At 41.6% G+C, this 114,229-nt stretch overlaps 1 protein-coding gene across 1 annotated transcript; it reads left to right on the top strand.

The window, feature by feature from the left end:
* The first annotated feature begins 43,073 nt into the window (after positions 1-43,073).
* On the top strand, positions 43,074-93,245 carry LOC136871626 (uncharacterized). Its single transcript, XM_067145093.2, has 5 exons — positions 43,074-43,674; positions 43,770-43,847; positions 62,447-62,599; positions 71,349-71,441; positions 89,774-93,245. Exons 1-5 carry the CDS (start codon positions 43,578-43,580, stop codon positions 90,022-90,024), a joined length of 672 nt encoding a protein of 223 aa, XP_067001194.2. The 5' UTR covers positions 43,074-43,577; the 3' UTR covers positions 90,025-93,245.
* Positions 93,246-114,229: the final 20,984 nt, after the last annotated feature.

Here is a 114,229-nt window from a genome sequence, read left to right as displayed (position 1 = left end):
GGAATAAGGAACTACAGTCTTCGCTATAATTAATTTTGTAAGACGCCCTAATATTGCAGAGTCGAAATAAAACTAAGTGTGAAGGCCTACAATATAGAGCGCTCATAACATTGATCAACAATAACATCACATTGACCATTGTTTGTTGTGATGTGCTTTGTGTTTCTGTTGCCACTCATCTCCGATAGATCGGATTACTGCTGTATACCGATTATTTTGAAAATTTGCTTTACGTCGCACCGGCAGAGATGGGACACATGGCGACGATGGGATAGGAAAGGGGTAGGAGTGGGAAGGAAGCGGCCTTGGTCTTAATTACGTTACAGCCCCAGCATTTGCCAGGTGTGAAAATGGGAAAACACGGAAAACCATCTTCAGGCTTGTCGGCAGTGGGATTCGAACGCACTACCTCCCGGATGCAAGCTCACAGCTGCGCTCCCCTAACAGCACGGACAACTCGCCCGGTCGTACCGAGTATAGGCCTGAATGTTGGCGGGAAGTAGCTGGGGAGTTAGATAACTTTCTTCTTTAGTATGGTGTTCCTCTGGTTCATAAATTTTCTGATACTACTGGTACCGGTACCTAACAAACTGGTTCATCATAGCATTCGGGTTATTCAATCCCGACTCTGAGACCCTGACTGGATGAGCAGTGTGCATATTTAAGGGAATAATGGCAGAGGAGTCAATCAATCAATACTGATCTGCATTTAGGGCAGTCGCCCAGGTGGCAGATTCCCTATCTGTTGCTTTCCTAGCCTTTTCCGAAATGATTTCAAAGAAATTGGAAATTTATTGAACATCTCCCTTGGTAAGTTATTCCAATCCCTAACTCCCCTTCCTATAAATGAATATTTGCCCCAGTTTGTCCTCTTGAATTCCAACTTTATCTTCATATTGTGATCTTTCCTACTTTTATAGACGCCATTCAAAACTATTCGTCTACTAATGTCATTCCACGCCACCTCTCCACTGATAGCTCGGAACATACCACTTAGTCGAGCAGCTCTTCTTCTTTCTCTCAATTCTTCCCAACCCAAACATTGCAACATTTTTGTAACGCTACTCTTTTGTCGGAAATCACCCCAAACAAATCGAGCTGCTTTTCTTTGGATTTTTTCCAGTTCTTGAATCAGGTAATCCTGGTGAGGGTCCCATACACTGGAACCATACTCTAGTTGGGGTCTTACCAGAGACTTATATGCACTCTCCTTTACATCCTTACTACAACCCCTAAACACCCTCATAACCATGTGCAGAGATCGGTACCCTTTATTTACAATCCCATTTATGTGATTACCCCAGTGAAGATCTTTCCTTATATTAACACCTAGATACTTACAATGATCCCCAAAAGGAACTTTCACCCCATCAACGCAGTAATTAAAACTGAGAGGACTTTTCCTATTTGTGAAACTCACAACCTGACTTTTAGCCCCGTTTATCAACATACCATTGCCTGCTGTCCATCTCACAATATTTTCGAGGTCACGTTGCAGTTGCTCACAATCTTGTAACTTATTTATCACTCTGTAGAGAATAACATCATCCGCAAAAAGCCTTACCTCCGATTCCACTCCTTTACTCATATCGTTTATATATATAAGAAAACCTAAAGGTCCGATAACACTGCCCTGAGGAACTCCCCTCTCAACGATTACAGGGTCAGACAAAGCTTCACCTACTCTAACTCTCTGAGATCTATTTTCTAGAAATATAGCAACCCATTCAGTCACTCTTTTGTCTAGTCCAATTGCACTCATTTTTGCCAGTAGTCTCCCATGATCCACCCTATCAAATGCTTTAGACATGTCAATCGCGATACAGTCCATTTGACCTCCAGAATCCAAGATATCTGCTATATCTTGCTGGAATCCTACAAGTTGAGCTTCAGTGGAATAACCTTTCCTAAAACCGAATTGCCTTCTATCGAACCAGTTATTAATTTCACAAACATGTCTAATATAATCAGAAAGAATGCCTTCCCAAAGATTACATACAATGCATGTCAAACTTACTGGCCTGTAATTTTCAGCTTTATGTCTATCACCCTTTCCTTTATACACAGGGGCTACTATAGCAACTCTCCATTCATCTGGTATAGCTCCTTCGGCCAAACAATAATCAAACAAGTACTTCAGATATGGTACTATATCCCAACCCATTGTCTTTAGTATATCCCCAGAAATCTGATCAATTCCAGCCGCTTTTCTAGTTTTCAACTTTTGTATCTTATTGTAAATGTCATTGTTATCATATGTAAATTTTATTACTTCTTTGGCCTTAGTCTCTTCCTCTATCTCGACATTATCCTTGTAACCAACAATCTTTACATACTGCTGACTGAATACTTCTGCCTTTTGAAGATCCTCACATACACACTCTCCTTGTTCATTAATTATTCCTGGAATGTCCTTCTTGGAACCTGTTTCTGCCTTAAAATACCTATACATACCCTTCCATTTTTCACTAAAATTTGTATGACTACCAATTATGCTTGCCATCATGTTATCCTTAGCTGCCTTCTTTGCTAGATTCAATTTTCTAGTAAGTTCCTTAAATTTCTCCTTACTTCCACAGCCATTTCTAACTCTATTTCTTTCCAGTCTGCACCTCCTTCTTAGTCTCTTTATTTCTCTATTATAACAAGGTGGGTCTTTACCATTCCTTACCACCCTTAAAGGTACAAACCTGTTTTCGCATTCCTCAACAATTTCTTTAAACCCATCCCAGAGTCTGTTTACATTTTTATTTACCATTTTCCACCGATCATAGTTACTTTTTAGAAACTGCCTCATACCTGCTTTATCAGCCATATGGTACTGCCTAACAGTCCTACTTTTAAGACCTTCCTTTCTACCACAAAAACAGCTGGTTTTATCAGCACCACATCCAAAATATTTTTCCCTCTGGTTGGTTCCATCACTTTTTGAATCAGCTGTCCTTCCCATATTAACTTATTTGCCATTTGTTGGTCATGCTTCCTGTCGTTTGCATTTCCTTCCCAATTGACATCTGGCAAATTCAGATCTCCCGCTACAATCACATTTCTTTCCATGTCGTTTCCCACATAGCTGACTATCCTATCAAATAATTCCAAATCCGCGTCAGTGCTACCCTTTCCCGATCTATACACTCCAAATATATCAAGTTGCCTATTATCTTTAGAAATGAGCCTTACACCTAGAATTTCATGTGTCTCATCTTTAACTTTTTCGTAGCTTACAAATTCTTCTTTCACCAGAATGAAAACTCCCCCTCCCACCTTTCCTATCCTATCTCTACGATACACACTCCAGTGCCGTGAGAAAATTTCTGCATCCATTATATCATTTCTCAGCCATGATTCAACTCCTATTACAATATCTGGTAAATATATATCTATTAAATTACTTAATTCTATTCCTTTCTTTACAATACTTCTACAGTTCAACACTAACAATTTTATGTCATCCCTACTTGATTTCCAGTTCCCTGTTCCCTTATCACTGCTCCCTAGGCCATCCTGTTTCCCTGAATGTACCTCCCTATTACCCTTCCAAACAAATTTCCTAACTTATACGTACCACTGCGGTTTAAATGAAGGCCATCCGAGCGCAGATCCCTATCTCCGACCCACCCATTAGGATCTAGAAATTTCACTCCCAGTTTCCCACATACCCACTCCATAGTCTCATTTAAATCCCCAATCACCCTCCAGTCAGTATCCCTTCTACACAGTATTCCACTAATAACAATCTCCGCTTTCTTAAACTTCACCCGTGCTGCATTTACCAGATCCCACACATCTCCAACTATGTTGGTACTTATATCAGCTTGCCTTACGTTGTTGGCACCAACGTGAAACACTACCACCTTCTCCTTCCCCTCCTCCCTCTCTTCTACTTTCCTCAACATCTGCCTTAACCTAATTCCTGGATAACATTCTACCCTGGTTCCCTTTCCTCCACACACTTTCCCCATTTGTCTAATGATGGAATCCCCCATGACCAGAAGCCTCAACCCTACCCACCTCATTTGATCCCCTCCTCTCCTGGTCAGCCCTATCTTTCCTGATAGCTGCAGAAGCTACTTCCTCCTCCCTTTTCTCCTTCCCATGACCCTGTTCCACCTGTCTTTTCCTATCCTCTACTCTACATTTCCCTTTCCTACCTTTTCCCTTCCTCCTACTTCCACGCATCTCAGCAACAGCTCCCTGTCCCTCATCTTCCCTCTGTTGTTCTACCTGGAGTGACTCGTACCGATTTCGCACAGACACCTGTCCTGAATTCTGATCCTGAATAGAGCCCTTGGCCTGCAATCTCCTTCCCCTTAGAACATTAGACCACCTGTCTTCTACAACTCCTCCCTTTCCTTCCCCTCCCTCTTGTACACCTACTGTAACCTGTACATTGTTTGAGGGAGTCCTATCTTCCTTCCTGTCTTCTGTGAGAATCCTAATTATCTTCCTCAAACTTTCCAACTCCTCCCTCATACCCCTCAATGCCTCACCACACCCACAATAAGTACACTCGCGCTCCTTAGCCATTCTTTACGGGGGAAATATTTTAAATAAAAAAATAAAATAACTTATTTGCAAAAAAATAAATGAACGGAGGGATATATTGTCTGGGATAGTACACAACAATAAGGTAATTAATATACGACTACACTACAATACTACTTAGTCGTGCTCTATATTTTTATCCTACAACCCCTAACAGGATAAAAGCTGCTGTTAATTACTGAATATCGAAAGTAATACACAAGAACTACACAATTCCAAACTGCAATTAAGCCTATCCTAATTTCAACAATATTTTTGTAAGAGTATCTACGGATACCTCTACTACACCAGTACTACACAAATATTTTACAATAATAAGCACACTAAATTCTAATAGGATATTACTCGTATACTACTGTACAGTACACTACAGTAATTTTTAAACTACTTTCAGACGTATCCTAATTACGATACCGGTACCGTACCGTATGTCACTACTAAGCACAACAGAAATGAAATTTGCAAGAACTACTGTACTCAAAGATTTACAACGAAGCTAAATACTTAGATAAATTATTATTAGTATTAGGGTCTAATAGATATACACGAAAGATAACACACGAATATAGCAGGCAAGATACGGCACTATCTAAATGTACTGTATCTATACTACAATGTATCTACACTACACTGCGTTTGGTTAAATGCTTAAGTATCAAAAGGATTGCCGTACACGAAGAAAAACACGAATATAACTGGCAAGATACTATCTAATATATTATACCTTATCTTCACTACAATTCTACTGAAATGTGGTTATGTGATTATTACAGCTGGTGGATTACTATTATTTTCCCTTCTCCACGGGACGGAGAAAAAAAAAGTGTCCTTAATTAGGCCTTCTGAAAAATACGAGGTTGTCTACAATAATTTCTCAAATATTTCTACCAAAACTACTACCACTACTACTCCTCCAGGGACTTGAACTGCAATTACTGGGATATATGAACTTTATTATTATTAGCTAACCGCTCATAAATACTGAAAGATCGAGGGAGCGAAATATAAATTACGGATACTAACTACTCAGAAGTACAAATGAATGGAATACAAGGTCAGCTGATTTTTATTTATATTTACTTGACTACACTACACCCTTTGTTCACGACTGTAGCCAACAATGCAATCTTTGAATATGAGGAGCGACAATAAACAATAACAACACGACTGTTAACTATTACCGTGTAATCTCTTTAACTTCTTTTTAAATGGAAGTTTACAGGCGTATCGTGTTTTTTTAATGTAGTAAATTATTACCTTCGCGATAGTTTGAACGTATATCTATACGAAATACCGGAGAAGTTGCTGCAGAAGTTACGGTACTATTCCTTATGATAATCTGCCTTTGTAAGTACAACCAACGAACCTACAGATATTTACAAATATTTTTAAAGTTAATATTGTTACCTAAAGTATTACCTAAACCTAAATTCGAAACAAGGTGCACCTAGCTAGCCTACTTAACCTAGAAAACGTTATTTACTGAAGACCAACTGAATTACATGTTACAAAATTTAAATAATTATTACTACTCCCAATTTCTACCAACAGGCACTAAACACCACTATATAAACAGCACTAAATGAATCAGATATACACAAAATTAAGCTATTTCAATAGGTTTTCACTACTTTATCACTACAATAATGCAAGAGCTCTCTCAACAACTAACCGTTCTCAAGCGCATCCAACAATGCCTTCAATGCCAATGTGTTCACGGCTGTCTGCGGCCTGGTCATTCTAGCTCTGGAACTTCGTACTGTTAGATCGGAACCGTAGGACTGTTCGTTAAAAGTGAGAAAATGTGCGGTTTATTATTTGATCGAGTATTTTATAAATGATAACATTGCTTTTAATCGCTGCTTTGCTACTGACGTTTTTGTAATGGCTTAAGTTGACATCAGTTAGGAAAACCACAAAGACAGTCTTGCTGGGAATCCCGTAGCGAAGCACGGGTACATCAGCTAGTCTGTAAATAATGAGAGACTTCTTAATCCGGAACTTTTCTGTATGACGCCAATAAAGTTGTCATTTTTTCTTTAACTCTTGAACTGGCATTTTCATTTCCTCACTTATGTCCTTCAATGCGTCCTCGCACATAGTTTTGTTGTGATAACTATCCCTGTGGGTGGGGGCCGCAGATGAAGAATACACCCACGGTATCCCCTGCCTGTCGTAAGAGGCGACTAAAAGGGGCGTGTGGTGGCGACCACGGGACCCTTAGCTGAGTCCTGGCACTGCTTCCACTTACTTGTGAAAGGCTCCTCACTTTCATCTATCCTGTCCGACCTCTCTTGGTTAACTCTTGTTCTTTTCAGACCCCGACGGTATTAGAACATTCGAGGCCTAGAGAGTCTTTTATTTTCACGCCCTTCGTGGCCCTTGCCTTTCTTCGTCCGTTACTTCATTTTTTGAAGTGACGGATCCCTTCTTTTTTCTTCTTTTTCTCTTTTTTCCCTAGGTGTTTTACGTCGCACCGACACAGATAGGTCTTACGGCGATGATGGGACAGGAAAGGGCTAGGAGTGGGAAGGAAGCGGCCGTGGCCTTAATTAAGGTACAGCCCCAGCATTTGCCTGGTGTGAAAATGGTAAACCACGGAAAACCATTTTCAGGGCTGCCGACAGTGGGGTTCGAACCTACTATCTCCCGAATACTGGATACTGGCCGCACTTAAGCGACTGCAGCTATCGAGCTCGGTCTCTTTTTCTCTTTGTCTACCCCCTGTGGTTGGGGGGGGGGGGGGGACACAGACGAAGACCGCACTCACGCTATCCACTGCCTGTCATAAGAGCAGACTAAAAGGGGCGACCAAGGGATGATTGCGTCAGAACCATGGAACTCCTTGTGATTAATACCATCATGGGTCGCTCTTTACTTGTGAGTAGTACCACTCTGTTAGGTACTCAATAGTTTTATGATTCGTAGCAGTAGAAAGGGGTTCACAGTGGGTTTCCAGTACCTGTAATTAGTACCACTAAATGCTGAACACCACGGTCATACGTTGCCCGTGATTAGTACCATTAAGTGAGAAACACCACGGGTCTGGGCGTTGTTAGTAACACACTATGAGCGACACCGTGGATCTTCGTTGCCTATGATTAGTACCCACTACATGCGCAACACCACGGGAAAACCGGCGCCCGTGCTTAGTACACCTTGGTAAGGAACACTATGGGTTTGCGTTGCCTATGGGATTCGCTATTATGTGAGAAACATCAGAGGTCTGCGTTACCTGTACGACGTACAATACTTGTGAGTAGTACCATAATGTTTGGAACACCGTGAGTTTACGCTACCTTTGATTAGGACCGCAACCTGAGAAATACCATGGTTCTCCTTTACTAGCGATAAGTGCCATTATGAGGGACCATTGACATGGATATTGAACTTCTTTAGATAACAGGATTGTGCTTTGGAAATAGTCCCTTGGTCCGTAATATTCTTTCTGGTCAGGTGAGGCATTGTGGGTCGGATCCACTGATTGTTTTAAATTCATATTCATTCCTTCATTCTTCATCTTCGCGTTTGAATTCTGGTCAGTGGCTGAATTTTGTACTTTTAAATTGTCATTGCATTTCGTACCATCAGGGGCCGATGACCTAGATGTTAGGCCCCCTAAACAACAAGCATCATCATCAACATCATCATCATCATCATCATCATCATCATCATCATCATTGTTGTGATAACTAGCACTCTTAGGATTCCACAAGATCTCTTTACATTTATACAGCTGTATCAGAGCTATACAAATTTCATTCTCCATTTTGCCGCGGTAGAACCAGCCCAACACCCGTCTCAACTGAACGAACACAGCCCACTGAAATCCCTTTGCCGCGAGACAAAAGACCGCTCCGATTTGGCTCGACCCGCGCCAAGTTCGAGCGCGGCAGTGTTCGTCTTGCCGCGCGAGGCAACATGGTATAGACTTCGCGAGGCAAAGCAACGAACATTGCCACGCGCGGTAGCCGCGCGCAGTCGATACCCGGCTTACGAAGTACAATACTTGTGAGTAGTACCACCTTGTGTGGAACACCGTGAGTCTTCGCTACTTTTGATTAGTACCCCAATTTCATTGAAATCATTTCGGAAAAGGCTAGGAAAGCAACAGATAGGGAATCTGCCACCTGGGCGACTGCCCTAAATGCAGATCAGTATTGATTGATGACAAATACCGTGGTTCTGCTTTACTCGCGACATGTACCATTCTGTGGGGCCTTGGACATGGATTTTGGACCCCTTTAGACATCAAGCATCCTGGATTCAGGATTATGCTTTATAAGTGGCCCCTTGGTCAGCAACACTATAATTTATGATATTTGTTTGCGTCGGATCCACTGTTTTTTGTTAGTTTGTCTATTGTTTTCTTGCTTTTTTGGGTTCATGTCCATTCATTCATTCTTCATGACATTTTCTTATTTTGGTCAGTGGATGATTTTGAACCTTTTGTTGCCATTTCATTTCGTACCATTAGGGGCCGATGACATCAATGTTAGAACCCTTTAAACTACAAGGATCATCATCATCATCATCATCATCATCATCGTCGTTTCTTCTGTGTACTGACTCCTTCAGCCTGCTACAGACTATTGATACTTGTTTCCCTCGACACCCTCTGGTGCAGCGGCTCCAGGACCTGCTGGCCAAGTGTTCGGATGCCGGCACCAGAATCACATTTATGTGGCTCTCAAGCCACATGGGTTACAGGAAAATGAATTAGCAGATCAGGCTGTCAAGGAGGCAGTTATCACGAACCTGCTACGCAGGCGTAGCAGGAGGAGAGGTGATACTCCCAAGTGGCACGTCCCAGGTGGCGGTTAGGGAGGTCCTAACCGGCTTGCCGGCGGACTTGAGGGAGGTAAAGTGCCTCTCGCGGACCAAACACACTACCCCCTGCGGGTGGGGGACGTTCATGCAGAATACACTCGCGGTATCCCCTGCCTGTCGTGGGAGGCGACTGAAAGGGGCGACAGAGGGATGCTGGTATTGGAACCATGAAGCTACTATTGATTGGTGCCGTCACGCAAGGAACACCATGGGTCGCCTTTACTTGCGACTGGTGCCGCTGTATTTGGTGCACAATGGGTTTGTGATTGGTAGCAGCAGAGAGTGGTTCCCCTGTGGGTTTCCAGTACCCGTGATTAGTACCATTGTGAGAAACACCACGGGTCTAGGCGTTGCCTGTGAGTTGTACCACTATATGAGCGACACCGTGGGTCTGCGTTGCCTGTGATTAGTACCCACTATGTGAGGAACACCACGGGGCCCGTGGGACCGGCATCCGTGCCTAGTACACCTAGGTGAGGAAACACATCGGTTTGCGTTGGCTATGAGTGGCGCCATTGTGTGAGAAACACCATAGGTCTGCGTTACCTGTACGAATATGATGATGATGATGCTTGTTGTTTTACGGGGCCTAACATCGAAGGTCATCGGCTCCTAATGGTACGAAATGAAAGAACAAAAATTGCAAAGGCATCCACTGACCAAAATAAAAATAAAATATGGCATGGAGAATGAATGGATGGACAGGAACCCAACAAAACACAAAACAAACAAACAAAAACCAGTGGATCGGACTCAATAGAGATCGAAAATAACATTATTACCGACCAAGGAACCACTTATAAAGAACAATGATGCTTGGTGTCTAAAGTGGGTGCAAAATCCACGTCTAAGGCCCCACAGAATGGTACATGTCGCGAGTAAAATAGAACCATGTTATGTGTCATGTTGGGGTATTAATCAGAAGTAGCGAAGACTCACGGTGTTCCACAAAAGATGGTACTACTCACAAGTATTGCAATACGTACAAGTAACGCAGATCTATGGTGTGTCTCACACAATGGCCCAACTCAGAGTCAACGCAAACCGAGAAGGTTCCCCACCTAGGTGTACTAAACACGGGCGCCGGCATTCCCGTGGTGTTCCTCACATAGTGGGTACTAATCACAGGCAACGCAGACCCACGGTGCTGCTCATATAGTGGTACAACTCATAGGCTACGCCCAGACCCGCGGTGTTGCACACATGGGTACGACGCACGGGTACTGGAATCCACCAGGCCAGGCTTTTACTGCTACTAATCACAAACCTATTTCGTACCGAATTTAGTGGTACTACTCGCAAGTACAGGCAACCTATGGTGTTCCCCGCGTGATGGTACGATTCAAAATTAGTTTTTGGTTCTAATTCAGTCAGCCCTTGGTCGCCCCTTTTAGTCGCCTCTTACGACAGGCAGGGGATACCGCGGGTGTATTCTACATGTGCGTCCCCCACCCGCAGGGGGTAGTGTGTTTGGTCCGCGAGAGGTATTTTATTTCCCTCAAGTCCGCCGGCAAGCCGGTTAGGACCCCCCTATCCGCCACCTGGGACGCGCCACGTGGGAGTATCACCTCTCCCCCTGCTACGCCTGCGTAGCAGGTTCGTGGGGCCATGGCAGGAAAGTAGTAGTTAATGGGGTGTAACAGTTAGGAGATTATCTTTATTAATTATTTCAGTTGTTGGCTTCTGCATTAGGGTTTATAGAGTGAAATTGGTGTCTTGTAGAAACTGGATCTGTGCTCTGTAGATTTTGCTATCGTTGTATTGAAGAAGGATGTTAACATTTGTTGGGAATGGGATACGCAATGACCGAAGCTGTGCGAATAACTTTGTTCGTTGTTTCTCATACCTGGAACAAGAAAAGACTATTTGATTCAGATCCGCATCATCGTAATCGTCATGAGGGCAAGCTGTCGTGGTAGTCACTCCGATGCGATGGAGGTGGTGAGGGTAGCATCCGTGTCCAAGCCTCATCCGGATGATGATGGTTAGATGTCTCTTTTCAATATTGTATCTCCAGAACCAGGGTTTTTGCGGTATTGTTGTTTGGCGTGTTGCGTAATGTGTTCCTCGGTGGGGTCTAGCTCTTGTCCATTCATCTTTCCACTGGGTATAGGCTCTTATTTTGACTAGCGGAATAAAGTCAGTGTATGGAAGCTGTATCCCTTGAAACATGCCGCTGAGTTTACTTCCTTTCGCGAGATGTTCGACTTCATTGTATCTTATTCCACTGTGTCCTTTTATCCACAGAAAGTGGATTTGACTACCGGATGTTTTAGCTTCTTGTATCTGTTGAAGTAGATCATAAATGTAAGGATTTGTGGTACTATTCTGAGTTGGATGTTGCAGGTTTTCTTAGACGCTTCTCGCGTCGATGAAGATGAGTATATTCTGAAAATGGTAAGAGAGTCCATATTTGACGGCAGCAAGGGTGGCTAGAATTTCGGCGGTATAAATAGATGTTTCTGTAGGAAGTTTGAGTTGACCATATTCTTCCGTGAGTGAGCAATAAAATACACACCCTGTTCCTTCAGAGGCTTTCGAGCCGTCGGTGTAGATCTGTATATAGTTGACCAGGTATTGTTGACAACATGTGAAACTGAATTGTTGAGGCTTTTAAAGTCGTGCATATATTGTGGAAGATGATAAACCGAAGGCTTCAGAAGGGTAACGTTATAGTCATATTGGAAGGTAAGGTTGATTGGACTTTTATAAATCAAAGGTATCTCAGTTTGTTTTCACTGTTGCTGATTAGGAGCAATGAAAGCCGGCGTGATTGGGACAATCGTCCGTCAGCGATGGCTTTCAGGCTCTCCAATATGTTCTGTAATGGGTGTTCTGACATGGAAGCTGTACGAAGTATGAAGACATCCGTAAGAACCTGACGCCACTAACCTACTAAGCTGGCGTAGCAGGGGGAGAGGTGATGCTCCCACGTGGCGTGTCCCAGGGGGCGGATAGGGAGTCCTAACCGGCTTGCCGGCGGACTTGAGGGATATAAAATACCTCTCGCGGACCAAACACACTACCCCCTGTGGGTGGGGGACGCAGACGAAGAATACACCCACGGTATCCCCTGCCTGCCGTAAGAGGCGACTAAAAGGGGCGACTAAAACGGGCGACCAAGGGATGATCAAATTAGAACCATGAGACTACTTGTGCTTTGTACCACCACGCGGGGAACACCATGAGTCGCTTTTACTTGTGCGTAGTACCACTATGTTAGGTACCATATAGGTTTGTGATTAGTAGCAATAGAGTACGTTGGCGACTTCAACAGTACCGGTACCTGTGATTCGTACCCCTATAAGAGCAACACCATGGGATGAGCGACACCATGGTTCTGCCTTGCCTATGCTTAGTACCCACTATGTGAGGAACACCCCGGGATAGCGCGGGTACCTGTGGTTAGTCCAGTTTTGTGAGGAACGTCATAGGTTTGCGTTGCATGTATAGGTTTGCGTTGCCTGTAAATAGCGCCGCAGTGTGCGAAACACCATAGGCCTGTATTCCCTGTGCAAATTTCATTACCTGTGTTTAGTACCATACTGTGTGGAATGCCGCGAGTCTAAGCTACTTTCGATTAGTACCGCAACATGACAAATGCCATGGTTCTACTTTCCTAACGATAAGTACCATTATGAGAGTCCGATGACTTGGATTTTGGACCATTTTGGACTAACAGGGTTGTGGATTTAGTATTATGCTATAGACGCAGTCCCTTGGCCAGTAATACTATTGTTTCACGTCAGTTTTTGTGAATGCGAGACTTTGCGTGTCGGATCTACTGATTGTTTTAAATTCATCTCCATCCATGCATTCTTCACCCTCACGTTTTGAATTCTGGTCAGTGGATGCTTTTGGACTTTTAATTTGTCATTTCATTTCGTCTCATTTCGTACCATTAGGGGCCGATGACCTCGATGTTAGGCCCCTTTAAACAACAAGCATCATCATCATCATCATCATCATCAAGAACCTAACGACGTAGAGCTAGAGTCATTTCTGTGGCCTCAATCAGCAAAGCGTTTGTAGGAGTTGACATCATTGCACCTACACATAGCCTGATGGATCGGTGATGGGCTACGTCCAATTTCAGCAAAGTGTGCTTTGGTGCGTTTCCGAAGAAAGAACAACCATAATCAAATATTGGGCGAATCAGACTCCTGTAAAGAATGAATAATATCGCGGGATGGGCACCCCACCACGTACGTGTTACAGCCCGTAACACATTCAATCTTATGCTAATCAAGACCGACTCCAATCCTCAGACCTTAATGCTACTCTCGATCGTTCAAAGATGCCGAATCGAGTAGCCGAAATTGTTGGGTTTGTTTTGGTTTGTTGTTATCGTATGTAGTCAGTGTAATTTTATTAAATTTGACGATAAATGTTAGTTTCTTTGTAGAATATAAGTGTGCGAGTGTATTTATATGAGTCGGTAGGTACATAGGATCTGTAATTATACGCAGTAATGTGAGAATGTGCTTGTTTTGATCTATTTTTAATCATTAAAAAACATGAGTGCACTAGGTGGACCAGTTTTTAGTCTATGGCAATGCCTCTCATACAACTATTCTTAAGTTTCCTACGAAATAGAACATTAGAAGAGAAATCGATTAGGAATATATATCGTGATTATTTTGAAGTCCATGGCAAAACCGTAGCGTGTATACATCATTTTGAGAATAAGTATGAGGTTAGGAAATCTAGTTCTCTACTTCCAAACTATTCGTGTTCCTCGAAAAATATTATAATTGATATTGTGTTATTCCGCCAGTGTCTATGTGCTTCAACGTGTCTAGTGATTTAGATGCAAGTGTATTTTACAATAATCTATGCTTTGCCTGCGGAAATGTTTGGCTGGATATTGAAGTATAACAAAACTTATAAGTGTGACAGATGGAGCAATCTGTATAGTGTTACACAAAAGAAATAGTGACTTAGAGGGATTAGCTGCGGTTGTAACGTAGGGTTTTACACTACCAACACCTTCCGATTCATGCTGTGGCTATCAGTTATCAAGCAGACTGTGCCGAACTGAAGCTCGTGCATGTGGTTAAATATCAATGTTTAGTCAATAGAGTTTTTCCACTTATGTTATTTAATGGGTAAAAACCTATTAGGCTATATATTTAGTGTCTGAAAGTTTCATTACTAAGGTTACTATCATTGCCTGAAGTGCTGTTATGCCATATGTCAACATTATATTAACATCATGTTAACATAATCATTTCGGGTGTACTTGATCTGAGTGACACCGAGCTCGAAAGCTGCAGTCGCTTAAGTGCGGCCAGTGTCCAGTATTCGGGAGATAGTAGGTTCGAACCCCACTGTCGGCAGCCCTGAACATGGCTTTCCGTGGTTTCCCATTTTCACACCAGGCAAATGCTGGGGCTGTACCTTAATTAAGGCCATGGCCGCTACCTTCCCACTCCTAGACCTTTCCTGCCCCATCGTCGCCATAAGACCTATCTGTGTCGGTGCGACGTAAAGCAATTAGCAAAAAAATAGCAATAATCTGAGTGACTCAGACGGTTAAGGCGCTGGCCTTCTGATCCCAAGTTGCTGGATTCGATCCTGACTCAGTCCGACGGTATTTGATGGTGCTCAAATACGTCAGCCTCGTGTCGGTAGATTTACTGGCACGTAAAGAAACTATTGCAGGACTAAATTTCGGCATTTCGACGTTTCCGAAACCCGTAAAAAAATGTAGTTTGTAGGACGTAAAACGAATAACATTATGATTTCGGGTGTACTTCCCATTCATTGGGTGGTGAATTTAAGAAATTATCTACCATTTCAAAACTAAGACAACAAGTTATGTTTGTGTTTCACAGTTCTCATGAGAGCGAATAAATCGAGGAATTTTGCACCTTAATTTATTTTGAAATATTCAAAATGATGCTAGAAATATCATTTTAACAGTTTTATCACGTATTTTCATCTATCCAGCGAAGTGAAACCTAGGAGAAAACGTTATTTGACGAATTGAAATGTCTAAATAATCAGCTTGTTGGTCTCTTTTCTAGTAGAATATATGTGATTCTAGTTGATTATATGTGGTGCGCACTTGTTGGCGAAGCGTTTTCATACGTGTAAAAGTGATTTTCCTTACGATGTTACATTCATCATATTAAATTACCGCCGTTTATATGAAATGCACGTGATATTTTCGTGTTAGCCAATACCAGTAATTCGGCTACTTCGGCCGCCATGTTTTTCTTATATTACGGTCTGAGGATTGGAGTCGGTCTTGTGCTAATCTTCGTTAGTATATGTTCGATATGTCGTCTTCATGTTAGTCGACTATCGAAATATAATCCAAGCAGTTTTGCTGATGAGACAAGAGGAAAGGTATATGGACCCAATCGAATATTTGTTGCCTCATATGTACGCAATTTCCTAGTGAAAACAATGACCGAGGATTTTGATGGGGAAAGTGTCAGGCCAGGGTCTGAGGACCATGAAGAAAGGGCTATCGCAGCATCATTTAGCCAAAGTTTTGTTACCCAGAAGCAGGAAGATTTAGCGTAGATGCAAATATCATCGGCGTATTGGAGTATTTTAATATTTGGTTGGAAAATGTTTTCAAAATCTGAAGTTTACAAAGTACACAACAACGGACTCAAAATGGCCCCTTGAGGGAGGCCTTTTATTATATAGCGTGGTCCAAACAGAGTACTGTCTTGCGCTCGAACATAAATTATTCGATGGCGGAGTAGATTATAAATGTCAAGGTAGTATCGAGCAGGAACCCCTAAGTTCTGAAGTTTGTCAATGAGGACCTCGATAAGAACGCTGTCATAGACTCCAGAAATGTTAAGAAAAATTGCTGTAAGGTATCCTTTCTCCAAAAGTGTTCTCTCGATGTCAGTAGTTATGACGCTTAGATGATCGAGTGTGCTACGGGACTTTCTAAATCCGAATTGGGTTTTTGGCATCAGTTTGTTAAGCTCTAACCACCATTCTAGTCGTAGTTTTACGAGACGTTCGAAAGTTTTAGCGACGCACGATGACAGGGTTATGGCCCGATAAGACGATGGATCGCTAGGGTTCTTTCCTGGCTTCAAAATGGGAACGACAATTTGCGTGATCCAATCTTCTGGAAAAGTTCCATTAACCCAAATTTCATTGAAGAGATTCATGAGCAACTTCTTTGCGTTCATTGGGAGATATGAGATCATGCTGTAGTGTATGTAGTCATAGCCCGGAGCTCTATTTCAAAACTTCTTTAAAACAGTCTCGAGTTCATGCAGTGTGAATGGCGCCATCAAAATATCTGGTGTGTTGCCGGTGCAAACCGATGGTGTTATATGATATTGCGGGGCAGCAGTAGGAGGAGCTATGATGTTCGCAAATTCTTTCGTGCACGAGTGGGCTGTTCGAGGCAGTGGGGGTTTCTTTTTGAGTTTTGTTATCATCGTCCAAACTTTCGAGGGGGGAGTCTCCTTGGAGAGAGTGTCACAACATTCTTTCAAGCTATTCTTCTTCCGTTTTTACAGAAACCGTTTTGTTTCAGCATCTTGTTTCTTGAAGGCTATGAAATTGTCCCAAGTAGGAGATCTCCTGTAAGTACTAAAGCAGAATTTTCACTTAGCTATCATTTTTGAACATTCAGGATTCCACCAAGGTACCGTATACCCCCGAGGTTTGTAGATATTTCTTCTCTTCGGGATTGCTATCGAAGCGGCTACATTGATGCGTTCAATGAAATGACTGTATTTGTCCAAGACAGGAAGAGCGAGTGGAATAGTATCTAACAGATTTTCCACTGTGCGGCTATAAGTTACCCAGTCCGCTTTCTTCACGTTCCATTTTTTGTAGGATAAGAAGTGACAGGAGTGACTGTGCTAGTGGGATTTATTTCATTGTGAAAATGATTGGATCCCACGGGGTATGGACGAACTCTCCAGATCAATTATGTTGAAACTGATGAAGAGGACAGCGTGAGATCAATAGCTGATTTACGTAGTGCGGGAACGGGAATTAAAGTTGGGGAGCCGTCATTTAATATGAACAGTTCCAAATCTTCAATGTGTTAAGAGAGCTCTACCGCTTGCGTCCGTATATTCACAAACCCAGGTAGTATTGTGAGCGTTTAGTCTCCGCACAATAAAATGGGTTCACTGAGCTGTGTCATGAGCGCATGCCATTCTCGTGAAGTAATGATGTTCCTAGGTGGACAATACATTGATACTATGATAATTTCTTGGCGGCATAAGGCGACTCGGAGTGCTTTGGCTTGAAAACTTTCTATGTCACTGATGTAATTATAATGGCTACTCCACTCCAACCATCTTCTCGGTCATTACGGTATATTAAATGGCCGGAAATCGATATATTACTATCTTGTTTCAACCATGTTTCTGAAAGTTCAGCAATAGAGATGTTTCGTTGAGCGATTTCATGTAGAAGTGAGGCTAGATTTGCATTCAGAGAACGTGTATTCCATTGAAGAATTTTTCCCACTTCCTTAATTTTAATAAGTTGATTGTTTAACGATTATTTTGTTTCTGCCAAAGTAAGTAACAATTGACGAAGAGGATCTAGTTGAATGTTACTAGAAGGGGATGTTTGGACTACAGAGATCATACGCACTATAAGCTGTAGTATTTGTTCAACTACTAGAGAAGACGACGATTGTGGAAGGGGGGAGGCTGGACGTTGTGGGGCTGGGGGGGGGGGGATATGGGTTATGAATATTGAGTGTCATAGGGAGATGATGAGGAACATACATTCTCTGTTGAATAGGTGGGTAATTAGGTGTTTGTATTATTGGGTTCCTTTTTGGTTGTCTTCGTCTTGAAGTCAATGTTGACCCTCGCTGAGAGGTATTTCGAGTACTTGTATCTACTTCGATTGACTGTTGCTGATAACCAGGTGGCATGGTATAACTGTTAGTCGGCGTAGGATTCTGTGCAACTGGTTGTAAAGCCACTGTCGGTAAGGGAGGGAACGATATTGGATATTGGTAGTTAGGTACTGTACTAGCAACTTGGGAATATAGTTGTTGAGTCATATATCGAATGTTGTGCTTAGCGAATGTTTATTTGGCTTCCTGTTGTTGTTTGTAAACAGGGCAGGTCCGGTCCGTGGCGAGAAGCGGGCCCATGCAGTGTACACATTGTGGCTCAGTTGTGTTCGGGCATGACGTCATGGAGTGAGGACCTCCGCACTTGCTGCAGCGCATGGCACTACGGCATTGTAAATGACGATGTCCGAACGGTAAACAATTTCCACATACTAGAACTCGTGGAATTAATTGTTCTACAGGGCATCGTGTTCCGAACAGTGCCAAACGAGATGGAAGCCACTGAGATCGAAATTTTACTGAACATACTGGAATTGGTGTGCGTTCATTAGGATGTTCGGTATTGGTCCGCGTGAAGCGTTGCACAGTGACAATCGGAACGTCACATTGCATGTAGCTTTTAATTTCCTCATCGGTTGATGTTGTGTCGACATCTCTTATTATCCCTTGCCTATGTATCAGAAAATTGGGAATATACGTCTCAAGGTTATTAGTTGTAAACACTGGAGATGTAACTAGACTGTTAGCCACGAACCTGCTACGCAGGCGTAGCAGGGGGAGAGGTGATAATCCCACGTGGCGCGTCCCAGGTGGCGGATAGGGGAGTCCTAACCGGCTTGCCGGCGAACTTGAGGGAAACAAAATACCTCTCGCGAACCAAACACACTACCCTCTGCGGGTGGGGGACGCACATGGAGAATACACCCACGGTATCCCCTGCCTGTCGTGAGAGGCGACTAAAAGGGGCGACCAAAAGATGACTGAATTAGAACCATGAAACTACTTTTGATTCGTACCATCACGAGGGGAACACCATAGGTTGCCTGTACTTGCGAGCAGTCCAACTATATTAGGTACGAAATAGGTTTGTGATTAGTAGCAGTATAGAGCCTGGCCTGGGGGTTTTCCATGTCGTACCCATGTGAGCAACACAGCGGGTCTGGGCGTTGCCTGTGAGTTGTACCACTATATGAGCGACACTGTGGGTCTGCGTTGCCTGTGATTAGTACCCACTATGTGAGGAACACCACGGGGCCCGTGGGACCGGCACCTGTGCCTAGTACACCTAGGTGAGGAAACTCATCGGTTTGCGTTGGCTATGACTGGCGCCATTGTGTGAGAAAAACCATAGGTCTGCGTTACCTGTACGATGTGCAATACCTGTGATTAGTACCATCTAGTGTGGAACACTCTGGGTCTTCGCTACTTTTGATTAGTACCCCAACATGACAAATAGCATGGTTCTACTTTACTCGCGTCATGTTCCATTATGTGGGGCCTTAGACGTGGATTTTGCACCCCTTAAGACATCAAGCATCCTCGATTCAGGATTGTGTTTATGAGTGGTCCCTTGGTCAGTAATAAATTATATATGATCCTTTTTCTGAGTTGAACCCACTCATTTTTTGTTTGCTCAGTCACCGGTCGGTGGGACGGAGAATTGGAACTACAGTGTGTTTAGAAATATAAATTTTAAAGTTTTTTGTGTGGCTTATCTGAAGGATTTCATTTTTGTTTGTAATATTTTGAGAAATGAAGAAATAAGAACTCTGGACTCTGCTGGAATTTTTTTTTATGTAACTGAAATATGTTTGTAATTTTTTTTTAAAATATGGAAACATCACGATAATACGGAACTGTAAATGAACATTGCAAGATACGAGAATTGTTTTCGAAGTGATTCTTTTTGTATGTAAATTGTATGTAATTTATAATTTAAATTAATGTCAGCAAGGGTGTAACTTGTCCAAAGGTTGATTTGATGTTTGTAATGTGATTTAAAAATGTAAAAGGTTATTTAAATTGAGTCACCCTGTACCACACGTGTGGTTTCCAATGATGAAATTTTGGTGTTGTAATCGTAATGTTCCAGAACTTGTGCAATTGCTAACGATGTTAAAATGACCATTTATGGTCACGAGATTTCCTATTGGCAAAAAGGTCCAGGAATCTAGGGTAAGTTTGATCTTATTGGTTAATTGTAATCGGGCCATTTCCGGCCTTGTGGCCGACTTCGAAAAATGATGCGTGAGCTCGGCGTCAATTTCCATCCGACCGCCCAAGCGAACGTTCGCGCTCGAGGGCTACTACCCTCGGGAGCTCCATCTTTCCGCGGTAAATGTTATTTCAGTGTTTTTTGCAATGTTATTCTCAATGTTTTCGGGTTTCGTTTAACTTAGTTTAATTCCTTTTGTGTTTCATTATTTCTTTGCTTAATGTCATTTTAAAAGTTTAATTTAATGTGTCCGAGTTTACCCTAGGTTCCAATTATCGTAGTTTCAATTCTTTCATCCATTAAATACTTTCGGTTTAAACTATACCTTTAATGTAGCATCACCTTCTTTGTTAAATCAAATATTATGTTAAGTTACTTAAGTATGTCTTGTTTCCGTGTCGTGGAACTGTATTTTGTAAAACTTTCTTGTCATTTTTAATATAGTTGAGCTTGAGGGTGTTTCTTGTAAGTCTTTTCTCCCCCATAACGTCCTACGTTCCCATGGACCTCATAGATAGGGCTTCCCAGCACGTTCCACTATCCTGTCTTAGTTGTCATTTTAGGCCTGTAAGTGTTCCCTGTATTTGGTTTATATGAATTCTCCGCCACTGCGTCATTTTCCTATCTCATTATCATTATTATTTCTATATTATTATTATTATTTATGTGTAACTGTAGTTGTCCCGAAACCAGCGGTTACATGCTCCTTTGTTGTAGGTTTTGTGCTTCATGTCCATCCATTCCTTCTTCATGACGATTTTTTTCTTTTGGTCGGTGGATGATTTTGAATATTTGTTGTCCTTTTATTTCGTACCATTAGGGGCCGATGACCTCGATGTTAGGCCCCATCAATCAACAAGCATCATCATCATCATCATCTACCCCCTGTGGGTGGGGGACGCAGACGTAAAATACACCCACGGTATCCCCTGCCTGTCGTGAGAGGCGACTAAAAGGGGCGACCTAGGGATGATTGAATTACAACCATGAAACTACTTTTGATTCGTACCATCACGCGGGGAACACCCTGGGTTCCCTGTACTTGCGAGTAGTACCACTAAATTAGGTACGAAATAGGTGTGTGATTAGTAGCAGTTAAGAGGCTGGTACGGGGGTTTCCAGCACCCGTGCGTCGTACCCATGTGAGCAACACCGCGGGTCTGGGCGTTGCCTGTGAGTTGTACTACTATATAAGCGACACCGTGGGTCTGCGTTGCCTGTGATTACTACCCACCATGTGAGGAACACCACGGCAATACTGGCACCCGTGACTAGTACACCTAGGCGAGGAACCCCATCGGTTTGCGTTGATTATGAGTGGCGCCATTGTGTGAGAAACACCATACCTCTGCGTTACCTGTACGACGTACAATACTTGTGAGTAGTACCATCATGTACACGAACCTGCTACGCAGGCGTAGCAGGGGGTGAGGTAATACTCCCACGTGGCGCGTCCCAGGTGGCGGATAGGGGGGTCCTAACCGGCTTGCCGGCGGACTTGAGGGAAATAAAATACCTCTCGCGGACCAAACACACACCCCCTGTGGGTGGGGGAGGCTGACGAATAATACACCCACGGTATCCCCTGCTTGTCGTGAGAGGCGACTAAAAGGGGCGACCAAGGGATGATTGAATTAGAACCATGAAACTATTTTTGATTCGTACCATCACGCGGGGAACACCATGGGTTGCCTGTACTTGCGAGTTGTACCACTATGCTCGGTACGAAATGGGTTTGTGTTTAGTAGTAGTCATGAGCGTGGCCTGGGGGTTTCCAGTACCCGTGCGTCGTATCCATGCGAGCACCACCGCGGGTCTGGGCGTAGCCTGTGAGTTGTACCACTATATGAGCGACGCCGTGGGTCTGCGTTGCCTTTGATTAGTATCCACTCTGTGAGGAACACCACGGGGCCCGTGGGACCGGCATCCGTGCCTAGTACACCTAGGTGAGGAAACTCATTGGTTTGCGTTGGCTATGAGTGGCGCCATTGTGTGAGAAACACCATAGGTCTGCCTTACCTGTACGAAGTACAATACTTGTGAGTAGTACCGTCTTGTGTGGAACACCGTGGGTTTCGCTTCTTTTGATTAGTACCCCCAACATGCCAATACCATGGTTGTACTTTACTCGCGACATGTACCATTCTGTGGGGCCTTAGACATGGATTTTGCACCCCTTTCGACATCAAGCATAATCGTGCTTTATGAGTGGTCCCTTGGCCAGTAATCAATTACAGTATGTATGATCTTTGTTTGAGTCTGATCCACTGTATTTTGGTTGTTTCCTTTTTTTTTTTTTTTTTGTTGGGTTCATGTCCATCCATTCATTCTTCATGACGACATTATTTTTTTTTTGGTCAGTGGATGACTTTGATATTTTTGTCTTTTTCATTTCGTACCATTAGGCGCCGAAGACCTCGATGTTAGGCCCCTTTAAACAACAAGCATCATCATCATCATCCGTACCATCATGTATGGAACACCGTGAGTCTTCGCTACTTTTGATTAGTATCCCAACATGACAAATACCATGGTTCTACTTTACTAGCGATAAGTACCATTCTGAGGGGCCTTTGACCTGGATTTTGGACCCCTTTAGACATCAAGCACCCTCGATTCAAGATTGTGCTTTATAAGTGGTCCCTTTGTCAGTAATACTATTATTTATGGTCTTTAATGAGTCGGATCCACTTTTTTGGTGGGGGTTCATGTCCAGCCATTCATTCTTCATGACTTTTTTTATTTTGGTCAGTGGATGATTTTGATCTTTCTGTTTGTCATTTCATTTCGTACCATTAGGGACCGATGACCTCGATGTTAGGCCCCTTTAAACAACAAGCATCATCATCATCATCATCGTCTGTTATTTTCCTACCCTTTTCTGAAATGATTGCAAAAAAATAGGAAATTTATCGAACTTCTCCCCCACGAACCTACTACGCTGCTGGCGTAGCAGGGGGAGAGGTGATACTCCCACGTGGGGCGTCCCAGGTGGCGGGTAGGGGGTCCCAACCGGCTTGCCGGCGGACTTGAGGGAAATAAAATATCTCTCGCGGACCAAACACACTACCCCCTGCGGGTGGGGGACGCACATGTAGAATACACCCGCGGTATCCCCTGCCTGTCGTAAGAGGCGACTAAAAGGGGCGCAAGGTCTTTCAACTTGGGAGTGTGGATTGGCGACCACGGGGCCCTTAGCTGAGTCTTGGCATTGCTTCCACTTACTTGTGCCAGGCTCCTCACTTTCGTCTATCCTGTCCGACTTCCCTTGTCAACTCTTGTTCTTTTCCGACCCCGGTGGTTTTAGGGCATTCGAGGCCTAGGGAGTCTTTCATTTTCACCCCCTTCGTGGCCCTTGACTTTCTTCTTCCGTTACTTCATTTTTCGAAGTGACGGGTCCCTTCTTTCTTCTTTTTTCTCTCTCGTTACCCCCTGTGGGTGGGGACGCAGACGAATAATACACCAACGGTATCCCCTATCTGTCGTGAGAGGCGACTAAAAGGGGCGACCAAGGGATTATTGAATTAGAACCATGAAACTACTTTTGATTCGTACCATCATGCGGGGAACACCATGGGTTGCATGTACTTGCGAGTAGTACAACTAAATTAGGTACGAAATAGGTTTGTGATTAGTAGCCGTAAAGAGGCTGGCCTGGGGGTTTCGAGTACCCGTGCGTCGTACCCATGTGAGCAACACCGCGGGTCTTGGCGTAGCCTGTGTGTTGTACCGCTATATGAGCGGCACCGTGGGTTGCGTTGCCTGTGATTAATACCCACTATGGGAGGAAAACCACGGGATAGTGCGAGTCCCTGTGGTTAGTACACCTAGCTGAGGAACCTTATCGGTTTGCGTTGGCTATGAGTGGCGCCATTGTGTGAGAAACACCGTACGTGCGTTCCCTGTACGAAGTGCAATACCTGTGAGTACTAGCATCTTGTGTGGAACCAACACCTCCTAGATATAAGGCCTCACAACCGTTCTGGGAATATACTGTGACGTTAGCATCGGCAGGCAAGCTTGAAGCTTTTCAGTAATAACACAGCAATGAGTTTGGTCATGTAATGCTGAAATTAGAAGAATTTTGATTCGTTTAGTGGTGCCAATTACTAATACCGTGTACGTAACGGTACTGATGTGTTGGGTACTCAACTGTAAAGAAAATTGCGACAGTGATAACGAAGTGCATGAATTAAGTTTCCGAAAGACTAGGTTATGCGGCAGTATGTTTACGTGCAATTCCAAGACAAGACTACAGATTTACTAATAACTCAGTGGTGAGTAACTATTATTATTACATTCTCACACAATCATAATGAGCATAGGCCTATGACGTAATTAACTACACGCAACAGCTGGTGATATGTAGGCATATTTACTCTTCAATGATATAAGGTTATGTTATCTCACAATCATGGAATACAATTATTTCAACGGTATTATAATTTTTTATTATTATTATACTCATTAAAACATACCCCCTACAAGAGCTGCTGGTGTAGGCCGATTCACTCTGTAAATGCACGAATTTCGCTCACGGTGATACATTATTTTACAGGTATGCCACAGACATTTCAAAGTCGGTGACATTTTATGGGAAGTAACTGGTACTGAGGTATAAATCCCGATAAGGCACCCCAGGATAAGTATCATAGTAATCATGGCTGACGGTGGGCGAAAGGACTCTGCCATTGGCTGAAGATTAGAGGAACCTTGAGAATAATGTATCTCAATTCACGTAGCATACGAAATGGTAAGTTAGAGATGATTGCTGATCGCATAGAGTTAATTCAGAATATCGATTTTATAGTTGTTGTCGAAACATGGTTGTCTGTAAACGGTGATGAGTCTAACTTTTACGATATCCCAGGTTATGAAGCATTTCATTCCTTTAGAATTCCTTCTGAAAAATCACTTAAGGGTGGGGGAGTATCAATTTACGCTAAAAACAAATTGTGGCAATGTAATATCATCTATAATGTCCAAAAGCATCATAATATTCTGGTTCTGGAGATTTCTAAGTCAGGGTGTAGTTATATTATTATAGCTGTTTACAATCCATTCACTTCAAACTGGACACAGGTATGTGATGACATAGAAATAATACTCAACAAAATAAAACAGAAATATAATTGTTGTTGGTGACTTTAACATAAATTTACTCTCAAATGCAGTATTAACTAATGAATATAAATCGTTCATGCAGAGCTATGGCCTTAAAACTGTAACATAATATACCCTACCAGACTGAGTTCGAACAATTCACTAATCGACCACTTTTTATGCAGCATACAACTTAATAACTGGTCTGTAGATAACATAATTGATGATATGAGTGACCATAATCTCTTGCTCTTTAGTTTAGATATTTCAAAAACATCTAATTATAGGCCTACTCCCAGTGAGCCAAAACGACACTCATATAAACATATAGATTATGAAAGGGCTAGATCATATTTTGAGCAACACCAATTCCAGTGGGTAGATGGTGGGGACATAAATGCTTCATATGCTGCTTTAACCAGATACATTCAAAGTGGTCTTGACTATGCATCGACAGTTAGAAAATTTCATTATCAAAATGCAAACACCATTCTGAATGCATGGTGCACACCAGAACTTGCATCACTCTGCAGGCATAAAGCACTTCTCTACAGTAAATTGAGAAAACACCCACACAACAGTATAATTAAAGAAGAATATAAAAGTTACTGCAATAGAGTTACAACCCTGAAAAGGACTCTCAAGAAGTCGTACTATGATAATCAATTTAAAAACAATCTACACAACACTAAACACACCCGGCAACTCATAAACGAAGTTATTGGTAAACCTTCAAAGTCAACAATCAATATTACACGTATCAAGCTAGGGGATGAATGTTTTGAAGACAAAAGTGACATTTGTAATGTCCTGAATAATAATTTTATCTCAGTCCCTGCCACACTATCTTCAAATATTGTTCCACATCCTGAACATACTGCTACAATCAATAATCATCCTAATTCCCTTTTCCTAGAACCATGTTCTCCAGAAGAAGTGTCTACAATAATCAATTCTCTCAAACATGCTCGCTCAGTTGCTAGTGATGGTATTTCCAGTAAACTTCTCAAAATCTGTAATCGAGCACTCTCTGGTCCAATATCTGAATTTATCAACCGCTCTTTGGCAAAAGGCATTGTCCCTGATTCATTAAAGATCTCTAGAGTGGTTCCTATACACAAACAGGATGATAGATCCGACCCTGGAAACTACCGACCCATCTCAATACCACCTGAATTATCTAAAATCTTAGAAACTGTTGTCAAAGTTAGGCTTATTAGTTACCTCGAAAAATGCAATTATTTTTCCAGATTTCAATATGGCTTCAGAGAAAAGGCTGGGGTGAATCCTGCCTTAATGGACATTGTAATTGAGCTTCAAAATTATATTGATAAAGGTTACAAGACTGCTGGGCTGTTTATTGATTTAAAAAAGGCTTTTGATACTGTTAGCCATGAACTTATGATATACAAACTGGAAAAGGCAGGTGTGAAAGGTCCCTCGCTGCTCTGGTTTAAGGATTTCTTATCAAATCGACAACAATATGTTCAGATTGGCATGAATAAAAGTGAGCCACAAAAGATCTGCTTTGGTGTACCACAAGGTTCCATATTGGGTCCAATTTTGTTTCTTATATATATTAATGACATAGCCCTGTGTTCTTTTAAGGGTAAAATATCACTTTTGGCAGATGATACTTCACTGTTCTATTCATCAAATTCTGAAGATGAAATAGTTGCAGATATCCAGCATGACTGTTATATCTTAGATGAATGGCTGAGAAAAAATCTTCTAACAGCCAATTACTCAAAAACTGTCTGTATGATGTTCGATAAATCACAAAATGACCTAAATGCAACTACAAATATATTATTTGGCACTACGAAGTTGAAATGGGTTAAAGAAGTTAAATATTTTGGACTAATAATTGATAGTGCCCTCTCCTGGACACCTCATATATTAAACGTAAAAAATAAAATCTCTGTCTTGGTTGGTATCTTTGGCAAGATTAAGTACCTACTAACAATTGACACTCTTCGTCTAATTTATTTCATAATGATACAATCTCGACTTTCTTACTTGTGTTTCATTTGGGGCAAAGCAACCCAAAATAACTTAAATACTTTGGAGGTCTTACAAAACAGGATTATTAGATTTATGTATGGATTTCATCAACTATATTCTCGAAATAAAATGTACTCTGAAACAAATATATTACCTCTTAAGAAATTAATCTCATTAAACGCATCACTTCTTATTCATAAAGTCTTGCATAACAAAATGTTCACCAACTCTGAATTTCCTAAAGTCACTGACATCCATTCATATAAGACAAGGCAAAAAAATAAATTACATGTTCATCAAAATTATACAACAAGGTTTGGCACTAAGGGAGTGCAACACTTACTAATATCTGAATATAACAGCATTCCTGAAAACATAGCAATCATCTCTAAAACTGTGCCATTTCGTAATAAGTTTAAGAAGTACCTGTTAGGCACTATAAATGTGTAACAGTTATTTCTCTGATATTTTCATTTCCAAATCTTAAAAGTCAAAAAGTTGTTCCTCCTGTATTGTTACTCTGATGATAATCCACTTAATATAATCCTATCCATTAGATAAATTGTGATACTTAAAGTATATGTAAAATCACTATTATTACTCTTTCACTTTTAGACCTTATGCGTTAATCCGCCATTGTTGTGATTATCTATGTATTGTTCCTCTTGACAGAGCTCTTGCTCTCTGGAACCCTATTTATCAATCAAATAAATAAATAAAAAAGAAATGTCGTTCCCATAATTCAAGAAAGCAAGAAGTTATAGCCAACTTACGCGCGATGAATAGACCTAAGATAATGAGGCAATGGCAAAGAGTAACGAAATGAAATAAATAAACATAACAATATGTCGCTGTCTTGAATTATGGGAGTGACGTTTCATGGGGCAAATCTCCAGGCAATGGCAGAGTCTATTCGTTCCAGCACGAGCCATGATTATATAGAAACACCGAAGATTTATAACATAATGTTGAAATACTTCAGACGGAGGTAAGCAGTAATTACGATTCGGAACGCTAGAAATCATAGGACAGCGCCACTTACGATTTATTACTAATAAGAAATAGAGGCCTAAAGCAGCGAGAAGAAATGGAGGTTAGAAGCCGCGATTTTTGTAGGTAAGCAGTAATTACGATTCCGAACACTACAAATCTCAGACAGCGCCACTTACGATTTAATATTAATAAGAAATAGAGGCCTAAAGCCGCTATGAGCAGTAATTACGATTCCAAACACTACAAATCATAGACAGCGCCACTTACAATTTAATATTAATAAGAAATAGAGGCCTAAAGCCGCGTAGAGCAATGATTTTGTCACTAGCCGGACGTAACGTATCAAGAGCAATGTAGGGAGACAGTTATAACGGGATTGCACACTTTAAAGCATAGATTGGGCTGTTCTTACTGACTGCAATAGTGGAACTCATGATTCATTATCAATAAGAAACACAAATAATGGCATGTTTAAATGCTTCAGAGATAGCGGTACACTCTGGTCCAGGGAAAAAATACACACACATAAAGGACATAGAAAAAAAACATTTATGGTGACATTGAACGTCCCTTAATGGAGAGGAGGGTAGAGATCAGCAGCTGCCAGGAAGACATTTTCACACAGCAGTGTCCACAACCAGCGACATCCATTTAAATAGTAAGTTGTTGATTACCGTAGCAACGAAAAAAGTATTAGGAACTAAGTTTAGTTGTTGGTACGTCATACTAGAAACTAATTCAAGTTGGTACCACGAAGTAATTGAACTGACCTACATGCCCAATGACAAATGAACATTCATTTCTACTTGAATCGTCGTGCGGTACACTACCTTGTTTGTGCGGGTCAGTTGTGCGCGGCAGTGGTAATCAATTGTGTTCGCTTATATGTAGTGAAGCAGTGGTGAACCATGGAGACCGACAGTGGAGGAACGTTGGTATTGTCCGGGTCTAAATTATGAGTGGAACGTGAGATTGTCATACCCATGGATGAGGAATCCATAACTGATTCACCTAGTAATACGAGACAAACACAAGGCTCTCAGTCAACTGAGACTGATTCACAGCGTCGTAATACAGAAGTGTCAGAACGTCCTAATACAGAACAACTTAAACGTCAAATCGATCCAATGTAAGGGACGAAATAGACTTCAAGTCACTTTCCATACGGCTTCTCAAGCCAATGCCTTTTTGAGCAGCCCTATTCTTGAAACCCTAAAAATTAAAGCCTATATTCCATCTTCGCAAGTGTTGCGAGTAGGAATAATTCGGGGAGTCGAAAAAGGTTTAACTAATGAAGAAATTCTACAATACTTAGAATCTGAAGTACCAGTTAAAAGCGTTCAACGACTTAATCGTCGCGCAATTCAAGATGGAGAAACCCAATACCTCCCCACGGGTTCTATTAAAATAGTTTTCAGGGCACAAACGCTTCCATCCCATGTTGCCTTATCTAAGGTTCATATGGAAGTTGAACCCTATATTTTTTCACCAATCCGCTGTCGCAAATGCCAGCGCTATGGACATGTAATACGACAATGTCAGTCCAAAAATGCACGTTGTGGAAAATGTTCTCAGCAGCACGAAACCCATGCTTGTACTGAGCAATTCACGCAATGTGTTTATTGTAAGAAAAATCATGTTACGGGTTCCTCGATCTGTCCTGAACATAAGTATCAAGTTCAAATTAAACGGTTAATGAGCACCGAATATCTGTCTTTTCCAGAAGCTAAAGCTCGAACCGCCCTTCCAATTTATCATTCTGAGCAACAGGAAAATCAATTCCCTCCGTTGCCATCGAATCCTCCATCCCCCCAACATCTAATCCTTGTAATCGTAAGTTTACTTAGGTTATCATGCAATCTCCCCCTCCTACACCTGAGCCCGGCTTTGATAAGCAAGGATATTTGGCCATACTGCGAAATGAGCATTTGGTTCCAGTCAATTCTATCCCATCAACAAGTGCAATGCAGCAACCTACGCAATTGCCATACCCATCAAGTTCGTCACAATCTAATGGGCAGCCACTTTCTGCAGCCCCACAAGGCATAAACTATCCTCCTACGAAGGAACGACTTCATCAGGAAATCCAGCAATTGCTGGTAATGTTACTCCAAAGTATGAGCCATGAGCCACAGATACACCATGTTCTATATAAACTAAGAGACCATATAATGAACATTCTCGTATGATTCAATTATTACAATGGAATTGTCGAAGTGCCACCTCTAAACGACATGAATTACAAATTCTCATTAATGAAACGCAAGCTAATATTATTTTCTTACAAGAAACGTGGTTTCAACCACAATTTTCTTTCAGATTAAGAGGTTATCAAGTATTTCGATACGATGGTAATGGTTTTGATGGAGTAGCCACATGTGTACAAGATTCACTACACTTCACACAAATATCTTTGCAATATATTATTCCACACACGTATGCAGTAGGGATCATTCACCATAATACTTGTTTTATAAATATTTATTGCCCCCCTCGCATTTACGTTACTCAAAATCAATGGACGCATTTTTTCCAGCAATTCGCACAATTCCAACACCTTTTTATTCTCGGTGATTTCAATTGCCACCACACCGAGTGGGGGTGTACAATGGACACGATAAACGGCTCCAATTTACTTGTTACCTCCAATCATCAGAATCTGTTTATTTTAAATGATGGTTCCCCAACCCGTTTAACTCCGCCTGGATCCCCACCCAGTGCCGTGGACCTTACATTATGCCGTACAAATATGGTTCCTATAACCACCTGGCACACATTATCCGACACCTACACCAGTGACCACTTTCCAATTGTTATAACATACGAAGTATGGGAATCGGCCAATAACTTCCCAGTATACGCCACCTTCATTCACAAGTAATGTCCGATCCTATAAAAATTTCAATATTTTAAATTATCAATCATATCTCAATCACATTCTACAGCAGGAACACGAGTCACCTATTACCTTTTCAATATTACTCCCTTATTTAACCCAATATTTAAATATGTTTCATCCGTGTAGACCGCTTAATGTAACGAACCCCCCACAGGAGTACGAAATAAAATGGTGGGATAAAGAATGCCACGATCTCATTCATAAGAGAAAACAATTATTTAAACAATATCGCCAATCCATGACCCAGCATCATTATTTCCAGTTACGAAATCATATAGCAAAAACAAAGCTTGTCTTAAATGCCAAAAAACGAAAAGCTTGGCAATCCCTTATTTCTACTCTAACTCCCCAGTTACCAGCCGCGAAATTCTGGAACGTTATCCGCATGATAACTAGAACATTCCAATACCAAACTCATTTTTCATAACCGCGACAAGTTTTAGAAGACTTTCTATATACCCTCGCCCCAGTATCAGTAAATCCTCCCTTTCTACCTAACTCAATGGACAATTCTCGTCGATTTACTTCATTATTAAACCCAATTACATATAATGAACTTCAATCTGTATTATGTACCTTTAATAGTTCATCACCAGGACCTGACGCCATTACTTATCTTATGCTAAAGGCCCTTTCTCCCCACGTCCAACTTTATTTACTACAATATTACAATGGTATTCTTGAGTCGTTATAAGTACCAATAACATGGAACGATTTTTTCATAACCCCTATTTTGAAACCCACAAAACACCTACAGAACCTGAAAATTTTCGTGGCATTGTACTGGGATCATGTATACGAAAGGTTTTCTGTAAAATCCTCATGAAACGAATGGCGTGGTTATTAGAACAACACTCGTTATTACCTAAGTATCAGTTCGCTTTTAGACGTGGTCATAGTACACAGGAACCTATCATTATTTTCCTGCTCGATATTTTATTAGCAAAATGGCGGAAACAATCTACCATTGCAGTCTTTTTAGATATTAAAGGCGCCTATGATGCTGTGTTATTGCATATCCTCTGGGAGAAATTAATTATTTATGGATTCCCCATCAGATTTCTTTCTATTTTAAATCAACTATTCACCAACCGTCGGTTAACCATCAAATCAACTCAACACACAATTGAAAGCCGATATACATCACAGGGATTACCACAGGGATCGATACTAAGTGGAATTTTGTTTGCTCTTTATATGAAAGATCTAGAATCTATTGTGACACCGCATGCTCGAATTCTAGCCTTTGCGGATGACTATGCCATTTATTATTCCCAGCCAAACATTGACAATTGTAGAGCCACAGTATCTCATGTTTTGAGTTTAGTTTTTCGATGGTTAACGACCCACGGACTTTCTCTTTCTTTATCTAAGTGTGCAGCGATGATTTTTACTAATAAACGAACCTTCGATAGAAGTCCTATTACTTTTGATACCGTACTTATAGCATCCCCTTTGTCCCTCAACACTTATATTTAGGCGTCTATATAGACCAAAGACTTACATGGCAACCCCAAATACAGTATTTAATTAGGAAATCTGATCGCTATATCACCATATTACGAACGGTAACGAAACGTACATGGGGAGCTGACCCCTTGTCAGCATTACAATTATATCGTGCAACTATCCGTTCCACACTTGATTATAGTGCACATATTATCGATTTAGCCTCTAAAAACAGTTTATTAGCCTTGGATCGTTTACAATTTTCTGCATTACGTATCAGCGTGGGTGCCCTCCGAACAACACATACTAACGCTTTATTAGTGGAAACTGTTACCGAGTATTGTGGATGTGCAGAGGTGAAAGAAGGTGCTGGGGTGAGCAGGTCTCAAAATACGAAATTAAAGTTAATTTAACAAGGTTATATTTTCTTTGCAAAATCAAGAAATAACAAGAGTGGCAGGTACAGAGTAGCAAAGCAACAAATCGAAAATGTACAATTCAAGTGTTACAGGATTTGGGCTCCGAGAGCCAGACACATAATTCTTGAGCAATGAGCCCAACTTTACTATATACAAGATTCAACAAAGGGGCAGAAGACCCCAATCATGCCCAGGAGCTCTTGCTCCCAATTACACAGTAAAGCCTCCTCGAGGCACGCAGAAACAAATTTTAAGAAAGAGCAACCCACTCTTAAGTTCAAGCCTATCAAAGGCCACACCAAATTCTACTTTCAAGCTGTCCTCCAAGGACATATACACAGGGGTAAAAATACCCAACCTACTGAGGCCTATTCAGTAAAGAAACAGGTCAATTACATGGCCTCCAAAATACCAACTTGAGAGGAGGCGTTCTTGCACTCCTACTACACTTTATTTAAAACCTACTTGGCGTTAGGCCTCTAATGCAAGGGCTAATCCCATACTAACGAGGTGACTTATAGAAGGAGATAATTTACATTACATTAAGGAAGAAACGGTTGTGAAAATAAGTTCACCTCAACGCAAAATGAGTGGGAGCTCGAGAGTGTTAAGCACTCTCTATCCCAATATGTAGTTTAAAAAGATAGAATTGATACCAAGTATCTTTACATTTTAGGGGAAAGTTACATGGTAAAAGGCTTCGGACCTGCCCCGAGAGTTAAACTGCTGAGCTAGCAAGAAAAGAAGTTATTAAACGGCCATTACCTGGTGGTTGAACTGCTGCCCGAAGAAAGAGGCGCTTCCCGCCCCCTGCTACGTACTTTACACACTGATAGATGTTACTGAAGTGGCGCGGAGACCCGAAAATCAGCAGTTTAAATACCCTCGTGGAAAGTTCGAGGCGTTTCAGGAATGAGAACACCCGCCCACAATCATTTTATTGGCTAACAACGAAAACCCCTACACTAGATGAAGAAGAAATACATTATTGGTGATAAATTAATTACAGAAATTCCTTATTGGTCGAATTCAAAACTAGCGGAAAGAAAGGGTTAATATTGCCAACTTAAACAATAACTGAAAGAAATTTAACAAAGAACAAACTTATGAATTCAAAATTTCTCCAAAAACACAGTTCTTTCACTTCGCACTAGGGTGCATAATTGTAGTCCTTCCGTAGTGCCATCTGGAAGAGAATGTCTACACTTCTTACTACAGGCAAAACAAAAACACATCGAAAACGACCCAGTTCAGAAACTTCAAAATTTACAAGTAGGGACATCTTCTGAGAAACTTGAGAATTAACACAGTAGATAAAGTTCAGACTTCTTTCAGTAGAGGAGTTTCAACTGGCGCAAAGTTTGTATTAGCGGCGTGGAGGTGTACCACCCGGTACAGAAACTTCAGAAGAACCGCTGCACATTCGAAGGATAAAAATTTCGAAAAAAATTTCTACTTAAACATATTAGCAGATCGAACTCTCTTATCGTCCCCAAATTAAAATTATTATATGAATACTATCAACAGCGACCTCCACCTAATCATCAGTACCCCGCCATATATATGGCATATGCTGAAATGCACCATATTGCTGAGATTATATTACGAACACCCCGCTTAAATATGTAGTCATATAGCTACGATATTCAAACATTCCGTCCATCAATTATCATTGCACCTTTTGATTCTTCGAATCAAACAATGCATGCACCTAACCTCATACCATACGCTCATAAGAAATGTAAAAGTTTAATTACTTCACCAGATTATCACATTTTTACGGATGGGTCAAAGTCGTATACTGGAGTTGGAGCAGCATTTTTTGATCCACAAACACAAACTAGCTTTAAATATCCGTTGCCTAATAATTTAACTATCTTTACAGCAGAATTATATGCCATATATCAAGCTCTATTACATGTCCAACAATTGCATTCCAGAAAAATAAATATATTTAGCGATTCTCAAAGTGTGCTACAAGCCCTACAATCTTTCTCCCACAGTCAAAATACATATGTCTACGAAGTTAAGCATCTTCTTTATCAACTCGAAACATCTGGCTTTGTTATAACGTGATTATGGATTAAAGGACATAGTCAGCACGTAGGCAACGACATGGCCGATTTAGCAGCCAAAGAGGCTAGTGCAGATACCACGAACTTATTACAAATCAAAATCCCGGTCTCAGATTTCCTTCCATGTATTAAACACGAAGCTCAACACGCATGGTACACACAATGGCGTATATCAGCTGGTACGAAAGGCCAATATTATTACCAAATTCAACCGAATATTCCCACACTCCCGTGGTTTGCAAACGGTAAGTACACACGACGCCACATCACTAATATAATTAGATTACGCTTTAATCATTCCTGAACCCCTGTATACTTATCTCGATTTCACATTACGAATGACCCAACTTGTTCCTGTGGAGAACCTTATGGCGACAATATGCACACTACCAGGCAATTTTAATGCAGAAATTAATTAAAGTACACGTACCTTTACCTACACGACTATCAGTATTGCTGTCTCAACCTTCACCTACTATCATTGCTATTTTAAACGAGTACCTTGATAACACTCATATCAAATTGTAATTACGCTCTAGATTTTCAGTTGTTTTTTTTTTCGACATGTTTGCGAAGTGGCATTTCTATACGTTCCTGGTGAGTGTATCTTGCCCCAAGAGTTTTACTTAGTCCTAATCTTGTACAGTGTATTACGTTTATGCTGCTAAAGAACCATAAGATATCTGTGTATTCGAACAGCGTATATAGCGTCATACTTTCATGGATGTACACACAAAAGACACAATAGTACCTTTTTCAGTTTGCCTATCTAAGTGTATTTGTGTCTAAAACGATAATTAATTATGTAAATGTGTGTTGATGTGATACAAGTGAAATATTACGTTGGACTTGTGACTGGGAAATAATATATTGAATCCCAAATAAATATCCTCAAGACAAGACAAGACAAATGAACATTAAACAGCGATTCTGCGCTGGTCAACCTTTACGGGAGTTGTACCTCTTTCCCAACTGCCCATCATATTTATCGTCACACTCTGGCAGGTGAAGAGAAGAACCAGGCAAAAAAGTAGAATAGACTGAGGAGCAATAAACAGAGCCATTGAAGATAGTACATATCTCATACCGTACACAGAATTTCAATCCACAATCTTACACAGCTGAAAAGTACAATAAACATGTTGTTACCTGATGGTTGTTGTACTGTGATGAAGGGAACGTAAGTAATTTTTCTGTACGTCGATACATCAAGGCAACCATACTGCATAGCATACGTAATCGTCTGATAGGACATGGCCTTTATTCTTAACGGGTTTTATTATATAAAATATTTCTAACGTACCTCGTATATGTGAACAAAATTACTAATACAAATGCGGTATATTCTTTAGTTACAAAACATCATAGCTGCATTACAAGGAATGAGTGTAACAATGTGTAGAAAGATTCAAAAAATAAGTTAATTCTAGTCCTAGTTGGTGAATTGAACACCGAGGATGATGTCCCCACAGTTAATTTCATAGTCGCAGTTAAAACATTTCTTAGTTCATAAAGGAGTATGTGTATGATTTTCTTGTTATTTGTTCAACCTTCTGCCTGGCCTCATGTTTACAAATTTACGGCCGACCCTGTGGTGAAGGGATATAATGCCTGCCTCTTACACGGAGGCCCCGGGTTCGTTTCCCGGCCAAGCCAGGGATTTTTTACCTAGATCTGAGGGCTGGTTCGAGATTACATTTGCGAGCTATCGTACGGTGAGATAGCGGCCCTGGTCTAGAAAGCCAAGAATAACAGCCGAGAGGATTCGTCCTGTCGAACACATGTATCCTATCAAATGCTACAATTACTACCTATTAGAGCAAAGAAGGTATTACTAAATAGGTATAATGATATTTTTCGCAATCACAGTCCACCGGTTAGTTGGAATGAATTTTTCCTAATTCCCATTCTTAAAAATAAGCAGTTACCCACTGAGGTAAGTAATTATCGCGGTATAGTCCTCGGTTCGTGCATTCGTAAAGTCTTTCTAAAGATCTTACTTCGAAGAATCCTCTGGGTATTAGAATACTATAACTTGACGCCTCGATATCAATATGCCTTTTTTAAGGGACGCAGTACATCTGATGCATTTAATAGTTTTGTTATCGATTTACTATTAGCTCGTCATAGAAAACATAGTACCATAGCGGTTTTTCTTGATATTCAACGGGCTTATGATTCCGTACCTTTGAACATATTATGGGAAAAACTTGCAACTCTTAAGATTCCTGAGGGATTTATTAGCATTCTCAGACAACTTCTGACTTATCGAACACTCCGATTTAAATCGACACCTTGTACACTCCAGCCCCGGCAGGTAAGTAATGGGTTGCCACAGGGCGATATTCTGAGTGGTATTCTGTTCGCTCTTTTTATGAAAGATTTTGAAACGGTCATTTTACGTCATGCTCGAATACAGGCGTATGCTGATGATTTTTTGATTTATTGTACGCATGAAGATTTACAGCTCTGTAGACAACATATTAGTTTCACGCTTCATGAAGCTAGAACATGGTTAGAGGCCCATGGATTAAATCTTTCCATAGCGAAATGTCGAGCAATGATATTTACACATCACCGAACCTATGACCGATCGCCACTTGCTTTTGATCAGTATGAAATACCAGTGGTTAGTCACCATAAATATCTTGGGTTATTTATCGACCAAAAACTTACATGGAAACATCATTTTTTATATTTGCGTTCGAAGAGTGAACGATATATTCAGGTCATACAGGCCGTAACCCGTAGGCAATGGGGGGCTGATCCCGTTGTGATGCTATCTTTGTACAAAACCACTATTAGGACGATATTGGACTACGGATCACATATTTTTGACGTAGCATCTTCTACTAACTTGAATATTCTTAACACTTGTCAATATAAAGCAATACGATCCTGTATTGGAGCTTTAAAGTCCACACCTACCAATGCCCTTTTAGTTGAAGCCTGCGAAGCTCCCTTACAAGTACGTAGAAAAATACTTGCGACGAAATATTTACTTAAAAAGTTTTCTTTCACAAGTCATCCTCTACTTCCGAAGTTACAGTTACTCTCGGAGTATTATTCAGTTCGGCGCCAGGGTTTACGCAGATTGCCTGTATTGTTTCATGCGTTTAATACATTGAAGTCGAAACAGTGTACCTTAATACACAGTGTTACTTTACTACCCTATACCTTACCCTATCCTGTTTCTTATTTTAAGCCTCAAATAATTTGGCCCATGCGTAATGGCTCTACTAATGTTCCTAGTCTGCAGGAGAACGAGATATGTCCTGTTAAGAGAGTAAAATTTTCTCATATTCCACGAAGCATAAACATTTTTACAGATGGGGCAAAGAACATTAATGGAGTTGGTTCCGCTTATTATATACCGTCTCTCAATGTTAAAGAACAATATGGTTTGCCTCGTGACGTTTCGATTTTTACGGCGGAGCTATTCGCCATACAGCAAGCTTTACTTTTTGTTCAGCGACAGGGATATACGCGAGCTACAATCTATACGGATTCGCTGAGTGCATTACAATCTTTGGTTTCGTATGAGTTATCTTATAATTGGTATATTTACAATGTCAAGAGTATTCTTTATATGCTGGACAACGTCGGTATTTCCATAACTTTAGTATGGGTACCAGGGCATGTTGGTATAGATGGTAATGAAAAAGCAGATTGTTTTGCAAAACAAGCTTCTCGTCTTCCTGTGCCGAATACTAACAATATTGTTCCGGCTTCTGATTATGTAGCTGTTCTCCGACAGGAGGGGCACCAAGACTGGCAGAATTTCTTTCGACAGACAGCACAAGTCAAAGGTAACTTCTATTATCATTTACAACCAACGCTTTTAGTTAAACCTTGGTTTCTACGAGGATCTTATACTAGACGACATATTATTAACATCATCCGGTTAAGGTTTAATCATGCCCTTACACCACAATATAGATCACGTTTCCAATTAACGCAGGATACAAACTGTTTGTGTGGTACCGATATTCGTAATGGCGACTCTAATCATATTCTCTTTGAATGTCCTGAATATGCTAACCCTCGTAAAAAACTTTTAACTAATCTTCAGCGACTCAAGCAGGTTTTTCCAACCAGTGTTTCTTGTTTGCTCAGTAATCCTACAGTCGAGATCATTCGAGTGCTAAATTCGTTTCTAGATGAGGCCAATATCGTGTTATAATGCTGTCTGACATATTGGGTGAGAATTGATCATGCTTTTGAAGGTTCCATTAGAGTGATTCCTCATAGCAATAGTGTATTACTTGTGAGTGCTATTTTGGTTTCTTCGTGTGGGTTAAGCTTTAGATGCAGTGTGATTGCAAGCTTGGAAGTTTCCCGTCTGTTAACCGTCTGCTATAGCACACTAGGGTTATGTGATATAGTGAAGATCAGTGTTTTGTGTTTTCTACTTGCAAGCTCCAGCATCAATTATTGAACTGAAGTTTTCATTATACTAGTGTTTTTTACATGAGTAAGCGAGTATTGACTGGGTGAAATGTCGTAGACACAGCCCATAAGCATCAGCATAAGCATAAGTCCTGTCGAACACAAGACACCTCGTAACCTGCAGGCCTTCGGGCTGAGCAGGCCCAAGGCCAAGCCATTCAGGGCTGTTGCGCCGTACGATTTTTACAAATTTATGAGACATAGTAGCAATTTAATGTTGCCACATGTCAATACTTTTAAAAGAGTAGGCTCCGGTCTGAATGGTAGTCCAATATTAGAACAGAATACATAAAATATAAAGTTCAAGGTTTCGAACAGAATGACAAATTGGTAACATCGATGGTAGGTGAAATTCTCATTAAACCATACATGAACTTCAAGGGAGGAAATATTGTAGGCTCGTGTGCAAATACTGCCAGTGATGCTACATCAGCTTAGATGTTAGGCCTATGCTAATATATACGTGCTAGTTTTCTTTTAAGATCGTGTAATGCCTATTTAAATTGAAATATATTTGTAACATTCTGTTGTGCTGTTAGCAATTCGGCCTAAGTAAGTTAACATTGCAAAATGCTGTCGTATTTTACAGCTATTTGCTGTTTATCTTTAATGGCAGAGTCACCAAAATATGATAATAACGGCAGTATAATTCCATATACTTTAAAAATTTAAACTCTATTTGTTAGTAAATAAATTATTCCATTGGCAAAAAATATTAAAATCATGTCTGTGTTGTACCATGTCCCGCGTTTCTCTGCATTGCCAACGCCTCTTTAGCGCGACGTCACCACGCTGTTTTTTTTTGTTTTTTTTTTTGCTAGGGGCTTTACGTCGCACCGACACAGATAGGTCTTATGGTGACGATGGGATAGGAAAGGCCTAGGAGTTGGAAGGAAGCGGCCGTGGCCTTAATTAAGGTACATCCCCAGCATTTGCCTGGTGTGAAAATGGGAAACCACGGAAAACCATCTTCAGGGCTGCCGATAGTGGGATTCGAACCTACTATCTCCCGGATGCAAGCTCACAGCCGCGCGCCTCTACGCGCACGGCCAACTCGCCCGGTACCACGCTGTTGTTAGTCCTTATTAATCTAGGTGGTGTTGGTGGAACACCGTGAGTCTTCGCTACTTTTGATTAGTACCCCAACATGACAAATACCATGGTTCTACTTTTCTCACGATATGTACCATTTTGTGGGGCCTTAGACGAGGATTTTGCACCCCTTTAGACATCAAGCATCATTGTGCTTCATAAGTGGTCCCTTGGTCAGTAATACTATTATTTACGATCTTTTTTTTTGATTCAGATCCACTGTTTTTGTTTGTTTTTTGCGTGTGTTTTGTTGGGCTCATGACCATCCATTCATTCTTTATGACATTTTTTATTTTATTTTGGTCAGTGGATGAATTTGAACTTTTTGTTATTTCATTTCGTACCATTAGGGGCCGATGACCTCGATGTTAGGCCCCTTTAAACAACAAGCATCATCATCATCATCGTCGTCGTCGAACTTCTCCCATAATAAGTTATTCCAATTCCTAACTCCCCTTCCTAAAAACGAATATTTGCCCCAATTCGTCCCGTTGAATTCCAGCTTTATCTTCATATTGTGATCTTTACTACTTTTAAAGACATCACTCAAACGTATTCGTCTACTGATGTCATTCCAGGCCATCTCTCCACTGACAGCTCGGAACATAGCCTACTAGCGGTACTTATGATACAAAATTATTATATTTTTTTTGAATAGGTGGTCTTTAATAAAATTATATTAATTTTGTATCACAAGTAGATCTTCAATATGGACAAGGAATGAGATTTATAACCTGCAACATACTACATAGTCGAGCAGCTCATCTCCTTACTTCCCAAACTTTGCAACATTTTTGTAACGCTGCTCTTTTGTCGGAAACCATCCAGAACAAATCGAACAGCTTTTCTTTGGATTCTTTCCAGTTCTTGAATCAAGTAATCCTGGTGAGGGTCCCATACACTTGAACCATACTCTAGTAGGAGTCTTACCGGGCGAGTTGGCCGTGCGGTTAGGGGCGCGCAGCTGTGAGCTTGCATCCGGGAGATAGTGGGTTCGAATCCCACTGTCGGCAGCCCTGAAGATGGTTTTCCGTGGTTTCCCACTTTCACACCAGGCAAATGTTGGGGCTGTACCTTAATTAAGGCCACGACCGCTTCCTACCAACTTTCCTACCCCATCGTCGCCATAAAACCTATGTGTGTCGGAGCGACGTAAAGCCACTAGCAAAAAAAAGTAGGGGTCTTACCAGAGACGTTTATGCCCTCTCCTTTACATCCTTACTACAATCCCTAAATACCCTTATAATCATGTGCAGAGATCTGTACTCTTTATTTACAATCATATTAATGTGATCACCCCAACGAAGATCTTTCCTTAAATTAACACTTAAAGGAACTTTATCCAATCAACGCAGTAATTAAAACTGTGAGGACTTTTCCTATTTGTGAAACTCACAACGTGACTTTTAACCCCGTTTATCAGCATACCATTCTCTACTGTCCATCTCACAACATTATCGAGGTCATTTTGCAGTTGCTCACAGTCTTGTAATTTATTTGGCTACTTATCTACATCATCTGCAAAAAGCCTTATCTCTGATAAGTGTATGTGTAATATTGTTCCTTTGGTGAAAGTTTTATTGTACCGTACCTATAGTATTGAATCAAATTCTCAAACTATTGTTACCTACCGCACTTAAGTTGCCAAACTCTCAACCTTTACCTCTCTTTCGAAATTCGGTCATAGAGTATAAACAATACCATTTTGTAGCCTTTTTTTTTTTTTTTTTTTTTTTTCAGGTTTGATGTATATACTCTTCCCTCTCACTGTCCGCTATATCTCAAAAGCCAGGTACCGGTACTTTTTGTTGTATGCATCTGTACATTCCCCACCCCCACCCCACCAAGTCGAATTCCCAATCGCCGCTACTGGATACCTTTACGGTACCGTACTTCTGTAACAGCCCCTCTCAATTTGGGAAGGTGTTTACCCGAATAGAATAGCCTACCGGTGGTGTTCCTCTGCCGCTCAATGCCATGACTATTTTGCACTTCAAACGGAAATTCTAGCCGTAGGCATTTTTAGACTAGAATATGACTGTACATTTTTGACCGACCTCCTTTGCTTCTTTTCTCTCCCACTCCCAATTATGACCTTGAACCGCAGCTTTGCTTGAACTAGAGATACTGTAATCAGTCTTGGTCAGATGAATCTCGATCGACCTTGATGCCCCGACTTCTCTGAGATTGGCTGTACCAAACCTACTCCAAATACATCACTCGACGCATGTCAGCTGCACTAAATGAAAGTGTTTCAAATGTGATAAATGTTTGGTTGCTTGAAGAAGAGGCACAAAGCGTGAGTGAGAATTTATCGATTTAGAACAGAAAGATAACGTCACCGAACTCTTTGAAATCTTGGTATAGAAATGCTGGCAAATAGTCTGCTACTATAACTTTGTTGCGTACATTGGCTACCCTGGAAGTGAGGTTATGGTGGTCGATCTGTAGTGACTGAATCACTTACGATTTCAGTTTTGAAGGAGGGGAATCCCTGACACTACTCCGGGCGAGTTATTTCATTTGTTTTGGTGTGCTGTAGCATCGTTATTAGTGCTAGTGCCATTCGTTATTCACTTTGTAGTTAGCTATCTGCTGACTCCGCGGGAAGTGGCTGTGCTATTTGTATCTTAACCGGATACTTCTGAACAAATATCCGTTACTCTGTGCTACTAGACAGACGAATAATAAGATGAGGAGGTTTACGTATGTAGACAACATTATTGTGATGGCAGTTTTTCTGATTGTTATTGCTACCAAAAATTTGCACGTTGAGGGGGCATGTTTAGGTAAGTTTTGAGGAGGATTCTATTTTCAGTAGGCCTACCGGTGCGGTACAGTTATTCGTTTCGAATGCTTGTCCACTTCGTTATTTGTGTTGCAGGTTCCCTGTGCGCAAACTTTACGGGTATTGAAGAGAGGATTGAGAATGGTATAGAGGAAATCGGTGAGGAAATAGAAGGTACGTTGCCTGTGAGGTAGAGGAAAGTTGGGCATATTTGGCGTACCGGTAGGTATTATACCTTAAACTAAAGCAGTTTCCTAAATAGGTCTTTATAGTCTTCACATGCATTTCTACTTTAATAGTAAGTCTTTCTGTTGAACGTTAATGCAAACCTCCTTGTTCTGCATTGCTTAAAATAGTACGGTACCTACCATATTGATTTGAATTTTCAAAAATTATTGCAACTTCATCTGTAGCATGGGGTACATTTGGCACTGTGGCAAATGTAATTCTTTCAGTAAGTATTAAGTTTCTATTAACATTTATACCAGTACTCTAATTAGGATGATAATAATAATAATAATAATAATAATAATAATAATAATAATAATAATAATAATAATACCTACTTTAATAAGGTACCCACTGTGCACAAAAAGGAGAAAAGACGGTGGCACTTCCGCAAGCGGGCCGGCATTGGTAATCATTAGTAAAGACTGAAAAGGAACGTTTTACAATACCTGGAGTACCAGACAGGAGAGATCCTTCATCTACGCTTGGTATAATCCCACCATCCCGCCCCAAAAGACATTCTTTCTTATATAGGAAAATTGAAAGCAAGACAACATGAAAGAAGAAATTGCCACCATTATCTTTACTCCCATTGGCCAGCTCCGATCAGCTGTGAAGGAGTCTATATAACTTTTTTTCCGCTAGAGTTCGCATGTGCGCCACACCAACCCGCGCAAAATAAAAACACTCGCTCATCAAGAAAAAATGTAATTTAGTAGCTGTAACCTATCTTTGTAAATCCAGGCCAAGCTCTGTCATGAGAACAGTGGCCCCCTTCGGGGGCCACACTCCCTTCGAGAGGCTCTTAACTATCGCCGCGGCGCATACTGCCCGCACGGCAAGAAAAAAGTTAATTTAGTGGTTGTAACATATCGTCGCATTTTCTCAACAGTTGGTGACAGCATCACCCGCCGCGAAGCCTCCGTGTGTACAGCGAGCGGAGTGTGAGGCGTGCCATGCCCGGCCCGCTTGCGGAAGTTTTACCGAAAAGACTATTCTCTAGTACAAAAATGTACCAAAGATGTTTGTCTCTTCTTGCACTTTAGCGTATGGTATGGTAACGTTTGCAGTAATTTAAGCATACCGGTACCATAGTACACATATGCAGTGGGATTCAGTTTGCGATAACACTTGGTGACAGAGCAGGTGGTGAAATTCATGTTCTACTAGACGTATCATAACATATCTGAGCTCAAAGTCTGCTAGTCTGCCACGTGGGCACGGCCAAACACGAGTTCCCCTTTTGGAACTCTGTAACATTCCTACACCTACCCATGTTGATGTACACTGTTGGCTTGAAACATCAATGTCTCACTAATCGCTACTGCCTTATATTCGCATGGAGGCAGTGTGTGTGTGTGTGTGTGTGTGGTTGTTCCTTGCACCATCTGTACAGGCTTAACGATCCATTTGTACGTGCACACAAGGGTGACTAATTGTCAAAACTTAAAAAAAAAAATGATGACATCGTATCTATTGAAGATAAAACAACTTACTTTGCAGATAAAATGACTGGTCTTTCCTAGAGAAATATTCCATGAGGGTGGATGTTTTTAACATGCATTCTTTCTTCGTGCTGCTGTTCATGTAAGTGATAGAGGAATAGAATGTCCATAGCAGATACTCCTTGTTCCTGGAAATACAGTAATATAGCGATCTCTCAGTAGAGCTTAGTCCTATTTTGTGAATCATATTTTTAACTTTTGAGTGTTTTCCACTTCCTTGTTTTTTATTTCCTCTTCATCTTCCACATATATTTCCATCACCACCTCCTAGAAGTTCGCTGCCTAGAATCTTTTTCAATATGTCAGCCACGAACCTACTACCCTGGTGTAGCAGGGGGAGAGGTGATACTCCCACGTGGCGCGTCCCAGGTGGCGGATAGGGGGGTCCTAATCGGCTTGCCGGCGGACTTGAGGGAAATAAAATACCTCTCGCGGACCAAACACACTACCCCCTGCGGGTGGGGGACGCACATGTAGAATACACCCGCGGCATCCCCTGCCCGTCGTGTGAGGCAACAAAAAGGGGCGACCTAGGCGTGGACATGGATTGCGGTTTGGAGAAATGTGTTGGACAACCTGTGTATGGGAGGGGTTGAATACATCCATAGGTAATTCCTGCCTGTCGTAGAAGGCGACTTAAAGGGTCATGTGGCCATGGTCCCCTCTTTATTTTTTATTGTTTTTCCGAGGGTCAGTTGTAGACCATTTCCAAATTTTGATGTGCGTGCTGCTCGGCAATGGAGCTCCTACGTGTGCGACTACGCTCGATAGCCCATGCCTGCAACCACCCAGGAAGCGGCGGATGGGAGTGTCATGTACCCGGGCAGTAGTATCCGCCTGACAACACAGGTCCCCGCACAGCCGAATGCCAGAGGGACATATTATTATTAATTATTTTTATTTATTTTTCCTATATTTAGTGCTCTGTATACGCTATGGGGTACATGCTATTGCGGGTGACTGGAGAAAGGGAGACCTACTGCTCACTGCCTCAGTCATGCTGTATTAGGCATCCCCAACATTGGACCCCGGGCAGTACCTGCTACGACCAGGTGGGTATTGCCTTGGCTGCTTGGTTCGGCTACAGAGACCCCTAATCGGAGTGAGTGGCATTCGGGGAGGATGATTTCGGGCATGGCGTCGAAACAACTTCCGCCAGCCACCTCGGGTAGTTCGCTACCCAAGTCTTTAACTTTTGATTCCGTCAGGGGGGCAACCCCTTGGGAATAAGCGCAGCGAATCAGTCTGGGTTCCAGCTTCCCTAGGTTCCTGGTTGCTACCAGAACCGATGGGCAGGACTTCAAGCTGGTTATTTCGATACTTTTTAGTCGGCATATCGAAGGTGTATACGGTGAACTTGAGGACCTTAAGAAAATGCGCAATGGTGGTTTGCTACTGAAGAGGAGCTCTGCGCTCCAAGCCGATCAGTTGCTTATGTGCGACCACTTTGGTGACATCCCTGTCAAAGTGGAGGAGCACAAAACATTGAATCTGGTTTGTGGAGTTATTTTCCACCGTGATCTTATTCTGAACACCGACGATGTTTGATGGAAGACATGAAGCACCGTGCCGTGACACACATCTGGTGCATTACGCGCAAAGACAACGGTGAAGACATTGCCACGGGTGCGTTCATAGTCTCCTTCAATTTGTCTGTGTTGCCAGAGAAAGTCAAGGTAACAACCTATCGTTGCGATGTGAGACCGTACATCCCGCCTCCTATGCGGTGCTATCAATGCCAGAGATTCGGACATGTGGTATCTCAGTGTTCGAATCAGTCAGTGTGTGGTACATGTGGGAAAGTAGCTCACGCCGCGGAGGAGTGCACACCTCCGTATAAGTGCATTAACTGCTGTGGTCTTCATTCTCCTCGGGATCAGATCTGTCCGACTTATCTGAGCGAGAAGACGATCCAGGAGATCAAGACCCTGGATGGTCTTTCCAACCAGGAAGCGCGCCGCAAGTTTAATTCTCTAATTACACCGGCCAAGACACTTGACTTCAGCTTGACAGCACAGCCCCTGCCAGGTTCCTCATTTTCAACTAGAACACCTGTCCAGAAGACGTCTCCTTCCCCTACGCGGTCGGCAAAAGCCGAGGCTAAGCCGGCGGAGGCGGTATCATCGACCAGGGCTGGGAAACCACCTCCCAGCCCGTCTAAACAAGAATCGACGGTGGGGAAGAAGAACGCCCTTACCAGGCGTTCTTCCACTTCTCCTACGAATGGGGCCTCACGCCCTCCACCTGGACGGCCTGATTTTGCACCAGCGGGTCATCCTTCTAGAAGACCTGCGCGCTCTCCTCTTATGAGGAAACCCCACCCCCGAAAAAAGTCGAAGAAACTGAAGGCATGCACCACCTCGTCCAGTGATGGTGAGATGCACGTGGAGCTTGAATCTCCATCTTCGGATGGGGATGTGAGTGTAGGTTAGGCGGCATTACGCTGCTCCTAACCTAAACCTCAGTAGTCCACACTTACAATATGGCACTGTTAAAATGGAATTGTAACGGTTATGATAGGCATCTTGCTGAGTTGCGCCAGCTCATTAGCGAGTATTCGGCGGGTATAGTCTGCATTCAGGAAACAAATTTCCGACCAGGTCATCATACGGTACTGAGAAATTTTCGACTATACTCGACAGAACGACATTATGCTCACCGGGCTTCCGGTGGCGTTGGCATTTCTGTCCGTTTTGATACCTACAGCGAGGAGTTTCCAATAAGAGCCCCGCTGGAGGTTGTAGCTGTTTGCGTTCCGCTGCCTGTCATAACTACAGTGTGGAATGTTTATTTTCCACCAGGTGAAAATCTTAACATCAATGATGTCACTGATCTTCTAGATCAGCTTCCACCTCCCTCTTGTTGGGGCATTTCAACGCCTATCACCCCATCTGGGGCTCTGAGACGCCTTGCCCCCGGGGAAGAGAGCTGGAAACATTAGTAACGGAACTGGACTTATGTATTTTGAACACAGGGGAACCAACACACTTCAGTGTACGTTACGGCACATATTCTCGCATAGACGTAAGTTGGTTCCGCTGTTTCGGTGGAACACACACGACGATCTTTGTGACAGTGACAATTTTCCCATCATTCTTACTTTCTTGAAACATAAACCCGTCGAGGCTCCCCCTCGATGGATTCTTAATCATGCTGATGGGCCAAAGTACACATCACTAGCCGTCTTTAACGATGATATCAGGCGGACCGTCGGCGAGGAAATAACTTACGTCACCTAAGTTATTCTTGCTGCTGCTGAGGAGTCCATTCTGATCTTCTCGGGGACTCCTCGCCGAAAACTCGTTCCTGGGTGGAACGAAGAAATAGCAGCAGCTATCAGAGAACGCCGTCGCGCTCACAATCGTTACCGTAGAAAGCCTACTGCGGCCAACCTGGTACTATTTAAGAAACTCCGCACTAAGGCGCGAGTTCTTATTCAACAAAGTAAGAAGGCTTTATGGGAGAGATATGTGTCGTCTATGACTCACATACTCCATCATGTCAAGTGTGGACTAAGCTTCGACGTATTTCGGGTATCCCAGGATCATCTCCTGTACCGGGAATCTCCATTGCAGGCAGTGTCGCCACTGACCCTCTTGCGATAGCGAACCATCTAGCTAGTCATTTCGCGGATGTATCTGGCTCCGAGAATTACCATCCTGATTTCCTCGCTCTGAAGTGGGAGGCAGAATGTCAACACCTTAGTTTTGCCACTCAATCTTCAGAGGACTATAATGTGGCCTTTACAGAGTGGGAACTCCGCAGCGCCTTAGCGCTTTGCAAGGACACGTCTCCTGGACTGGACAACATCCATAACCAAATCGTGAAACACCTTAGTGATGATAGTCTACTATATCTCCTTCGTGTGTTCATCCAAATCTGGATAGAGGGTGATTTTCCGTCTCAGTGGCGAGAGGGCATAGTCATTCCTGTCTTCAAGCCTGACAAAGATCCTAAATATGCAGGAAGTTACAGACCGATTTGTCTTACAAATTGCCTGTGTAAGCTCTTTGAGAGGATGGTCAGTCGCCGACTTGTGTGCTGTTTGGAGAAACAAGGACTATTGTCCGATTACCAATGTGGTTTTTGAGCAGCTCGCTCGACTACTGACCACTTGGTACGCCTGGAGAGCTCTATCCAGGATGCGTTTCTCCGCAAACAGCACTTGGTGGCTGTTTTCTTTGACTTATAGAAGGCCTACAACACCACATGGCGATACGGTATCCTTTCAGTCCTGCATCAATGGAGATTTTGAGGTAACTTGCCGGTATTTGTTGCGAATTTTTTGTCCTTCCGTCTTTTCCTTGTCCGAGTAGGGAGGCAATATTCGCAATACCACGTTCAAGAAAATGGAGTTCCACAGGGATCGGTCCTTAGTGTCACTGTTTGCGATTGCCGTAAACGGTATTGTTGCTGCTGCTGTTACTGCAGCAATACCGTCGCTATATGTGGACGATTTTGCTCTGCACTATAGGTCGTGCAGTATGGCAGTCGCAGAGCTACAATTACAGCGAGCTGTTCGGAGGGTGGAGCAGTGGACCTTAGAACATGGCTTTCGGTTTTCTTCCGCAATGACCTGTGTTGTCCACTTTTGTCGTCAACGTACTCTTCACCCGCATCCTCAGCTTTATTTGGGAAATGTCGTTCTTCCAGTTGTTGACACCTATTTCTTGGGCTCCTTTTTGACAGTAAATTATTGTGGGAGCCACACATGCGGCAGTTAAAAGTGCAATGCACTAAGAGGCTTAATTTCATGAAGGTTCTTAGCAGCACTTCTTGGGGGGCTGACCGCACGGATGTTTGTATAGGGCACATATTTTATCTTGCCTAGACTATGGCAGTGCAGCATATGGCTCAGCAAGACCAAGCGTTCTTGCGAAGCTGAACAGCATCCACCACAGCGGTGTTCGGTTGGCGACGGGAGCCTTTCGAACAAGCCCCATAGCTAGCCTGCTCGCTGAGTCTGGTGTGCCGCCTTTACACCTGAGGCGCCAGCAAATGCTTCTTACCTATGCTGCTAATTTGCGACAGATGCCACTTCATCCAAGTTATCCTGGCGTTTTCAACAATGGCAACCGTTTGCTTTACGCCGCTCGTCCCTGAGCAACGCGGCCGGTTGGAATACATTTAGAAGGCAGTTACAGATTATTTGACGTACCTTCGGTTCCTTGCCTTGTCAGACAACCAAGTGGGGTATCTCCGTGGGTAGTACGGCGACCTGAAATAATCCTGGACCTACACACTGGCCTGAAGGAGAACACGGACCCTTCGATTTATCGGAGGCTCTTCCTGTCCGTTGTTGGCTGCTATCCAGGTTCAGTCGTCGTCTACACGGATGGTTCAAGGACAGATACGAAGGTAGGCTGTGCATTCGTTGTCGGCAATGATAGGTTTCTTTTCGCTCTCCCGGAAGCCTGTAGTGTGTACACAGCAGAGCTCTATGTTATCTGTAGAGCTTTGCAGTACGCACTGTACAATGAACGCCGACACTTTCTTGTGTGTACTGACTCCTTGAATTCACTCTAGTCTATTGATACCTGTTTCCCTCGGCACCCTCTGGTGCAGCAGATCCAGGACCTGGTGGCCGGGTGTTCGGATGCTGGAACAGAATTACGTTTCTGTGGCTCCCAAGCCACATGGGCATCGAGGGAAATGAGTTAGCAGATCTGGCTGCCAAGGAGGCAGTTACACTCCCCCCGTTGCCTTTCAAGATTCCAGGAAGTGATATTCGCTCTCAGCTGAGACGTCTGGTCATGTCTCATTGACCGAGCTCGATAGCTGCAGTCGCTTAAGTGCGGCCAGTATCCAGTAATCGGGAGATCGTGGGTTCGAGCCCCACTGTCGGCAGCCCTGAAGATGGTTTTCCGTGGTTTCCCATTTTCACACCAGGCAAATGCCGGGGCTGTACCTTAATAAGGCCACGGCCGCTTCCTTCCACTTCCTAGGCCTTTCCCATTTCATCGTCGCCATAAGACATATCTGTGTCGGTGCGACGTAAAGCAAATAGCATGTCTCATTGGGAGATGGAGTGGCAGGCCATTCCACTTCCCAATAAGCTGAGAGCGATAAAAGGAACAACGAAGGTATGGAGGACTTCCCTTCGGGCTTCGCGGAGGGAAGCCGTGGTATTATGTCGTCTTCTGATCGGCCACGGTATCGTAACTCACTCGCATCTTTCGAAAGGAGAACCCCCTCCGGTGTGTACCTGCGGCGACCATCTTACCGTGGTACACATCCTTACGGATTGTATGGACCTGGTTGATCTTCGCTGTAGTCTTAACCTTCTGGGTACCATCTCCCTGATCTTGCGAGATGACGCGCAGTCAGCAGACCTTTATGAGGGATAGTGGTCTGTTTTATCGTGTCTAGTGATGTCTTCTGACCTTGTGTATTTGTTTCAATTGCGCTTTTATCCCATTGACTTAATTTTAGTTTGTGTTGCGTATTTTAATGTGTTATTTTAACGTCTAGTGTAAAGGAAGTATATATATGCACCACCAGGCAATGCCTTATTCCTTTTCTCCGTGTATTTTCTCTTATTTTATTAGAAAATAAGGCATTGCGAATTAGATCCACTGCTGTTTTAATCTCATACTCATTTTTTCATCACCATATTTTTTAACTCTTGTGAGTGGATACATTTAAAAATTTTAAATATCATGTATCATGTCGTACATCACGTTCCATTAGGGCCTGATGACCTTCGGTGTTAGGCCCCTTAAAACAACAAGCATCATCATCATCTTTAATTGATTATGAATGTAGAAAATATATTATTGTTGTTCAGTGTTCTGAATATCGGTAATAACCTTCGCCAGGTAACATTCCTGCCTTTAAATTATTTGTGAGATACATGCTACAGTGCCGGTCATTTAAAAACTGGTGATATCAATTTCTTTGTTCCAAAAGACATACAACACGCTTGCTGCTGAGCTGCAAGGAACACACCAACCTGACTTGAAGTGACGTTAGGCAGTAAGCGTCTGATCAGTAGAGCCGATTGTGCGCTTTATCTGGCAATGCGTATGTTCACCCGCTGGCTCAACTGCTCAGAACTGCTTGTTAATGCTAGCTGCTTCACAAAAGTTTTTTGTGGGGCCTTAGCTTGGGCTTGTCACAAAAATGTCCTACCCCCTGCGGGTGGGGGATGCACATGTAGAATACACCCGCTGTATCCCCTTCCTGTCGTAGGAGGGGCCCAAGGGGCTCTCAACTTGCGAGTGTGGCTTGGCGACCACGGGGCCCTTAGCTGGCATTGCTTCCACTTACTTGTGCCAGGCTCCTCACTTTCGTCTATCCTCTCCGACCTCCCTTGGTCAACTCTTGTTCTTTTCCGACCCCGGCGGTATTAGAGCATTCGAAGCCTAGGGAGTCTTTCATTTTCACGTCCTTCATGGCCCGTTGCCTTTCTTAGTCCGTTACTTCATTTGTCGAAGTGACGGATCCCTTCTTTTTTCTTTTCTCGCCAGGCTGAGTGGCTCAGACAGTTAAGGCGCTGGCCTTCTAACCCCAACTTGGCAGGTTCGATCCTGGCTCAGTCCGGTGGTATTTGAAGGTGCTCAAATACGACAGCCCCGTGTCGGTAGATTTACTGGCACGTAAAAGAACTCCTGCAGGACTAAATTCCGGCACCTCGGCGTCTCCGAAGACCTTAAAAAGTAGTTAGTGGGACGTAAAACAAATAACATTATTATTTTCTTTTCTCAAACCCCTGTGGGTGGGGAACACAGACGAAAAATACACCCACGGTATCCTCTGCCTGTCGTGAGAGGCAACTAAAAGGGGCGACCAAGGGATGTTTGTCTTAGAACCATGAAACTACTTTTGATTAGTTCCATCACGCGGGGAACACCATGGGTCGCCTTTACTTGCGAGTAGTACTACTATATTAGGTACAAAATAGGTTTGTGCTTAGTAGCAGCAGAGGGTGGATCACTGTGGGTTTCCAGTACTCGTGAGTCGTACCCATGTGAGCAACACCACGGGTTTGGGCATTGCCTATGATTAGTACCACTATATGAGTGACAGTGTGGGTCTGCGTTGCCTGTGATTAGTACACCTAGGTGAGGAACCCCATAGGTTTGCGTTGGCTATGAGTGGTGCCATTGTGTGAGAAAAACCATAGGTCAGCGTTACCTGTACGACGTACAATACTTGTGAGTAGTACCATCATGTGTGGAACACCGTGTGTCTTCGCTCCTTTTCATTAGTACCCCAACATGAAACATATGATGGTTCTACTTTCCTAGTGATAAGTACCATTCTGAGGGGTCTTTGACCTGGATTTTGGACCCGTTTAGACATCGCAAGCATCCTTGATTCAGGATTGTACTTTAGAAGTGGTCCCTTGGTCAGTAATACTATTATTTATGATAGTCTTTTGAGTCAAATCCACTGAATGTTTTAAATTCATGTTCATCCATTCATTCTTCATGACATGTAATTAATCTCATAATAGAACCGTATTGAGGACAATATATTAAAATTATAAAATCCTTTTAATAACAACCACCTACTCAATACATTATATTACTCATTGAATTATAAAATAATCATGAGGTGTCTTAAATAAAGGAACATGTTTCGTTTGACATAGCGCGAACATCATCAGCCTTAATTTACAAAGATTAGGTCAGGGCCCTGAGCTGAATGATAAAAATTGTTAAAAGAGTGACAATGCCATAATAAAAAGTAAAATGATAACATTAGACTTGAAATTATAACAATATATACAGATTAACAGCAAGTATTTGTAGAGGAATACTTTGAACGATGGTAGTCTATAAAGTTAAAACAAACATGAGGTTGTTAAAGTAAAAAGATATAGATATAGTGGATCTTAAAATATATGTCAATGCGTGAAGCGTGGATTAATTATTGACTATGGAGTTCTTAAATTGAGCAAAACAAAAGTTGAAATAGAGTTTATTGAATAGTACGAGTCAAACTGAGTCAGTTAAAAGGCGCATGGCGACGAAACTAAGGTTGAAATGACGTGAACTTCAGTAGTTAGGAATTCTGTAGGAGAGCCAACACAATGCCAGAAGGAAATACAAGTTGAACTAGTCCGTATTTACACGCTAGCAGTAGAATTAATCTTAAACAACGTAGGACACCAATGTGGACTCGTTAAAAAGTAACTATAACTTGAAAGTAGGGAGAGTTCCAGCAAACCAGAGATGGATGGAGCAGATTATGGCACAATTGGAGTTAGAAATCTGGAATGAAAGAAAAGGGAGGAAAAATAAATTTATGTTATAATGAATGAAAAAAAAAATTGGTCAGTGGATGATTTTGAACTTTTAATTTGTCATTTCATTTTGTATCATTAGGGGCCGATGACCTCGATGTTAGGCCCCTTTAAACAACAAGCATCATCATCATCATCTGTGGTGCCCTTCTTATATGCACACCTGCCAAAAGTTGTATTGCTGTGTTTAATTTATCTTTTGTAACTACACACTCCATGTTAATGTTTCAGTGGTAAATTTTAGCTTATAATATGTTATTTAATAATACAATATTATTATTAACTTGTCTCACAATATTTCAAAGCATTGTAGCAGTGTCAGTGGTAATTCACTGGTGACTCTGTTGATGTCAGTATTCCTACTTTTTTCACTTTCAGTGGAGATAACATGTAGGCCTACTACACAAGTACTGATTGATTGCTGCTGTAGTGACTTGTAAAATGGGGAAAAGTTGTTGAACTTTACACAGATCAGGAATACTCATGGCATTAGCAGCTATTTTCTACATTTAATAATTAATTTAATAATTAATTTAATAATTAATCCAGTTCCTTTATTGTTCAAGATTTATGAATGTCTTCATCATTATGGAGCAAAAACTAGATGCTCGTTGAGAAAAGTACAAGATATCATAATATTTCTTTTACAATTAAGGTGCTGAGTTTTGATGGCTTGATGGAGAATTTAGCTTAGATGTCATCCATGTTTTCAAAGCATACTGTCAGCTGCTGAATTATGCTGTTCAGACAATTGTTAAAACAAATATTCAAAACCTTTCTTTTGCATTCTGAATTCCTTTGCCATCTGTCCGTTCATCAAATACATTTTTAACATGAAATAAATAAAAACTGATCAACTGGTTTTATCTTTATGATTGTCATGTTATTGATATAAATTTAGTTATTTCAAATTTACTTACAGTATTGCAATACATTTAGTTTATTATACAGTCTGAGCCTGAATGTTTCTATATATTTGGTAATTTTCAAAATTTTTGTGCACCATGTAACTCTTGTCCTAATAGTTCTAACAAGGGGGCATTCCCTTCTCGTCACACCAATTTTGCTCAAATTTATAGAACATGCAGGGCTTGGCTAGAAATGAAAGTACCTGAAGTGGGAACTCCAGATGGCCTAGCGTATAGAAAATAAAAATAAAAATGTTGACGCGGTCTCGCACCATATAAGCCACTTACGTTAGCGCGCACGCCAAGCAGTTGTTGGTGCAGCGGTAAGAGCTCGGACTGGTAATTCAATGGTCGTGGGTTCAACTCCCCGTGTGCAGACTGGTTTTTCTGTCAACTTTTATATTATTCATTTTCTAATTAAGCAACGAGGTGAATAATTCATTTTATTTATTTATTTATATGCAAAAGGCATAGAAAAGGTATTTAATTTTTTTCCTACCTGCGCCAAGAATCTGTTTTTACCGGGCGAGTTGGACGTGCGGATAGCTTGCATCCGGGAGATAGTGGTTTCGAATCGCACTGTCGGCAGCCCTGAAGATGGTTTTCTGTGGTTGTACTCGTTCTACTTTGTAGTGTGGGTGTCGTGTCTGGGTAACCATGTACACTCAGAATAATCCTGGTATAGCAGTGCGGAAATGGCAAACCAATAAACCAACAAAGTAAACACAGCCGAAATTGTAGTACACTCACGAATAATCAGAGATCATTAGAGAACACAACCAAGTTATGAACTTGGACACTAGTTCGACTAACGTGGTGACATAAACAAACAGCAGCCCAGCAAAGTATGGCATGCCATGGAGGATTGCAGTTCTCCACAAAATCTATGCGTATACAAGTACTCAGATTTCAGATTCAAAGTGAACCGTTTTTTGCAGAGCGCACAAGGAAGCATTTTACTGTGTCCATTTTCCAAAGGGACCCATGGTAAGTACAGATAATAAAGGGCATGGAAATACGTGTGACAGAAATCAGGGAAAGAGAAGGAACTGCTTTTTCATAATAATAATAATAATAATGTATTACAACAAATACCAAAAAACGATTTTTACATGCCAAAGAAAGTGAACAGATGATTAAAGAGAGCAACAATATTTTCAAAAATAGATACTTCGGATTTTTAAAATAAATGGGACGACCATTAAATAACACAATTATCTATCCAAAACAGCTAGAACCAAAACAAGAGAAGAATTTTACAATAGTTTTCATTAGGAGTATCCTACAAATGCTAAACAGATATTACCCATTAATACAAAATTTTAAAAGAATTTTGAACAGGCATATAGGCCACTGTACAATCGCAAAAGAAAAGAAAGGAGAACCCCGGGACAGGAACGTGGGAAAAAAGGAAGGACGAGGAAGAGAACAATACCTAGGGCTGGTAACAGGGATTAGGTAAGATAGAACCTACAAGTTTTAATATAATTCTGAAACTCGAACAGAAGCTGGGCGTTAACATCAATACAGTTAGTCCTATTCTTGCGTTTGTTCACCAAGTCTTTTAGTATCCAATGGTTCATATCACTGTGATTTACACGTAATAGAAAGCGAAATTTGGAAAAAACCGTAGTCTAGTTCCATGACAAACACCAATGTCCACAGCTCAGACTAGTGATATTTGGTAGCGTGAACAGTCATTAGCAGCCAGTTCGGCATGAAGAAATAGGGGAATACAGCTTTAAAGAGAAAATTAGGTATGGGAAGAGAATATAGATTTAAAGTTCGCTCACCCGTCCAGCAGTCCTTGAGCTTCAATCACGAACAACAAACACCAATTTAAAAACATTGCACACGGACCAGCCGCTAGCGCAAATAAAAGAAAGTCCTCCCTCCACACAAGTCGTCTTCTTCATCCAACTCGCCGATAGAGCCGCGAGCAGGCCTATTTATATTACGATGGAAACGTCCAGAAAAGACGAGAGCAGAAGGTACACATTGCGCAGCGAGGTGATAGGGGAGGAAAGGAGGGAGGGCAACAGTGCGAACAGTACCAGCTGGACGGGCGAAGAGAGCACACACACACAGAGGTTAGTAGCAGCATGTCGAACCATTGGTAGACGTAGAATCACGTAGAATAGTAGAAAAATAGGAGCACGTTATATGGTTAAGGCCACGGCCGCTTCCTTTCAACTCCTAGGCATTTCCTATCTCATCGTCACCATAAGACCTATCTGTGTCAGTGCGACGCAAAAAAAAAAAAAAGTATTGTTTGTGTACAGCCGCCAGGAGCAACCTTCACTTGTCAGGTGAAAACGAATCGTAGGCCTACAGCGAAACGACTATTCACGTAATGGCACATTCCCCAAGGAAGGAGATAGCCAATAAAGGAGAAAAAGGAAGAATTTCTGTCTGAACACGTCGGGAAAGTTCGCAACTCCAAATTTTCTACAATTGTGCGCTCATTACAAAAATGACGTCCTATATGCCTTTTGCATGAAAATAAATGAATAATATAAAAATTGAAAAAAATATTCACCACGCGGGGGGTCAAACCCACGACCATCGAATCACTAATCCAAGCTCCTACCGCTGCACCAACATTTTTATTTTAATTTTTATTTTCTATATGCTTGGCCATCTGGAGTTCCCATTTTGGGAACTTTCATTTCTAGCCAAGCCCTGCATGTTCTATAAATTTGAGCGAAATCGGTGGTGACAAGTCGGGAATGCCCCCTTGTAAGTCAACCTCAGTGGTGCTGGGGTTAAGATTCTCTATTTAATAATATGTGCATCATGGGTCAGAATTTACATGAGGAAGTCTGTATGAAGCAAATTAATCAATTCTCACACTTTCAAACTTGGTCTCTAAAGGTTATAGGCCACGAACCTGCTACCCAGGCGTAGCAGGGGGAGAGGTGATACTCCCACGTGGCGCGTCCCAGGTGGCGGATAGGGGGTTCCTAACCGGCTTGCCGGCGGACTTGAGGGAAATAAAATATCTCTCGTGGACCAAACACACACCCACTGTGGGTGGGGGAGGCAGACGAATAATACACGCATGGTATCCCCTGCCTGTCGTGAGAGGTGACTAAAAGGGGCGACCAAGGGATGATTGTATGAGAACCATGACACTACTTTTGATTAGTACCATCACGCGGGGAAAACCATAGGTCGCCTTTACTTGCGAGTAGTACCACTAACTTGATTGATAAATTTCATTTTTTATTCCGTATTGATAGTCACCATAAGTCATAAATGGAAGAGAAGTTCCACCTAATCAATACTAGTCCTACATGTGACAATAAAATAGTATTGATTAGGTGGAACTTCTCTTTCATTTATGACTTATAGTACCACTATGTTAGGTACACAATAGGTTTGTGCTTATTATCAGCTGTGAGAGCGTCACTGTGGGTTTCCAGTACCCGTGAGTCGTACCCATGTGAGCAACACCACGGGTCTGGGCGTTGCCTGTGTTTAGTACCACTATGAGCGACACCGTGGGTCTGCGTTACCTGTAAATAATAATTTCGTGTGGCTATTTCTAGCCGAGTGCAGCCATTGTAAGGCTGACCCTCCGATGAGGGTGGGCGGCGTCTGCCATGTGTAGGTAACTGCGTGTTACTGTGGTGGAGGATAGTGTTATGTGTGGTGTGTGAGTTGCAGGGATGTTGGGGACAGCACAAACACCCAGCCCCCGAGCCATTGGAATTAACCAGTAAAGGTTAAAATCCCCAACCCGGCCGGGAATCGAACCCAGGACCCTCTGAACCGAAGGCCAGTACGCTGACCATTCAGCCAACGAGTCTGCGTTACCTGTGAATGGTACCCACTATGTGAGGAACACTGTGGGATGTGTGGTTAGTACACCTAGGTGAGGAACCTCATTGGTTTGCGTTGGCTATGAGTGGCGCCATTGTGTGAGAAACACCATAGGTCTACGTTACCTGTACGGCGTACAATACTTGTGAGTAGTACCATCATGTGTGGAACCCCATGGGTCTTCGCTACTTTTGATCAGTACCCCAACATGACAAATACCATGGCTCTACTTTACTAGCCATAAGCACCATTTTGAGGGGCATTAGACCTGGATTGTGAACCCCTTTAGACATCAAGCATAATCGATTCAGGAGTGTGCTTTATAAGTGGTCCCTTGGTCAGTAATACTACTACGTATGACCTCTCTTGAGTTGAATCCACTGTTTTTTGTTGTATTTTTGTTTTTGTTTTGGTTTCATGTCCATCCATTCATTCTTCATGACTTTTTTTTTACTTTGGTCAGAGGTTGATTTTGTACTTTTTGTTGTAATTTCATTTCGTACCATTAGGGGCCGATGACCTAGATGTTAGGCCCCTTTAAACAACAACCATCATCATCATCAAAGGTTATAGGAGAACTCTTGTGGGACCATTATCCCAGGCTCAGAAAGAAGTTGCTAAAATGGTCAGATTTAATACTTATAATTTAATTCTTCAAATATTTTGTTGCAAAATTTCAGTGTTCATGGTCACTTATTCACAAACTGTACTTTTTTTGCTATAATGTCTCTTGTATTTGTTTTTCCCTCTAATGAAGAGAGGAGTTTTTAAAAATTGTTTGATGCAATCACTCTCTACAGCACTCCAAAGTGTACCGAGAATGCGTGCAATTGAATGCTCAAAGCACGAGGCCCCTGTGGGGAGAGATTTCATCATTGCACTAAATTTGTCACCTTGCATTTAATTGAGGCCTTCAATTTACCTAGTGATTTCATAGAAATAGAATGTCTCACTTATAGTTTGCCAGAAGTAACCTGTGATAAACAGGCTGATCATTGTAATGCCAACTTTCCGTACACTTGGCCTGCAGTGACACATATCACATTAAAAATATTACTTTACCAGCAGTTGATGCATGCAACAAACAATCATTGCTCTCTCCATGGGTAATACTGAACTCCGTTCTGCATAAAGAACAGTAAGTTTTTAATTGATTAGCTTTCACTGGTTCCAATTGGAAGTAAGTTTCCACCCATTTGGAAATACATACACATATGTATTGGGCCTTTTCCTTTGGTAGTGTTTTGTTATGTTATTTTTCATCTTTTTCATCACTCATGGTGAAATAAACAACTTGATATTCACAATATCAAACTATGCACACCTGTTCTTAACAGCTTAAAATTTGACCAGTCTTGAGGATGCTCAAAGGTAAAAAGAAGTGAAAGGAAACAAATGCAGGGTGCAAACAGGCACCAAGAAATTAATTTTACAACAGACACACACTGCCAACAATTGAAAAATATTTTTATCCACGAAAAGCTATGAAAACTAAAACACGGTAGAAGTATTCTTAAATATGTGAGTATTAAAACTCAAAGAAAATAGAGGTGAAATATGGCAGAACATAGGAAATATTGAAAACCCTGTAACACTAGGTACTATTAAACATACTAGAATAACAGTGGTGAATTTCCCATACATGTGATTGATGTGTTACATCCCTTGTATTTTCAACAAAATATAAACATAAAAATAAATATTAATTCCTCATATTTTCATGGAAGTTATTTATATAATATTCAAATGCACAGTTTTCGATAGTCAAAGATGGAATTAATGAGCGTAGCTGGTTAGAAACTATAATTTTTTTTTTAGCTAGTGGCTTTACGTTGCGCCTACACAGATAGATCTTATGGCGGCGATGGGATAGGAAAAGCCTAGGAGTTGGAAGGAAGCAGCCATGGCCTTAATTAAGGTACAGCCCCAACATTTGCCTGATGTGAAAATGGGAAACCACGGAAAACCATCTTCAGGGCTGCCGACGGTGGGATTCAAACCCACTATCTCCCGGATGCAAGCTCACAGCCGCGTGTCCCTAACTGCACGGCCAACTCGCCTGGTAGAGACTATTACTAATTATTGCCAAACTACTCCAGAGATGGCAGCGCAATAATTGAACCCTTGTTGGTTGTTGATCTCTTCCGTGGGGTTGGAATGGGGAACGAACAGCCACATCCATCAAGAGGGTAGTGCAAGCTGTAATCCTGTAAGTTATCACTCGTGGCCGGAATTTATTTATTATTTCGTGAAATACTGTATTTCTTGCCTGTGAGCGGTTCTTTACTTGTGCTATGAATGATGATATGTGACAAATGTGTGTTGTAGTATTATAAATAATTTAGTTTCGTGTGCTTGTAATGTAAATATCAAACAAAGGAAATATGGGAATGATGCAATTTTGAAATGACATCACACCGATCAGAGAGTAGTTCATCAAGCATGGATAAAGGAGCACCAGGGTCATGAGTTTCTACCGTGCAATCCGAATTGAATTATTCTAACCATTGAGTAATCAAGTGATTATTAAGAGAAACATTTGGTATGCTTGCTTTTAAGGAGAAGTGCAGAATTATAAATGAAGGACAACCGCGTCCAACTCTGAATGTAACTACACAACTTAAGTCGTGTGTTCGTCATTTCAACAGATATTTTTATGAAACAGGTCATTGGATTGGTGGATGTGAGATTTTAAATAAAATTTTCTGTTGGCCGTGTTTGTTGCTTTTGCTTGAGAAATGTGTTTGAAATTATGGTCTGCTTGCATTGATATTTTCAATTTTTTTTTTTTTTTACTTTTCAGTTACATCCCCTAAACTAGAAGTCAGGAGTCACCACTGTAGAATAATCCCACTAAACCAAATCAGTTTTAAAATGATGTATGTGAACTTCCATTACCCAAGAGTTATTAGAATTCTAGGTTGAATTTTAGTATTCACACAGTTCTACTCCCAAGACTGGTTACGTAATGTTCAGTAGCTACTTTGTTTTTTAAATATGTCATTGGTTATCAACATTCTCATGAGATTATTAACAAGTTCAATTGTATTCTTTCAGAAGCAGCTGCAGCTGTGAAGAGTAAAGGAGAGGAACTGTTCCTAGATTTAAAAAACTACTTTAGAGGAGATAATGGAAACTGCGTATGCATAGATTATAATTGTGGATGTTGTGCCCATCTAGAAGAACCAATAATTGAGCTGAATAGTACAAGTTAGTACCTTATGGAATAATTCCAGACACAGTTCATAACTAACAAAATATTTCATAAAATTATAATGCATGCAATTGGTGGGTTATTTCTGTCTTTAACAGAATGTAGAATATAGAGGGATAAATCACCTGTAAAGACATAGCAAATTAATGCGAAATAGTACTGTTTATGAGGACAAACAAATGTCATATCAAGACATATATAGAGAGATGGGAACGTGAAGAAGAACTCATAAGTCTGTGACAGGTCAGTGCGAGAAGAGCGAGCAATTTACATAGTGATTTCCCACTTTGACTTATTTAGTATTCCTGTGTCTCTGTACAAGGTTATTCACCCAAGATGTTACATCAAAATAACTTCTAATCCACTGAAGATGTTTATATTATGTTTTCATATTCTTATACTGTGCACGGCTCTACTTCTAAATTGACATTTTGCAAAACAAATGAGTGTCACCTTACCCCTGTTAGCAGCACGCTACTGTCGCGAGAACAGCTGATGCAATACGACAGCAGTATGCAGCCCTCATAAAATGAAATACCATACTCAGAAAAGCTCATGAATTGGGATTGAAAACAAATTTACAAAAGTTACACTTGCTAACAACATCAGACACCAACAAGGGAATAAATTTTTAAGAATAAAAGAGAATGAGGAAATAACACATCACTCAGCGCTACTGACTGGCATAGGAAGTAGGTTATAGCCTATGAAGGGAACACTCCACTGATCTCAGAGTCACTTTCTTGCCACTTGTCTTTTTCGAACTGCACTGAGACATGCTAAATACACACGAATGAAGCACACTAACCAATACATGGACGTAAAAAAAACTACATTTATATTTTTATACACTGAACCATTAAACGGGTTATTTTTCTAACTTACGCTATGCTAAACTCTAAAATATGCTATACTGTACTATACTAGAGAGATAAAGACTACCGAGCTCGATAGCTACAGTCACTTAAGTGCGGCCAGTATCCAGTATTCGGGAGATAGTAGGTTCAAACCCCACTGTCGGCAGCCCTGAAAATGGTTTTCCGTGGTTTCCCATTTTCACACCAGGCAAATGCTGGGGTTGTACCTTACTTAAGGCCATGGTCGCTTCCTTCCAACACTTAGCCCTTCCCTGTCCCATCGTCGCCATAAGACCTGTCTGTGTCGGTGTGACGTTAAGCAACTAGTAAAAAAAGAAAGTAAATAAATAAAAATAAAGACTAATATGAAAAACACAAATTACTGAAGAAAAATGCAAAAGATCGTGGACCGTACATTACAATGTGGTGAATGTAAATATTAGAGTGGCAATTAGGTTTCAAGATTGCACTCTGCCGATATTAGTTGATATGAATGGCAGCTTGATATTGGTTGGATGCCCATGTTTCAGCGCATAACCACCAGACAGAGCCCAAATCGGCCAAAATGTCAATTTAGAAGTAATGAAACATTATACTACAATTTTCTGTGGGATTGTTAATAATAGAGATATTGACACCAACTACACTTTTGAATTTTTTATAGGACTCGAGTAATTTCTGACATGAATAGGAATGTTTGCAATAACTTGTGATTCTGGTGGCTAAGAGTAGGCACTGGTCTTGCTGTATAAGACGATGTTTGCTGGTGCAGTCTGTTCCCTATTTCCCTTGAGCTAGCTTTCATTTATCACATAGTTAAGCTAAAACTGCTATTACCTTGATCTGGTGGACCTCCCGAAGATGAACGAGGGAGCCTTTCCCCCTACCTCTGTTACGTACACACTCTGGACAGGAGTGATCACTAAGACAACATGATTCACTAGCCCTCTCCGCTTTTATAGCGGAGAGGAAAGTTCCAGAAAACTCTAGGCCAAGGCCCTAACACACCCACTATTCTAACTGGTTAATTTAATAAATATCAGAAAATTTTGTTTTGTGGATAAACAAATGTACAAAATTTCTTATTGGCCAGTGTGTTAAGTTGGCGGGAAGAGATAGAGGTATGGTAAACTTTTGAACATCAAAAACAAATGCTAAACATTCCAGTTTAGGAAAGCTCAACACACAAAATTTATTGTGAGTTTTAATAGTTCATCTTCACCCCAGAGGGCACAACGTAAGTTGATAGTAGTGACATCTGTTGAGAAATGTTCACACTATTTCCGAAATGAGTTTCAGATATCCTGATATAGAGGGCCTTCTACAAGGTGCTAGTTTTAAATGTATGGGGCAGGTGTACATCCGATAGAGTTTTTTTTATTATTCCATCCTACCAGCGGCTGACCTCATGCAGAGAAGCAGTGTAGTGGCTTCATCTCATAAAGTTTCTTGTCTTATCAGACAACAAAGTGGGGTTCCTCCGTGGATAATATGACGACCCAAAATCATTCTAGATTTGCACACCGGACCAAAGGAGAACACCGACCCCTCGATTTATCGGAGGCTGTTTCTGTCCCTTGTTGGCTGGAATCCAGATTCATTAGTTGTTTACACAGATAGTTCGGGGGCAGAAACGAAGGTGGGCTCTGCGTTTGTTGTCGACAATGATAGGTTTTTTTCCTCTTCCAGAATCCTGTAGTGGGTACACAGCAGAGCTCTATGCTATCTGTGAAGTTCTGGGGTACACGCTGTCCGATGAGTGCTGTCACTTTCTGCTGTGTACCGACTCCTTGAGCTCACTATAATCTATTGATGCAGGTTTCCTCAGCACCCTCTCCTGCAGCAAACCAGGCCCTGCTGGCTGGGTTTTCAGACGCCGGCACCAGAATCACGTTCATGTGGTTCCCAAGCCACATGAGTGTAGAGGGAAACGAGTTAGTTGATAAGGCTGTCAAGGAGGCTGTTACATTGCCCCCTTTGCTTTACAAGGTTCTAACTAGTGATATTCACTCTCAGGTGAGACATTTGGTTATGTCTCATTGGGAGATGGAGTGGCCAAGCTGAGAGTGATAAAAAGAACAACAAAGGTATGGAGGACTTCCCTTCTGGCTTCTCAGAGGGAAGCAGTGGTATTATGTCGTCTTCGGATCAGCCACGATATAGTAACTCAATCCTATTTACTAAAATGAGAAACTCCTTTGGTGTGTACTTGCGGCAATCTTCTTACCGTGGTACGCATCCTTACGGGTTGCGTGGACCTTGCCAATCTGCACCGTACTTTAAAACTCTCGAGTACCGTTTCCCTCATCCTCCAAGATGACGAGCAGTCAGCAGACCTCGTAATCCATTTTAGGAGGGATAGTCATTTGTTTTATCGTAGCCCGCCTTTGGCCATGATCGTTAATGCGCTGAGGTCTAAACGATCTGACACCATGGTTAGCGGGTTCGAGTCCCATTGGTCGAAAACAAATTTCACCATCAGAATATTGGCTGGGAGCATAGGGGAGGTGAAGATATGCAATTTCTAATCACTAGATTGCATGCCAAAAGCCTGGATTAAATTCCAAACCTCTCTGCAGTGCTCATATGGTGTGAGGGCATATGACATTTTTGATGGTGATTCGTTTGTCAGGTGGGTACGTTAATCTTTGAGCAGACTCCCTACTATCATATATCACGTCATTCATTTCATCTTATTAATTCCTCTGATGAGGTTGATGTCAGGAAGGGCATCCAGCCATAAAAACCCACCAGAGAAGATTCATCTCACCTGATACCCGACCCTGTAGAGAAATGGGGCAAGGGTTGGACAAACAAACAAACAAACAAACAAACAAACAAACAAAAAACCCTGTGGGTGGGGGACGCAGATGAAGAATACACGCACGGTATCCCCTGCCTGTCGTAAGAGGCGACAAAAAGGGGCCCAAGGGGCTCTCAAAATGGGAGTGTGGATTGGCGACCACGGGGCCCTTAGCTGAGTCTTGGCATTGCTTCCATTTACTTGTGCTAGGCTCCTCAGTTTCGTCTATCCTGTCCGACCTGCCTTGGTCAACTCTTGTTCTTTTCCGACCCCGACGGTATTAGAGCATTCGAAGCCTAGGGAGTCTTTAATTTTCACGCCCTTCGTGGCCCTTGCATTTCTTCGTCCGTTACTTTATTTGTCGAAGTGACGGATCCCTTCTTTCTTCTTCTTCTTTTCTCTCTCTCCTTACCCCCTGTGGGTGGGGGATGCAAACGAATAATACACCCATGGTATCCCCTGCCTGTCATGAGAGGCGACTAAAAGGGGCGACCAAGGGTTGATTGAATTAGAACCATGAAACTACTTTTGATTCGTACCATCACGCGGGGAACACCATGGGTTGCCTATACTTGCGAGTAGTACCACTATACGTTGAAGGTTAGGTCAAATGTTCCACCTTTACAATACCAAGATTCTTTATTAACTAAATATTTACATGATTTTTAATTATATCGGGACATGTTTCGTCTACCTTGTAGACATCATCAGCCATAAAAACTTTTGAGAAAAAGCTACAAGGACAAGGACAAAGTAACACATTAAAATAATTCGGATAACCGAATATGTCATTTAAAATGGTGAAGAATTCAGAACTGTTTTGAGCATAGCACTTAAGAATACCGGTGACATTAAAATTAAAATTGTCCACATGGGATGATTCAGTAAAAACTTTGCGTTAAAAATTCTTCCTTTTTGTGTGATGCGTTAATATATAATATTCTGTTGTCGTGAAGGCTTGATAATGAATTGCACAATGTTCATTCCAATAGGATAATAACGATGTATAAGAAATCCAGCGAGCAGATGTTAAAGCCGTCTTATTGGTGTAGTGTTGGCATTTCTTGTTGAGAGGTTAGGTGGAAAATTTGAATGGGATAACATAATATGGAATGTGCAATAGAGGGCCGTTCTCGCCTGTCTGACAGCGACTAGTTCAGTGTGGAAGCCTGTGGTTATTTTAATGTGTTACTTTGTCCTTGTCCTTGTAGCTTTTTCTCAAAAGTTTTTATGGCTGATGATGTCTACAAGGTAGACGAAACATGTCCCGATATAATTAAAAATCATGTAAATATTTAGTTAATAAAGAATCTTGGTATTGTAAAGGTGGAACATTTGACCTAACCTTCAACGTATACTCACGACAATACGGGCTTTATAATGAAGTTTATTTTATGTAATAGTACCACTATATTAGGTATGAAATAGGTTTGTGATTAGTAGCAGTATGGAGCCTGGCCTGGGGGTTTTCCAGTACCCGTGCGTCGTACCCATGTGAGCAACACTGTGGGTCTGGGTGTAGCCTGTGAGTTGTGCCCTATATGAGCGACACCCTGGGTCTGCGTTGCTTGTGATTAGTACCCACTATGTGAGGAACACCACGGGACCCGTGGCACCGGCACCCGTGACTAGTACACCTAGGTGAGGAAACTCATCAGTTTGCGTTGGCTATGAGTGGCGCCATTGTGTGAGAAACACCATAGGTCTGCGTTACCTGTATGAAGTACAATACTTGTGAATAGTACCATCTTGTGTGGAACACCGTGAGTCATTGCTACTTTTGATTAGTACCCCAACATGACAAATACCATGGTTCTACTTTCCTAGCGATAAGTACTATTCTGAGGGGCCTTTGACCTGGATTTGGACCCCTTTAGACATCAAGCATCATTGATTCAGGATTGTGCTTAAGAAGTGGTCCCTTGGCCAGTAATACTATTATTTATGATAGTTTTTTGAGTCGGATCCACTGATTGTTTTAAATCCATGTCCATCTATTCATTCTCCATGAGATTTTCTATTTTGGTCAGTGGATGATTTTGAACCTTTTGTTGTCATTTCATTTCGTACCATTAGGAGCCGATGACCTCGATGTTAGGCCCCTTTAAATAACATTCAATCAATAAATCAGTCAATCAATCAATCAAGCATTGCGAATTAGATCCATTGATTATTTTAAACTGACAATCATTGTTCATCATCATTTGTTTTGAATTCTAGTCATTGGATACATTTTAAAATTTTAATTATCGTGTCATGTTGTCCATCTCGTACCAGTAGGGGCTGATGACCTACATAGGCCGTTTAAACTACAAGCATAATAAATCATCATCATCTCATAATGGAAAGGAACTTGTTGCCTACAAAATCTCTAAATGTAAAACTCTCGTTAGTATCATAAAACCATGAACCTACTACACTGACGTAGCAGGGGGAGAGGTGATACTCCCACGTTGTGCGTCCCAGGTTGTGAATAGGCGGGTCATAACTGGCTTGCCGGTGGACTTGAGCGAAATAAAATAGCTCTCGTGGACCAAACACACATCCTCCTCAGTGTGGGTGGCACAGGCGAAAAATACACCCACAGTATCCCCTGCTTGTCGTAAGAGGCGACTTAAGGGCGACCAGGGGATGATTGAATTAGAACCACGAGGCTACTTGTAATTAATGCCACCATGTGTGGGACACCATGGGTCGCTTCTACTTGCGTGTAGTACCACTATGTTAGTTATACAATAAGTTTGTGATTAGTACTGACATTACCTGCGATTAGTACCATTCTATGAGTGACACCATTGGTAAGCGAGACCATGGCTCTGCTTTGCCTATGATTAGTATCCACTATGTGAGGAACACCATGGGATAATACGAGTCCCTGTGATTAGTACACCTATGTGAGGAATACCATAAGTTTGTGTTGGCTATAAATGGCGCCGCAATATGAGAAACTCTACAGGTCTGTGCGCATTACATTACCTGTGAATAAGTACCATAATATGTGGAATACCGCGACTTTACGCTACTTTTGTTGAGTACTGCAACATGACAAATACCATGGTTCTGTGTTACTAGCGATAAGTACCATTATGTGGGGCCGATGACTTGGATTTTGGACTCCTTTAGACTACAAGCATCGTCGATTCAGTATTGTGCTTTAGAAGCAGTCCTACCGGGCGAGTTGGCTGCGCGGTTAGTAGCGTGCGGCTGTGAGCTTGCATCCGGGAGATAGTGGGTTCGAATCCCACCGTCGGTAGCCCTGAAGAAGGTTTTCCATAGTTTCCCATTTTCACACTAGGCAAATGCTGGGGCTGTACCTCAATTAAGGCTATGGCTGGTTCCTTTCAACTCTAGGCCTTTCCTATCCCAGCGTCGGCATAAGACCTATCTCTGTCATTGCAACATAAAGCAACTAACAAAAAAAAGTAGATGCAGTCCCTTGGTCAGTACCACTATTGTTTAATACTAGTTTTCTGGAATGTGGGACATTGTGGGTCGGATCCACTGATTGTTTTAAATTCACGTCCGTCCGTCCGTCCGTCCGTCCGTCCGTCCGTCCGTCCGTCCGTCCGTCCAATCCAATCCAATCCAATCCAATCCAATCCAATCCAATCCAATCCATTCATTCATTCATTTTATTTATTTATTTATTTATTTTTGAATTCTGGTCAGTGGATGATTTTGGACTTTTAATTTGTCATTACATTTCATCTGATTTCGTACCATTAGGTGCCAATGAACTAGATGTTAGGCCCCTTTAAACAACGAGCATCATCATCATCATCAGTATCATAACAGTTAAACTGATGATACTATGTTATGTTACCGAACCCAGTCCATGTAGATCATTACCAGTGAAGTCTAACTTGGATGTTATTCATTTGCTGTTCTAGGAGAAGCTGTTCAGTTTTGCTGATTTTTGTTTGTTTCTCAATTCTCATAATACACTCTCCTTACAACAGAGATAATTAAGCTTTGGTTACATTTCTTTGCAACCAGTACTATTAGTTTTTAATTCTTTTAAAATCATAACCCTCCCTATCCTGTCTTTAATTAGCCTGTCATAAACACATTGCAGAACCAAGGCATATGTCACATTTTATCTACAAGACATGCTTATATGTACTGTATAGTACCAGTTCTGTGGCTGGTATGACAACAAGAAAACAGGTTGTGCCAGGGAATGACATATATGGAAAGACCAGTCCTTGCTCTCAGCCAGTACAAATACAATTTAAAGTATTATTGGTATCTCAGAAAGTAATTGTCTGATGTATGAATTACATACCTGATGTGATATTGTGAACTTTTCTGTTAAGAGTCAGAAATTACTACAGGCCCTTTAAAAAAAATTAAGTTGTTGTTTTTCATGTTCTTTAAAATCAGCAAAATAAACTTACTTATTGCTACTATAATGTTACATTGCTGGGCGCGTGGTGAGTTTCGTGACATGTACAATTTCCTGGACAGATACCGCTACACTGAGAGTATCGATAAGACTTCGCAGGAAGGTACTAGCAGCACAACGGCTTAGGAACTAAAAACTACAGATGAAACACTCAGGTTGGTGAACAAAATTCACCAGCGCGCCTGGTTTAGGGTTAATAATCCTATGGAATGACTTAGCACAATGTTTTACAAGCCTGTTAATACCATTTAAGGACTGTTAATACCATTTAAGGATATAAAAACAGAATACCAATATCCTCAATGGATTAGAAGTTGCTTTTGTGGAACAGCTTAGGTGAGTAACCTTGTATATGTCTTGATTAGTGCTGTTTCTATAAGTGCAGTCTTTTACACTAAGACATTTCTTTTGCTGCCTGTCATAATAAATTTCTTCTAGAAACACTTATAAATGTGTTTAAATTTTTTTGTGTTTGCACATGTAAGGAGAAAGAACATCACAATCATCAAGCCACTTTCTTATTAGTGTGGGAATCGTACTGGTGTAATAACACTAGTCAGATCAAGAGGTAGTTCTTTTTCATGTTCTTTAAAATCAGCAAAATAAACTTACTTATTGCTACTATAATGTGTGACTTTTCATTAAAATGCTGAGTGAAAGTGTTTGTTTCTTGTTTTCAGTTTGTGCAAATGCAAGCTACCTTGTTAAAGATTATGGAATTTCTCTGACTGTTACTGTCAATCAATACACCATCTTTAATGAAACTGTGTCAGGTAAGTTAGATATTTTAGATATTTTTAGATATTTTATTACTTCCACCATCAAGTACAGAAAATGTGCACTAGGTATTGTCAGTATTAACCCTCTTAGTGCCGACTCCCTTACTACCGTGGATGCTAAGAATGCCAGAGAGAAAATGCCTATTATGCAGCACCGAAGATAAAAGCACATCCTATCCTCACTTTTCAAGATATCTCATTGTAGTTTACATTTTCTTGTAGCTAAATGATCCCTCTCTTCACTCATTATATTAATATCATGAAAATAATTCATACTTCCGAGCAAAAAAAAATTTTCATGCAATTTTTGAAAAATTTTAAAATTCAAATTTGGATCTCAGTACATTCTAGTATTTTGATCGTACTCACCTAAATTTGGTATTCCCATGCACACTGATGCATTGTTTACTAGTTTGTAAAATATCGGTGTTTTAAGAATAATAGTTCTTGTAAAAATGGATTAAAATACTGACTTGATCTAGCATCAGGAGGAGGTGCACGTTTAGGGCTGGGCGTCTCAAGGAATTCAGGAGAGGGCTAAAATTGCACGTCGTGATCGGACTGAATTTTATAGAAATCGGGAATCTGGTCATCATCGTCATTACTGTCACCATCAATTCCATCATTATTCCTGTCATTATCATTACCGTCTTTATCGGAAATTTCATGCATCACTGTCACACCAGTAAGTCGGGTAACATAACCACTGTCGTCATTGTTTGAAATGTTACTGGCATTATTATTACTCTCAGTATCATCTGAATCATCGCCTGACTCAATATAATCAAAATCATCACTCAATTAATCAATATACTGTACCAAATCGTCATCAATTTCAAACACAATACGAGAACTAGCCGCCATTATTACGAACGCATGATCTACAAGTACACGCCAAACAGCTGAAATTGAAAAAATCATAACCTCAACACAACATGTCGCACAGAGATTCTGGTCGTAGATTTAGAAACTATGTAGTATCTACTACAGAGTGATGCCGACTGGAGCTGCCATCTGTCAGATATGTGCAAACTATTACGACTTACATAGACAGTTGCAACACGGAGCGCGTTCGCGCTCCTGGCACTTTTCACTAGGCTACAGAGGAGCGTGATCGCGCTCCCCGGCACTCTAAGAGTTAATAAAAATATTCTATAGACAGTATCTTAGACATGATGCCCGAGTCATTAGAAAAATTATTTTAGCTACCTATATTAGTTCAGTTTTTTAAATACCCCATTCTAGATACTCTTCTACACTATAAAATGCCTTTTTCCTTAAAAATTTTGACAGTATCCTGTTAAATGCACCATTGTCTAACGTTCAAATAGGTAGTGGAAGCTTATTGTACATCTTAAGCTGTTTATAACAGTGGCTGTTCATACTTTTACTAAGCCTGGAGTAAAGAGTATCCAGATCATTCTTGTACCTTGTGTCATGCATGTGAACTGTAGATCTTTCTTTAAATTTGGAAAGATTCTCTTTCACATGCATAATATTTGTAAGAATATATAAACAGGGAACTGTCATAATTTTTAGGCTCACAAAAGAAGTTTTACAGGAGTCTCTAAATTCTAATCCAGCAATGCCTTTTTCTGCCTAATAAATACATTATGTGATGTTTGACAATTGCCCCATAACCTGATCCCATACAGTATATGAGGGTGAAAGAAAGCATGATACAATGCAAGTAGCATATCCCGACTGATGTAGGTTTTCAGTTTCCGCAACAGATACCACACCCTGGCTAATCTCTTTGAGTTCTGATGTATGTATTTCTCAGGTAAGTCTTGTATCTACATGTAGGCCTAATAATTTAACAGAATTACAGCAGCCATTATTTATAGTGTGATCCAAGGTAAATAGGATTTTTTCTGTTTTAGTGACATTAATAGTTAATTTATTGTAATGAAACCAGTTTTCAGCAATTTTAACAGATGTGTTGACTTGGTTTTGTAGTGTTCTGATATCAACATTACTGTTTAGGAAAGTTGTATCATCAGCATATAGAACTGATGTGCAGGGAACATTACATGCTAGGTCATTGATATAGACCAAATACAGGAAAGGTCCCAAAACAGACCCTTGTGGGGCACCTGCTTTAATTTTTTATCACTTTTTACCACCATCTGTTTCCTTTGATGAAGATAGGATGCCATTAATTTCAGTTCATGACCTCTTACTCCATAATAACTGAGGTTATGAATTAAGATTTCATGCGAGACACAATCAAAAGCTTTTGTCAGGTCAATTAATGTAGCACCTGTGACAGTTTTATTCTCAAAATTATTTAATATGTCTTTGATGATACATTCAACTGCTTTTATCGTTGAATGACCTTTTCTAAATCCAAACTGTTTGTTGTAAAGCAAATTATTTTAGAAAAAGTACACGTCGAGTTGTATAAATGAACAGGATTCTATAATTTTGCTCAGAGTGGGTACTATTGTTATAGGGCAGTAACTTGATGAGGGGCTGCCTGGCCGAGGCGGTAAAGGCGTGCTCGGCTCGCCCGGAAGGACGTGGGTTCGAATCCCCGTCAGGAAGTCGTAAAATTTAAGAAATGAGATTTCCACTTCCGGAGGTGCATATGGCCCTGAGGTTCACTCAGCCTACACCAAAAATGAGTACCAGGGTAATTCCTGGGGGCAAAGGCGGCCGGGCGTAGAGCTAACCACTCTACCCCATCAAGTGCCGAGGTTACGGATAGTGGAAGCCTTTACCTTCCACCCCTCCAAGGGCCTTCATGGCCTGTAGGGAGATGACTTTGCTTCCTTTGCTTTGCAGTAACTTGATGGGCACATTCTATCCCCCTTTTTAAAGATAGGTATCACTTTAGACATCTTTAAACACCCAGGACAGACACATTATCTAAGCTTTAAATTTATTAAAAATGTCAGTGTCATTAATATCATGTCAATAACTGCTTTGATTGTATTGTTGGAGAGACCATAAATGTCTTGGGTACTATATGAATTCAAATTTGTGACAATACTTCTGACTGTTTGCAGATTTACTTCCACCCACCTAAAATAATTATTCAGTTATTCAGTACCTCTGAGGGAAGATCAAAGTTATGCAACCAGTCTAAGAAATTATGTTTACTTGCATCCCCATCTGATGAAATGCTATTATCCTGATCACATGTGCTTTCATGAGCATTGATAAATTACCTATTACACTGATCAGGTTCTAGAGGAATCACATCTTTGTTACAGCTTTGCAAATATTGTTCGCACTTTGGATATACCTGTCATTCGCTGGAAGTTTAGCCTCATGTGTATGTTTTTTATATTATTTCCTGTAGTTTTTTAATACAGTATTTCTTTATCTAAATTATTATTTAGTTTATACTTCTTATAATTGTTCCGGGGTTACCCATGGAGCAGAAAGAGGTTAAAGGTGCCGGGGAGAATGGATCTATCTACAATATCAAAATTAATTTAAAACTTTAACAAAGGTTATATTTCTTTAGAATTTCAAAAATCAACAAATAACAACATAACAGGTACAATTAGCAATTTTGAAACAAGTCGAGGAAAATACAATATTAGTGAATTCTACAGGTCCTGGGCTTCAAGCCCCTCACTTTACAATTCCTGAGCTCCCAGCTCAAATTTACAAAAGAGCACAAATTTATTCAAGGGCAGAAATCCCCTAATTCAAGAGCGGTTGCTCCCTAAATCACAATATCTAGCCTCCCAGTGGTACACTTGAAAAAAGCTAACAGGCTCTCAGGTCTCCAAGCCTACTCAAGGCAACATCAACTTACAATCACTGGCGTCTCAGGACACAACTTACAATTTGAAAATTATTTATACAGGGGTATATAATACCCAGTCTACGGGGCCATCAAGAAAAAGGAACAGGTTAAATGCTCTATTTACCCTAATAATTCCCGCCATTGAATAATGCCCGCACCCTCATTTTAGAATGGCTCATTTTGAAAAAAATGAAATTAACTAAAATTCCTTTCATCGGAAGAGTAACTTAGGCATAAACAAATATTTTGTATCACCCCGCGAGGTCCACGTGGTCTTTATGCAAATATCACTGCTATGAAATATATTTTCCATGAAAATGAGCAAGTAGGTCTACTTACGTGACAGGTATTTCATTAATCTGAACTTGCAATAGGCTCTATTCGAAGATTCATTGTCTCTTGCATCACTAGAATCCTCTCGTAAATTACTTACAAGTTCGTCATACTCCACTTCTAACGCCCGTAGGCGGCTGGAAAATATAATTGAAAGATAAAATCACAGCGACGAGTAATATGATCAAGATTATGCAATTAATAAACGTCTGACACATTTTAGGTTATCTAAAGCTTCCGAACATAACCTGAAATTCCCAACACATAGGTAGGCCTAAAATGAATTCTCAATTACAGCTAATATCTTGTACGGTATGCGACTGGGTGACGTTTCATGAAGAATGAAGGAATACTGACTTATTTTTTGAGTGACGTACAATGTGTAGGCTATAATAGGTTTTTCTTATTCCTTTTGTTAATGCTTTCTGCCACCAAGTTCAATAACTCTCGTGGAAAGTCATATTAGGCTTCTTTCTCCGTTTCTGCTCAATAATGGACATAATTTATGCAAATTATTTGCAAACCCCGGATGGAATCAACAAGACCGACTCCAGTCGGTCATGGAATCAAAAATTTGTTTACAATTCGATAGTGGCGGCAGCACATAGTCATTCGTTTCCTCACGGCCGACTTGATGCGTCGCTCTAGCTAGCTCAGCGAGGGATCCAGTCGGCCGTGGTTTCCTGTACGTCAGTATGAAAACCGAGATTGAAATGAAAACTTAGTTTTGGTAAACCGAGATCATAAGTTCTGTGGTGAATACGGAAGTGAGCGTTATCCGAAATAATGACATATCCGAGTTTTGAAAATGTAAGATAACAGCAAACGTTACCGTAGTTGGTAAACACGGGCCTAAAACACTTCTTACACGTGGTTTCTCTTTACTGGACAGTAACACGACCGATGGTGGATAATTCTTTTCGTGCAATGTAAACACTTAAAATAGACACACCGGCAAAATCTGATGTTCGTTTTGTGATACAGTAAAACCTTGTTAATTCGAAGTCTTTGTGATACAGAAATCGGACTTCCAATTATGTGATTTTTGAATTAACAGCATCTTGTAATTCAGAAATGCCAACCCTCACCCGTTTTTCCTGATTTCTGCTTTTCTGCGTACTGCCTGCTACGTGATATTGTGGCTTTCCTTAAAACGCTGAATACAAAAGATTTACGAATTCACTCTATTTTCAGCTGTGAAACAGACTATAGACACACCGAAGTGAGCGAAAGAGCGGAAAGCTACCCCTACACATTCCGGAAGACTTTTCTATCATGATGTGAAGAAATTTTGAATTTAAATTACTCGTAAAATACGGTACTATTTAAAACAAATGTGAAGTCAGTTTAGAATTAAAAGTCTGAATTGTTTTCTGTTTAATTAAGACATATGGGGACAGTTTTCTTCCATCTACGGTCGCACAAAGCTTAACTGTACAATCAGCATCGAAAACTAGGTGAGCCAGGAGCGTGTTGGCCACTTTGATGCAAATAAAACCCGCACCCCAATTTCGTGCCTCAAATTTTAAAAAAAACGTGCGGGGATTATTCGCGTAAATGCGGTAACTGGCCCAAACACAGCGTGAATGGAGGCGTACACTGCGCTCCAAGATAATGAACTTAAAACTTACAGGGCTCTAGGCCAATGAAATAGGGGCTATTCCCAAACTACTGAGGTGACTAGCATAGAAATTACTTTAACACATTACAGAAGGAAAAACACTTAAAGATTTTATGAAACTTTTACATTAGCCGGAAGAAAGTTACTTTTTAGAAATGTAGGGTACATGGTTAAAGATTTGGACCGTCCCCTTGGAATAATCTGTGGAGGTAACTACAACAAGAAAGATGTAGTTTATGTGGCTATTACCTTATAGATGTTCTGCTGCCGACAAAAGAGGCCGCCCGCCTCCTGCTTAACACCCACATTCAGATAGACAACAATCAGTTGGCCAAGAAACGTGAAAAGCCGCAGTTTATAAACACTCGGGGAAGGTTCGAGATCATTCAAGACTAAACCAGCCACGCCCTCTTTATTTTATTGGTTGAATTCAAAAGTAACACTCAAAATCGAACAAGAAGCCTGTGATAGGTTGAAAATTACAGAAATTTTTCATTGGCCAGATTCAAAACTGGTGGAAAGAAAAGAAAAATATTGCCAACCCAAAAATAAATGAACATCAATCAGTTACAAAAAACTTAGAAATACAAAACTTCTTCAAATTATAAGTTCTTTCACTTTGCACCAGAGAGCATGATCATGAATTCTTGGTAGTGTCATCTATGGAAGAATGTCCAAACTTCTTGATGTGTGGCAAACAAAACAAGGAGAAATTCAGTCAGTTTAGGAAACTTCACAACAAAACAGTTACTAGATTCTTCAGTGGTGACATCTTCTGATTAAAGATCTAAGTTCCTGTTGTAGTAGTTTCCACTTTTGTTCAATAGAGGTGTTCATTAAGGCGCTTATTTTGAATGCGCGGCATTGAGGTGTACCTCCCGGTACAATAATGAGCTAACAAAATGCTACGCTACACCCTGCGGGCCACGAACCTACTACGCTGGCGTAGCAGGGGGGAGAGGTGATACTCCCACGTGCGCGTCCCAGGTGGCGGATAGGGGGGTCCTAACTGGCTTGCCGGCGGACTTGAGGGAAATAAAATACCTCTCGCGGACCAAACACACTACCCCCTGCGGGTGGGGGACGCACATGTAGAATACACCCGCGGTATCCCCTACCTGTCGTGAGCAGCGACTAAAAGGGGCGACCAAGGGATGCTGGTATTAGAACCATGAAACTACTATTGATTAGTACCATCACGTGGGGAACACCATGGGTCGCCTTTACTTACGAGGAGTACCACTATATTTGTTACACAATAGGTTTGTGATTAGTAGCAGCAGAGAGTGGTTCCCCTGTGGGTTTCCAGTACCTGTGATTAGTACCTTTGTGAGAAACACCACGGGTCTGGGCGTTGCCTGTGAGTAGTTGTACCACTATATGAGTGACACTGTGGGTCTGCGTTGCCTGTGATTAGTACCCACTATGTGAGGAACACCACGGGGCCCGTGGGACCGGCGCCAGTGACTAGTACACCTAGGTGAAAAAACTCATCGGTTTGCGTTGGCTATGAGTGGCGCCATTATGTGAGAACCATCATAGGTCTGCGCTACCAGTACAGAGTACAATACTTGTGAGTAGTACCATCTCGTGTGGAACACCGTGGGTCTTCGTTACTTTTGATTAGTACCCCAACATGCCAAATACCATGGTCTACTTTACTAGCGATAAGTACCATTTTGAGGGGCTTTAGACCTGGATTTTGAACCCCTTTAGACATCAAGCATACTCGATTCAAGATTTCGCTTTATAAGTGGTCCCTTGGCCAGTAATACTACTATATATGATCTTTTTTTGAATTGGATCCACTGTTTTGGGTTGCCTGTACTTGCAAGTAGTACCACTAAATTAGGTACGAAATAGGTTTGTGATTAGTAGCAGTAAAAGCCTGGCCTGGTGGATTCCAGGACCCTGCGTCGTACCCATGTGAGCAATACCACGGGTCTGGGCGTAGCCTGTGGGTTGTACCACTATATGAGCGGCACCATGGGTTGCGTTGCCTGTGATTAATACCCACTATGTGAGGAACACCACGGAATAGTGCGAGTCCCTGTGTTTAGTACACCTAGGTGAGGAACCTCATCGGTTTGCGTTGGCTATGAGTGGCGCCATTGCGTGAAAAACACCATAGGTTTGCGTTACCTGTACGAAGTGCAATACTTGTAAGTAGTACCATCTTGTGTGGAACACCGTGAGTCTTCACTACTTTTGATTAGTACCCTAACATGGCAAATACCATGGTTCTACTTTACTCGCGACATGTACCATTCTGTGGGGCCTTAGATGTGGATTTTGCACCCCTTTAGACATCAAGGATCATTGTGCTTTAGAAGTGGTCCCTTGGTCAGTAATACTATTATTTACAATCTTTTTTTTTTAGTCTTATCCACTGTTCTTTTTTGTTTGTTTTTTGTTTTTTGTTGGGTTCATGTCCATCCATTCATTCTTCATGACATTTTTTATTTTATTTTGGTCAGTGGGTGAATTTGAACTTTTTGTTATTTCATTTCGTACCATTAGGGGCTGATGACCTCGATGTTAGGCCCCTTTAAACAACAAGCATCATCATCATCATCATCATCATCATCAGTTTTCCTGACATTTTAAAATCCCCTGGCAATACGGCACCAGGAATCAAACTCAGGCCTCCAAAAATGGCAGCTAAATGTATTAACCATTACACTGGCAGACATTCTTAACTAGAAAATACAGATGTACTGCATGACTTTGATGTGTGTTTTCATTGCATGGGTCGTGCGGACAAAACTATTAACAAATTTGTGTGATGTCATTGGAGGTTTTCATTGTTTTTCGCTGATGAATTCCATTGGGGAATCTTGTCCCAAAAAGCCGGTGGGGGGGGGGGGGGGTGGGTATACACGCGAGGGGGTCAAATATACGAATAAATACAGTATTTTGTAACTCTCTGACTTACCAAAAATAACTGTTCTTGTTTGAAAATAAGTTTTTATTAAGGGAAAAATGTCTTTCTGTCTGTACATGTAGAATTTTTATACTTGATTTTTTAAATCTTTGATGTGGTGTATTAAGTTCAATTGCACCTTCAGTTTAATTTTTTGCATAAGTTTCTGTGTAGAAATAAAACTAAAGATTGTTTAGTTTATCTCAGGTACAGTAGAAGTCTGCTATAGCGAGTATGGTATATAACGAAAACTCTGTTATAACGACAGCTTTTGGCTATCCCTTTGAAATTCCTATATTAAACTGTGCATTATACTTCAGTTACAATGAGAGCTCTATCACTGATGCATCCATTATTACGATTGATTATGCGTGCATAATTTTTTCAGTTACAGGTATTTATGCAGTCAGCAATTACATTACATTTGATCGATCAACTTCGGTATCGTTTTCTCGCTATGTCCACTAGCGTGCTCTCTCGTCGACATTCGAAGGTGATTTTGGAGTTGATTAGTAATACCCATCAATTTATGTTCCGTAAAGAAAATCAGAAATGAAAGAGGAGAACATGTTTCCGTAACAAATACGTAAATAACATGGCTGAGAGCAGTTGTTAACTCGTTTAAAATAAAGGCCAAGTAAAGGATCGCTTAATTTTAATACTCTACTCTGAAGTTAAGTAAGAATGTTATACATCTCAAGATATGGCAGAGGGCATCACTGATTTCTGAGGTTAGTCTGGTTCGATTTTGGAGCGCCTATTCCCACGTAAAGTTATTGCGAGAATGTTGTCATTTCTCTACCAGCGCTTGGAATATGTTTTCATGTTGCATATGGTACGGTTAAGCTAGGTTAGTTGACGCTGCTGAATAAGAAAACGGAAATATTTGCTACGAAATGCGATCTTCGGTATCGTTTTCTCACTACTTGCGAGCTCTCTCGTTGATAATCTAAGGTGATGTTGGAGTCGATTAGTAATACCCGGCAACTGCTGTTCTCTAAAAGGAAATTCAAAATGAGAGAGGATGAGACGTTTTCATAATAAATGAATAAATAACGTGTGCGATAACAGTTGTTAACTCATTAGGAATAAAGGCTGGAGTGAACGATCACTTAATTTTTATTTTATATATGGTACTGAAATTAAGTAAGAATGTGATACACCTCAACACATGGCAGAGTACATCACTGATTTCAGAGGAAAGTTTATATTTTCTCGCGGCTAATTAAATTTCGGAGAGACCTTTCTCATGTAAATATGTAGTGAGGAGGTTGTCATTTTCCTACATATGCTTGAAATATGTTTTCGTGATACATATATGGTTAGGTTAGGTGATGCTGTTGGAAGAAGAAAACTGGAATGTTTGACTCAAAAGACTCTGTAGTGATACTATAATTTTTTTTTCAGAATGAAATTAAACACACACTTTCACATATTATCAGATTTTGAAAAAAAAAAAAAAATGAGTAAGCTGTAGTGTGGAAATCATCTGCAAAAACGTGTGAGTTTTGAACAAACTGATTGCCGTTTCATACCAATTTTAATGTGTGTGAGGTTTTCCCGACTTTTACAAATAATCGGATATGAACACTATCCGTTATAATAAGTAAATTTTTCGCCGTTATGAATTCTCGCTATAACATACTTCTACTGTACATTACATTGCCATTGATGACCTGACACTCAAAGGTATCGGCTTATCTATAACTGCTATGGTGTCAGTATGATGTTAGTGTGCACTTCGCCGCTATCAAAGCCTCTACTCTTCTAGAAGACTTTCCACTAACTTTTGGTAGATGTCTGCAGATATTTTCTTCCACTCCTCGTATAACATGGCGAACATTTCTATAGCCACTTTGGGGGAGGTTTGACTTGATTATCAACCAACTCTGTAACCCATCCCAGAGATGCTTAATTGTGTGTAGATTAGGGCTTTGGACTGGCCATTCGATTTCACTCTCTCATATTTTGATTGCGGGATGACAAGTGCAAGAGTAACGGAAAAGGAGACATGCTGGTGGAATGAAAGAGTGAAATCCTTAATAAAGGAAATGAACACAGCACAAAAATAATTTGAGAGAGAGAGAGAAATCCAAGCCAGAAGAGCTAAGGGACAAAGGGAAGATCAGAGACCTTGAACAAGTTTATCAGGACAACAGACTAAGAGTTAAGAGTAGTAGAAGAGGAGAAGATGGAGAACTTTATACTTAGAAACTGGAGGAAGATGACAGAGGCAACATGTAATTATTGTTCAGAGTGATCAAAAACAAAAGGAATGCAGTCGAAACCATTAAGGCAATTGAGGATCTCAGTGGAAACATGGCCAGGAAAGAAGAGGACTTCAGAGAGTTTCCTGAGGAACTATTTTGATCACCTATTGTACAGGTCAGAAGTAGATCGAAGAACAAGAGAACCAGCTGTTGAAACCTACACAGAAGAACCTCCCAATACATTGGCAGAAAGAAGCAACACTTAAGAAGATGCCACAATGGAAATCGCCCAGGAATTGACAGAGTCAACATGGACATGATTAAAACAGCAGGAGTTCAGTGTTTACAGTATCTACACAGTGTGATTAGTGCAATGTGGAAGGATGACAGGATACCTGCTGATTGGAGCAAGGGTGTCATTATCTCCGTGTTTGATAAAATAAATCACCATAAATGCTCTAACTACTGGGGAATAACGGTCCTTTCTCATGGGCTTTAAATTCTTGAGATGATCTTAGAGAGCAGATTGCGAGTCCACACTGAGAAGAGGAACATATGCCTACAGGCATAATAGGTCCATAACAGACAACAGATCTAATCTTCAGTCTCCATATGTTAATGAAGAAATAGTAAGAAAAAGGCAAAGATATCTTCATGATTTTCCTGGATCATTGAGAAAGATGGAGCCAAAAAGGACAGATTTACTTTAACATGGAGAGGCACATGGTAGGAAAGCGGATGGTGGGAGGACCAAGAATCCACTGGATGGACGTCGTCGAGGTGAACCTTGTAGATTGGGGGAGGATACAAGAGGGTGTCATTAAAAAGAGAATGTATCTTAATGAAACAGATGAGCTTCTGGCACTGAATATCTCCCAACACCTGCAAAATGCTGATCCACCAACAGCACTCTCCATACTCTTCACAAATGTCTTGACTCTGTGGTAAAATGGTCAAATTTCTGATCTTTATACCAAGAATAACTAAAGCACATTCGAGTACTACCTTAATACTGGACACAAGATATCTTTTTTCAAGTACACCTGCATACAAAATACCCAGATCTATACTTGTAAAAGAAACCCAAATAGCTTTTTTAAGATTTTGTACCTTGTGTTCAACGTACACATAGTGCAGTTGAATGAATCCATTTTAGATAATCTTAGGCAAATTGTTGAAATGTGACTGCTCTTGAGACTTGAACATCCATCTTGGGGTCTCCACACAGATGTGTTAATTCTGCTAAACTGGTCCATGCACAAGGACATTTTGGTTTGACTCTAATTTTGAATAGATAGTAGGTTCGAATCCCACTATCGGCAGCCCTGAAGATGGTTTTCCGTGGTTTCCCATTTTTCACACCAGGCAAATGCTGGGGCTGTACCTTAATTAAGGCCACGGCCGCTTCCTTCCAATTCCTAGGCCTTTCCTATCCCATCGTCGCCATAAGACCTATCTGTGTCGGTGCGACGTAAAGCCACTAGCAAAAAAAATTTTGAATAGGTAGCTGTGGTGTGTTCTGCACAGTAGGATTGAAATGGATTCTGTTAAACTGTGTTTTCCTCATACATTGACTTTGCCAGCATATCCGCCATACATGATTTAGATCAGTATCATGAAGGTAACCATATTTTCAACTATTATACCCTAGGAAAAACCCACCTAAAAATGTTGTACCCTAATGGCAGTTCCTAACTATCTTAACAATTAGAGTATCAGAAAAGAACAAACAAATGACAAAAATAGTCATACACAGAAAGGAACTTGAGCACTCAGGTTGGTCCTTGGCTCTGTTTCGTGTAGCTCCATCTTACTATATTGACCTATAAAGGAAGCTTGTAGTTTCAAGGGACTGATGATATCACAATCATAGCTATGGGACCTCCAGGACTTCCCAGTTCAAAAATTCGATATGCATTGTTGTCAGGATTTGAGCCAGAGATGCCTCATTGGGATGCTGGTAACAACACCTTTTGGGTATCACGCCACTACCTTGTCGTCCTGATCTATCAGTTTATCATAATGTGTCCATCTCAAATTGCATATCTTCTATATACTAAATTATCTATTGCTCTTATGTATGGTATCCCTTTTCCTGTAGATTCCCCTTTTGCAGGGTGCTCATCTTTTTCACGTTTAATGATTATTTTCTCACTATTCATTCTCTATAGTCTAAAGGTAGCATGCCTGCCTCTTACTGGGAGGCCCCAAGTTTTGATTCCTGGGCAGGTCAGGAATTTTTAACTGGATCTGAGGGCTCGTTTGAGATCCATTCATCTTACATGATGACAATTGAGGGCATATCTGATGGTGTGATAGCGACCCCTGTCTAGAAAGCCAAGAATAACAGCTGAGAGGATTTGTTGATCTGACCACACGTTAGCTAATAATTTACAGGCTTTCGGGCTGAGCAACATTCACTTGGTAATTATAACTTATGAATTTCATTATGGTCTGTATTGACAATTTATCACTATCAAAGGGTCCACCTATTCAATACCATTATGGTATGGTATTGGAATAATGGCACTGAATACCATTGAATACAATTATGGTATGGTATTGGAATAATGGCATCGAATAGGTGGACCCTTCTCTACCCTTTGAAAGCCAAAGCCTGTCAGGGCAGTAGCATAAATGGGGTTCCCATTTTATTCATTTTTGCAAACCAGCTCAGTTCAGCATCATAGAAACGTGTATCAAAATTGTCAGAGGAATTTTTTTTTTGTTATGGATCATACCTAGCTTGATGTATCCACAAAGATGCACACAAATTACTGTCATCTGTGTACACTGTTTTATTTACAAGTTATTTTCGCAAATTCTGTACACACAAACTAATAAACGGCCATTATAAACAAAACACTACTACGAAAATATCAGAAGACTAAGACTGCCATCTTGAAACAATTGACTGCTACAGGCGCATGTCGACATAAGCACAACACGAGTTCACAAAAACAACTCGACTCTTACTCACAGGACTATATCTTTATATATGTTGCCTGGCCAGGCTACCAGAAAAATACAACATATTTCCCACGAACCTGCTATGCTGGCGTAGCAGGGGGAGAGGTGATACTCCAACGTGGCACGTCCCAGGCGGCGGATAGGGGTGTCCTAACTGGCTTGCCGGCGGACTGATGATGATGATGATGCTTGTTTTAAGGGGCCTAAAATCTAGGTCATCGGCCCCTGATGGTATGAAATGAGATGAAATGCAATGACAAAATAAAAATCGAAAATCCTCCACTGACCAGAATTCAAAGCGTGAGGACGAAAAATGAACGGATGGGTATGAGACGACCCGCAATGCCTCAGTTTCAGAAACTGATGGGAAAAAATAGTAATACTGACCAAGGGACTGCTTCTATAGCTCAATACTGTATCGATGCTGCAAGCTAAAGGGGTCCAAAATATAGGTCATCGGCCAATAGTAATACTGACCAAGGGACTGCTTCTATAGCTCAATACTGAATCGATGATGCAAGCTAAAGGGGTCTCATATTGGCACTTATCGCTTGGAAAGTAGAACCATGGTATTTGACATGGTGCGGTACTAATCAAAAGTAGCCACGAACCTGCTACGCAGGCGTAGCAGGGGGAGAGGTGATACTCCCACGTGGCGCGTCCCAGGTGGCGGATAGGGGGGTCCTAACCGGCTTGCCGGCGGACTTGAGGGAAATAAAATACCTCTCGCGGACCAAACACACACCCCCTGTGGGTGGGGGAGGCAGACGAATAATACACCCACGGTATCCCTGCCTGTCGTGAAAGGCGACTAAAAGGGGCGACCAAGGGATGATTGCATTCGAACCATGAAACTACATGTGCTTAGTACCACCACGCGAAGAACACCAAGGGTCGCATTTACTTGTGCGTAGTACCACTATGTTAGGTACGAAATAGGTTTATGATTAGTAGCACACAGGAGCACCGCGCGGTCGGCTTTTGCAGTACCTGTGATTAGTACCACTATATGAGCAGAACCATGGGATGATAGCTACCATGGTTCTGCCTTGCCTATGATTAGTACCCACTATATGAGGAACACCACGGGATAGGGAGAGGTCCCTGTGGTTAGTACTCTCATGTGATGAACACCATAGGTTTGCGTTGCCTGTAAATGGCGCCGCAAAGTGAGAAAAACATAGGTCTGTATTATACGTCGAATTTCATAACCTCTGAGTAGTACAATAATGTGTGGAATACCGCAAGTCTCTGCTACTTTTGATTAGTACCGCAACAGGACGGATACCATGGTTCTGCATTACAAGCGATAAGTATCATTCTGAGGGGCCTCTGATCTGTATTTTGGACCCATTTAGACACCAAGCATTCTCGATTCAGGATTGTGCTTTGGAAGTGGTCCCTTGGTCTGTACTACTATTAACTATGATAGTTTTTAGAGACGGATCCACTGATTGTTTTAAATTCATTTTCATTCATTCATTCATTCATTCATTCATTCTTCATGACATTTTTTATTTTGGTCAGTGGATGATTTTGAACTTTTACTTTGTCATTTCATTTCGTACCATTAGGGACCGATGACCTCGATGTTAGGCCCCTTTAAACAACAAGCATCATCATCATCATCAATCAAAAGTAGCGTAGACTCGCGGTATTCCAGACATTATGGTACTACTCACAGGTAATGAAATTCGCACGTGCAATTCAGACCTATGGTGTTGCACACTTAGCGGCGCCATTTACAGGCAACGCAAACCTATGGTTTTCATCACATACATGTACTAACCACAGGGACTCGTACTATCCCGTGGTGTTCCTTATATAGTGGGTACTAATCATAGACAATTATTATTTATAAATTTCATTTTCCGTATTGACAGATTCAAAGTATAGATAAGAAAAGTGTTTTTCCACCAATCATAGGCAAGCCAGAACCCTGGTGTCGCTCATATAGTGCTACTAATGACAGGTACCTTAAAAGCCTGACTGCACGGTGCTCCCGATTGCTACTAATCAAAAACCTATTTGGTACCTAACAGTGGTACTACGCGCAAGTAATAGCGACCCACGGTGTTCCCTGCGTGGTGGTACTAATCACAAGTAGTTTCATGGTTCTAATCCAATCATCCCTTGTTCGCCCCTTTTAGTCGCCTCTTACAAGAGGTAGGGAATACCGTGGGTGTATTCTTCGTCTGTCAATTGAAGTTTACGTCCAACACATATTACAGTGATTTTGATGTTTTAATGTGTTTATAAGAGTTTTGCTTATGAACTAATTTCACATTATTCTAACATAATACATACTATAACAACGCAAGAACCACGTTACTTGCCGCTTTAGACAGTCAACAGTGCAATCTAGCACATTAAACCATGTTTACTAATGTTTTATTGTGATTTTTATTGTTTTAATGTGTTTAAGTGTTCTGTTTATGGGCTAACTTCTTATTATTCTAATATAACACGAACTGTACAACGCAAGAACCACTGTTACCTGCTGCATTAGACAATCAGCAGTGCAGTCAAGCACTTTAAACCATTACTAATGTTTTATTATGGCTAGTCATTTGTTTTATTGAACTATCAACACGTATTTCTCTATTTAGTGTAAATTATTGTTAAAACGACTATAATACTGACTATTTTAAAATTGTTCAACTAAGTTCTATTCAATCTTATAATCTAAATATTCATTAGATTGAAGATCAATTAAACTGACTAGGCAAATGCATATGATAAAAATACTCCGACATACTCATCACATAAAAGAAAAGACGAACTCATATTGATGATGATGATGCTTGTTGTTTTAAGGGGCCTAACATCGAAGGTCATCGGCCCCTAATGGTACGAAATGAAAGAACAAAAATGACAAAGCCATCCACTGACCAAAATAAAAATAAAAAATGTCATGAAGAATGAATTGATGGACAGGAACCCAACAAAACACAAAACAAACAAACAAAAACAAAAACCAGTGGATCGGACTCAATAGAGAACGAAAATAACATTATTACCGACCAAGGAACCACTTAGAAAGCACAATGATGCTTGGTGTCTAAAGGGGGTGCAAAATCCACGTCTAAGGCCCCACAGAATGGTACATGTCGCGAGTAAAATAGAACCATGGTATGAGTCATGTTGGGGTATTAATCAGAAGTAGCGAAGACTCACGGTGTTCCACAAAAGATGGTACTACTCACAAGTACTGTACTTCGTACAGGTAACGCAGACCTATGGTGTTTCGCACACAATGGCGCCACTTACAGCCAACGCAAACCGATGAGTTTCCTCACCTAGGGTACTAGTCACGGGTGCCGGTCCCAAGGGCCCCGTGGTGTTCCGCACATAGTGAGTACTAATCACAGGCAAGGCAGACCCACGGTGCCGCTCATATAGTGGTACAACTCACAGGCTACGCCCAGACCCGCGGTGTTGCCCACATGGGTACAACGCACGGGTACTGGAATCCACCAGGCCAGGCTTTTTACTGCAACGAATCACAAACATATTTCGTACCATGTTAGTGATACTACTCGCAAGTACATGCAACCCATGGTGTTCCCCGCATGATGGTACGAATCAAGAGTAGTTTCATGGTTCTAATTCATTCATCCCTTGGTCGCCCCTTTTAGTCGCCTCGCACGACAGGCAGGGGATACCGTGGGTGTATTATTCGTCAGCCTCCCCCACCCACAGGGGGTGTGTGTTTGGTCCGCGAGAGGTATTTTATTTCCCTCAAGTCCGCCGGCAAGCCGGTTAGGACCCCCCTATCCGCCACCTGGGACGCGCCACGTGGGAGTATCACCTCTCCCCCTGCTACGCCTGCGTAGCAGGTTCGTGGCGAACTCATATTAGTTCTTACATATATATTGAGTGTAATAAGGGCAATTCATTTTTATAATTGTAACTATGTCAAACATTGAATTCTTAGCATGGATATAACTACTATAAAATTGTTGAATTCTAGAGTATGTCATTAGCTCTCAATAATGAGGCACCCACTGTCGGCAGCCCTGAAGATGGTTTTCCGTGGTTTCCCATTTTCACACCAGGCAAATGCTGGGGCTGTACCTTAATTAAGGCCACGGCCGCTTCCTTCCCACTCCTAGCTCTTTCCTGTCCCATCGTCGCCATAAGACATATCTGTGTTGGTGTGACGTAAAGCCAATAGCAAATATATATATACAGCACATGTATCATGACATAACCTCACAAATAATACAATCGTTCGTACATAGCTATGTTAATAATAATAATTCTAATAAGTGGATGTAAACATTTCATAGCCATACCTCACAAGTCTTAATAATAATAATAATAATAAAAATAATGATAATAATTCGAGCTCAATATTGGCATTATTTACCCATGTGTTAAAGGAGATTGTTTTCAAGTTATATCAGTCTGTTATACTTGCGTCAAACTACAGGTGATTTTATTATTCTAAATGTGTAGATATTATTGAAAAGTTTAAAATATGTTATGATATTTCCTTTCCAGTACGAAACCCTCCACCTGTTTGTCTTGGAGTGCCTTATGTGAAGGAATGGGCTGAAGCTTGTGTACATTTGCATGATATTGATGCAACAACAAGTCATCTTCATGCTTGTGTGGCTGTGGAGGCCAGGATGAAGAGAATTGTTATAGCCAAGTATGAACTTGGTTGTTTTGACATAGGGCCTCGCCAGTTCATCAACAATGAACTTGATGATAATTCTCTTCACCAGTATCCTTCTGTCCTAATGGTTTAGAATTAAGTTTTGATTCATTAACACAAAACATTTGCCAGGGTCAGTCATGAGGAGTGTTGTATAACGTCTGTGCTGCTTTTATTGCTAATTCTCTTCTGTGTTTATGTATGTCATCTTTTCACTTCTGTTTATGTCTCCCTATTAGCATTTATAAAAGCTATTTTGGAAAATATGAATAAGCGAATAAACAGTAATTTACTGGCGCATGGACATTGTAGCAACACACATAAGAGGAGGACATTTCAAGAAATGCAGAAAACTTTAATGTTAAATCTTCATAAGTTTCAGCAGGAGACTAGAGTGATATAGAATCTGCTGTTTTCAGGCATCCTGTTAAGCAGTTTGTATGTCCTCACTTTAGCAAATGATATTTTTCCAGGTTAATAGTATTGAACTTCAGTTCTCCTTTTGCTGTTAAGTTCCCCTAATGCAGTACATTTAGACAGCTACTGACATTTTAGTCCCTCTAGCAAATCAGATTGTGTGATACCACCTATAAGATTCATTTAAATTATCTGCCTCCATCATAATATAATGAGTAGTGACAGCATAGATATCAAGCAAGACAGCCTGCAATTTTAATATGATTTTTGATATTGTGATCATAGCTGTAGGGCCTCCATTTTTATATAGAATGTGAACTACAGGGCCAAGACTTATTCCAAAATTTTTACATAGATTGACTGACCACTCAGCTATCTTGCTCCTTTGTAGAACTCATACCTTGCTTGATACTGCTTACCATATATTTGCTTCTCCCTGTTGTTTGTGTAACTTCATGAGTATTGGCCATATTGTTAATTTATTGTCAACAGCCTTCTTTTGTCTTGAAGTTATTTTAGTGGAAATTCTATTCATTATCCTAAAGAGGAAGGTATGATGATATAACAACAATTTAAACTATATAAGCAAGAAATTACTGAACCATTTATTTTTTTTCCTAGTAACATCTGTAGCTCACTGATTCTTTGCTTTCAAAACTTGATTCACTTATTTAAAAATCAAAAAGTAAATGGGCAGTTCCATCTCATTTACATTTTCCAGGAATAGTCAGGGCTGTAGGAAGGGTGGTGCAAAGAAATAGGATTTTGATTTTAAAAAATAATTTTATTGATAAGAAAATGCAACTAAATAATAACAGAACATGAGGAAAAAATTCTAAAGTTTGAGAGAATGTCCTTGTGAGAGAAAAGAATGGTTAAACCACATGAAGATGCAATCTTACATACTGCAGTAAAACATGAAATAGAGATAAAATTCTACTATGGCAAATTCAAAGAAAATAAATAATTATGAAAATGACCCAGTATTGAAAATTATAGGTCTTTCATCAACTTTGACTAAAAACTCTGAAACATTTGCAGTAAATTGATAAGTAATATTATTGGCTTTACGTCTTGCTAAATACTTTTATGGCTTTTGGGGACGCCAATGTGCTGGAATTTTGTCCCACAATAGTTCTTTTACATGCCAGTAAATCTACCAACATGAGACTGTTGTATTTGAGCACCTTGAAATACCACCGGACTGAGCCAGGATCGAACCTTTCAAGTTGGGCTCATAAAGCCAGCGCCTCAACCATCTGAGACACTCAGCCCGGCACAGTAAATTGAAAAGAAGGAACATGCTTTTTATTGTTACTATTTTTATTAAATGCTTGTCTGCATTAATTCTGTAGTATTTTGCATTCATTGAAGAAAGAGTGAATCAGAGTTGTTTCAGTGTTAGTGGTACATCATTAAAGATGTACAGTGATAATGTTAATGATTGCTGTGTTAAGGGGCACCATAATGAATATACAGTACAAAAGAAAATGCCAAGCAGTCTCCATGCAAGGCTCAAATGGGCCTTGGAGAAGTCTATGGTGAAGGCTTCCACTCTCCATAAATTTGGCACTGAGTGGGATAGAGTGGTTAGCTCTATACCTGGCTGCTTTTGGCCCTGGGAATTAACCTGGCACTAATTTCTGATGTAGGCCGAGTGAACTTCAGGGCCATGAGCGGTCCAGATTCGAAATTTTGCGACTTCCTGGCAGGAAATCTAACTTGCATCCTTCCAGGTGAACAGAGGATGCATTTACCACCTCAGCTAGGCAGCCCCCGAATGTAGAGTGCACTAATGGATGGACAGTCTTCCATATGGAAATTATGTTTTGTTATTTCAGAAAAGGGTCCCAGGTACTCTCTGTGTCTCACTTTGTATTCATTATCAAACTGTAGCAATATGCTGATGAAAATAGTTCAGACAGCTGCACATATTTGTTGGGCTACCATATCATAGAATCAGATTATTATATATGAACGTAAATAAAGGAATGCTTTTGAGTTTTTTGCCATTATTGTAGAGGAAAACTAATACCGGTAGATGATATTCATACTCATGGGTTTAAAATCAAGCAGAAATGATAAGAATGATAGGAAATTAGTCTTATTAATATGTTTTTTCTTTCTAAGAGGTGAATAATGAGATGATGTAGATCCCATAGGATCCGTCACTGAATAATAATGATTTTATATTTTTGCCTTTCATCAATAAGAGCTGTCCTAAATTCAGGAGGAGAATCTCAAATCTCTCACATAAAAGTGTAAATGTTGACTATAACTGATAAACAATGCCTTTAGTTTATATTCTGTTAATATTAGTACTCCCTCATCCAGCCTTGTCTCTTCTAGTGTTAAAACTGTGTTGCTTTGGAAGTGCTGTAACGTGTTTCTGACAGAATACTCTTTTTCACATTATGACTGTTAGGCCATTGCTGTTATCTCGCTCTCTTTTTTATTTTTTGCTCTCTCTGTTCTGAGTTACTTTTTAGGCCTACAGGAATGTGTTTTCAGGAATAATTTTCAAAATTATGCAATTACAGTTCTAACGTTGAACAAAACGCACAATTTATGAAGGAATGCAGATTCAAACATATTGAGAAACAGCCAATTTTTGAGACAAGCATGTTATTATATATATAAGTTGTAAGTGACCTTGTGTGCTACTGATATTGTTTTATGGCAAGTTTAATTGGATACTTAACTTTTTCTCCGAAGAGAGGTTACAATTTTATTCCTCATTAGTATTTTTTTGACAAGATTCATACTGTTCTATTGATAAATTTTATACTGATATTTTGTATTTTATTATCTCTACTTTATGCTTTGTTTGTTTTGATGTGTAATATTACACCTTGTCATGATTGTACCTTTTTGTAATAAATGGATTTAAGACATGCATCTTATGTTCTTCTTGTTATGTTCTAAACCTGTGTGATGAAAATATAGTCCTGTAAAATAAATCATCATCATCATTTCCCTTTATCCAGCTGTAGCCGGGTAGAGACAAATATGGTTCCTCGCCACTTCATTTGGTTTTTCCACCACCGTGTCCCAGTTCAGGTTTCTTTCTCTAATACTGCATTGGATTGTGTCCTTCCATCTTAATTGTGGTCGACCACAGCCTCTCCTTCCTTTCATTTTAATTTCCATCACCTTTTTTTTTTTTGGCATTCTTTCATCACTCATTCGCTTTATGTGCCCAAACCATCTTAGTCGGCTCTTCTCTATTCTGTCCTTCATTTTTTCCACTCAAATTTCTTCCCGGATTTTCTTATTTCTTACTTTGTCTCTTCTACTCTTCTGTATCATACTCCTTAAGAACTTCATTTTGGCTGCCTGTATTCGACTCTCATCCTTCTTTGTCAGTGACCAAGATACTGCTTCGTAAGTTATGGGTACGTAATACATCTTGTAGATAGTTTCCTTTGCTCCCATTGGCATATCCTTGTCCCATAACATGTTTCTTAAACTATGATAGAAACAGCTTCCAGCTTGAATCCTCTTACTAATCTCAGCATCCAGTCGAGCATTCTCCATTAATTCACTCCCCAGGTATTTGAACGTCTCCACTACTTCCAGGGGCTTGTCTGCAAGTCTAATCTCACCTTTCCCTTCTTTCTCCCCTCTATACATAACAAGAGTTTTACTCTTTTCTACACTTATTTTCAATCCACATTCTTCGATCTTCCCACTCACCTCATCCAACTGTACTTGAACCTTCATGTTTTCTTCTCCTTAAATCACAATATCATCTGCTATTAACATCATGTTCATTTCTATTCCTCCATATGTTGCTTTTGTTTTTTCTCATGATGTTATCCATTACTATTGTACACAGGATTGCTGATAGAACACCGCCCTGTCTCGATGATGATGATGATGCTTGTTGTTTTAAGGGGCCTAACATCGAAGGTCATCGGCCCCTAATAGAACGAGATGAACGACATGAGATATGAAGTTAAAATTTTAAAACGTATCCACTGACTAGATATAAAAAAGGTGATGAAAAAATGAGGGCGAGATTAAAACAATCAGTGGATCTAATACGCAATGCCTTATTCTCTAATAAAATAAGAGAAAAGACAGGAAACAAAACGAATAAGGCATTGCCTGATAGTACAGATATATACACATAATTTACGTTAGACGTTAAAATAACACATTAAAATACACAACACAAACCAAAATGAAGTCAATGGGATAAAAGTGCAAATGACACAAAAAACACTAGGACAAAGACATCATCACACACGATAAAAGAGACCACTATCCCCCATAAAGCAGATGACGAGGTCTACTGACTGCTCGTCATCTCACAAGATAAGGGAGTTACCTCGGGATCTCCATTGATGCAGGACTGAAAAGATACTATATCGCCATGTAGTGTCATAGGCCTTCTCTAAGTCAAAGAAAACAGCTACCAAGTGCTGCTTGTGGAGAAACGCATCCTGGATAGAGCTCTCTAGGTGTACCAAGTGGTAAGTGGTGGATCGAGCGGCTCGAAAACCACATTGGTACTCTGAGAAGAGTCCTTGTTCTCCAGACACCACACAAGTCGGCGATTTAACAACCTCTCAAATAGCTTACACAAGGAATTTGTAAGACAAATCGATCTGTAATTTCCTGCATACTTAAGATCTTTATCAGGCTTGAGGACAGGAATGACGATGCCCTCTCTCCACTGAGACGGAAAATCACACTCTATCCAGATCCGGTTGAACACACAAATGAGATATAGTAGGCTATCATCACTAAGGTGAACATCTGGTTATGGATGTTGTCCAGTCCAGGAGACGTGTCTGTGCAAAGTGCTAAGGCGCTGCAGAGATTCCACTCTGTAGGGCACGTTGAAATCCTCTGAAGCTTGGGTGGCAAAACTTTAGGAGATGACGTACTTTCTCCCGCTTCAGAGCGAGGAAATCGGGATGGTAATTCCCGAATCCAGATACATCCGCGAAATGATTAGCTAGGTGGTTAGCAATCGTGAGAGAGTCAGTGGCGACACTGCCTGAAATGGAAATTCCCAGTCCAGGAGATGATCCGCGGATATCCGAAATCCGTTAAAGCTTACTCCACACTTGAGATGATGGAGTATGTGACGTTATAGACGACAAACATCTCTCCCATGAAGCCTTCTTACTTTGGCGAGTAAGAACTCGCGCCTTAGCGCGGAGTTTCTTAAATGTTACCAGGTTGGCCGCAGTAGGCTGTCTACGGTAACGTTTATGAGCGCGACGGCGTTCTTTGATAGCTGCTGCTATTTCTTCGTTCCACCATGGAACAAGTTTTCGGTGAGGTGTTCCCGAGAAGAACGGAATAAACACCTCAGCAGCAGCAAGAATAACTTGGGTGATGTACGTTATTTCCTCGTGACGGTATGCCTGATATCGTCGTTAAGGACAGCTACTGATGTGTACTTTGGCCAATCAACATGTTTAAAAATCCATCGAGGAGGAGCCTCGACGGATTTTTGTTTAATCAAAGTAAGAATGTTGGGAAAATGGTCATTGTCACAAAGATCGTCGTGTGTTCCACCGAAACAGCGGAACCATCGTTCGGCTACATAGACTTACGTCTATGCGAGAATATGTGCCGTAACGTACACTGAAGTGTGTTGGTTCCCCTGTGTACAAAATACATGATTCCAGCTCTCTTCCGCGGGTGCATGGCGTGTCAGAGCCCCAGATGGGGTGATGGGCGTTAAGATCACCCACCAAGAGGAAGGGAGGTGGAAGCTGATCTGGAAGATCAGCGACATCATTTATGTTAAGATGATGATGATGCTTGTTGTTTACAGGGGCCTAAGTTCGCGGTCATCGGCCCCTCACGGCACGAAATGAAATAACAAAAAGTTCAAAATAATCCACTGACCAAAATAAAATGTCATGAAGAATGAATGGATGGACATGAACCCATCAAAAACAAACAAACAAAACAGTGCATTAGACTGAAAAAAGATCGTAAGTAAAGGAATTACTGACCACGGGACCACTCATAAAGCACAATGATGCTTGATGCCTAAAGGGGTGCAAAATCCATGTCGAAGGCCCCACAGAATGGTACATGCCGCGAGTAAAGTAGAACCATGGTATTTGTCATGTTGGGGTACTAATCAAAAGTAGCGAAGACTCATGGTGTTCCACACAAGATGGTACTACTCACACGTATTGTACTTCGTACAAGTAACACAGACCTATGGTGTTTCTCTCACAATGGCGCCACTCGTAGCCAACGCAAACCGATTAGTTTCCTTACCTAGGTGTACTAGGCACGGGTGCTGGTCCCACGGGCCCCGTGGTATTCCTCACACAGTGGATACTAATCACAGGCAACGCAGACCCACGGTGTCGCTCATATAGTGGTACAACTCACAGGTAACGCCCAGACCCGCGGTGGTACTCACATGGGTACGACGCGCGGGTACTGGCAACCACCAGGCCAAGCTTATAACTGCTACTAATCACAAACCCATTTCGCACCGAATATAGTGGTACAACTCGCAAGTACAGGCAACCCATGGTTTTTCCCGCGTGATGGTACGAATCAAAAGTAGTCTCATGGTTTTAATTCAATCATCCCTTGGTAGCCCCTTTCAGTCGCCTCTTACGACCGGCAGGGGATACCGTGGGTTAATTCTTCGTCTTCCTCTCCTACCCACAGGGGGCGTGTGTTTGGTCTGCGAGAGGTATTTTATTTCCCTCAAGTCCGCCGGCAAGCCGGTTAGGACCCCCCTATCCGCCACCTTGGATGCGCCACGTGGGAGTATCACCTCTCCCCCCGCTACGCCTGCGTAGCAGGTTCGTGGATTTAGGTTAAGTGGCTGACCTGGTGGAAAATAAACGTTAAACACTGTTGCTATGACAGGCAGAGGTAACCGCACCGCAATTGCATCCAGTGGGATCCGTACAGGAACCCCTTCACTCTATCAGAATGGACAAAAATGCCCACGCCACTGGACGCCCGGTAGGCATAACATCGCTCTGTCGAGTATAGTCTGAAATTTCTCAAGACCGTATGATGACCAGGTCTGAAGTTGGTCTCACCGAATACAACGTATACTCGCTGTGTACTCATAATTAGCTGACGTAACTGAGCAAGATGCCTGTCATAACCGTTACCATTCCACTGTAACAGTGCCATAGTGTAGACTATAAAAGGAGTGTTAGGTTATGAGCGCAAAATTCTCGTAAGCCTAAACACTATCATGATCTACATCCGTAGATGTAGAAGACAGCGCAACATCCATCCCGTCATCAACACACGGCGGGGATGCCGCCCAGAACTTCGACGTTTTTCGCGGGCGAGCAGGTCCTCTACGAGGAGAGCGCGCAGTTTTGGGAGCAGGAGTACGTCCCGACGCAGACTCATACCCTCCAGATGGGCGGCATTACTTCTCCTTCGCAGGGGAAGTGCGAAAGCGCTCAGCAAGGGTGCTTTTCATCGCCGCCTTCTTTTCTGGTTTAGTCATGCTGGGAGATGGTTTCCCAACCCTAGTCGACGATGCCGCCTCTCCACCATAGCTCGTGCAGTATAGCAGTCGCAGAGCGAAAGTATTGCAGGCTAATAGGAAGGTGGAACAGTGGACCTTTGAACATGGCTTTCGTTTTTCCACCACAAAGACCTGTGTTGTCCACTTTTGTCGTCAAAGTTCTCTTCACCCTCCTCCTGAACTTTATTTTGGAAATGTAGCTATCCCTGTAGTTGACACTTACCGATTTCTTGGGCTCCTTTTCGATAAAAAATTATCGTGGGAGCCACATGTGCGGCAGTTAAAATTGCAATGCACTAAGAAGCTTAATATCATGAAGTTTCTTAGCAGCACTTCTTGGGGGCTGACCGCACGGTGCTCCTACGATTCTATAGGGCACATATTTTATCTCGGCTAGACTACGGCAGTGCAGCATATGGTTCAGCAAGACCAAGCGTTCTTGCGAAGCTTAACAGCATCCACCACCTCAGTGTTAGGTTGGCGACGGGTGCTTTTCGTACAAGCCCCATTGCCAGCCTCCACGCTGAGTCTGGTGTGCCGCCTTTACACCTGAAGCGCCAGCGACTTCTACTTACGTATGCTGCAAATTTGCGACAGGTGCCACTTCATCCAAGATATCCTTGTGTTTTCAACAATGGCAACCGTTTGTTGTACGCTGCTTGACCTCGAGCGACGCGGCCGGTTGGGATACGCTTGGATAGCAGTTACAGGTTGTTTGACGTACCTTCGGTTCCTTGCCTTGTCGGACAACCAAGAGGGGTATCTCTGTGGGTCTTTCGACGATCTGAAATAATACTGGATCTGCACACTGGCCCGAAGGAAAACGCGGACCCTTCGATTTATCGGAGGCTCTTCCTGTACGTTGTTGGCCGCTATTCAGGTTCAGTCGTTGTCTACACGGATGGTTCAAGGACAGATACGAAGGTGGGCTGTCCATTTGTTGTTCACAATGATAGGTTTCTTTTTGCTTTCTCGGAAACCTGTAGTGTGTACACTGTAGAGCTCTATGCTATCTGTGGAGCTCTGCGGTACGCACTGTATAATGAGCGCCGTCACTTTCTTGTGTGTAATGACTCCTTGAGTTCGCTACAGTCTATTGATACCTGTTTCCCTCGGCACCCTGTGGTGCAGCGGATCCAGGACCTGCTGACCGGGTGTTCCGATGCCGGCTCCAGAATCACGTTTCTGTGGCTCCCAAGCCACATGGGCATAGAGGGAAACGAGTTAGCAAATCAGGCTGCCAAGGAGGCATTTACACTGCCCCCGTTGCTTTTCAAGGTTCCAGCAAGTGATATTCGCTCTCTGCTGAGACATCTTGTTATGTCCCATTGGGAGATGGAGTGGCAGGCCATTCAGTTTCCCAATAAGATGAGAGCGATAAAAGGGACAAGGAAGGTATGGATGATTCCCTTGGGGCTTCGCGGAGAGAAGCCGTGGTATTATGTCGTCTCCGGATCCGCCACGGTATCATGACTCACTCGCATCTTTTGAAAGGAGAACCCCCTCCGGTGTGTACCTGCGGCGACCTTCTTACCGTGGTACACATCCTTACGGATTGTATGGAAGTGGTCGATCTTCGCCGTAGTCTTAACCTCCCGGGTACCATCTCCTTTATCTTGAGAGGTGACAAGCGGTTAGCAGACCTCGTCACCCGCTTGATGAGGCATAGTGGTCTGTTTTATCGTGTCTAATGATGCCCTTTGTCCTCGTGTATTTGTGTCAGTTGCGCTTTTATACCATTTATTTTATTTTAGTTTGTGTTGCGTATTTTAATGTGTTATTTTAACGTCTAATGTAAATTATATATATCTGCACTACCAGGCCTTGACTTATTCCTTTTCTCTCTGTTGTCTTATTTTATTAGAAAATAAGGCATTACGAATTAGAACCACTGCTGCTTTAATCTCATTCTCATTTTCTCATCACATTTTTTTTTAAACTCTTGTCAGTGGATTCATTTTAAAATTTTAAATATCATTTATCATGTCGTCCATCTCGTTCCATTAGGGGCCGATTACCTTCGACGTTAGGCCCCTTAAAACAACAAGCATCATCATCATCATCATCATTTCGCTCTATTAGGGCCGATGACCTCGATGTTAGGCCCCTTAAAACTACAAGCATCATCATCAATCCATATGTATGTGTTTCATGAGCGAATTGCATTACCTGTGAGCAGTACCTTAATGTGTGGAATACCGCGAATCTACGCTACTTTTGAGTAGTACCGCAAGATGACAGTATTTTCCTAGCTATATGTACCATTATGAGGAGCCGATGACCTTGATTTTGGACCTTTTTCGACTACAAGCATCATCGATTCGGTATTATGCTTTAGAAGCAGTCCCTTGGTCAGTAATACTATTATTTAACGCTCGTTTCTGGGAATTTGGGGCATTGCGTTTCGGATCCACTGATTGTTTACTTCATATTCATCCTTCCATTCTTCGTCCTCACGTTTCAGAATCTTGTCAGTGAAGGATTCTGGATTGTTAAGTTGTCACAACATTTCGTCTCATGTCGTACCCCACGAACTTACTACGCTGGCGCAGCAGGGGGAGAAGTGATACTCCCACGTGGCGCGTCCCGGGTGGCGGATAGGGGTGTCCTAACCGGCTTGCCGGCTGACTTGAGGGAAATAAAATACCTATCGCGGACCAAACACACAACCCCCAGCGGGTGGGGGACGCACATGCAGAATAACTCGCTGTATCCCCTGCCTGTCATAAGAGGCGACTAACAGGGCCCGAGGGGCTCCCAACTTGGGAGTGTGGATTGGCGATCACGGGGCCCTTAGCTAAATCTTGGCATTGCTTCCACTTACTCCTCACTTTCGTCTATCCTGTCCGACCAACCTTGGTCAACTCTTGTTCATCTCCGACCCCGACGGTATTAGGGCAATCGAGGCCTGGGGAGACTTTCATTTTCATGCCCATCGTGGCCCTTGCCTTTCTTCGTCCGTTACTTCATTTTTCGAAATGACGGGTACCTTCTTCTTTTTTTCTCTCCCTCTACCCTTTGTGGGTGGGGGACGCTGACGAAAAATACACCCATGGTATCCCCTGCCTGTCGTGAGAGGCGACTAAAAGGGGCGGCGAAATGATGATTGACCTAGAACCATGGAACTATTTTCGATTAGTACCATCACGCGGGGAACACCATGGGTCGCCTTTACTTGCGAGTAGTGCCACTACATTAGGTACACAGTAGGTTTGTGATTCGTAGCAGCAGTAGGTGTTGACTGTGGGTTCCCAGTACTTGTGAGTCGTTCCCACGTGAGCAACACCACGGGTATGGGGGTAGCCTGTGAGTTGTACCACTGTATGAGCGACACCGCGGGTCTGCGTTGCCTGTGATTGGTACCCACTATGTGAGGTTGATGATGATGCTTGTTGTTTAGAGGGGCCTGACATCGAGGTCATCGGCCCCTAGTGGTACGAAATGAAATTGTTACGGAGTTATCCGTGGAAGGCAGAGTGAAAGAAGGTGCGGGCTGGAATGGGTCTAACTACAAGGCCGAAAGATTAATTCAAATTGAAATAAAGGTTATATTTTCAATAGACAACAAGATTAAACGATTTTCACTAGGTGAAATAACAAAGAAAATTCAAGTACAATGTTACTTTACAAACGAAAGCACAAGTTAAGGGGTCTTTACAAATTCTGGGCTACGATCCCCAAAGTTTAACAATTTCTGAGCTCTCAGCTCACAACCACAAATTACCAAATCGCAGAAAACCCCTCATAACATGGCGCACTTGCTCCCACCTTCACATCTCAAGCCTCTCTGAGGCACTTTTAACACAACACCATAAAGAGCTGACCCGCTCTCAATCTTTCAAGCCTATTAAAGGCAATACAAAGCTTTACAATCAGTTGCCATCGAGGCGCAATTTACACGAATTAAACAGGGGTATCTCGTACCCAGCCTACCGGGCCTTAAAAGAAAAATAGTAGGTTAATGAAATGGCCAAAAATACCAATAGAATAGAGGCGTTGCTTTCACTCCTACATGCAACTTGTTAAAACCTAAGGGGCACTAGGCCGATTACACAGGGGCTTTTCCCACACTAGGGAGATGAATCGTATAAGAAAAATAATTTAACACATTAATGAAGAGAAGAAAATCGGTTAGGAAAATGTAGTCACATCAAATCCAAATTGAAGGGGAGCTCGAGAGGAAAAAGCACTCTCTATCCCCGATTTACAGTTAAAGTAATAAGAAAATGTTTACATAAGCCGGCACTAAGTTACATTTTTAAACAGGTAGGATACTTTTAAAAGGTTTCGAACATTCCCCGGGGGTTAAACTGCTGAGCTAGCAAGAAAAAAAAGATGTTAAACGGCCATTACCTTTTTGAAGGGCTGCTGACTGATGAAAGAGGCGCTTCCCGCCTACTGCTGTTCTTCCACACACTAAGCTAGATGTTGTACGAGTGGCGACGAGCAATGAAAATTAGCAGTTTTTAAACCCTCATGGAAGATACGAGACCTTTCATGAATAATTAAGACACACCCACAGGCGTTTATTGGTAAACCAAAATTTACACATTAAAATTGGAGAAGGACACTATTGGCTGAAAATTAATTACAGATATTTGTGATTGGCTAACTTCAAAACTGGCGGAAAGAAAAGATTTATATTGCCAACCCAGAAATGAAAGAACGAAATTTAGTTATAGGAAAACTTATGAGTACAAAATATCTTCAAAAAAAGAGTTCCTTCACTTCGCACCAGGGTGCAAGATCTTGGTTTTTTGGTAGAGACATCTGTGAGAGAATGTCCACACTTCCTCATAATAGGTAAACAAAAACAATCATTAACACAGTGACATCTTCTGATAAACGGTTGAATTAATTCAATTGTAAAGTTCAGAGTTTCAGCTGTAGAGAAGTACTTTAAGGTGGAAAATTCAAATGTGCGGCGTAGAGGTGTACCAACCGGTACAGAAATAACTAAAAATTCAAATTCATCCACTGACCAAAATAAAATAAAAAATGTCATGAAGAATGAATGGATGGACATGAACCCTACAAAAGAACAAAAACAAACAAACAAAAACAGTGGATCAGACTCAAAATGAAGGTAGTTAATTAGAGTATTACTGACCAAGGGACCATTTATAAAGCACAATGATGCTTGATGTCGTAAAGGGTGCTAAATTCACGTCTAAGGCTCCACAGAATGGTACATGTCGCGAGTAAAGTAGAACCATGGTATTTGTCATTTTGGGGTACTGATCAAAAGTAGCGAAGACTCGCGGTGGTCCACACAAGATGGTACTACTCACAAGTATGGCAATTCGTACAGGGAACGCAGACCTATGGTGTTTCGCACACAATGGCGCCACTCATAGCCAACACAAACCGGTAAGGTTCCTCACCTAGGTGTACTAGTCACGGCCGCCGGTATTCCCGTGGTGTTCCCCGCCTGATGGTACGAATCAAGAGTAGTTTCATGGTTCTAATTCAATCGTCTCTTGGTCGCCTCTTAGGCAGGGGATACCGCAGGTGTATTCTACATGTGCGTCCCCCACCCGCAGGGGGTAGTGTGTTTGGTCCGCGAGAGGTATTTTATTTCCCTCAAGTCCGCCGTCAAGCGGGTTAGGACCCCGCTATCCGCCACCTGGGACGCGCCACGTGGGAGTATCACCTCTCCCCCTGCTACGCCAGCGTAGTAGGTACGTGGCACTTTGTCAGGAACACCACGGGAACACCGGCGCCCGTGATTAGTACACCTAGGTGAGGAACCTCTTCGGTTTGGGTTGGCTGTGTGTGGCGCCATTGTGTGAGAAACACGATAGGTCTACGTTACCTGTACGATGTACAATAGTTGTGATTAGTACCATAATGTTTAGAACACAGTGAGTCTACGCCACCTGTGATTAGTACCGCAACTTGAGAAATACCATGGTTCTCCTTTACTAGCGATAAGTGCCATTATGCGGAATCGTTGACAAAGACATTTGGCTGTTTAGACAAGCATCATCGATTCAGGATTGGGCTTCGGAAGCAGGTCCTTGGTCAGTAATATTGTTTCTGAGAATGTGAGGCACTGCGCGTCTTATCCACTGATCGTTTTAAATTCATATTCATCAGCTCATTCCTTATCATCACGTTTTGACTTCTGGTCAGTGGATGAAATATTTATTATTTTTAAAATATAATCGCATTTCGTCTCATTTTGTGCCATAGGGGTCGATGACCTAGATATTAGGCCCCCTAAACATCAAGCATCATCATCATCATCATTATTTCGTACTAATAGGTGCCGATGACCTCGAAGTTAGGCCCTTTAAACAACAAGCATCATCATCATCATCAGAACCATGAGACTATCTGTGATTAGTACAATTACGTGCGGAACACAATGTGACCCACACGTGCGGGAGCTAAAAGTGCAATGCACCACGAGGCTTAATCTCCTGATGTTTCTTAGCAGCACTAATTGCGGAGCTGACCGCGCGGTGCTCCTACGATTCTATAGGGCACACATTTTATCCAGATTAGACTACGGCAGTGCAGCATATGGCTCAGCAAGACCAAGCGTACTTGCGAAGCTGAACAGCATCCACCACGGCGGGGTTAGGTTGTCAACGGGAGCTTTTCGCACAAGCCGCGTGGTTAGCCTGCTCCCTGAATCTGGTGTGCCTCTTTCACACTTGAGGCGCCAGCAGCTCCTACTTTCGTATGCTGCAAATTTGCGATATATGCCTCTTCATCCAAGCTTTCCTTTTGTGTTCAACAATGGCAACCGTTTGCTGTACGCTGCTTGCCCTCGAGCAACGCGGCCGGTTGGAATACGCTTGGATAGCAATTACAGATTGTTTCACGCACCTTCGGTTCCCTGCTTTTTCAGACAACCAGGTGGGATACCTCCGTGGGTAGTGCGTCGACCTGAAATAATCCTGGATCTCCACACTGGCCCGAAGGAAAACACGGACCCTTCTATTTATCGGATGCTCTTCCTGTCCGTCGTTGGCCGATATCCAGGTTCAGTCGTCGTCTACATGGATGGATCAAGGACAGATGCGAGGTTGGCTGTGCGTTCGTTTTCGACAATGATAGGTTTCCGTTTGCACTCCCGGAAACCTGTAGTGTGTACGCATCAGACCTCTATGCTATCTGTGAAGCTCTGCGGTACGCACTGTCCAATGGGCGCCGACACGTCCTTGTGTGTACTGACTCCTTGACTTCGCTACAGTCTATTGATACCTGTTTCCCTGAGCACACACTGGTGCACCGGATCCAGGACCTGCTGGCTGGCTGTTAGGATGCCGGCACCAGAATCACCTTTTTGTGGCTCACAAGCCTTATGGGTGTAGAGGGAAACGAGTAAGAAGATGAGGCTGGCTAGGAGGCAGTTACACTGCCCCCGTTGCCTTTCAAGGTCCAGTAAGTGATATTCGCTCTCAGCTGAGATATCTGGTTATGTTCCATTGGGAGATGGAGTGGCAGGCCACACTTCTTCCAAATGAGCTGAGAGCGGTTAAGGGTACTACGAAGGTATGCAGGACTTCCCTTCGGGCTTCTCGGAGGGAAGCCGTGGTATTATGTCGTCTTCGGATCGGACACGATAACCTGACTCACTCCCATCTATTGAAAGGAGAACCCCATCCGGTGTGTACTTGTGGCGATCAACTTACCGTGATACACATCCTTACGGAGTGTGTGGACCTGGTCGATCTGCGCCGTAGTCTTAACCTCCCGAGTACAATCTCCCTTATCTTGCGAGATGACGAGCAGTAAGTAAACCACGTCATCCGCTTTATGAGGGAGAGTGGTCTGTTTTATCATGTCTAATGATGTCCTATGTCCTAGTGTTTTTGTGTCAAATGCGCTTTTATCCCATTGACTTCATTTTAGTTTGTGTTGCGTATTTTAATGTGTTATTTTAACTTCTAACGTAATTTATATATATATATCTGTACTACCACGCAATGCCTTATTGCTTTGTTTCCTGTATTTTTTTAGTAGAAGGTAAGGCATTTTGAATTAGATCTACTGATTATTGGATACATTTTAAAATTTTAACTATCATATATCATGTCCATCACGTTCCATTAGGGGCCGATGTCGTTCGATGTTAGGCCCTTTAAAACAACAAGCATTATCATCATCATCATCATCATCATCATCATCAATACTGGTGTATAGTCTGTCTGTCAAGTCATCAGCCCGGAGACTGGTTGGGTCTTCATATAGTGCCAACGGTGTCCAGAATGGTCTAAAAACTACATCTTAAAGACACATAATGTGATCTAGTACAGAAAGCTTCTTGGTTGGATTTATCGTGCAAGAATAATGCAAGTGTATTATTGTTACATAAACTAGGTCCATCTTTTTTGTACTTACCTACATACTTACCCCCATCGGGTGGGGGACGCACATGTAGAATAACCCGCGGTATCCCCTGCCTATCGTAAGAGGCGACTAACAGGGGCCCCAGGGGCTCTGAACGTTGGAGCGTGGGTTGGCGACCACGGGGCCTTTATCTGAGTCCTGGCATCCTGGCATTGCTTCCACTTACTTGTGCCAGGCTCCTCACTTTCATCTATCCTATCCGGCCTCGCTTGGTCAACTCTTGTTCTTTTCCGACCCCGACGCTATTAGGTTTACGAGGGCTAGAGAGTCTTTCATTTTCATGCCCTTCGTGGCCCTTGTCTCCCTTTGGCCGATATCTTCATTTTTCGAAGTGTCGGACCGCTTCCATTTTTTCTCTCTGATTAGTGTTACATAGAGGATGGTTGCCTAGTTGTACTTCCTCTTAAAACAATAATCACCACCACCACGGGGCCCTTTAGCTGAGTCTTGGCATTTCTTCCACTTACTTGTGTCGGGCTCCTCACTTTAGTCTATCCTATCCGACCTCCCTTGGTCAACTCTTGTTCTTTTCCGAACCCGACAGTATTAGAGCAGTCGAGGCCTAAGGAGTCTTTCATTTTCACGCCCTTCTTGGCCCTTGCTTTTCTTCATCCGTTACTTCATCTTTCGAAGTGACGGATCCTTTCTTTCTTATCTTTACACTCTCGTTACCCCCTGTGGGTGGGGGACGCACACGAATAATACACCCCCGGTATCCCCTGCCTGTCGTGAGAGGCGACTAAAAGGGGAGACCAAGGGATGATTGAATTAGAAGCATGAAACTACGTTTGATTCGTACCAACACGCGGGGAACACCATGGGTTTGCGAGTAGTGCCACTACATTAGATACGAAATAGTTTTGTTGTTAGTAGCAGCAAAGAGTAGGTTCTCCTGTGGGTTTCCAGTACACGTGCGTCGTACCCATGTGAGCAACACCGCGGGTCTGGGCGTAGCCTGTGAGTTGTACCACTATGAGCGACACTATGTGAGGAACACCACGGGAATACTGGCATCCGTGACTAGTACACCTAGGTTAGGAACGTCATCGGTTTGTGTTGGCTATGATTGACGCCATTGTGTGAGAAACACCATAGGTCTGCGTTACCTGTATGAAGTACAATACTTGTGAGTAGTTCAATCTTGTGTGGAATACCGTGAGTCTTCGCTACTTTTGTTTAGTACCCCAACATGACTTACCGGGTGGTACACCTCTACGCCGCACATTTAAATCTTGCGCCAATTAGAACTCCTCTACTGGAGAAACACTGAACTTGGAACTAGACCAACTTAAATTTTTCCTCTGAAGATGTCACTGCGTGAATTTCAACTTGTTTTTGTTTACCATTTATCAAGATGTCTCTACTAAAAACCTATGATCATGCACCCTGGTGCGAAGTGAAGGAACTTTATTTGGAGAAATTTTGTATTCATAGATTTTTCTTTACTAAATTTTGTTCATTCATTCTTGGGTTGGCAATATTTATCTAAGTTAACCAATCAATAATTTCTGTAATTTTCAGCCAATCCCGTATTTCTTCTTCGATTTTGTGTGTACCTTTTTATGTTAACCAATAAAACTCCGTGGGTGTGTCTTGATCATTCATGAAAGGTCTCGAACCTTCCCCGAGGGTATAAAACCTACTGATTTTCTTGTCTCTTGGGCACTTGTTTAACATCTAACCCTGTGTATGGATGTATAGCAGGAGGCGGGAAGTGTCTCTTTCTTCAGGCAACAGTTCTTCAGTAAGGTAATGGCTGCTTAACATCTTTTTTTCTTGCTAGCTCAGCAGTTTAACCCGCGGGAAAGGTCCGAAACTTTTACAATGTAACCTACCTTTCTAAAAATGTAAATATGTGCCGGCTTATGTAAGAACATATATCTGTAACTGTAAATCGGGGATAGAGAGTGCTTTACCCTCACGAGCTCCCCTTCATTTTGATTTGAGGTGACTACGTTTTGGTAACTGATTTTCTACTCTTCCTTAATGGGTTAAATTTATTCATTATACGAGTCACTTCCATAGTCTGGGAATCGCCCCTGTTTCATCGGCCTTGTGCCTTTTAGGTCTTAAAATGTGTATTTAGGAGTGCAAGTATACGCCTCCATTCTTTCTGGTATTCAGGGCAGTGGCGGTTCGTGCTATATGTTCAGTGGTTCAGTGAACCCCCTAGAAATTAACAAGAGAATGTAAAATGGTTTATTACAGCATATTCCTTTAATAAGCTCTGTATATCCACGCGTGTAGCGGTATTTTTGACATAAACTCTCTGTTGCTCTTCGGAACCAGCGAAGAGGTTCAATTTCAGGACTGCGGTAGCGGGGCAATGAGACGTAAGGAGGGTGCACATGGCGAGGGGCTGTGAGGAGCAGGGAAAACATAGCCCAGGAATCGCTGGCGACTGGACCAGCGATAGACACGAGTTACATCGAGCAGTTCCAAAATTAGCCGAAGCACTGTTAAAGCGCGCGGTTAAAGTTTGCCGTATGTGGTAGGTTTTTGAGGGGTTTTAATTTGACGATTTTGCAATTCTGATGTAATTAACCACAATGAGCCAGAATATTTTGGTAACTACGTTTTGTATAGAATCAATAGGCGTTCGTAGCCTGTGTTTATGTAATTAATGAGTCGTTTCATTAGTAAGTGGTGATGGCCATTACTGTTTTAAGAGGAAATACAACTAGGCAACCATCTATATATAAAATAAGAGTTTTGTCAGTACATAGCTGAGAATTTAAAAAGAATTGTATTTCTGTATCGGTCGTGTCCATAGTAACGAGGAAATGCACTTTTTCGTTTGTAATTTCTGTTTGTCTGTATGTATGTATGACTGGTATGTACACGCATCATGAGAAAACGGCTGAAGAGAATTTAATAACAATCGGTATGTGAGTGAAATGGTAGTTTAGGGGAAGACCTAAAATTTAATTCTCAAATATGTATGCTATTAGCGGTCCTATCGATAATTACTACATAGCTAAAGTTATATAGAATTAAATTTCCGATCATTTACGTCTTATACATTCTTGCCGTATCGAATATGATAACAGATATTCGTTAATTTGTAATTTTGTTGCTAAGTCCATATCATCGCCGAGCCACGAGATAATGGGTAAACAGAATTTAATGAAAATCGGTCTGTAGAGTCGGGGAATAAGAAACTACAGTCTAGGCTATATTAATTTTATTTACCCTATACAAAATGGTAGTTCAGGGGAAGGCGCCTAAAATGTAATTTTTTGTATGTTCTTGGTCGTATCGAAAAGTACTACGTAAAAAAGTTATAGAGAATACCATTTCCGACCATTGATGTTTTATTCAGTTTTACCGTACCGACTATGATAACAGTAGTATTTCAGAGTTGGAAGGAAACCAAATCTGAAGGCCTACAATATCGAAAGCTCATCAAATCGATAAACAATAACATTCCATGGACCATTGTTTGTTGTCATGTTCCTTGTCGTTTATGCTGCCACTCATCTTCGATAGATGGGACTACTGCTGCGTACCTAGTATGACAGCCTGTCTGAATTTTGGTGGGAAGTAGCTAGGGAGTTGGATAACTTTCTTCTTTAGCATGCCATTCCTCTGGTTCATGCATTTTCTGATACTGCTGGTACGTAACACACTGGTTCATCACAGTATTCCAGCTATTCGACCCCTACTCTGAGGCGCTGATTGGAATGTTCAGTGTGCAAACTTAACAGAATAATAACAGAGTGGAAGCGTAGTACAGTTCGTTAAAAATGAGAAAATGTGTGGTTTTTCATTTAATCGCAACATTCCTATTGATGTCATTATAATGACCTGTGTTGATTTCAGTTGGGAAAACCACTCTTTCTGATGTTGTAAAAAGGCATGTGGAGAGTGAGTGTCTGCCATTATAATGCAAATTCTACAACTTGATTGTGACTGATGGTAGGCAACAGGGCCTACCATTAACATGAAAATTCCCTAAACCAGTCTTCACATGAGAAAAGACGTATGGTGACTTCCCCGTCGCGTTTCTGGAGTAATGTTAAGAACTATGCAATTTAATAGAATTTTACTCACAACGTGTACACTACCTAACTAGAATTCCGCAGCGAAGCACGGGTTAATCAGCTAGTCCTCTATATAACACTAATCATAGAGAAAAAATGGAAGGGATCTTACACTTCGAAAATGAAGGTGTCGGCCAAAGAAAGACAAAGGCCGTGAAGGGCGTGAAAATGAAACACTCCCTGGGCCTCGAGTGCTCTAATACTGTCGGGATCGGAAAAGAAGACGACTTGATCAAGAGAGGTCGGACAGGGTAGGTGAAAGTAACGATCCTGGTGCAAGTAAGTGGAAGCAATGCCAGGACCTTGCTAAGGGCACCGTGGTCGCCAACCCACGCTCCCAAGTTGAGAGCCCCTGGAGCTTTTCATTAGCCATACGTGTTTTATAAAAGTAAGCAGCAAAATACGTCAATACATAAACAACAGTAGTCTGCCTGACACGTCCTTGAAGAAGTTATTTGTACACAAGCAATGTCTCAAAAATCAGAGGAAATTGGATCCGCTTTCAGTAATTGCACATCATATTCTCTGTCCTTCATCCTCATTATTTTGATAACTTCTTCGAGCTGTAGCCGTGTCCTTTCAAAGAAAAGTCGCGTTTCTAATCAAGCAATGTCACTACTTTACATCTATGTAAACATCAAGTAACAATAAATCTCAACACGTTATTTCCGACAGCAGTGAACCCCCAGGCGCTTTATCCACGCGTCGCCACTGATCCAGGGCCATTTATATAACCTGTTCTTTTCTTGCTAAGGCCCAGTAGATTGGGTACAAGATACCCCCGTGTCATTGTTGTAAGTCGTGCCTTGATGGCAATCAATGGTAAAATCTGACATTGCCTTGAATAGGCGTGAAAAACTGAGGGCGTGTTAGCTCTTTTCCAGTGTGTAATAGTGCCTCTGGGAGGCTTAAGGTTCAAAGTTGGGAGCAAGTGCTCCAGGTATTAGGGGTTTTCTGCCCTTTGGTAAATATGTGTTTGTGAGCTGAGAGCTCAAAAAAAATGTAAAGGGAGGGCTTGAAGCCCAAGTTCTGTTTACACCACCAATCTTATCTTTCCAAGAGTTAATTTTTGCTACTTGTACCTATTGCATTGTTTCTTGTTAAAAAAAGAAAAAAATATAACCTTGTTACAGTTTTAAATTAACTTTGATTTTGGCAGTTAGACCCATTCACCCCGGCACCTTCTTTCACCTCTGCTGATCAACTAAACCACTGTAACAATGACAAATACCATGGCTCTACTTTACTAGCGATAAGTACCATTCTGAGGGGCCTTAGACCTGGATTTTGCACCCCTTTAGACATCGAGCATCCTTGATTCAGGATTGTGCTTTATAAGTGGTCCCTTGGTCAGTAATACCTTTTTTTGTGTTGGATCCACTGTTTGCTTTTTGTTTTTTTGTTCATGTCCATCCATTCATTCTTCATGACATTTTTTTTTATTTTGGTGAGTGGATCATTTTGAACTTTTTGTTGTCATTTCATTTCGTACCATTAGGGGCCGATGACCTCGATGTTAGGCCTCTTTAAACAACAAGCATCATCATCATCATCATAATCATCATCATTACATAACTTAAGAAGCGTTTCTTACTGCACATTCATCGTCAACGGAACTTTCAGAAGTGTGGCAATGTACGTAGCCCATTTGACGTAAACCCTGTTGGTGGGGGACGCATTCGAGGATTTCACTCGCGATACCCCCTACATGTCGTAAGAGACGACTAAAAGGGGTGACCAAGGGATGATAACATTAGAACCATGAGACTACCTGTGATTAGTACCATTACGTGCGGAACACCATGTGTCGACGTTACTTGCGACTAGTACCACCTTGCGATAAAAACCCTGGGTCTACGTTACATAGGAGCAGTATATAATTATGCGGGAACATTACGGGTCCGGACGTTGTTCGTGATATGTGTCATCAAGTGTATTCCACTAGTCGGTTCCACTGTGTACAGAATGGATCTTCGTTACGTATGAGTAGTACCACTTTATGAGAAACACCATGAGTCTACGTTGCCAGTGGTAAGTGCCACTATCTGAGAAACACCACGGGTTTGGCTGACGTCCGTGATTAGAACCACTATGTGAGGAAGATCGAGGGTCTGTGGTGCCCTTATGTGCGAAGCGCAATGTGTTTTTGTTACCTGTAAGTGGTGCCATTGTGTGTGCCATACCATGGGTCTACATTACCTGTGATTAGTATAATAATGGCGTATGGCCTCCGGAGGGGCGTGGTGCAGGTCTTTTTCTAGTAGCCACGAACCTGCTACGCAGGCGTAGCAGGGGGAGAGGTGATACTCCCACGTGGCGCGTCCCAGGTGGCGGATAGGGGGGTCCTAACCGGCTTGCCGGCGGACTTGAGAGAAATAAAATACCTCTCGCGGACCAAACACACTACCCCCTGCGGGTGGGGGACGCACATGTAGAATACACCCGCGGTATCCCCTGCCTGTCGTAAGAGGCGACTAAAAGGGGCGACCAAGGGCTGACTGAATTAGAACCATGAAACTAATTTTGAATCGTACCATCACGCGGGGAACACCATAGGTTGCCTGTACTTGCGAGTAGTACCACTAAATTCGGTACGAAATAGGTTTGTGATTAGTAGCAGTAAAAGCCTGGCCTGGTGGATTCCAGTAGGCCTACCCGTGCGTCGAACCCATGTGTGCAACACCGCGGGTCTGGGCGTAGCCTGTGAGTTGTACCACTATATGAGCAGCACCGTGGGTCTGCGTTGCCTGTGATTAGTACCCACTATGTGAGGAACACCACGGGAATACCGGCGCCCGTGTTTAGTACACCTAGGTGGGGAACCTTCTCGGTTTGCGTTGACTCTGAGTTGGGCCATTGTGTGAGACACACCATACGTCTGCGTTACTTGTACGTATTGCAATACTTGTGAGTAGTACCATCTTTTGTGGAACACCGTGAGTCTTCGCTACTTCTGATTAATACCCCAACATGACACATACCATGGTTCTATTTTACTCGCGACATGTACCATTCTGTGGGGCCTTAGACGTGGATTTTGCACCCCCTTTAGACACCAAGCATCATTGTGCTTTATAAGTGGCTCCTTGGTCGGTAATAATGATATTTTCGATCTGTGTTGAGTCCGATCCACTGGTTTTTGTTTGTTTGTTTTGTGTTTTGTTGAGTTCCTGTCCATCCATTCATTCTTCATGCCATATTTTATTTTTATTTTGGTCAGTGGATGCCTTTGCAATTTTTGTTCTTTCATTTCGTACCATTAGGGGCCGATGACCTTTGATGTTAGGCCCCTTAAAACAACAAGCATCATCATCATCATTTTTCTAGTAGACGGCCTATTAGGCGACCTGCATGTCTGTGAAGATGAGGGCCCTGCCTAGGATGATTTCTGATGTTGAATACGCCACACACACACCCAGCCCCCGAGCCATTGGAATTAACCAATTAAGGTTAAAATCCCCGACCCGGCAGGGAATCGAACCCGGGACCCTCTGAACCGAAGGCCAGTACACTGACCATTCAGCCAACGAGTCGGACCCTGTGATTACCAACACCATGCGACAAACACCACGAGTCTACGTTGCCTGTGACACGTACCATTATAGGAAGAACGCCATGGTTCTGCTTTACCAGTGATTAATGCCATTATGAGAGGTCGGAGACCCGGATTTTGCACCCCTTTATATAACAAGTATATCATCCCATTAATTAAGACATTGTGAACTGAATCCAATGATTTTTTGTTTCACGGTCATTTTTCATCACCATTCGTTTTAGATTCTAGTCAGTGGATACATTTTGAAGTTTTAATTTTCATTATCTTTGGACCTCATACCGTTAGGGGCCGATGGCCTAGCTGTTAGGCCTCTTTAAATAACAAACATCATCATCATCATCATTGACGCATTATGCCATTCATTTCTTAAGGACGAAGTTGGGACAAAGGAAAGAAATGTAATAAAATGATGAAATATATTGATATATTT

Source organism: Anabrus simplex, chromosome 4, assembly GCF_040414725.1.
Source record: "Anabrus simplex isolate iqAnaSimp1 chromosome 4, ASM4041472v1, whole genome shotgun sequence".
Taxonomy (NCBI): domain Eukaryota; kingdom Metazoa; phylum Arthropoda; class Insecta; order Orthoptera; family Tettigoniidae; genus Anabrus; species Anabrus simplex.
This window is presented reverse-complemented; position numbering and strand designations above follow the sequence as displayed.

Coding starts and splice junctions, on each gene's coding strand:
- LOC136871626 (XM_067145093.2), top strand. CDS start 43,578: ATGAGGAGGTTTACGTATGTAGACAACATTATTGTGATGGCAGTTTTT. Junction 43,675..43,769: donor CGTTGAGGGGGCATGTTTAG/GTAAGTTTTGAG, acceptor TTTGTGTTGCAG/GTTCCCTGTGCGCAAACTTT. Junction 43,848..62,446: donor AATCGGTGAGGAAATAGAAG/GTACGTTGCCTG, acceptor GTATTCTTTCAG/AAGCAGCTGCAGCTGTGAAG.